At 35.3% G+C, this 119,315-nt stretch overlaps 2 protein-coding genes across 2 annotated transcripts; one reads left to right on the forward strand and one right to left on the reverse strand.

The window, feature by feature from the left end:
- Positions 1 to 35,679: 35,679 nt before the first annotated feature.
- On the reverse strand, positions 35,680 to 35,988 carry LOC110465290 (spore coat protein SP85-like). The gene has a single exon (XM_021521001.1). It carries the CDS (start codon positions 35,986 to 35,988, stop codon positions 35,680 to 35,682), a length of 309 nt encoding a protein of 102 aa, XP_021376676.1.
- Positions 35,989 to 39,107: 3,119 nt separating this feature from the next.
- LOC110465292 (extracellular tyrosine-protein kinase PKDCC-like) lies at positions 39,108 to 63,910 on the forward strand. The gene is made up of 3 exons (XM_021521002.1): positions 39,108 to 39,168; positions 39,277 to 39,367; positions 62,598 to 63,910. Exon 3 carries the CDS (start codon positions 62,603 to 62,605, stop codon positions 63,908 to 63,910), a length of 1,308 nt encoding a protein of 435 aa, XP_021376677.1. The 5' UTR covers positions 39,108 to 39,168; positions 39,277 to 39,367; positions 62,598 to 62,602.
- Positions 63,911 to 119,315: the final 55,405 nt, after the last annotated feature.

Below are 119,315 nucleotides of genomic sequence, written 5' to 3' on the forward strand. Positions count from 1 at the left end.
TTTTAAAATGTGATGGCAGATTGATATGAGGTCAAATACCAGGGGATGTTCTCGTCCCACTTCACCAGTTTGGCTTGTACACTTCCGATTGTCAAAAACAGACGCATGTATCTTCTACTTCTACTTCTAAATGGTACTGACCAACTTTAACAATTTGAAGATAAAAGGTCAGACGAGGAGTGAAACATGGAAAGAGATTGTTTTTAAAATAAACGAGATGGTCTAATTTGCGTTTGAAAAATGACGGTAGAGGGCTGATTTGAATAATTCCGTTGTGGGGCTCGAAATAATGTCAGGTGGGAGTTTATTCCACTCGGGTATAGTTCGAGGGTTTTTGAGTGGGGAATTTGATACGAAAACTGGTGGTTTGTTCGGGAGTTTCTAACTGTAGGGATTAATCTTTCTGATTTTACGATAGCTACTTTCTGGTTTACAATGTTATGAAGCATGGTCAGACGAGCATCTCTACTTATATCTGCTAGAGGGCGCAGCTTTAGGTGGTCCAACATTTCTGACACACTGGAGGAACGATGGTTGTACCTGTGCTTATTGAGCACGTAGCGCGCTGCCCTTCGCTGGACCATTTCCAACTTGTCAATATTTGGCTGGGTGTGAGGGTCCCATACTGTACAGGCATACTCACGTGATGGTCGAACTAATGATTTGTATGCCTGTACTTGGCTGATGTTGAGCCAATTTTAAGATTTCGTCTTAAAAAGCCTAGCGTAGAATTTGCTTTTGGGCAGATAGTATTTATATGTGAATCCCATTTAAGGTCAGATGATAGTGTTACACCCAGATACTTGGCCTGCCGAAGATGTACCGCTCTTATATGCCACTAAATTCACCAAAAATGCCGTTTGAAGGCTTTGTCAGGCATGTATATGTGAATCTAGACAGTTGTCACTAGTGTTAATGTTAACGATATTAGCTTAAATGCTTAGAAATAATAACATATAGTAAATAATTTAGTTGTGCGAGTCCTTTAACGGAATTAGTCACGTGCTCAATGAAACTGAACTTTCACACATTTTCTGTCTTTCCAGGCATATTTTTTTAAGACAGACGCTGTTATTGGGTCTTAGCACATTTTGTTCAGTATGTAAATATATATATGACTTGATAAAACTTCAAAATTAGGTTAAATCTTGACTAAATATGGCCCTGTGCTAAACCTTAAATAGTTGGACTGACCCTAATACGCAGGTTTTTAATTACGATTGTGCTCAATTTACTGAGATAATTGATCTGCATGTGTTTAAATAGTACTATACTAATCTGTGAAACATTGTTTAGCGCCTGCATCTTCATAGAACAGAAATAGAGTGTGCTGTCCTGCACAATTATCCCCCTTCCCTTCCAACCACCTCTGCTCAGTCATTAGTAGGACACTTCCCTCATTCAAATTATATGTATTTCTGTGTTAAAAAGACTGCAATGACTAATAAATTCAAGTTTATAAACCCAATATCTCTAAAAGGTTTTAAATTGAAACTTAAATAACATGCTTCAGCATACCCCAATGCGTAAAAGTACACCGCTGATTTTAGCACAAGTTACTTACAAAAACAATTAGCACATTATACACACATTTCAAAGCACCATTTTGCATTTAGCACCGTTTTATTGTTCGGTATAAGAAATATGCTCATTTCAAGTGTATGAGAGTTGTTGGCTGAATTCTGCATGCAGTTGTGCTGTCATAGTTTCATATTCAACCTCCCCCACCCCAGCTTTGAAAATGTTTTTTTTGTTGAGACTTATGTTTTTTGATTTTTTTCATAGATTGGTTGTCTCTTTCTAAATGGTATACCATGCACAACAAGACTATGAACAGCAAGTAGCCCCTCAGCACCACATAACAAGCTATTACAAAAGTTGCACATGTGAGTTTCTTTATGTGTACATTGCATGTGTCACATATAGGTTTTTTGGCTACATCCAACTTAAATTCTATTTTTTAGTGAATTTGAATTTTGTTTATTCCTGTCACAATATATACCTTCACAAACATATTGTTTATTGATTTTATGTATTTTTGTTGTGTGTTTACTTAGACAATTAGCTGTGTATGACATTACATCTGCCCTACCCCCTATATTCTCCCTGTAAAGTGCCGGCACCCAAGGGAGCAAGAAGTGATATATGTAAGTCTGTATAATCGAAAGCTGATCAGTTAAGATGGATATCTGATAATCTTTTATGACTCATGTTTTGTGTAGAAATTTGGATTTTTGTGTACATTCTAATTGTGTTAAATTGTCAAAGTTCTATCAAATTTACTAAAATAAGTTATTTAATTACTTAAGATACTGTAAAAATTACAGGAACAGAGGTATCACGATTTCGTCTCAAACATATGAGTGGTATGGGTAATAAATGTGTGTGCAAAATATGAAATTGCTGAGTGTGTGCTAGTGGTTAATGTTAAGTAAGTGAAATGATAATTGTTTGGTGCTGACTCCGAGTAACACATTTACATTAGGGGCTACAACTTGGGTTTCCTTTATAACTTGTTATTTTATTTCCACCAAACTACACACTTTTAGTCTTTGATGTATATACTTTCAAATCGTTACTTTATTCTAACATGTAAAAATGTTAAGTTGTCCTTTAAGGACTCTCACAACTTAATCAGCCAACCAGCAAGTGTTTACTACGATTGTAATCCCTGGCGCCATTTTGTTCCGGTTTAATACAGTGCCTCTGAGTAATTGTTGACACATTTTACATTGAATGAAATCAACAGATATTGAACTTTTATTAGCAAATATTAACGCTTTTAGCTCTGAAGCTTAGTAACAACATATAGTAAATATTTTAGTTGTGGGAGTCCTTAAACGCAAAAGCATACCAGTCCGGATTCACAATGATCCGTCAGTTCCGTCGTTGATAATATTTCCTACATCCATCAGATAAGAATAATTAACCTCAAACCTGGCACATGTATACATGTAAGCAAAGCAAATTGATATTTATTGATGTACTTTCATTTGAAATAATTTGTTTTGAACGTTTTGCGTTTGCACACTTCACAAAAATCGCGGGGACTGGGACGGCGAAGGAGATTTCTCGGCGCAGGTTGAGTTGTTGTTTCATTATCTGTTTTATTTCCCGAAGGAATGCCTTATACATAATGTATACGTAAACTAATGCCGCTGAACGGGTTTAGTTACTATGTTCCAATATGCTTTAAAAACAATATGGATTTATTGCAAATAGTAATTTTCCTTTCTGCCGCCTCTCGGAGTATGAAATGTTCGCGTAAATAATAATAAAATGAAATAGAAGTCGACACGAATTATCCGATTCTCAAGTATTCGACATATATCTAAGTTGTGTGCAATCTTTAGACATTGTTGAGATGTATGGAAGCCATAGGGAAGGTTTTGGCTAGGCTGTGCTCTGTTCCTTTCAGTTCATGGCTGTTTATTGTCATATGTAACGGCCGTGCAGTGGAGAGGACCGCAAGAGAGATTTGAGCCCGTATTCATGAAACCGTTTTCATGCTCAAGCATGGATTTTGTGTTTAAGCCTTATTTCTTGTTCCGTTTATTATTAATTAATAAAAACAATCTTATTTTGTCAATGATTTGGAACACAAATGAAGATACTTAAGGCGGAATACTGTTTCCAATGTTTACATATTTATTTTTACTGGTTGACATGATTTAAATGAATCGCAAGAATTTTGGTTTGAGCACAAAATCCATTCTTGAACGGTTTCATGAATACGAGTCCTGGTGAATATATTTATCTGATTTCTGGACAGATTACCACGTTTCCGCGAAAAAAAAAGACTACCTGCGTTAAATTGACAAAATGCATGGGGGGAGGGGGATATATTGCCACGCCTCTTGTACTTGTAAAATGTTTCCTACTACCTATTAAAGGCATTAAAAGAAACCAAGCTACAGATGTATTTAACGCTCATCTGATCTGCATAAAACACCAGGTTAGTAAAACTATGGCATGCCATTACATGATGGTGGCTTTTCTCCGGGAACTCCGGCTTTCCTCCACCACCAAAACCTGGCACGTCCTTAAATGACCATAGCTGTTAATAGGACGTAAAACACAAACAAACCAAACCAAGTCATGATTTTCTTTTTGCATTTTAATTTCCTAAACCGAACGGGATATATCAGGGCCTTGTTCGTGTGAAAATAGCGGCGTGTAGTCCCTCTAACTTCCTCTGAGATGTTACAAAGCTTCGCGTTATGAATTTTTAAACTGATCGCAATGTAGAATTTTTCGCGTTTTTAATGGTTCCTGAATCTTTAATTTTTGTTGATATTTATTCTTTATAACCAGCAAATAAATAATAGCATTGAACAAAACAGTCATTTCCACAAAAATGTCCACGTTCATTGTATCAAACACTCTTCTTTCTGTCTTGAAAATCTCTTTGCATTAGTGTTTTCGAGATCCTTAATATATTATCTTTAACAATTTGGCTGATAACATGAATCATAACCTGAACGGTCCCCTTAGTGTTAATTTAACATTAAATATTGCACTGCTCTTACCCTTATGGTAAGAATTCTTCTTAATGTAAACAAAACATTAACGGATCGGTATTACGTCATGCAAAATACATTAATGTGCAATATTGTGTCTATACGAGATACCTACTTTTGATTAGCTTAAAATGTTAAAGTGTTGCAAGAAACCACTCCGTATCTTATAATTGTTGCACTAATGTATACCCCGGTGACACCAATGATCGTTATACTACAAATTAAAAATGAACAATTTTCGATAATGTCATGCCAACCTCTATTTAACCAAAAAGTAGGTTTACACAGAGCATGCATATACTCTTACGATTCACTAAATAAAGCTTTGGAAATTCTTTCCCATGTTTTTGTTTAAAAAATTAAACTTGCATAAAAATTGCACTGATATTGAACTCCTGCTTACTTTACAACTCTTCTACCCATACACAATATCTTGTCCCTGAGTTCATGAGACTCCCACGACAATTGAATGACTCAATGTTAATTGAACAAAATGTATTACTAAATACATAATATCATCACCATCAGGCCTCCTCTAATCAGTATGTATGGTGTCACGTGGTATAATGGCACGTGTTGTGTTGTTGACGTGACATTTCGGATCTCGATTAAACAAGGAACTTCATGTTAAAACATACTTTACAACGAAATTGAACACAAAATTAAAAGATAATTATATTGCTTACCTGGAATGACGGGGAATACTACATATGCCTATTTCTCGCCTTAATTCGCACAAATGCACTGATAAATAAACGAATAAATAATTCAAATTGTATTTGAAATGAAGGCAATCATTGAATTATCAACAAGCATAGAGCAAGTTGCTACAAATTACGTACCGCACAATTGTGTAAAAGCTGAGCAATACAGGTCTGATGTGCTTTTTGTTCAATCAAGTTTGGCTACACGGAAGGATTTATACCGCTACCATGGTTAAATGTTAACAATTTTTAGTATACAGGTTCATATGACACAACCAGTGAAATGTTTGTGTGACGTTTCCATGACAAGACCAGTATGCACTCTGTCAATTTTATTTGTCTGATGAAAGTGATAAAGTAAAATTGTACTAGTCATTAAAACGTCACACATTAGCATGTCATTGGTAGTGCCATATGAACTTGTTTTCAAATCAAGACTTCTCAACCCGAAGAAAAATTGTTATGATAAATGGGCGAAATGAAACATATTTACATACATAATGCGTTTCAAAAGAAAATCTAATTTTATCTCCTTTCACAAGAACTTGTAAGAAGCATTTGTTTTCGAATATCATCTGACTACAATATTTTTATTCAGAAAGATATGTGTCTGGTGTGGTACATGCACGTGTAGCTGACCAAGTATTCGAGGGTTTACTCCTGTAAAATAATTTAAAGTCTGCACAAACGTCTAATCAGAATCATTCTGCCCATAGCAATACGTATAGGTTGCTCGGACCGTCTGCTCTTTATATAAAAAAAGAAGTCAATTTTTCGTGAAATATCTCAATATACTATGAGTGAAGACCTCTATGCGTTTTAAAGTTTATCTTGTAATATTCAAACTCCACAACCGGATTGACTTCACATATAACCTTTTCCCTTAAATGTTATTTGTTTGATTAAAAAATAATCATCGCCCAAGGTGTATGTAATAATAGTCCATGACATTAAAACAAATACAAAGATACCACTGTAAACGGAAGAAGTGCATGCTGATGATTGGAACCGAAGATCGTCCGTAATCCCACACACCGGAAGCTATCGTTATCAAGCAGAGTTCTCTACCCTTGATATCATACCGTTGGAAAAGTACTTATATATTTATATCCAGTATCAATATATCCTTTTGTTTTCCTTTCATTTTAACTAGGTACAAACATAGATAAATACGTACGGTACAGTTTGTAATAGATGTTTTTATACTAAATCTTAAAACTCTAGACACAACCCAATTTTTGGGGCACAACTAGCCTTTTAAGTGTGTGTTTTTTTTTTTAAAAACACCGTCGGGAAACAAATCAAATTTCAACTGAAGCATACAATTTCGGTGTTAGAGGCATTTGTAATTTTACCGACGGGACCAGTAACATCAATAATCAGAATATTTAGGATTCTGACAGAGTAGGTCGTAATCATTTCGAAAACGTCAAGAGGATAATTAACCCGACCAGTCGCTCTTGAATCGCTTATCGCTATGAAAAGCTCGACCAAATAGTTTTGGGAGGCTTAAATATTAGTAGAACCGAAAGTTAAATTTACTACACTAATTTTAAACTCAACAATTAAGGTCCCGACTAGCTAATTTAGAGACTGTTTAATTAATTGGTTTTGTCTAATTCCGAGCGACAGCCTACATTCCAGTTAGGATTCAATTTAATTAATGTTTCCAATTGTGTAACTCATTACAGAGATCAATCCTCAAAGGACCTTGGATGGTTTCCCCCCACAAATTGAGAATAAATATTGATAATGCATTCCCGTTAGCGAATCTACAGAATATCACCAATTGACGTAAAAACTCAAGGCTACACATACACCGTATTCTAGGTCAGCGACCTACATAAAAAATGCATTTTCAATAGTCAAGAGTTTCCAATAACAAACTTACATTACTTGTACACGTAAAGATGTTTGTTACAAATAGTCCCAGTCTCTGACCACCTTTGATACTGCTGCAGTAAGAGGTTGGATTAACAGTATGTGCAATGTATAATTGGAACTTTGGGCACTTTGCAGCTTTAATACTAATAGTCTATTCAACACCTTTTCCCTTACCTGTTCTCCAGGAGGGAATACAATCAAAATCGTTACGGCGTCAACAAGTCGTGTTAAAAAAGAACACGCCTACAAATCGAACGGTTGTTTCAGCGTGTCACTCACTGTATCTGGCTCGTCGATTGGTTGGTAGAACGTTTGAGGTCGGTGTCGTCTTTGTAATCAAAAGCAGTGTACGACATTGTATCTTTTTCGGTGACTTGTTGTTTGCGCGCATTGTCAACTTCCGATTACGCATACACGTATATTGAAATGTAAAATTTGCATTGCATGTACATGTGTCAAACCATGTGTCATGACTTGCATGTTTCGTTGCATGTGTACTTATCCACATTTTCGTGAACTATAATGGTATTTATGATTACAAGAGAGCAAAATGAAGATTATTACACATGCTTGAAAGCTGTCCATACCGGCCGCTGCACTGAGAAGTAATACCATAGAACGGTGCAAGATTCGACAACTCATTCAGTTAAATAACTTGCATACCTGCTTAAGTATATTTGTTCATTATATTATAACAATGATGTGCACGAAAACGATAACATTTTATTTTATAATAAAAATGAGTGTGCAATCGGCCCAAGAAACTGTCATTCAATGCAAAGAAGTACTTTTATGTATACAGTTTTATTTGAGAATATTGTCATGACAATTAAACTGTAACAAGCTTGAACAATTTAAAGGTAAGAATAATTACGAAAACAAGACTTTCCTGATTTACGTACCGTGCCACGCTATTTATTTGGGTATCATTTTCAAAAGTCTATTTTATCAAAACTGATGAGAGCTTGGAGAAGAAATTTAATCAGAACCCTCGTTGACTCTAACATATTTCAACTATGCATATTTTCTGCCGATATTGATCTTTTATACCCAAATATTCGCCAAAATACCGGAAGTGTCCCTTCCAGGGTACAGTAACGCCGGTTCAACGGCCTACGTAACTCTGATGGTATTTCGCGTTCTTTTTATAGAACCACGCGCCCGAAATATCAAATAGTGATAAAAATGTAAAGTGGATAGTATCTTTTTAAGTAAAATGAACAAACATTTTTGGAACTGATAGTATAGTATTGTATAAAGAACATTGATATTTAACTAAAAAGTGTCCCGATTTGGGTACAGTGACGTTAGATAATCTGTGTGCCGATAGTACATTGAGTACCCACGAATGTCAGCTGCAGTGTCACTCTCGATGGAGCGTATCCATGAAGATAATTCCCCGGAAAATTATACCTAATCGTTTTCGTTTTTATTAAGTTTTTATTCAATATTGGATAAATATTGCAATTACAATTGAAACTGTTTAGTTTTTATCAAGACAGGAAATACTTATACCGGCAAATATTTGCTGCCGGTATAAACAAAATCATGCATTTTTCGCATATTCTTACAATTTCGTAACATTCTAAGGTACACTGTAGAAACTCCTCGAAGACGTCCTGGTTTGAGAGAAATTTGAAATATAAAACCCGTCAACCGGGAACAGCCCTAAGCCGGTGTCTGGTTGCCCGTATTAGCACCTTCAAATGAATGTTTTTTTATAGAATACACTACGTAAATGTTGAAAAAACTGCATACAGTTTCATGATTTTATGACAAATTGTGATTCGTAGTTTTTCACGCATTACAGTATCTCTCAAGTTCTACTGTTGTTTTAGACATTTTATATCTGTGGTTAATTCTCTCTCAAAATCAGGGAGATGTGACAAAATTTCAGGATGGTATTTCTCTCTTATAGGAATTTTTCTTTGTTTGATAACGAAAAATAACGACAATAACGTAAATGTAAGGAACCTTTTCAACAAAATATTCTGATTCACCTGAGCAAACGACATCTATAACCTTCATTTATATATATTAAGTTGGACACTTATTCATACAGGTTATGAAATCGAGAGGGATTTGATTGAAAAATCTCAATATGAGTGATTTAGATTTTATGAATCAACAAATAATTGCTATGTAAGCTACTTATCCATCCTCGATACTCCAGGGGTTCCGCTCACTTATGCTCTCAGCATACCTAGAATATGTCATAGCAAAATTAAAGGCACGCAGCAAGCTACTTGATAGGTCTCAGGTAAACAAAACTTGACAAATCGCTAGGCTGATACCTGGTTTTTTAAGATAACAACGGAACACTACAACACTCCAAAGCGAGTCATTTTACGGCTACGTGACTGCGAGATTATTTTGATGTACATCAAAAGATCAAACTAGTCGTCTTGGCTCATCCACAAGGTGGCGCACATAAAGCCTTCAATTTTGTTGTTGATAGATTCCAGAGGTGCAGCAAAACTTTTAAAGTATCGAGAAAGCTACTTATCTAAATTATCAAAGTATCAGAGTTTTCTTTTTAGTCTGAAACAATACAATGCTTTGCAACATTTTGCCAGTTTATGAATCCCAGTACCGCTGCCAGAAATTGAGGCTATGGATTGGAAGCTATTTTTATCGGCATGAATATAGCTTTAATAAATTGACTGAGCTACCTGATCATGGATACTTTCCTTGCCGACCCCAACTAAGGATACAGATAAAGTTCTGCGTGTAACATTTCGGCGGGTTTGACCGGAATAGGGACCCTAGACTTTAAATTGTTATCTCATCGCTCTAACAGACTGAGCTACAAACTGTACCTAGTCCTCGGTTTCAGCTGCAGTTATATGGCCTCAGATCACAGTTAAAGCTTCCGGCTCGTTGTACATGAATGTAGTGTATTTCCCAATTTTTCTAAATGAGGTTTTCTTTCTTTCATGTAAATGAAATGACACTATATGTCATACCAAATTGATGCATGATCTTTCCCCTCTTTAATTAACGTGCTTGATATATTTTAGCGGAAGGATATGTTATATTGTTGGCCCCTGAGTATGAATTGCAAGGTTATACCATGTTCCAACGGGGTTATGTTGACATAATTACAATTATCGTTAAAAAATGCCGGTCATGAAAAGTGTTCCAGCTCATCACAAATGTGTCTTGAATAGCTGAACGAAACCTGTCGAGCAAAATTATTCAACATTTAGTTTTAAAAGGTTTTCGTTTGTGAGAACATATAGGGAAATCAATTGTGGTCTGAGGCCATACCCCACCTGAACTTAAGAGGAGAGGAGATTACTGTACATATACGAAAAAACACATTGGAAGTGGAAGAAAGATCCTTCAAGAAACCATATAGCCGATATATCTGCACGTGAAATACAGGGAATCCTCAAGTTAAGTTGAATAGCTATACAAATATATCGTTGGCTAGTTCAATAAATGCATTGTTGTAGGCGTTCAAAACTCAACAGTGGATTTTTAGGTTGTGAATAATAAAACCGTCCCGACTTGTACTGTTACGTTAGCGCGTTACTCTAGTGGTGGTATTGTAGAGAAATCAATCGTAATCTGATTTTTTGGCGTTTGATGAAAACCATTTCACCGGAAAAAAACTCTACTACTTTAATGAAATATAGCACTTTTTCCTGACCAAATTACCAGTAGGTTTATTTCTACTGAAATGAACAATTATGTGTTTTTGTTTCTATTGAAACTAGCAATGATATAAATTTATTGAATACAACCATTACTTATTTTCTTATAATCCAACAATATTGTGATATATACATAACATGATTATATTTTTATGGAACTACTACATGTGTACGATATAAGTATAATGCAGCTTGGACAACTTGTAACACATCTAGATCATTTTTGTGACTCGTTTGATACTTATCCAGCTATGCTATCTAAATAAACATTTTCATATTTTACTTTCAAATTGTTTCTTCTTAATGTGAGCTAGGCAAATAAAAAATATCAGCTAAACAAATAAAATATTTAACTACATTGAATTTCAGCTACTGTAAAAGTGAAAAGGTTTGCGATTTGGAAATGTTGGCATTTTCTGTGTTGTGCAAATGAGCGCGAAAATACCGACACACGGATATTTAATTTTAGAATATATAGATTTCAGAACTATTGCTAATTCCCTACTGTGATCGCTTTAAAGGATCACAACGCGAATATTTCCACACGCGAAAATTTCCATTTTACAGTATATTACCCTACAAGGCTATGAAATTTCGAAATGAGCTATGAATTTCATGGCAAAACCCAATTTATTTGATTATTATTTAACTGGAACTTTCGATAACACTAACCTTCCTGCGAAAATTGATGTTCTATAAATCTAACAGTAACACAGGATATATGCACGTGATCGAAAAAGATGAAGATTTTTGATAAATTGATTAAGTATTGTATTAACATGGATTATTTTTTTTTATCAAAAATGGAAAATCTAACCTTTGAACTGTATTCAATTGGAAGCCAAATCAATGTGACTGAAAAAAAAGCCTTTCCATTTTCAAGTTGTTGCATATATATACATATGAAGGTATCACTTACATTTTGTATGAACATCAACTGCAGTTCAATACTTAAATTAAGTACATTGAGTTGGCACATATCAATATTATGACGTCATAAACCTACGACAAATAACAAAAACAGATACTTAATGAATGTGTTCCTTTTCAGTTCATTGAAACAGCAAGCTTGTTTAATATAAATGTTTCAAACTATACGGAAACTATGAATTGTTTGCACGAAAACTTTATGCTTACGATGCGCATTTTGTGAAAGAACACGAAACGTTGAATTGGATATAAATCTGTGTGATGGTGTGTCAGAGAAATTCTGAGGTTATGTTACTCAAAGCCAAACGCCATGGACACGACATCTTTCTGCAGCTGACAGTATAAACTCGGGGCAGAGTCTATCCATTTAAGGTACACAGTTGATCACACTATTATTACTACTAATCTGATCGTTTCTTCCTGTTATTGACAGCTCTTTGTTAACAGATCCACTGTGTTTGCAATCCGGATGTCCACTTTATCTGGACAAGCGCTGGACAATCGTGGCCATCATCTTGACGCTCACAAGGTAAGGAAATAATTTTGTTTTATTGATTTTTCACCCATACCACATGTATATCGGCCAATCTCCTGTGCGTTACACGAGCCGAGACTTTAAATCAAATTAAATGTCATTTTAAAAGACAGTTCTTTCTTCAGCTTTTCCTTCCTTTTCGGAATAACACTCCAGTGTTTTCCGATTTGCGGCGGTATTTTGTGATTATGCTGTCGGAAATTGGCTTTTACTGGGGACGTGTAGCGGAGAGGGTAAAACGGATATTTGCGTCAGTATAAACACGACGTACCGCCGCAAAGCTGAAGAAACCCACAGTAGAATTAATGTCATTCTAATCCACATAAAAAAAAAAAAATTGTGCGTTTTTATTTATATATTTTATTCTGTAATCTTTATCCTCTTTCATGGATATATGCTGTTAATGTCCATTTCAACTGATACGGATTTACGCTATTGTACGTGATGTCATTAGTAGTCAATTTCATGACGTCTCAGGGTCAGTCAGGGTCATTGACGTCATCATTAATCGCTAATCGGGCTTTGTATGCAAATGAGCATTTTGTCGACGGTAGATTGTACCACAGTTAAATGGTCGTTAATACTTAAATAACCTCGTTTATTTACGGCATATCCAGAAAATACTAAACCAGGTCTTTTCATGCATAGTCATTCGGGATACAGGCAAACACTGCTCTGTGTAGATTTGTGAGAATTCGTCAGGTCAAGGACGCATTCATAGAAACGATATGTCTTTGATTACTTTTCGATGAGACGTAATCCTAGTCATGGAGACCGCAATAAACAGCCTAACCAAACACAGCAAATGTATACATTTGGAGACCTCGTTGATACTTAGCACCGGGTATCCGCAAGCAGACCAGTTGTTGCAGCAATATAGAAGAACATTGCTGATGTGAAAGAAATATTAACGTACGATGGTCGTTATGCTGTTTCTAAGATAGGTAATATGTTGGCATTTCAACGGACATTACTCATCACATTCTGACCCAAGTGCTTGAAATTGAAGTGAATTGTTGCCCGATTGATCCCCAATTTGAAATAAAAAATGCGAAGGGTTTCAAATGTGCTAAAATATATAAAAAAATAGTACGGTAATTGCGACTCGGGAAAGTTATTCGAGTTACTCAAATGGGATGAGAATGGATCTACTACGTTGAACCCCAAAGGCGCATTGATAACAAGAAACGATTGTCGAGAAATCAAGGAAGGTCAGTGATTGCACGACGTATAAAAGGCTCCAAGAAAGGTTTGTTTGTCATCTTTTAGTTTCACGTGGGCCTGTGGTACAGATACTGTGCTAGTAAGGAAAAGCACAACCGTCGGGTTTTACAGTGACAAACTACTAAAGCCTGTCAAACGATTCTACATGAAAAAGCGTCATAGTAAAGGGCTGAATGGTGTTCAGCTAATCCACGACAATGCTTCATCCCACAAAAACAATATCGTGCAGGTGTGTTTGAAGCAAAAGAATGTAATACAGATTGATCACCCATCCTATTTACCAGGTCTAAGTCCGTGTGCGTTCTTCCAGTTTCCTGAACTAAAATAGGTAAGACTCGAGGTGGGTTCTTGGTAGTGCAATCTTCCTGTATCTTGCCAGTTTACCAAGGGGAGAACACCACACAGCGTTTATGTCATGGATATCGCGATTGCGAAATTGCGTTTCTACTGAGTGGGATAGGGAGGGCGAGGGTGTTTTGAAGGATTGTTATACAAAATGTAGAAAGGTCAAACTTTATACATACAACTGATTCCCGAAACTAGTGACAGAATGTATTGCGTACTTATTCCAGAGAGATATATTCAATATCATCAATTACGTTCTACTGTATCAAGTGAAATCTCTAGACGTCCATTCTTCAAGTGCAGTCATGGTCTAGATATAATAACACATCAAATGCCCCATATGGAGCCCCAGACAGTGGCACTAAAGTGGCCATTATAATAAGAAATAGCGTACATGGCTGTATTCAAGACCATGTTTCCATATCGCTCACTCCATTTCCGAGGGGATGTTCCGAATGACACTCGAAAGCTGTGACCTTTCTGGACCAATAATGTAATCAATTCATCACTAATGCCTCACGTCTGGTGAGGTTATGATCTGCCGCCAAATGCCTAATTCTACGCGACATTCTGAATCCCTTTCGTCACATTAGTGATATTCCGCCACAACATGAATTCCGAATTAATTCCTATCGTTCTACGTATACAAAGTGTAACATTAATCATTGTATCCCGGATATACATTGATTGTGATATATATGTTTATCGTGAGATTGTCTGGTTTAGCATTTTTGTATATACTCACTATATAAAAGTGTCTTCATCTACTCAAATTTACACAAATGTATCGATATATACAAGAAAATTGAATTACCATAGGCTAAAGCATACCCGACTTGCGGCTTTGATCTTATATACATTGTTAAAATATTTGTTTCATGTGGTATTTTCGGTTGATGAATTAAAATTAAATATAGTTATGGACACATGGGCAAAGATGTAATAAGGATAGTGCAGACCTTGTTCAATCCAGAAACATGAACACTTAAATATTACAACATATAACAGACATAAGTAGTCACTATGAAAGAACAACGAATAAAACAAAGCATACATAAAAAAAACAGTAGTCACTTATAGTATGAACTGTGCTGTTGTAATCGCGATTCCATCCGTTATCTTGTAAAATAGGACTAACATTTGAGTACGTAATTCACCTTGAAAACGTGAGACAAGTTATTTTATTACCCAATAGTCAATATAAATTATAATTAGTTATTTTTTACTGTTTCTGGGTTTTTGTCCAATTTCGGCTGTAGGGGTGAAACAGTCAAAACTGTTTTCCCGGTCAGAGCGAACTGTTACCCGGCGCGAATTCGATGCGCAGAAATCCCCCCTCGAGAGCCCCCTTCAAGCGTTTCTGTGACCGCGACTCAGTGTTGAAGCAATGGCAACATTGCATGCAGCATTGATACTAATATTTATTTGGTAATAAAACAATTGTTTCATGTTTATGTTTATTTCATGTTTATTTGGGGAACAGTCAAAACTATCATCCCTCGGAAGGGGGAGCCTTTGAAACAATTGTATATGGTTTGGTTTGCTGTTCCATTAACAGCTACGGTTATTTAAGGATGTTCGTCCATGCATGTAATGAATGCGTGCTGGTATGTAAGTGTCCAGCTGGCAGGGAATGTTGTATTTGCCTCCTTACTCTGGCGCTGATCTAATGTTGACATTTAGAGTGCTACCTCACTAAAATACCATGACGAAGTCACCCATCACAGCATTCTGGCCTGTCACATTACACTGACAACGGGTAAACCAGTTGTTACTATTTCCCTTAATGCTGAACGTTAAGCAGTGATTAACAACTACCATTGTTAAGGACTTTGTCCCAACCTGGGGTCAGAACACATTGCCTACTCCATTCGGGCAAATGCTCGACATTAAAGCTAAAGGTGAGGTACTGCCAAGCAAGACGCAAGGAAATAAGTAGAGAAGAAAAGAGAAATCAAGGATTCCAAATATTGTCATGGGTGCAGATGACTTATTTTGGTCGCCGTTTTTGTCCCAAATGAGAGGGCTCAAAAAGCAAATTCCAATTCTGCAGGGGGTTACCTCATTAGTCGCCTCTTACGATACATTCAGTGGGTAACAGCAGATTTATTCCCCTGATCCCCGACCTGCCTGGTTTGAATTTGTTTGTTTGATTTTGTTTAACGTCCTTTTAACAGCTAAGGTCATTTAAGGACGGCCTCCCCTGTGTGCAAGATGCATGCGTGTAGTGTATGTGTGTGTATTTTGGGAGGCTGCGATATGTTCGTGTTTGTCTTCTTGTAATAGCGCGGAACTGATGCCGACTTTATAGTGCTACCTCACTGAAACATACTGCCGAAGACACCCAGCAGGACGCCCCACCCGGTCACATTATACTGACAACGGGCGAACCAGTCGTCCCACTCCTAATTTGCTGAGCGTTAAGCAGGAGTAGAAACTACCATTTTTAAAGACTTTGGTATGTCTCGGCCAGGGGACAGAACCCAAAGCCTTCCTCACAGGGGCGAACGCTCAACAAATGGCCAAAAGTGAGGCATTGTCAAGGGAGACATTAGGAAAAAGAAAGTTATTTAGAAAGGAGAGAAGAGATAAGGTCCCAAATTTAGTCGCCTCTTACGATCAGGCAATTGGGGGCAGCAGGTACAATTCTTACGCCCTACCTGCAGGGTCTTGCCTGGTTTGAAGTCAAGTGAATAATACAATAATATTTATTCATTTTTTTGTATCATTCATTTGACCTCACGTTAAAGAGACACAATCATGTTTGTAAGAAGGAAGTAGAATGTTTTGTCGCAAACATGTCTAAAATAAAGCATTTAATGATGGAAAAATGTTGTGTAGTTGACCCATTTATCTTCTTTACCCGAGTAATATCGTGATAATGCAAACAAGGAAAAGTGTCCATACAGTACGTGTAATGTACATGTAACATAATACTACTAAAGATTATCAAATGAATTAATTTGTTTTGTTAATTTTTACTATACGGTCCTATTGGCCAAACACTGATATTTATTTTCGAAAAATGAAAATGTTTTTTGAAGAAATAGATTTAAATGACATTTTAACTGTTAGGCATTTAAATGTAATTAAACCTCTAGTGAAAATCCTGTAATCAGATTGGTCGAGACAAATTGTTCATTTCACACTGTCACATTCGCTTCAAGATTGAGTCAATGAAAGGGTGCTTACCAACGCCCTACCAACGCCCTACCAACGCCCTACCAACGGGTGACAATGTGTGTGGCAGTGCAAAATAGTGACCGCGCAAAGAAGTCATCTTTAATTTTTTTTCTTAACTGTTTCGCTTCTGGTGACAGTGATACCCTCGGGGTGACCCTGGGCACTGTCACACTCTAACGGATGTAGTATTTATAAAGTGTATTCCCAAAACGCAATAATTTCTATTTCCAAAACCTTTAACGATTCATCTTTTCTAAACCCAGTAGAGTTCTAAACAATTCCTTCGGATTTGTGAGACGGTTATGTATCACAACCAGAAAGTGTTATGTATGGCGTTTCGTGACTAGTACGATACGTACCCTGTCACCTTCGTCAGACAAATGACCAGTGAAGCATGTGTACAAAAGGGTGTATAATATTTAACAGTTTATGATAAACTCGGTCATATTTTCTTCGTCAGATTTTTACTAATTATAGCGTGTCTATATGACATTTCTTTTAATAGGCACGGGTAATCGAGTTTGACCTTATATTCAAGATCGCATATCTACATTTTGACATCAATAGTTTGAGATCGACGCTTTAATCCAAGTTTAAGATGGTAGTAGCCGTATTCATTGTACTATTCCAAGTGATCGAGCTTAAATCTAAGATGGCAACGTCTATTTACGCATGCGCTGGAATCATAACTGGGCGCAACAACGTTTGATCCGTGCGTCAAGTTTGGTCACTCCTGCATATTGATAACCGATCTATTCTGATGCCACATCGTCAGTTCCCAATTATCAAGATATGTATGTTTCCTCACATCATCATTGTGATGTACCAATGAAGATTGTAGACGCAATTAGATTAAGATAAGATTATTAAGCAACATTTGGGAAAAAAAATGTAACTCTTCACCCCCGCAAACTACCGCTCAAATGTCGACACGTTTATACCTGTCCTCGTGGTTCTAATTAAATCAAGTTCGGAGGATAGACTCTGCAACGCATGACTGATTAATAATCCTGGTGGGTAGATACATATATACGGTTAGTAATTTACTGTGTGATACAGGATTACATAAATGAATGGCATTGCGTGCTTCTAAGTGGTATGGATCAAATGTACTAGAACCTTATTTCCAAAAATCCTGATTCAGCGAGCGGTGTAGTTGGTGTCAATAAAGGACTCTAACGCTGCGAATGACATTTACTACACTACTTTTACTCGTCAAACAGATGAACGATACAGGCTTCTTAGACCTCGGGTCCACTTGCTCTCACGGCAATATTTTAACGATTGGAATAATGATTAATAACTGTAGTGTTATGTTCCCATGAATAGAAAAGGTAAGATGTCACATGGTCAAACTGACCATACTTGACACCTTTTGACCAAGAGATGGTAAAACATCGACTCGTTCTCAGGACGTCAGCGCTTGTAATTCTTCTATATCTCATAACTGCTCTCCTGGGACAGGTCTTGTCTGTAACCCCGCCCATGGGAACGATAAAGTCTACATCCCCGACCGCACGGCGAGTCTGAGAGATCAACATTTCACGATTAAAGACAGTTCAGAACAAAACAGGAGCTTAAACATATGCAAATGTTATACATAGCTGGCATTTATATCGAATTTAGGGAGAAACAGGGGACATTGATGGAATTTTCATGAAGAAGAAAACTCAATATGAATACCTCGATGTGCTTAAGAATATTACTGAAAGCATTTACATCAAAGTTTCCGGATATTTAGAATGCAAGCGTCCATAAGAACGACGGAAATTTATTTGTGATGGTGTAGTGTTGCGTACAAATTCCTTAACGTGAACAATGGCAAAACCAAGGAAGAAAAAACACGAATTTCATCTTAAATCAGACATTGTGCAAATCAAGCACTGCCATTTGATCGTTTTCCATGGCAAGCCACCCTGACGTTTCATTAAAGAGTAATCTCAATCCCGTATTTCATGGAAAGCATTTTAAGGTCACCTGAGCTTTAGCCATTTTGAAAAACTATTTCAAACTTAAAGTCAAGTTCTGCTAGACTGATTGAACTGAAACTTTGTAGGAATGATCGACTCATGATCCTGACAAAGTGTTGTTATTTTTCTGGTCGATCAGAAATCCAATATGGCCGACACGGCCGCCATTTTGAAAAACTGATTCAAACTTAACTGATTCAAACTTAAAAGTCAAGTTCTAGTGAGCCGATTGAACTGAAACTTTGTAGGAATGATATCAGCTCATGGTCCTGACAAACTTAAGTTAACGTTAAACTTACTATTTTTTACTCAAATTGGTACAAATTTTCACCAACGAAATTAAATACTGTAGGACTCGGGTGACCGTTAAGGCCCATGGGCCTCCTGTTACTTTAAACAACTTATTCTCAGTAACCAAAAGGCCTAGGGTGAAGATATTTGGCCACAACCATGCTGAGATAAAGGGCTACCAAGTTTGTTCAAATAAATGACCTTGATTTATATTCAAGGTCACATGGGTCAAATATGTTTAAAACCTTTAAACGACTTCTTCTGAATAACCGAGAGAGCTAGGATGATGCTATTTGGCCAGTAACCTGCTGGGATGAAGGGCTACCAAGTTTGTTCAAATGAATGACCTTCGCCTATATTCAAGGTCACAGTGGTCAAGATATGTTTAAATCTTTAAATGATTTGTTCTGTATAACCAAAAGGTCCAGGATAATGGTATTTTGCTAGAAGCATGATGGGTTGGAAGACTATAAACTCTGTTCAACCTAATGTCCTTGTTCGATATTCAAGGTCACGGGCGTCATATGTTTAAATCTTTTAATAGGTTCTTATGAATCAAACACTGATATTCTGCCTGTAGTTGCATTTTAGTCCATTTGTAAGATTAATACCAGGTGAGCGATTCAGGCCCATTGGGCCTCTTGTTTTATTTCCAATGTTTCTTTAGTGCGGGGGAACGGAAAACAGGAAATAGGTAATACTATCACAAATAGATATACGTATATGCAAAAATCTAACATTTTAGGAATCGCTACACATCTGTCACATTCAATTATGACGGCTCAAAGTTCATCTGTGATGACCGATACACCGTGTTTACATACAGTTTATGACATACGGAAATTATTGCTGATAATTATATTGTTAATTATTTAGCAGTGGTCCAATAAAAAACGATGCCCGCCAAGTATCCCAAAAGAAAAAATGAAATTGACGGTAAGTTGATTATATCGTCATATTTTGATTATCATCCACAACGCAAAGAGTACTCTGAGAAAATCAATAACTAGGTTACGAAGACAGGGAAGCCTCTCAGACAAAGGTGCTAAACAACTAAACGAGTTTTTGATGATAGTCAATAGTTCCGAGTGTTTGGCGAGGACTACACACACAGAATTAACTCGAGCGCTACTTTATATACACTTTTGTCTGGCTTTGATGAAGGAACAATTGCGGACTCTCTGTTTGAACTTAAAAACAATTTTCTCATACATATAAATGCACGTAATGAACCCACTTTCATGAAATGACGACATCAACTAGCTTTTAAGGAGGCAGTTCAGCGGAGCCTTGAATAGACACTTTATGTGAATAGGTCTATTACAGTTTCTACAAGTTTATTGGTTGATGTCTCGATAATGTTTGCAAACAATTGTATGAAAATGAAAATGAAACGTTTAACGTTTGTTGCATGCACACCAAGGAATAGAAGTGAGTCTCTATAGGTTGTGCGGTTATGCATGTCTGAATGAAAAACAGAAATATAGATTAAAAGTGATGTACCTTCAAACATATCATAATCGCCTTTTTTGTATTGCTACCGGTCAACTTATCACCCAGGTTTGATTTTTTCCAAAGGTTACACGTTGTATGACATTTATTGTTCAAAAGTCTGCAAAGTACACTGCACCATCTGTGTGACTCTTCGTAGTTCCCCTTCTAGGCGTTGTTGTCCTGCGACATTAAGTGTCCTCGCCCACAAGCTATTAAAGTATGGACATTAAAGATATGATATAACGTGTTGTATCGTAAACTTCGTAGTTCCCTTTCTGGCCGTTGTTGTCCTGCGACATTTAGTGTCCTCGCCCACAAGCTATAAAAGTATGGACATTAAAGACATGATATAACGTGTTGTATCGTAAACTTCGTAGTTCCCGTTCTAGACGTTGTTGTCTGGCGACATTTAGTGTCCTCGCCCACAAGCTATTAAAGTATGGACATTAAAGACATGATATAACGTGTTGTATCGTTAACTTTCAGAAAAAGTACTGACAACCATATTTAATATACAACTATACAATCCAACCTAAAGTCTGTGTAAATATCAAAATGGGATTACACAGAATGTTTTACCATATAGAAATACGATTAACGTCTACCATAATTATGTGATATGATCTTCTGTCCATTAAGATTTTATTTATGTTTGCTATAGATATAGGATTTATCCTGTGTTTTTTATCGTTTGGATTTCCCCGGAATAATGGTGTACGTCTCAGGGGATCCTATCTACTTTATCCGATAGTGAGATCCGGTTTTAACGACGTGAATGCTTTGATATAGTCAATATATAATGTAGGTAATGGTTTATCGTGATTAGTCTATTTCCGTTCAGGGATTGTTGACCTAGATATTGTATCAATCTCGTGACTGAAAGTGTTGGCTGGAACTTACGTCATTAAACTAACTTTCAGTATTTGTAAGATTGTAGAAGATTTTTTCATATGAAAGTATTTCTTTTTCCGACTGCTAATAAGCTCCAGTAAAAACGTCGCACAGCCCGTACGTTTTAACCGATAAACTTATACGATTATTGTTCCAAGTCACTTTATCCTAAAATTCAGATTCGTCTGTATCACTGTCATAACCTCTAGATTAATTAGTAACGATGTCCTAAATTCGGATGGCTGTCTTGCTCTATTCTGATATTTAGACAGCAGGTTACACGTGGTCTCAATTCCAGATAGTGCTGAAGCTGTGTAGTAAAATTGCACAATACCGAACAAGCATAGATATCTTTGTTTTAACATATAATACCCAACACGATATTTCTAATAACCTGTCGTGGAGTGATTCGCATTTCTTCATTGGATTATAACAGTTAGGACGGGGACATTTCTTGATTTTATTTGAAACATCGAGAAGTCATTTAAAAAACATGTTTTGATGGCTTAATTAAGAGAAATCTTGACCGTGTTTCATTTTGTAGTTGTTGATGCCTTTTGTTATTCTTTTCGCGTTCCCTTCTTTTTTCTGTTGTCTCACATATCGACGTTGATCACGGATTTGTCCATGTGATTTAACGATTCGGTGTATTAATGATGTGTTTCTGATAGTATGGTTATCAGCTTAACAGCGCTTTGAAGTAATCAATTGAATTACTGATATATCTAATAAAAGAAACACACCCTTATACAAAAACATTTGATAAAATAAACTAAACAAAATGATAAAACTATTGATGGACAGAACATTTAATAATAAGCCTTCAATTTGACACATTACGTGCCGTTTAACCAGGCCAAGCTTGGTGCAGTTCGTTACTGCTGGGCATCCATTAATAGCTTGCATCAAACCGAACATTTCTTTAAAGTGGTTTTCAAAATAAATGTGCTCATTAGCGAACCATACCTGCTGCCTTGTACGTCTACACCACTCCTTCTAACATCATTATCCCAATTCAGAAGTCAACGGCTGTTAATAGCTGTAGGTGTGTAACCTAAGTATGCCTATTTCCCAAAATACTTTGTTTAAAAAAATATGAATTGTTGATGGCCACGCATATCAGAAAACCGTTTAGATATTTTTATATCAAGAAGAAGGATTTGCCTGAAGTCAGTGTTGACATTAGTGGTGACGACTAGGTTAGTTTGATGTGGCAAATGGAGGAATGGCAGTTAGTTGATCTCATTTTCTAAATGAGGAAAATCGGGAAATGGATATTTTTATTCGGGATGACGAGCCTGAGGGTATTGTTTTTTTTACTGATTACAGACCCGTAAATCGTCATAATTTTGAAACACAATGTCACAAATAGGATGTTTGATACGCAAAGATTACAAAAAAGGAGATAAAAAAGGAATGAAATAATTCATACTCAAAGAACACAATTGAGAGAACTATGACACGCTACATGAGCTTATTGTTTATACCACAATGCTATTTCTTTTAATATGGACCGCGTATTTTTTAAATGTGTTACTCCGGTAAAAATGATATGATTTTTATCAAAAACGAAACTTTCACGATCTCATAGGCACATTTATATTATACTATGCTCTGTTTGATCATTAGGATGCTTCATCTTATACCACTAGTGTAGAACATCTGAATGACAAGGAATAGCAACAATATTTTTTTTATTCAAAGGGTATGACAAGATGTAGTACATATGCAAGACCATACACTTGTGTTTTTCTAACGAATCAGAAAGCACTCATTTTTGCGCGGAAGAATATATTCACTCCTGCGTGGAACGCACGAGTGAATATATACGTGCAATGAATGAGTGTTTTTTGATTCGTTAGAAAAACACAAGTGTGTTGTCTTGCTTTTATCACATACCTTACGTATTTGGTAGAGATCGATACAAAGATTTTTATAAGTAGGCAAAACACCCATATGTGTTGATCTGACTAGTCGGATCGCCCGAGTTTCTTGTCGACGTCCCCGAATCAGCAGGCCAATGGTCACTTGACAGCTCCAGTTATAAACAGCATTCTTTGTGCTGATTGAAACATTTCCTTCTGTTTTAAATTTAACAAATAAGAGGAGAAAACAATACTGGTTTAGGGAATATCATTTATATACAATATCATTTGCAGCGTAAAACTTTGTTCAAATGTTTAAAGTCTGCCGAGTTCAAATTCTCCTTACTAAAGTTTTCCGGCCAATCATTCGGCATTTTGATATAAATTCCAATCAAATATTGTTGACTTTTAAGCAGCAAATTTTAAATAGACTCAAAAAAATCAAACAAATTCTCCCAATTAAGTCGCGACGTCACAGCACGTGCAGATTTCGTTCACACAAAAAACTGTCAGCAGAGATATGTCACATAGTATCGTCATCGTCGGAGTCAGTATTTCCTTGGCGGTGAAGGAACGTGAGAGGAAGTAGATTCGGATGATATTTTTTGAGATGTTAAATGTGCCGCCAGTAATATTCGCCCCAGGAAACATCCCCGTGGCAAGATGACCTCGGCATTGTTGAAGTTTGAACAGGTGCGACCACATTTTCATTTCTGGAATGTCCTCCTTAACAACGAGACAGATGTTGATGATGCAGGTTTTGATGACAGAGATGATTTTGGGACATTTTTTAAGAGTTCGCACATTTCACGCTGTTAATCCATAGACGCCACTGCATACTTGTATACACTGTTTACATTTTTGTGGCTACTCAACTGCATGATCGTCGTCGGTGCAACGCCAGAATGAAAAAGTTTTGTGCATAGAGTTTTTCGTAGGGATTGGTTGGTCTTTTTTCTAACAAGGCCAGCATTGTTTGCCATTGTTTTGAACATCACAAAGTTTATTTTTCCCAATATCTTGTATCACACATGTGTGATACAAACCGACAGAAAACATCAACAGAGAATTGTTGTATTACTATTGTAAGATTACATAGGTATGTGATAGAAAAACTTTCTTTTCAGTATCTTATCTAGGTATGTTCTCAATTTTTCTAAAGGACTTAATATATTTTGTTTAACAAATCTGAATTAGACATTGAGAAATGTCATCATTTCAGGCGAAAAGGCGAAATATTGAGAAAAAATGTCAGTTCAATCTCATCTTTTTATAGCGTTACCTTTCTGTGACTGACTATGCAATACGTCGATACACAATGACAAATGAAACCAGACCAAAACCACTGACATATATCCCTACTGTGCGATGACACAAAAATCACTGCCCAAGAGTACCATATTTCAAGATTAACACTTGACATTACCGAGTGATGACCTTTTAAAATGTTGTCCCGTGGGTTCTTATTTTCCGTTTTCACACAGAAGGGATTGTTTTGTTCTCCAACACGCTCGTTAAAAAATAATCCACGTTCTAATATTGAACCGAAGGCACCTCACAGTTAGCAATGGAGAACGGATTGGTAAAATTAATGATGCGTCAAATCACGACATGTTTACTTCAAATAAAGTGATGACACCATCCTATTATGTGTGTAAATTGTCATTCTCTATTGTGAATATAATTAGTTATCAAATGCAAAAGATGGGCAATACATGTGGGCGAGCAAATTGAGCACAGTTTAAATAACATGAACAACATGTCACATAATCATACAAGGTCACAATCTCATAGCGGCAATACACAAGGCCAAATTCAGCTACAGCGTCTATGCATAGGAACGTTTTCAAGGTATTGCTCATTTGTGATGTAAACACTGAAATCTGAACCTGGATGTATAGTTTTTAACTTTAGTACGTGGTTTTGTTGAGTGTTTTATTTCTTGAAAATCTTGTCTCGGGGTTGACATTTCTCTGGCTTATTAACACACGAGAAACTGTTTAGTGCTTCTCACATTTTCCAATAAAGATATCATCGTGGTGACCCGTATACACCGTACCGAATGTGAATAGGAAGTATACCAAAAGTGTGATGTGGTGAAATCTCATTCCCTATGTAGGAAGAGACAGGTTTAACTTTTCCTTAGCAACACAGAAACGCACATCAGAAGTGTCAGATAGAAAACATACCATAACGTTAACAAAAAGGACAACACATCATAGAGTCAATATACAAGGTCAACATATCAAAGCGTCAATACACAAGGTCAACATATAGCGTCAATATACAAGGTCAACATATCATAGCGTCAATACACAAGGTCAACATATCATAGCGTCAATATACAAGGTCAACATATCATAGCGTCAATATACAAGGTCAACATATCATAGTGTCAATATACAAGGTAAACGTATCATAGCGTCAATATACAAGGTCAACATATCATAGCGTCAATACTTTTGTTTGTTTGTTTGTTTGTTTGTTTGATTTTGTTTAACGTCCTATTAACAGCTAAGGTCATTTAAGGACGGCCTCCCCTGTGTGCAAGATGCATGCGTGTAGTGTATGTGTGTGTATTTTGGGAGGCTGCGATATGTTCGTGTTTGTCTCCTTGTGATAGCGCGGAACTGATGCCGANTTGCTGAGCGTTAAGCAGGAGTAGAAACTGCCATTTTTAAAGACTTTGGTATGTCTCGGCCAGGGGACAGAACCCAAAGCCTTCCTCACAGGGGCGAACGCTCAACAAATGGCCAAAAGTGAGGCATTGTCAAGGGAGACATTAGGAAAAAGAAAGTTATTTAGAAAGGAGAGAAGAGATAAGGTCCCAAATTTAGTCGCCTCTTACGATCATGCAATTGGGGGCAGCAGGTACAATTCTTACGCTTAAATACACAAGGTCAGCATATCATAGTCTCAATATACAAGGTCAACATATCATAGCGTCAATATACAAGGTCAACATATAGTGTCAATATACAAGGTAAACATATCATAGCGACAATATACAAGGTCAGCTTATCATAGCGTCAATACACAAGGTCAGCATATCATAGTGTCAATATACAAGGTCAACATATCATAGCGTCAACATATCATAACGTCAATACACAAGGTCAACATATCATAGTGTCAATATACAAGGTAAACATATCATAGCGTTAATATACAAGGTCAGCATATCATAGCGTCAATACACAAGGTCAGCATATCATAGTGTCAATATACAAGGTCAACATATCATAGCGTCAACATATAGCGTCAATACACAAGGTCAACATATCATAGCGTCAATATACAAGATCAACATAGCATAGCGTCAATACACAAGATCAACATATCATAGCGTCAATACACAAGGTCAACATATTATAGAGTCAATACAAATACACAAATTCACTCACACCTAAAATGCACAAGAACTAATTTAATTTGTCACGATTGAGGGATTCAATACGAAAATCTATTCTCGAGATTTCGTAATTTCTGTTGTCTAAATCATTCAATCAGAGATAATGATTATTGTTTCTCACTCTGTTGTATAGAAATGTATAGAAGTTTTAATTGTAAACTTCAAGCACCAAACATTCGTGGTTGCGAATGGAATGTACATATATAACACATTTGATGACACGTCAAATTGTTTCGCTGAATAAAGCGATGACGCAATTATATCGTGCAGTGGTGACGTTTTGAAATTATAACCACAAGTAGACTCCCTTGCCATGTGTAGGTAGGACTGACTTACTTTTAGCATAAGAAATATATAAAAACGGCAATGCACCTGCGAAGTGTGGGCGAGCAAATAAATACACATCTTCAGCACACTACAAAAACAGGTACAGCGACAACGCACGCAGACGCCCTTACTCTAGCGTCACTACACAAGGACAAACTCAACTACACCATCACTGCACATGGACTAATTGAATTTATTATTCCCGAGTGATGTAGAAACACTGAAATCTCAACTTGGAGGTACTTGTTTTAGCTTAAGCACGTGGCTTTACCGAGTGCGTTGTTTCTAATATCTTGTTCCATGGATTGAAATTTTCTCTATCGAAATCACAGAAGAGTACTTGATCATTTTCTGAGGACCCCGGGGGAGAGTAGCCTTTGGGTAAATCGAGTTCTAATCTTCAATAAATAAAGTTAAGTATTGTTATTTTCTCCAGCATCAATGAGGTTTAACAAAAGTTGTCATGGTGAAATAAATGTACCAAATCATCTCGACGGAGATGGGAATGCATGACCTAATTGGTGAGGCGTCAAATTGCGGTATGATTATTCTAGATAAATTGATGACGTGAACATATTGTGAAGTGGTGACAATAGGAAGAGATAGGTTCAACTTTTCCCTAGCAAAAACAAACTTTTATTTAAAACTGGTATTATTGAGAAGACGTGGACATATTGGTATGAATTAATACTATTGGTTAGCAATGATGAATAGTGTAGGCATTGCCTACTGTTGGTAATTTTTAGTACTATTTACAAGAATTGGTGCTACACCTGTTGCTTATTTAGTAATATTGACAGGAGATAGGACTATACTATTCAATGGTACCATTGAAAAACAAATAGAAAATAGTTCTATGAAGTACCTATACCGTTGGAATACTACTACGAATGCAATTTGAACAACGTTATTTTGGAGCTTTTCTTCCTGGCTCAATAACGTGAGAAAACCATTAGCTGATCCAGCTCTCGTTTGCACTGACGACACAGACATTTCAATATCGAAAATTAAATATATTTAATATTTCTTAACATTTTCTTCAGGTTGGTAAGTATGGATTATAAAAAGGTTTTTTTACGCAACCAATAAGAGAATATGAGTTTCTATGTGACGTTTCCATGACAAGTATAGTATGTACTCTTGTCACCTTCATTAGACAAATGACCAGTGAAGCGTACGCACACAAAGGTGTAAGATGTGTACGAGTTGTCCACATATCGATGTCGATTCGGCTACGCTGATTGTGCGGTGTAAAAAGAACTTTTTCTAATATCTGTATTAAAGTCGATGATAACTGGATACAAATATAGGCATTGAACAGCAGTTTTCAATGTCCATGCAGTTATGAACACAATTCGATTATATATATATTTATAATGATTCCCTAGGAGGATTCATGGAATATGTATGTAACCAAGTTGCGTTTATTCCAGATTGAACATTGAAAACAATGTCCTATAACCAGATAAGACTTCTAGTACTTCTGAACAAGTTTATAATATTGGTACAGTGTAGTTAATGGTAGTATTGGCAAGAGGTCATACTGTGGAAGAGAATCGGCACTATTGGTACGAGGCGGACAGGTTATAAAGAGTGGGTACCGTTGGTACTATTGCGTCCTAAATCAGCGTACCGTAGTAAGACCGTTATTCTGTTGCAATAAACCTAGCGCTATTATCGGAGGTGTTGGATTATTGCCATGGAGTTTCTCAATATCGCCTTTCTGAAATGTGAAGAAAAACATTTTAGCAACTGTAAATCATGAGTTTTGTTCTCCCCATGGTCTAATTACACCAAATGGCTTAGTAAAACGTAATTTCAAATCACATTATACGTCTATCTTGGTTGTGTTGGCATGATTCTCTTTGAAGACTAACAAATATTGTTCTGTGTGCATGACCATGTTCTAAATAATTAAATGAATATCTGACTGAATATCTGGCTGAACGTCTGGCCGAGTATCATTGAAAGTCTATTACCATCTTGAAATAAATACGATCTGCTGTTCACATAGGAAGATTTATTTTTATATAAATATACCGTGACAATTCCCCGGACAAATCAAACGATATTCGAAACGAACATTAGAAAAATGTGTTACGTAATTCAATTACCTGGATCTGGAGTTCGGACCGGGTTTTCTGGAATCATTGGATATGTCAGTGTACGTTAGTTGTAAATGGTGCGTCCTTTAGGCTTTTTCAGCGTAATTGTTCTATTGTGTGAAAAGGTATAGTGAGAAACGAAACCAAATCTACTGGACAGGCATATGAGTTGTCTGCAGTCCGATGTATAATGATAAGCAATAATCAATAAACGTACGAGGATTAGCTGAGGATAATGTGTCATGCCATGTAATGAACGGTTTTCATTAACTGCTGTGTGCGTTTTGCAGTTTTTAATATATATTGTTTTTGTGTATCTTATCTTATTTTTTCATGCCTGGGTTTCATGTCAATATTGTTTTGGGCAGCTACTTGTTTAGAAAGTTGCTCCCGTACACATACATACCGTACACACTGATTTTGAGGGTTAGGTTAACGTCTGAAGTTTACTCTCAATGGCATCTTCTGTAAGTTGGGAAACGGGGAGATCTGACTGCAAAATTCCGTGCAAATCTGTCTTTTCACCGAGAACAAAAACAATAAACAAAAACATCAAAACGACAAAAGTTGTCAACTAATAGATGTAATTAATGTGTTATGTAGTCATGGTAATCTCTACTTCAATATTTAAAGCTTTATGTTCAGCTCTCGGCAAAGTCTCATGCTAATCCTCGATCTTACCCTCGGATTAATAAAGCTGATGGAAATGTGGTTCGTTTACCGATGAGTGATGTTTGTGACAGTTTATATCATCGCTACAGATCTAATATGTCAGGCCTACGATGTATCAGTAACATAGAAAGTGGCCGTCGTAACACAACCTAGTATCTTACCTTACCGCCATATAGAATGTTCTATCGATATACGACACATGTAACATTTAAACCGGAATTTCATTATGAACTATTCCAACCTTTGAATTGGGAGGGTTCAAATGTGTCTTCAGGGGTGTATGAGTTAATTCATAACTGATTCAGAGTGTACAAACCTACAACTAAGGACGGAGAATACACCAGATAAAGGATTTGAAAAAGCATGTTAGACGTTCCTGATTTGGTGACTTGGTTGTCAGAGATACATGTATTGTGAATCAACATTTTCAACAGCTTCTATGGCAAATATCGCACAAATATAAAAGCTGCAGACTAATTGTTTACATCTTAAAACCTTTCGCTATGTTGATCACCAAATACGACCAATAAAAAGCACTCGCTTCATCTCCCTCTCCACTTTGTATAGATACCTATATGAGCGAATGGAGGCTGAATTTTTGTATTAAACGTCTAACATTGACAATATTCACTCCTCTGTTAGTGTTGAACCTCTTAAATGTAAAAAAATACCTGCAGATCAGGAAGATGTCACTGCATTTTGGAAAGTGTAGGTATGACAAGCCAACTTAACTTAAGGTGGGTCTTAAAAACATGAGAAAACACTTTGAAATAAAGATAAATTCAAAAGATAAGTACATCCCATATACTTTGGAAAACATGATCGATCTTAGTAAAGTTCAAAATACCTATTTTCATCTTAAATGGTATAGGGCTATCTATATAATAGGATATATGTTTACGTAATAAAGATATTTCATTGTATCAAATGTATCTCTCAAAGAATGATACTTTTTTCCTAAAAAGAAAGTTGAAAATATATTATTAAGTTTATAAATTGTTGAAGTGTACGCGAAAATATTTTTTTTTGGTATATACTGTTTAGTTGCTTGTCATTAGTAGGTACAGTTACTCAGTAGCGTGGCATTTGCTCTGTAAAGAAGCGAAAGTCACTGTTATTGATCTTTTGTTTGGCTGGTTGTAAAAAGGGTGTGTGTTGTTTTGTCAAAACTTTCACAGATTCTAGCTTTCCTCTTTTGCTTGTTTTGGTAACGAAGTGTTATAAAGAGTAAACCTTTAAGCGGTCATATGAATTGTTTCTATTTACATGTACCTGGTGATTGGTCTGCTCTGTTTTAAATGATCGTTCAGAACATTCAATTGATTTGTTTGTCATTATTCTACTGTTAGCTTTAGAGTTTAGTCTATATATTCTATCAAGCCTTGGATAAGATCTGAATTCAAATGAATACTGTTTCGGCGTCGTTATCTTGCCATTACTTTTATTTGCATCCCATAATGTCTTCATATACTGTCAGTAAAGAAAAAGAAAATATATCAGAGTTTTATTATTCTGTGTCAAATGTTTAAAAAAGCAAATGTACGTACTTTCATATTAAAACAGGTGCTTTTTGGTAAAGATATGTGTTTTCCACAATGATAGCTGATTATGATTACTCGCATACAAATTCAGAAACACAATACTAAGCTAACAAGGCTTTCGTGACTTCATCACACCGGGGACTTCCGTGTTCTAGACAGCGTTAGAAACGTTCATGGCATTTTAAATAAATAATCCTTTAACACAGAGCAGCAAATTATGTTTAGAACTTTAAAACCGAATTGAGAAACCGCTTGGGAATGATATGTAAGAATGTTACATTTTACGTGTGTGTATCAGTGTATGTGTCTACCTGTATACGTTTTGGGGTATGTACAGTACAACCTGTGTTTATCAGTGTATGTGTCTACCTGTATACGTTTTGGGGTATGTACAGTACAACCTGTGTTTATCAGTGTATGTGTCTACCTGTATACGTTTTGGGGTATGTACAGTACAACCTGTGTTTATCAGTGTATGTGTCTACCTGTATACGTTTTGGGGTATGTACAGTACAACCTGTGTTTATCAGTGTATGTGTCTACCTGTATACGTTTTGGGGTATGTACAGTACAACCTGTGTTTATCAGTGTATGTGTCTACCTGTATACGTTTTGGGGTATGTACAGTACAACCTGTGTTTATCAGTGTATGTGTCTACCTGTATACGTTTCGGGGTATGTACAGTACAACCTGTGTTTATCAGTGTATGTGTCTACCTGTATACGTTTTGGGGTATGTACAGTACAACCTGTGTTGATCAGTGTATGTGTCTACCTGTATACGTTTTTGGGTATGTACAGTACAACCTGTGTTTATCAGTGTATATGTCTACCTGTATACGTTTCGGGGTATGTACATGACAACCTGTGTTTATCAGTGTATGCGTCTACATGTATACGTTTTGGGGTATGTACAGTACAACCTGTGTTGATCAGTGTATGTGTCTACCTGTATATGTTTTGGGCTATGTACAGTACAACCTGTGTTTATCAGTGTATGTGTCTACATGTATACGTTTTGGGGTATGTACAGTACAACCTGTGTTGATCAGTGTATGTGTCTACCTGTATATGTTTTGGGCTATGTACAGTACAACCTGTGTTTATCAGTGTATGTGTCTACATGTATACGTTTTGGGGTATGTACAGTACAACCTGTGTTTATCAGTGTGTGTGTCTACTTGTATATGTTTTGGGGTATGTACAGTACAACCTGTGTTTATCAGTGTATGCTTCTACCTATATACGTATTGGGGTATGTACAATACAACCTGTGTTTATCAGTGTATGCTTCTACCTATATACGTTTTGGGGTATGTACAGTACAACCTGTGTTTATCAGTATATGCGTCTATCTGTATACGTTTTGGGGTATGTACAGTACAACCTCTGTTTTACGGTTTACAAGTTGCTGGAGACTGCAGAATGTTGATACACTGTAATATTACTGACATATAAGGTGAGTAACCTTGAACCATTTGCTAACTGGTTAATGTTTCTTTTAGCTGAGCAAGATTCCAATGTTTTTAGGAGAGTCTTTGCAACCCGTAGAACGAAAAAACAACACATTCTTCTCCGTGTTAATACTGCAGCTACAGAAAAGGTATTTTATCGGCTGTGCGTTTCGAAATTCCTGTTGTGAGAAAAACTCTCAGGTTTAACTCCACATCAAATGCTTCTAGTATTGCAATTAACAGTCTCGCTGCGCGACATTGTTTAAATGCAGTGCAGTCATTGTAACACTGCCAACACGTCAATAACACTGCTTAGTTGTTCTTAAACGAGACAATAACATGGCGGGAAATCAAAGATATATGAAGTATTGTTCCTTACAACGCAGTGTTGACGTTTGCGTGTCTGGTTTATTATTGTATAAATACCTTGTTTAGAATTTCACATTTTGTTTCTTTCAATATCCGGGTCAAGATGTCTATGGTAAGAATTTAAACTTGTAATAACCTGCTTTGTAGAATCATTATTCGATTACCTGTTTTATGTATCTTACACCCTTGATAGTATTATGTTTCGTACTGGCATCATAAATTAGTAATAAACCATGTTTCATGTATACTTTAGCCATGCCTATTTCCCCGGATTCTCTTTAATGGGAATTAGAACTTGCTATTTCCCTCAAAGCAGTACTCTTACATTGTAACAGCATTCTCGCTAAGTTATCACAGTCCCTTTGGTATTTGGTTGCCTTTACTTACCTTCCATAACCCTGATTACATGACAGAACTGTCAATGGTAGGAACGAGGTGTACGAATATTCTAGTTGTTTACCTTCCAACATTGTGACCGTTATCCGATATAGTTTTCAGTGTTTATAACCATAACACCAGATAGATGTATGCTGGTTTCCAAGCATTACGGCGATGGAACTAGCAAGGCTAATTTTAACTTTCAGGCATTTTAACCATGGAACTAGAAAGGCTTATTTTAACTTTCAATCATTATTACCATGGCACAGGAAGGGCTAATTATTACGTGCAAGCATTACAACTATGGACCTAGAGAGGCCTTGCACTATAATGAGGAAGGAAAGATTAAGGATGTGTAAAATTCACGATGCATTTAAAAAAAATGATGCAATATTGTGTGTTTTAACACCGGTGTATATACCACTGTAATTAAACTGATCCAAACTATACATATATGACTGCGTTCACATTTTAAATGCATTTTAACAGCATACGTTAGCTGAAACTCGTTTCTTCAAAGCTCATTAAAGCTTTTTACTAGTTCCAGCGAAATTGTTTCTGACAAAGAAAGAACAGTTAGTTAAATTGACGAGGGTGTTTGAATTGTATCATGTTCTGCATTGGTAAGTACCGGTGCGTTTATCTTAATTTGACGAGAGTAAGAGACAAAAACGTCAAGAAGACTTACACAAATTTAAATTAAATTCTGGAATATGTTTTGTTGACGTGTTCATCGTTTTTCATGTTATTACAAAGATAGTTTGCCGCAGAGTATTGTCAGTAGATGAGAAAGCTACCAAAACTACGTGTAGGAAAACAATTCCTTATATCCGGAACTAATTCTGCCAGTTCTGATTCCTGATGTCTTTTCTTCTATATCAAAGTCCTTTTGGCCGGACACGTGAATTAGTATGGATTCAATATTATCAATAATTGTAGATTGCTTTTATGTCTTAATCACACTATCCAAAATATTGACCACGTGGATATTAATAACGATTCATCCATTTTTTTCAGGATTGCTTTCCCCGCTGAATACAGTTTGCAATATGGTTTTGACATCCAAATGAACATTGTCTTTATACATTATAATTGGTCTAAGCATGAGTAGAATTGGTTTTATGGTGACTACTACTGTAAGTTAGAAAATTGACCTGATACAGATGCTACTGTTGTTATACCTCGACTTCTTTGATATTGGTATATTGTTCTATTACTCAACAAATGGATGCGTACGAATAATTTTGTGTATATTGCTCCCTCATATTCGTACTAATACAGGCTTTAAGGTGTATTTCTTTCAAATAAAAGAAGCCGCCTGTACTAATCTAAACTGGTGCTACGAAAATGAAATTCAAAACAGAATTAGAATACACTGCAATAAGTATGTGTATACATATAACATGTGTGAGAATGGGGTTGGGCATTATTTCAAAAACGTGTCCTGTTGATATTGAATAGGAAATCAGTTCGACTCTTACGTGTTATTTGCACACTGACACATGATTAGTACGATAATCTTCTTTTTATCACAAATGAAGGCACATCCGTAAAATCTGTGCATGACACGTTTGCAACAACCGAAGTCTTTTTTTACGACATTGTACGAGATTATGCGAGTCGAGTCGAGTTCTGGCAACATTTGTATGAGTTTTGGACGAGTTGTGACGAGTGTCAATAAATGTACGACTAATGGCGATCGTTGGTGACTTTGGTAAAAATACTTGAAGTATTGTACATTGGACCAGTCTTCAGTTGGCGCAATTAGATGCAACAGGACCCATCCGTCTGCTCGGATGCTCAGGGACCTTGTATGTCTTGCAGAAATGGAAGAGATGCTGCTGGAAATGTCTTGTGATCGCCAGAGTGCGATACAATTTAAGAAACCAAACCAAAAGATCATTCCCTCCACTAGACTATGACAGATCATTTAGAGGAGGTGTTGGTGGGAGGAGGTGTTAGTGGAAGGAGGTATTGGTTGGTGGGAGGAGGTGTTGGTTGGAGGAGGTGTTGGTGGGTGGAGGTGTTGGTGGGAGGAGGTGTTGGTGGGAGGAGGTGTTGGTGGGAGGAGGTGTTGGTGGGTGGAGGTGTTGGTGGGAGGAGGTGTTGGTGGGTGGAGGTGTTGGTGGGAGGAGGTGTTGGTGGGAGCAGGTGTTGGTGGGAGGAGGTGTTGGTGGGTGGAGGTGTTGGTGGGAGGAGGTGACTGGCGCCACCAGCCTCTTGTTCAACATCCATCTTATGTTTTGATTGAACCTTCCACTTTGGGCGCATTATTGGCCGAGTAATGTGGAATCATCAGAGTCTACAGGAGAGAACTGATGCTGATACAAAATATGAACAGCCGCCATAGAACTACCACAACCCTCCATAACTCGTAGCGATGCTGTGGAAATGTTGAACAGAGCACGTACAAAATCGTACAGATGTTAAAATAAGTCGTCCAAATCCGTTTCATGTCGGGAGCTTGTTGAGTAGAGATCGTATCCATGTCTTCTAAAACTCCCAGCTAAATTCGCACAGCGACACAGCAAGTGTCGGTATTGTAGACATGTCCACCGCACGCGTACCAGATTGGACAACAACCCAGCATCATATCTTCGACATGTGTACAGGACAAAACCTCCAGGACAATTATAAACCGTTTAAACATGCACAGATATGTTCAAGTCCCACACCACACCTGAATATATATGGGGCCCTACACCCATATGTACTACATGAGGACACGTCACAGTGTAGAATAAATCGGTTTCCAGCGGTACAACCGTTGTCCACTATATACCGTTGGTTTAACCATAACAGGAAGACTTTGTGAATTCATCTTCTATATATTCAACCATCGCTCCGAGGTCAAGTCAATATGCGGTCGTACAGACATCTCAGTTGTTGGCCTCCCTCTTTTTTATCGGATGTTGTACTCTGATAGTGCCCTTTTATCAGGCTTGACTTCACATGTTATTCTCTTTCTTTCGAAAATCATACAATTGTCACCATATAACCAAAACCCCAATGTGTTAACTCAATCGTAGCAGTCGAACAGTAGTAGCCAGTGTGAGTTTGACATACAATAACTAAAACCTATTATCTTAATATTACTGAACTCTGAATATTTGCTTGTTTTATGCTTTATAAGATAATCTTATTTAGAGTCGCGTATCTATCACCATAGAACATTAGCTCTTGAGAGCTATTTTTGCGACAAACACAAGGATTTAGTGGGGTAGGTGAAATAAATTCGCAACCAATGCTGTCTTTGTTTAAATTTTGACTTTTGTCTGTGTGCTTTTTTTCTAAGGTTTGAAAACCGGTTTACGTTAAACGATATGCACGTTTCTCAACGCAATACAATTCTGCTTTTTCGTATTAATGAAACATTGTTTTACAAAAGAAGAACCACCTGTTTACTTGAATTTTGCAAATTCCAGCATACAAGCACACCATTAAATGAGCTATTAACTTAAGCGGGGAACTAAGGAACAGTTATATGGCAAACCTTAATTACTAAGAACGTCTTTTCTTGACGAGTATATGTCTCCCATTTTAATCGTTAAATTGGAACTTTTTATACATAGTCTTGTTAAGTCAGCTGTATTTTTATTTTCACAATAAGGACAAGTTATCCAACAACGATTTTAGCTATATTGAAAATATTGCAAGGATAAAAATAGAACACACATATCAGAAGAACAATGCTGGAAAACAATGCTTGTGTATTTGAAAGATCCAATGTATGTTGAGCACAGTTACAAAATATGAATTTCATCCCCAATGTCCAGCGTCTGTTGTTCAATCGATGACATTTCGCCAATATAGCAATGTTTTATCAATTCATAATTTAAAACCAAAACATTTCCAGATTACAACAATCTCTGGAAATGTGGGTTGTGGTGATGTTACTACCTGTTTATAGTGCGGCGACTAGCAATGGTGTCAAGTAACTGAGTCGTTCTGAGACAACTGCACAATAAAATCCATGAAATATTGATAAGTCCCGTAGACTTTAAGACGTATCCCCATGTAAGTATAAGTGTGTGTATATACATGTATACATGTTTTCTCCTGAGAATTCAGGGTGTCACTGATAATGCAGAACTAGGTGGTATATTCTGTCACGAGGCAAACATGTTTTCCAGACAAACTAACACTGCGAACACCTCGTTGAAAGACAAACACATGTGGTGATAGAGCGCTGAGATAGCCGGGGATACAACGTCCACTTAATTTTTGCTCTGTCGACCGAGAGCAGATAAAATTGCCGACCAAGCCTCACGTCAATACTGTTAGCTTAATGCAAATAGTTTTAGGGCTTTTTTTCCCTTTGTAGAAACTAAATAATAACAAATAAAAGGAAAACGAATTAAAAATGACAAAATCAGTGTGTCTATAAAAATAATCTTAAGAAATGCATTACATTTCCGAACGAATTTCATTAAACGACCTTGGTGACAGAGCTTTTTGGAGAAAATATGCTACAGACATCTAAATAACCTTGTATCTAAAGTGTGGCAGGCTCATCAGCCAAGGGGATGGTACCAGGTGGACGGATGTTTAGAATTATGGTAATAGTAGTATGTGACGCGAGTAGAGTGTTGAGAGCGGCGCGCATCATTTATCTCTAAATTACCGGCCAGGCCAGAGAAGACATGGTTAACAATCTCTGAAAGTTTTATCCTTGTGTCTTGAGGTAATTTAGCTAGTATTGTCTCCCTCTGATGCGTACATTAGAATTTCTTCTGACTTACAGCGAATTGATTTGTAAAACACAATATTATAATAGAGGGTTGTGTTCATCGATTAGCGAAACGTTGAATAGACAGCGACGCTGGGTCGAGTTTCGTTATATATATACAGCGCTCAAACATTGCCGGCTTATAAACACCACATCGCGTCTGTCTGCTTCAGGCTAGCACGTGCGGGCACGCGGGACAGTAGTAGCGACAGCTAGCTCCGGACATACTAAGCCGTATATCACCTCTGAGCGAGTAACGGAATTTCAGTCATACATCCAGTAAAGTGCCGATTGTTAAGACAGTTACGTACCTGGAATATGCCTTGATACAACCAAACCCGCCAAGACCACTTGAAAATAACTTTCAAAGGCATGTTATCTTTTTTTTTTGTATAAGAGGCTTATAATTGCCTTTGTTTTTCCATAAACAGTTTTTGCTACGTTTTGGTATTGCCATGTTTTTCATTTAAGCGGATTTGCGTCTTGGTAGATTCTGGTTCAATACGATTTTCTCCTGTTGGTCTATGCTGAAGATATTTATGATATCCAGCCGGGGAATACACGGCAATCCGTAACGTAAAGATTTACCAATGCTTCACAAGGCTAAGCGATGATAGATGTTACCTGGAGATTTCCGCTTGTGGTTTAAGCCATTAGGGAGTTCGCTAGAAATGGATGGATAGCAGGTGAGAAATAATTCATCAAGAGACAAATATGTCTTCCTGCCACAAGAGCCCTTGATATTTGAAAACTGCTTCTTCATTTTTAAGGAACTATTTCTTTCTTCATTGCAGTAACTATACTGGAACTTAACAGAATAAGTATATTCGGATGTTAGAATCCTACTTGAACACATCGGGCTGTTAATTCCACTTCAAGTACATGGTAAGTAGAACTGTTTAAAATATTGACGCACGCTAACACTGTTATAACTTTAAAACAACCTCATTGGATGATGATTGAAACTTAAAAGCTGGATATGTCGTTACAACTCTAAGTCCTTATGTTAGTAGAAATGTATATCCAGTAGCTCATGGGAAACATAGCGGGTTGACATTGTCAGTATTCTATGTGTATTAAAATTCTAAAGCAATCGTTTTACGCTGTTACGTTTAGAATTGGACTCGTTTTCTATTATGATTCGAAATCAACGTAGATGCATGAATTATCATGCACATTGCAAACGATATTCGAAACATTTGACAGCAATAACAATAATCTAGCGTTATGATGATCAGGTTGAACTTAAATTGAATGCATATAGAAGCAATATGTCATTATCTATTATGTCGATGGTTTTTTTTTTTATTGAGGTGTGCACTCTTAATTATATCAGAGAGTCCCCATCGACAGGTAGGGGCCTTGCCATTACGTATCGTGCTTTCTTTGTAACATGCCATGGTTCCTTTGAAAAGTTGTAACAGGATGAAAGAGATGTTCTTTTCTAACAACCTTGCCCCATTGGTTCAAAAACCTTGAAACGAGATCGCCACTAATCCATTCCCCGACACTCCTTTGATTCATTTGTCCGCGATCTAATAACCGCGTTACCTTCATTATTCCGCCAGTATTTTTGTTGACAAATTGTCCTTTTTTTCTATTTAAAAGCGTCCCAGCAGGCGAGCAATTACACAGTTCAGACACCTGCCTGGTTAGCTTAACGAGACTTATCTGTAGATATATCCAATGAATGCGAACAGTAACAAGGAAAAACGAACATTACATTGTACTACCCTTTGAATGATTGTAGCAGCAAAATTAGAATGTTAAATGTATTCGTGTTGTTTCTCATACATTTGTAAATTGTTTCAATGTTGAAACAGTGTATCACTTGATAATGTTTAACATATGTACTCGGATGTATTACGTAATACCATTTAATAGTAAAAAATAAATATTGATTTATTATCACAGTATTGTATTGTAAAGATGTTAAAATATTGATAAATGACATACATTGTACTAATGGATTTATTTACAAATGACACTATGTTTCGTGTGGTATACCAAACACCGCATATTGATAAAAGGTACATAATTAAGTTATTGACAAATGCTATGTATGCCTTAGAGAGTCTATCATAATTAAGTATGTTGGATATGGATAGTCTATCCTCGGGTGCAGATGTTGGTGTCAAAACATTGGCAAAGCCTCGTTTCTGACCCTTTTTCCCCACCTTAACCTTCTTAACCGAACTTCTTGTAAAACACGACATCGATAATACAAATGCAACGCCGAATATAGCAATTCAGATAACATATACATGTACACAAACTAAGACTATATTTGGAAAAAGTAGAAAAATGTGTAGTATACCTTAGGTATACTTTAGTTTAAATATTATTGCAAGCCCTTCATGGCAAGTTTGTACAGCAATTCTTATGTTTGTGAGCTGCGGTCATTTGTTGACGGCCAGATTGCAACAGTCAGTAAACAACACTTTGGTGCGTTTTTATTTGCAAAGTGATATTAAAACGCCGTCATCAAATTGTGACGTCATAATAGTACATATGTACAAGTCATTGAGTTCCACATAGGTCACGTGTATCGTGCATAGGTAGAGATGGGAGAAAACATAACAATTGATACATAATGACAAAATACATGTTATCAAATCGCGAATGTATTCATACCATTTGTAACAAATGTATTTAAACACGTTTGTGACTTACATCCATCATTTATAGCAAATCTTGGTTATTGATGTTTCAAAATAACTAAATGTGTAATACTATACAAATACTGACAAATTAAATATGAAATAAATAAATAAAAAACATATTTATATTGATAAATGACACGGGATTGAAAGTGTAAGATATTAACAAGAGACACATCGATAACATCTTTATGAATGAAAAGATCCTCAATTTCTCAATACACAAATTATTGCATATGAAAATATTTTTATAAGAAATTGTGTTTTTGTTCCTTTTTGGATTTCTACGGGCTTTACCGACATCGTGATAACGGACACAGCCGTGAAAAAGTGAGAAAAGAAAATATATAAATCACAAGTGTTGCAAAAGGGCAGCAACTCAAACTTGATTTTCTTTAATCCCTTCTCGGTACAAGGCACAGCAGAAACCTCCGACTCTCCAGGAGGCCCCCATTAGTCAGATCGTGCGACAGGCAGTGGGATAGAGCTGTCATATTCACTCCCTGAACTAGTAGGAGTTGCATATTTCTTACAGCAATAACATTTAGATAAATCGTACATATGTACAAGTCATTGTGATTGTACATATCGTGGGACTTTGCATCATTCATGTGTGCATGTGTATGTTATCTAAAAAGTTTGCTATATTAGATAAATAACAAATGAAGGAATTTCACAATGTAACATCTTCTCCTACTAACGAAGCCCAGACACCACACGTCATCAGCTTGTATTAAGAATAGTTTGACTATCCATTGAATTTGGTATGCAGATACATGTCCACTGTAAATTCATCAAGAAGTTGGCAAAAATGATTTCGTTCCATATTTTTGTAATACCACTTCTATATTATAAATGGAATGTCTCTACTGAAAGGCACGGTATATTGCATGTAAAAGTTATTGAGACATAATAATATAATGACGATGTGCATTAGTCTGGTGTTACACGTGGTATAAGGTTAGAAACATACCATCAGGTAGTGCCTAACACAGGAAACCATCAAGTAGGGTACGCATTCGAACGTAGTTTGAGATCATCGCAACAAGGCCCAATTGTTAAGTGGTGAAACCTAAACACGTTCTCAGGGATAACACCGACTGTTGTATCGTGGGACTTTGCATCATTCATGTTATCAAATTGATTACTTTGATTGATTGTGCCAGCGATCAGAACGCCATTGAAGACCACACATTAACTAGGGGAGCTTGTGTTGTGTTAGCCCATAGTTTTCACCAGATATGTTGACTGAATAATATAAAAGGAACACTTTAAAGGTTGTATAGTTCATGCTTGAAGTTTCATGAACTGAATGTTCGAGATGCATTCGCCGTTGATGATGAAGATTGGGGATTAAGCTGTCAATTACATCATTTTGTTGACCTCTTACACTTTTCACACATGTAGTTAAAATATTGTGGTAGATGTTATTTGAATTAAGCTGTAGTTGTGCGTTTGTTTGGAGCAGATAGTGTATAGGACATGGTGGGCACCTTTATCATCTTTCGACCTTACATAACTTGGGGTAGCAACAGCAGCATCGTAAAAAAAACTACCTTCAATGTGTGAAATGTTTCACGGTGTTAGCGGAGAACGGAGTGCCAAACAGCAGTCAATGTTTTTAACATTTTACTCGTTCATTTGTGTACATTTGGAAAAGTAATTCTTCACTAACAAAACCTTTATATCAATGAATTTATTTGATACATTTTCTCAATTTATTGCATTGTGTTGTAAAGGAAACGACAAATGAGGGATTCTTTGCAGTCTTTGTGATTTTTTTTATTTAAACCAATCGGCCTTGTTTCTGACACCATAGTCACTGTAGCATCTGGACGAATTATACTATAAGCAAAACAAAATAAATCTCAAATTTGCTATTAAAGACATTGATGTGTAGCCTACTATACTTTCAGTAAAATGTCCCTACGGGTAAATATTACGCAAGAAACAAGGGTCAATACACATTATAATCCTTATTCTGGTAATAACATCTGAACGACTGAATGTTTTTCAATGATACATTTTCGTGATGCCTCACTGAAATACGAGCTAGTGGGATCTATCGGCTCTTTTGATGACATGTCTAATGGGAATTTCTTCTGTCTTTCGTCAGCGAAAATTGCAACATCATCATTGTTTAAATACACAATTTGTAACGAAGGCAGTTATTTGAGAACAGAAAGAGTAGTGTCTAGAAAATGGCACAGCAGAAAGTAAACCTTCCTGAGTGGAGGGGTACAGTGATGTTAAGCCAATTCTGGTTAATAGAAAGGTACTGTAGTTCCAAGATGATACTGGCGTGTGGAGGGATACAGTGTTAATTACTGGTATGTGGTGAAATTTGTATTGTGATGTAAAGAAAAAAAAAACAGTGTGTAGAGAGGTACAGTGGTGCCGAACAACACCGGTATGGCGAGGGTTACATAGTTGTAAACACTTCATTGTTGTGTAACGAGTTTAGAGTGATATTTACACAACACGGGTATGGTGAGGGGAACACAGTTGTAAAGACCGAGTGATATCTACACAACACGGGTATGGTAAGGGATATACAGTTGTAAAGACTTCATTGTTGTGTAACGAGGATATAGTGATATCTACACAACACGGGTATGGGAAGGGGTACACAGTTGTAAAGACATCATTGTTGTGTAACGAGGATATAGTGATATCTACACAACACGGGTATGGTGAGGGGTACACAGTTGTAAATACTTCATTGTTGTGTAACGAGGATAGAGTGATATCTAAAATCAACACGGGTATGGTGAGGGGTACACAGTTGTAAAGACTTCATTGTTGTGTAACGAGGTTAGAGTGATATCTACACAACACGGGTATGGTGAGGGGGACACAGTTGTAAATACTTCATTGTTGTGTAACGAGGATAGAGTGATATCTAAACAACACGGGTATGGTGAAGGGGACACAGTTGTAAAGACATCATTGATGTGTAACGAGTAAAGAGTGATATCTTCACAACACGGGTATGGTAAGTGGTATACAGTTGTAAAGACTTCATTGTTGTGTAACGAGGATATAGTGATATCTACACAACACGGGTATGGTTAGGGGTATACAGTTGTAAAGACTTCATTGTTGTGTAACGAGAATATAGTGATATCTACACAACACGGGTATGGTAAGGGGAACACAGTTGTAAAGACTTCATTGTTGTGTAACGAGGATATAGTTATATATATACACAACACGGGTATGGGAAGGGGTACACAGTTGTAAAGAATTCATTGTTGTGTTACAATGATATAGTGATATCTACACAACACGGGTATGGTGAAGGGTACACAGTTGTAAAGACTTCATTGTTGGGTAACGAGAATATAGTGATATCTACACAATACGGGTATGGTGAAGGGTTCACAGTTGTAAAGACATCATTGATGGGTAACGAGTAAAGAGTGAGATCTTCACAACACGGGTATGGTAAGGGGAATACAGTTGTAAAGACTTCATTGTTGGGTAACGAGAATATAGTGATATCTACACAATACGGGTATGGTGAAGTGTACACAGTTGTAAAGAAAACATTGATGTGTAACGAGTAAAGAGTGATATCTTCATAACACGGGTATGGTAAGGGATATACAGTTGTAAAGTCTTCATTGTTGTGTAAAGAGGATAGAGTGATATCTAAAATCAACACGGGTATGGTAAGGGGGACACAGTTGTAAAGAAAACATTGATGTGTAACGAGTAAAGAGTGAGATCTTCACAACACGGATATGGTAAGGGGTATTCAGTTGTAAAGACTTTATTGTTGTGTAACGAGGTTAGAGTGATATCTACACAATACGGGTATGGTGAAGGGTACTCAGTTGTAAAGACATCATTGATGTGTAACGAGTAAAGAGTGATATCTTCACAACACGGGTATGGTAAGGGGTATACAGTTGTAAAGACTTCATTGTTGTGTAACGACGATATAGTGATATCTACACAACACGGGTATGGTTAGGGGTACACAGTTGTAAAGACTTCATTGTTGTGTAACGAGGATATAGTGATATCTAAAAACAACACGGGAATGGTGAGGGGTACACAGTTGTAAAGACTTCATTGTTGTGTAACGAGGTTAGAGTGATATCTAAACAACACGGGTATGGTAAGGGGTATACAGTTGTAAAGACTTCATTGTTGTGTAACGAGGATAAAGTGATATATACACAACACGGGTATGGTGAGGGATACACGGTTGTAAAGACTTCATTGTTGTGTAAAGAGGATAGAGTGATATCTAAACAACACGGGTATGGTGAAGGGTACACAGTTGTAAAGACTTCATTGTTGTGTAACGAGGATATAGTGATATCTACACAACACGGGTATGGTGAGGGGTACACAGTTGTAAAGACTTCATTGCTGTGTAACGAGGATAGAGTGATATCTACACAACACGGGTATGGTGAAGGGTACACAGTTGTAAAGTTTGGGACTTTAACATTACAAAGCCCGTGCTGTGTCAATCTTGATATCCCTTAACTTCCATGAGTTACGCCCAATCAAACTTAAGTCAGTGTAATCCCTGGGATGTCGATGATGTAATTTTGCCATCTAAGAATTACAGAGGCGTGGCAGCTTACCAAGTGTCGCATACATGCTGTTCGGCCTATAAGAAAACCTTGACAGGGAAACACTTTCTCAGCCAGAAAAAAACTGATTATTCCTTTTCTTTATAGAAGGGAGAATACTCCAATTCCAAGAAACGTTGAGTAAAAGTCTTCTTGGCGATCACTTCTAATACAGTGGCACCCTCTACCTTAGGTGCTTTGACTGCGCCTTTGTCAACATCTGCAGACTTGTCATGTCAACGTAAGATAAAAAATCAAACATGTATATAACACTGTTGTACTTTAATTAATCACGCTATCAGGAACCAGCAGGTCGCAGGCAATGTATTAATACGCATGTTTAGACATGAAAAATACTTCTATTGGTTGATATATCACTTGACATTTAAGTATGCTATCAAATGACTGATACACCTTGATTTGGTAATCACCAAATGCTTGATCGCTATCTTTTCGAATAAAGTTTGGGGGACTATTTCTTCTGTCTGAAGACTTTTATAGAAAATGGTGACCCTTCTACCGGAACTTGAAACTTACATAGCAACATGAAAGTGACAAGACACGCTAGTTCGACACGCTAGTATGCCTGTTGTCATATCCAGTATCTCTTCCCAGGTTGAATATTGGTTATTCACAATTCGTCACAAGGGCGTTCCCAAAGCACATGGTTTTTGCGAAATTCTGAATCCCTCACTAATCATCATATTAACACATAATAATGATGGGGAGTCCCAAAAGGATTATACTAATATTTGCGGCTGACGGACAGAAAAAAACAGACAGTCCAATACACTACATCTGCAACATTTGTGGTATCCGTCATAGTGTTTTTCGTTAAGGCTAGGAAAGACTATGAATTTCTAGTGATCTGCGATACAATGAAAATAGATATTTTAGGCATTGTGTCATCAAATGAAATCAGGTAATGTTGATGATTGAATATTTTATGCGCAGACTAAGGTTATTGGTGATTATTTAATATATAATACTAGATTTAACACACATACAAGCAAGATGCAAAATATATGTAATTTTGTTTCCATTGCTGCACTAGCGGGGTCTCGTTAATGGACGAGAATCTGTTATAACATATGGGAAATCTCGGGTTATTTTATTTGTCATCGCGTATTATAAAACAAATATAATACGACGCTGTTTGTTGATCTTTATACCGTACGATAAATCTACGTAAAGGCCAAACGTGGCTTTGACAGCGTAATGTGACGTAACTGAAATGTATGTGGCTGATATATGCTATTTTATATACTCTAATGCTATAATCGTTAGTTTTGCTTTCTAAAAAGCGTGGATTTACAGATTAATTGTGGTATTCATGCTAACCAATAGTGACATTTATTTAATTTGTTTAAACTTTGAATTCCGCTGTTAACACATAAAACAGTGGTAATAAAACGGGGCTTTAAATTAACGTCGCCTAACGAGATTATAGTACATTGTAATCACGAAGAGCGCGTTCGCTTGGGGTGTAACAAGCACCTTTCGTCAACTTGATTACTTGAAGATACTTTAATTATTTACATGTATAATCTTGTTTCAGTGAAATATTAAGATTTTTACCCAGCCAGCACTGAAATATTTAGCAATTCATTCTCACGATGAACAGATTCTTATGGAAACCCTTATAAAAACTGAAATCCAATTTGACATTCTTAATTTGGTCGGTGTACTCATAGGTGATTTGCTGGTATCGTTCCTCATTTAATTAATTTCCACATCAGACCTGTCAGATTAGCAATTTGATGGTAGTGACATTTTTACGACGCACGGAAATATTTGGAAAAGTGACATGTTTTTAATTGCAAAATATGTACGGGTTGTTTTGTTTTTTTCTTTGGACGATCATCCTGGATCTCTTCACAGATAACCTAATTACGAATTATTTTTTGTGAATATACTGGAATATTTACTGCACATGTATATCCGTTAAACCGTTAGTATAATCGGGGATAAAGCATGGCGCCATATCGAATTGTTAGGTTACCATCGGTATTTATTAACTTGAAAATTCATCCTTAATATTTTCTAACGGCCGATTCAGTGGCTTTTAATACTTTTGAAATCTTTGTCTGTTATAACGTGTTAGGGCTGAATCATCCATTGCACTTCAAAACATTGTAGTTTGCTTATGTGGACAATCAGACATATTTGTTTGTGAAAAGTTCTTTTTACACAACCAAAAAGTCTTTTTATGTGATGTTTCGATGACTAGTATGGTATGTACACCGCCACCATTTAAGGACCAGTGAAGCGTATGCACACAAAGGTATACAACGTGTTCGAGTTGTGACTAAATCGATGTCGATTCGTCTGCGCTGTAAGCGAATGTATAATAGTTGTTACAAATGTATATATGTACCGAAATGACTCGATTCAGCTACGCTTTGTTTAATAATTAGTCATAGATGTGCGAGAGTCTATGAGCCTCCTTATCTCGATTTAGAACTGGCCAACTGTGGCATATCCAGATGGCTTCCTTTCTCTGTCGCTTGAACATATTGTTCTCTCTGTCCAATACTTTGGAGTTATCCCAATCAATCACACGCTTTTTCTGTGTGGCATGGTCTGTGATTGCCGATTTATTTACCTGGGGCTCCGACTGCTTCCTTTCTGATTTGGTGAATTTCCTACCTTCTTGGGTTTTCGTATCTTTCCGGTGTTTACCAAGGAGGACCCCAAAACGCCTTCCAGTCTCTCCAATATACGATGCGTCGCAGTTTTTGCATCCGATTTTGTATAGGCATTCTGCAACGTTTTCTTTATGTGTGGTATCCTTGGGTTGAACTGGGATATTACGAAGCGTCTTGTGGGGCTTCATGGCTGTTACCATGCCATATTCCAGATTTATCCTCCGAATGGTTTCGGATATACCTTTTGTATACGGGTTGACCACTTAACCTTTGATTTTGTTCTTATCCTTGATTGGGCTTTTCTTGTTCTTCTTTTTACTTTGACTCTGTTTTTGTATCCGTTTGAAGACCCATTCCGGATATGCACATGTTCTCATTGCTCTAACGCTGTGATTCTGCTCTTCTGTTTTGTCCTGTTGTTCTGTGACTATTGTATCACATCTGTTAAGCAATGAGCGTACGACGCCTAACTTCTGGTGCAAAGGATGGTGAGATTTGAAGTTCAGGTATTGGTCCGTATGAGTCTAAGACCAATACCTTCACGGTTCCGTCTTCTTTCTTTACCAGTAGAGTGTCTAGGAAGGTCATTGGCCATTGCTTTCTTCCTCACATGTAAAGTTGATGTTGTTAGTGGCATATATGGTGGTGATATGTGTTATCAAATCCTTCTGTGACCCCTTTTTGCTTATTTCAATTATTTCGTCAACATATCGTTTCAATAAGCTAGGCTTGCATGATATGGGGGCAGTGGCTTTTGATTCTTGCTCCAGGTGTTCAATGAACAAATTGGCCACAATGGGAGACACTGGACTACCCATAGCAGTGCCGAAGCGTTGTTGATAGATATAGCTTATAGACTCCCGCACATCTGTGACCAAGTATAAAAAACGCTTAGCTGAATCGAGTCATTTCGGTACATATATAACAACTATTGTACATACGCTTGCAGCATATCCGAATCGACATCGATTTTGTTGACAACTCGTACACATTTGACACCTTTGTGTGCATACGCTCCACCGGTCATTATTGGTTGTGTAAAAAAAGAACTTTTCATAATCCATACTTCCCCACATGAAACAAATGTTTAGAAATAACACACATCTTTGTGGAGTTTCTTGTTACCGCCCGACGATAGACACTTCTGTTTTCTGATTGGTCAAAATATCATTCGCCACTTAAATTCCCTGTCGCTATTCGTTGACACATTGCACGGTAGTACGGAGTTGCTGGCGGACTTTGCATTTTGTAAAATCCTCTAAACGAGGTTTCGGTCAATTCTAGCGAAATGGAAACGAGCGTCATATAACAAACTGTAATAAAAAAAAATACCAAACATATATTGATGCTATTTTTATTTTTAAATTTGGCTTACTTCTGAAGTTTACACACAATAAAAGAGATTAATAAATCAATCGCCTTATTCACCAACTCTACTATATACGCTAAGACTAACACATTAAGTCCGACGTGGTCCTTGTTAAAGCCTATTATCCTTGTATTTTGCACTCCCTTTTGTCAAAATCATCAAACTTCAGTTCTAGTTAAAATTCTTAAAGTAGAACAAGAAGACAAACACATGTAATATACATATAACGTGATAGATATTATAAATAGAAGATTGGTTACACGCAAAGTACAAATGTGACTAGTTAAACTGAAGTTTTTGATGTAAAAGATTTTTGAAAAATATTCAGTTATTTTGTCTCCTGTCGATCACTTTGAATCTTAGATGGAACTTTATTACAAATTAAAATGCTTTGTAAATATACATTTCGACTATTGACTATTATGACCTTTTTGTCAAATTGTAAGAGTAACCGGGGGAAAATAAAAGAGGGACGTCTAATTAAAATTATAAAGGAAACGTCTTCAAGTTGTGTTTCTCGCCAGGTGGAAATGGTTACCATAGAAACCACAATATCGTTCCAGCAAATATTGTGTTTCCACCATTTAGGAAAGCAGATTATTGAAACCGAAACAAAAACCGATCGTGAACCCGTGCAGGTTCGGGGAACGAATAGGTCTGCTGTACCCCGCGGCATGATCGTCGAATAACATCAGTTTGAGCATCAAGAGTCTACTTATGTGAGCTCCCCACCACAGTTTCTACCTTGTCCTCTGTGTAGGGGACGTTGGAAAGACGAACTAATGGACCTGCTATATCCCGCGACATGTTTATCGTCAAAGGCGATTAATGTGGGACCCGTTGCATACGAAGGAGTCATAAAAGAGACCAAAACGGCTTTGCCGCTCCCATTACAGCATTTGGGAGCTTTTTCGTTTCTTAAATTTCCTGTCTTCTGTCTTTTCCATCTACTTCCTATTTTCAATGGTGTATCCCTGGGCACCCGTCCTAGTATGACCCTGGCTGTTGTATCCCTGGGCACCCGTCCTCGTATCACCCTGGCTGTTGTATCCCTGGGCACCCGTCCTCGTATGACTCTAGCTGTCGCAAGGACGTTTATCCCAAAAAATACCAAACCAAAATAGAAGATCATTAACTGAAAAAGAAAAAATACAATTGTCTTTGTTATACACGTTTATGTCATGGTTCTTAAGTCATGTAACCCGAACTGTTCCTTTCAAAAATATTTTTCGTTTTGTTGAAATCGTTTGAACACAACTGCGTAACATACCATCATAATTGTTTTTGATAACCTGGTCTGGCTCTGAGCTGAGCACCGGGCCCTGGCGTGTGTTACCTGTAACTAAGTAGTTTTATTGTGCTGTTCTGTTGAGTTTTTATATTGAGCCGGGTTTTGTTTACGTTTGTAACACTTCCGGGAGTAGTCCTAAGTCGTACGTATAACGATCAATACTTCACAAGCACTTCCGTCAGTGCACGTGTTGCTGCATGTACAGGCATTTTACAAGGGTGGTTACGAAATCTCTTTAAGGCCCTTCTTTAACAGAACGGAGGGAATATGGAAAATTTGGTGTTGAGAGTAGACGCGGGTGAAACATGGTACTAAACGAAGTAAAACTTAAAATGTCTACTTACATTATCGTGGATAGTTGTATTGTTGTTGGATTTGTAGATTTTTTTATTTCATTTAATTGATACGAACGTTGTTTTGAATTTTGCATGGGGGAAACAGATTTTATTTGGAGAAATATGAACAGGTCTAGGAAGGAAAAGTATCCTAGTCTGTCTTTCAGTTTTAAGCTTTGCTTTTTTGTAGAAAACATATATGGGATTACATGGCAAATCATACTGTACATCCATACGAATTCAATAAATAACATGGACTGAATATAATATGAAAAAGCAAAGCCTTAAAAGAGCGTAGCTTTAATTGGTCCCTGATATTTACTGATTCAGAAGATTGCTTTCAGAATGAGATTTTTAGATTAGATAACAATTATTTAAAGCCAACAAGTCGAGGAATAACAATAAAACACAAGCTCTAATGAGATTAAGACCGACATAACAATAGGGGAGACCGGGGCAAGTTCGGCCAATGTTCATTCAAGTCCGTTCTGGGAGGTATGGCAGCGCGTCCGTTTTTGAAAATTATTTAACTTTTCCTGGCGGATGGGGTAAGTTCGGACAGGCATTTGGGTAAGTTCGGCCTCCATTGTAATCAGCTTAATAATGACGTCATAAAGCATGCAACGTCAGATTTTACCGCCAATTTTATGACTTTTTATGTGTTCACTACATGGGCCGAACTTGCCACGGTATTATTGGCCGAACCTGTCCGGACCCAAATTGATATTTCAATAAATTCTTATCGTACAGCAATATGGTAATGAGTGCTTGGCTTGGATTTTATGTATATCATTTGAATCTGTCAGTGTGTAACACGTTTGACCGTAAAAAGTTGCAATTCCGTTTACAGAAAATTTGCATAACTAGAAGCGTGATCATGATGTTCTTTCTACCCTCTCAAAAGTAATTTCTTCTGTTTAGTTATTTTATAATAGAGTTTTCTTCGTAATTTTTTTCGTGTGAATGTTCAGCCAACTAAACTACTAAGATCCTAAAAGTTGTAAATATTAGCTCAAAAACAAAATAATCAGGGGTGGCCGAACTTGCCCCGGTCTCCCGTATGTAGATATTTTGTATCATTGGTGATTGATAAAAATGTATTCACAATATAATTTAATGTAAAGAGACGTTAGTTAAAAAAAAACAAAAAAAACAGCAACATCGTAATACTTTGATGTAACTGAGATTGTCGTTATATCGATATGTAGTCTCAATTCCTGTTCCACCATGAAACACCAGATTGAATTTCAAATTTTGTAACTGTCACCGAGGTTTAACAGGTAATGATGCGAAATAAAATTAAACAGTTTCTGTCTGTAATAAGTTATAAATCGGCACGCGTTGTGAAAAAGTAATACGTTGCTAAAAGGGGCTTTGAACTCGGGTTGGTTGTCTGGAAAATTATTGTTGATTTGACATAAACGCATTTTCCATTGTTTCTTTTATGAGTAGTAATGCATAAATAAATTACGTAAAGACTTTAAACAGACTTTCACAAATTTTAATAATTTCGTTCATATTCTCAACAAATTGAAATTAAAAGCTGATCAAATTTTAGATGATATTTTTTTAAATGTAAACGTTGGCCTAGTGGTTTAATGCAGCTCTTTTTGAAGATATCTCACTGTAGACATATTAACAGAACCTGGTTGATGATAAAAAGGATCTTCAGAAAATATACGGATTTTTACTTTTTGTGCTCGTGGAAAAAAACTGAAAAACATGAAGCACCAACAAACAAATAAATACACCGGACATCAGTTCAATGATTTTCCGATTATTTTTCATTTTTCCGGAAATAACCGATGAAGGCCGATGGAGTGTGACGTGCTTGTGACGTCATAGTATGATAATCTCTCAACGAAGTTGCATGCCTGTAGGCTGTTAGTATCACATTTTACGTGATAGACTTTTTCACTCGGAATGTATGTTAATTTTTTTTATCAAAACCATTAAGTTATAAAACATGAAGATTGTTTTCACTATATGAAGATGTTCATGCATGGTTCAAACACAATTGTCTTTGCTTCAAGGATACACTTCCGGTTTCCCCACTGGACGTCTACTTCCGGCCGATTTTTTTTTAAAGGCAACGTGTAGCAAATCTGTTTACGCACGCATGTGTTACAATTAAAGAGCTTCGCTCGGACGCCTTCGGTGCTGTTTACGCACGCTCTGATTAAGATTACAATATCTCATAGATATTATGGTGACTAAAGCCATCACGTATTAACACTAAATTCTGCTGTCGCGTGGGTCAAACGGAACTCGAATAAACATACAGCGTTTCTGTGTTGCTGTATATCTGACAACATGATTTGATGTCCATGTGTATTTAAGATAAAAAAAAAAGAAGACATTTTGAACATCAAATTGTTTATTGCTGCCATGCCCCCCCCCCCCCCCCCCCCCCCCCCCCCCCCCCCCCCACACCTCGCCCTCCTTTAAAGAAGTGCTTAACATATTGTAAAAAAATTACAGAAGACCAGCACTTTTGTAGAGATGGTATCACAGAATTGATAACCCTCAGCGGGTGCCTGTGGTTTATATAACGCCGCAGCCTCTCGATTGACTAACAACATATGTAGCATATATGGGGCGATTGCCTGTGTATAAAACGGTGATATGAATAACCATTGAATTTTCATTAGGTTAAGCAATATAAAAGTCCCATGGAAACCAAGGGAAGAATTGATCGCTATGATCATAAACGAACTCGTGTGCCGGATCTCTTTTTCACTAGGGAACAATTATATCAACTCCGAGGCGCGGGGGAGGCACATGATAATGCACTGAGTTGGTGTTATCATTGAGGTTATAAGGGAGGTCGTTATATATTGAGAGGAAGAGATGAAAGATATATAACTGTTATTTAAGAGGCTGTACAGGGAATCTTTGAAATACAATGAAAAGAGAAAATATCTCAAATATAATGGATGATTTATTGAGAGGTTTTTATAAACATTGTTGATAAGGGGATCTGTTTTTACGTACATGTAAGAGATGAGGATTGGGCCAAATTATCGCAAGTATTTATGTGATGAGGACTCCACCAACCCGTCACAAGTACTAGTGTGTCTCCCGTTTTAGCCGGGAAAGATCAGCTTGTCACCCCCTAGGGAGAGATAGCCTCGTGTCAATTAGCACGTGTTCAATTGAGACGTCATTAAAATGTGTCGCCGGTAATTGTGACGTCATCAAAAGTGAATGACGATATTTAAACCCCATTTGTGTTTTTGTTTACAAACAGACTACTGTCTGCGGAGTTTTGACTGAAATAATATGATGGGAGACAAATAATCATCCCCTACCTTGAGGGTGTAACAGAAATATCCGACCCTCGGGTGTTTTTTTTTGGTTGTCTAACCCACGGCAGAGCCTCGGGTTAGACAACCAAAAACATCATCCCTCGGGTTGTCGATTTCTCTGTCACACCCTCATGGTAGGGGAATATTATATTAGTCACACTGATAGGATACAGTATACAGCTGAAGGAGATATACATCTAATACATTACTTATCTGATTTTATTGAGGACGTTATAATGGGTTTATGGAGGATGTACGGGTACATGTTGACTAAATTATGCAACGTAATGAGGGATGCATATGATATGAGGAATTGTACTCATATATGGTGTTAAGGGTGTTCTACCGGCGGGATATAGAGGATAATAGGAATGGCACGTGCAATGTAATACAGTGTACTATGGGGACATGACAGAAATGAAGATTGTAAGATTGATAACATTGTATTGAGTGAACAGCGGATATGAGGAGTGAAAACATACACAGTTAATACATCTGCTGTTCATTATATTATCTGGACGGAATATAGAGAGCAGATCCCTGAATTTGAGGATGTTACAAGGAGGAAACATGGTACAAATATACCTGAAGAATGGGTGTACATTCTAATTACATTATACACTGATGCTGCTGATGTTACACTGACAGGGTAGAGTAAGCCGAGCATAGGAAATAGGTAAATAAAGAGAGCATGGGGATAAGGTAAATACATTGAAAATATCTCTGTTGTTGTAAGGAACATGGGGATAAGGTAAATGCATTGTAAATATTTCTGTTGTTGTGAGGACAGCATGGGAATAAAGTAAATACATTGTAAATATCTGTTGTTCTGAGGAGAACATGGGAATAAGGTAAATACATTGTAAATATCCTTGTTGTTGTAAAGAACATCAGATTTAGGTAAATACACTGTAAATATCTCTGTTGTTGTAAGGAACATTAGATTTAGGTAAATACATTGTAAATATCCTTGTTGTTGTAAAGAACATTAGATTTAGGTAAATACATTGTAAATATCTCTGTTGTTGTAAGGAACATTAGATTTAGGTAAATACACTGTAAATATCTCTGGTGTTGTAAGGAACATTAGATTTAGGTAAATACACTGTAAATATCTCTGTTGTTGTAAGGAACATTAGATTTAGGTAAATACATTGTAAATATCTCTGTTGTTGTAAGGAACATTAGATTTAGGTAAATACATTGTAAATATCTCTGTTGTTGTAAGGAACATTAGATTTAGGTAAATACATTGTAAATATCTCTGTTGTTGTAAGGAACATTAGATTTAGGTAAATACACTGTAAATATCTCTGTTGTTGTAAGGAACATTAGATTTAGGTAAATACATTGTAAATATCTCTGTTGTTGTAAGGAACATTAGATTTAGGTAAATACATTGTAAATATCTCTGTTGTTGTAAGGAACATTAGATTTAGGTAAATACATTGTAAATATCTCTGTTGTTGTAAGGAACATTAGATTTAGGTAAATACATTGTAAATATCTCTGTTGTTGTAAGGAACATTAGATTTAGGTAAATACATTGTAAATATCTCTGTTGTTGTAAGGAACATTAGATTTAGGTAAATACATTGTAAATATCTCTGTTGTTGTAAGGAACATTAGATTTAGGTAAATACACTGTAAATATCTCTGTTGTTGTAAGGAACATTAGATTTAGGTAAATACACTGTAAATATCTCTGTTGTTGTAAGGAACATTAGATTTAGGTAAATACACTGTAAATATCTCTGTTGTTGTAAGGAACATTAGATTTAGGTAAATACACTGTAAATATCTCTGTTGTTGTAAGGAACATTAGATTTAGGTAAATACACTGTAAATATCTCTGTTGTTGTAAGGAACATTAGATTTAGGTAAATACACTGTAAATATCTCTGTTGTTGTAAGGAACATTAGATTTAGGTAAATACACTGTAAATATCTCTGTTGTTGTAAGGAACATTAGATTTAGGTAAATACACTGTAAATATCTCTGTTGTTGTAAGGAACATTAGATTTAGGTAAATACATTGTAAATATCTCTGTTGTTGTAAGGAACATTAGATTTAGGTAAATACATTGTAAATATCTCTGTTGTTGTAAGGAACATTAGATTTAGGTAAATACATTGTAAATATCTCTGTTGTTGTAAGGAACATTAGATTTAGGTAAATACATTGTAAATATCTCTGTTGTTGTAAGGAACATTAGATTTAGGTAAATACATTGTAAATATCTCTGTTGTTGTAAGGAACATTAGATTTAGGTAAATACATTGTAAATATCTCTGTTGTTGTAAGGAACATTAGATTTAGGTAAATACATTGTAAATATCTCTGTTGTTGTAAGGAACATTAGATTTAGGTAAATACATTGTAAATATCTCTGTTGTTGTAAGGAACATTAGATTTAGGTAAATACATTGTAAATATCTCTGTTGTTGTAAGGAACATTAGATTTAGGTAAATACATTGTAAATATCTCTGTTGTTGTAAGGAACATTAGATTTAGGTAAATACATTGTAAATATCTCTGTTGTTGTAAGGAACATTAGATTTAGGTAAATACATTGTAAATATCTCTGTTGTTGTAAGGAACATTAGATTTAGGTAAATACATTGTAAATATCTCTGTTGTTGTAAGGAACATTAGATTTAGGTAAATACATTGTAAATATCTCTGTTGTTGTAAGGAACATTAGATTTAGGTAAATACATTGTAAATATCTCTGTTGTTGTAAGGAACATTAGATTTAGGTAAATACATTGTAAATATCTCTGTTGTTGTAAGGAACATTAGATTTAGGTAAATACACTGTAAATATCTCTGTTGTTGTAAGGAACATTAGATTTAGGTAAATACACTGTAAATATCTCTGTTGTTGTAAGGAACATTAGATTTAGGTAAATACACTGTAAATATCTCTGTTGTTGTAAGGAACATTAGATTTAGGTAAATACATTGTAAATATCTCTGTTGTTGTAAGGAACATTAGATTTAGGTAAATACATTGTAAATATCTCTGTTGTTGTAAGGAACATTAGATTTAGGTAAATACATTGTAAATATCTCTGTTGTTGTAAGGAACATTAGATTTAGGTAAATACATTGTAAATATCTCTGTTGTTGTAAGGAACATTAGATTTAGGTAAATACATTGTAAATATCTCTGTTGTTGTAAGGAACATTAGATTTAGGTAAATACATTGTAAATATCTCTGTTGTTGTAAGGAACATTAGATTTAGGTAAATACATTGTAAATATCTCTGTTGTTGTAAGGAACATTAGATTTAGGTAAATACATTGTAAATATCTCTGTTGTTGTAAGGAACATTAGATTTAGGTAAATACATTGTAAATATCTCTGTTGTTGTAAGGAACATTAGATTTAGGTAAATACATTGTAAATATCTCTGTTGTTGTAAGGAACATTAGATTTAGGTAAATACATTGTAAATATCTCTGTTGTTGTAAGGAACATTAGATTTAGGTAAATACATTGTAAATATCTCTGTTGTTGTAAGGAACATTAGATTTAGGTAAATACATTGTAAATATCTCTGTTGTTGTAAGGAACATTAGATTTAGGTAAATACATTGTAAATATCTCTGTTGTTGTAAGGAACATTAGATTTAGGTAAATACATTGTAAATATCTCTGTTGTTGTAAGGAACATTAGATTTAGGTAAATACATTGTAAATATCTCTGTTGTTGTAAGGAACATTAGATTTAGGTAAATACATTGTAAATATCTCTGTTGTTGTAAGGAACATTAGATTTAGGTAAATACATTGTAAATATCTCTGTTGTTGTAAGGAACATTAGATTTAGGTAAATACATTGTAAATATCTCTGTTGTTGTAAGGAACATTAGATTTAGGTAAATACATTGTAAATATCTCTGTTGTTGTAAGGAACATTAGATTTAGGTAAATACATTGTAAATATCTCTGTTGTTGTAAGGAACATTAGATTTAGGTAAATACATTGTAAATATCTCTGTTGTTGTAAGGAACATTAGATTTAGGTAAATACATTGTAAATATCTCTGTTGTTGTAAGGAACATTAGATTTAGGTAAATACATTGTAAATATCTCTGTTGTTGTAAGGAACATTAGATTTAGGTAAATACATTGTAAATATCTCTGTTGTTGTAAGGAACATTAGATTTAGGTAAATACATTGTAAATATCTCTGTTGTTGTAAGGAACATTAGATTTAGGTAAATACATTGTAAATATCTCTGTTGTTGTAAGGAACATTAGATTTAGGTAAATACATTGTAAATATCTCTGTTGTTGTAAGGAACATTAGATTTAGGTAAATACATTGTAAATATCTCTGTTGTTGTAAGGAACATTAGATTTAGGTAAATACATTGTAAATATCTCTGTTGTTGTAAGGAACATTAGATTTAGGTAAATACATTGTAAATATCTCTGTTGTTGTAAGGAACATTAGATTTAGGTAAATACACTGTAAATATCTCTGTTGTTGTAAGGAACATTAGATTTAGGTAAATACACTGTAAATATCTCTGTTGTTGTAAGGAACATTAGATTTAGGTAAATACACTGTAAATATCTCTGTTGTTGTAAGGAACATTAGATTTAGGTAAATACACTGTAAATATCTCTGTTGTTGTAAGGAACATTAGATTTAGGTAAATACACTGTAAATATCTCTGTTGTTGTAAGGAACATTAGATTTAGGTAAATACACTGTAAATATCTCTGTTGTTGTAAGGAACATTAGATTTAGGTAAATACACTGTAAATATCTCTGTTGTTGTAAGGAACATTAGATTTAGGTAAATACATTGTAAATATCTCTGTTGTTGTAAGGAACATTAGATTTAGGTAAATACATTGTAAATATCTCTGTTGTTGTAAGGAACATTAGATTTAGGTAAATACATTGTAAATATCTCTGTTGTTGTAAGGAACATTAGATTTAGGTAAATACATTGTAAATATCTCTGTTGTTGTAAGGAACATTAGATTTAGGTAAATACATTGTAAATATCTCTGTTGTTGTAAGGAACATTAGATTTAGGTAAATACATTGTAAATATCTCTGTTGTTGTAAGGAACATTAGATTTAGGTAAATACATTGTAAATATCTCTGTTGTTGTAAGGAACATTAGATTTAGGTAAATACATTGTAAATATCTCTGTTGTTGTAAGGAACATTAGATTTAGGTAAATACATTGTAAATATCTCTGTTGTTGTAAGGAACATTAGATTTAGGTAAATACATTGTAAATATCTCTGTTGTTGTAAGGAACATTAGATTTAGGTAAATACATTGTAAATATCTCTGTTGTTGAAGATGCTATACTGACAGTATACGAAGGAAATGAGGATTGAACGCAAATATTGAAACACATCTCTAAGAATAAGGGTGTTTTAACGTGTGTATGGGGTGATTAGAATTGGACAATATTTCTGCTGATAAGGAAGTTATACTCAGTAACTTGGAGGGGGATGATAATTGTGAATATATCGGCGGTTGAGAATGCTAAACTGACGGAATGTGGAAGAGATTAGGATTGGGTTTATGTTATCTCTGATGATCAAAACGTTATACTGACGAGATATGGAAGAGATTAGGATTGGGTTTATGTTATATCTGATGATAATGACGCTATACTGACGGAATATAAAGTGTAGAATAGGATTGGATAACGGTAATTGTAAACAAACCTGTTGTTGAGAATACTATGCTGACGGGATATGGAAGAGATTGGGTATATGCTATATCTAATGATAATGACGCTAATCTGACAGGATATGGAAGATATTGGGATTGGGTATATGTCATATCCTATGATAATGATGCTATACTGACAGGATATGGAAGAGATTGGGATTGAGTATATGCTATATCTAATGATAATGACGCTAATCTGACAGGATATGTAAGATATCGGGATTGGGTATATGTCATATCCTATGATAGGACGCTATACTGACAGGATATGTAAGAGATTGGGATTGGGTATATGTTATATGTAATGACGCTATACTGACGGGATATAAAAAGTAGAACAGAATTTGATAAAAGTAGTTGTCAAATTAATTCGGTTGTCTTAATCATTTTATTGTAACATGCGGAGCAGCTGAATATTGCAGTCTTACACAGACATAAGGTCATTTCTATAGGAATATTGCGGTCTACCATAGGAATTACTATAGGAATTTCGACACCTAATCGATAAGTTGCCTTCTAAATGTGTCGCTGTTTTATCTTGCAAAATCGTATAAATAAGAAAATGAGATTTGAAAAAAAGGAAAACAAATTATTTTGCTTAAAATTCACTTCGGGAATGTATCCTTATTTTATATGTACATTGTACATACAGGGCTAGGTTTTGTCACGTGTTAGCCATTATTGAAAACAAAAACGCTTCTGTAGGTTACTTGAAATTCCCTGGGGCATCAAATTAAAGTTGGATCGGCTACGTTCTTCTTTCCGACAATAGGGAATCCATTTACTATACCAGTAAAGCCTTCCTTCAATTTTTTGTGTCCTGAATTATTAGATTATCTCGGTCTGGTCTTTAAACTTAAATGTAACGGAGCAGAAGTAATTTGTCCAAACGAAATTGGTTTAGAGAATCGTTTTTATTTGTTTTTGAGTTTTTTGAAGAAAACATGTATGGCTGTATATATGCATAAAGCCTTCTTTCAAACATACTTTACATGGTTTCAAATACGTGCTGTTGTATTCTGCATGTCATTGCATGGCTATCCTATGTCTATTGGTTATTTCATTGTTTTCTACATGTCTATGTAAAACTACGTGTTACAGGCAATAACAAAATTACTTTATATTTATACAATACATCCCCAGCCCAGTTATAAACCACACCTTCCCCACATTACTGTAGCAACAGTTGCTTTTGCGAGCATTATTTTCGCAGTATACAAGTATATTACAATATCAGATTTCCGTCTAATTGACCAGAATTATGATACCAGCGTTATCTTAGCCTCTCTGGACGCCTGCTTTATTTGTGCATATGAGTTTATCGTCCAACTCTCCTATAGCAATTCATAGTGTATTACCAGTAAAACAACACGTCGGTCTATATCTATGATTTAATTTAAAAGACAAATAACACTTAGTTATGAAAAGTTGAATTGCCTTAATACAATTTTTAATATATCTCTATTCCCTAGAATTTCTCTAATTCAGAAATTATTTTTTCAGCAACTCTACAGTCGTTACTGTTTTAATTATTTTTATTTGCGGTTATCACATTGGAGCTGAACATTGATCAATGATTATTTGTTTGTTTGTTTGATTTTGTTTAACGTCCTATTAACAGCTAAGGTCATTTAAGGACGGCCTCCCCTGTGTGCAAGATGCATGCGTGTAGTGTATGTGTGTGTATTTTGGGAGGCTGCGATATGTTCGTGTTTGTCTCCTTGTGATAGCGCGGAACTGATGCCGACTTTATAGTGCTAACTCACTGAAACATACTGCCGAAGACACCCAGCAGGACGCCCCACCCGGTCACATTATACTGACAACGGGCAAACCAGTCGTCCCACTCCTAATTTGATTATAACAAGGGAATGTCAATCATAGTTTTAGATACAATTATTCAGTGTGCCTTTCTTTAATAATAAAGAACTGATTACGTCATTTTGTGACTGATTTCATGTCTGCTTGTTTTCAAGGTTGTTGACATTATTTTACATTATTTACAGGAGATAAGCGTACACATTTAAATGCTCATGACTAGACTGGTGATGTCACCATTATAAGGGCAATATAATGGTTATAGATATACACATTGAAATGTTTAAGTCATACATGTAGTTACTCTGACGACATTATATGAATTTATTATTTTAATATTGATGACGTTTGTTTTTCTTTATCTTTCTAGATCTGATGACGTCACGTCGTCCCGTTGTACCCAGTCGATTTGTTGGTGACCTGCCAGTGTTGACGACCATGGAGAAACGGTATATTAAGGTCTCTATATTCTTACTACCGTTCGTCCTGTACACTGCGGTGATGCTGAAGATGCTAGACAAAGCCTGCCAAACGGAGATATTCACAAAACACGCCACTCCTCCTGATGCATTCCCTCGGGTGTTGGAACAAAGTCATAACTCTACAACGCTACTACACTCGGTATTAAGGAAGTATGAAGCCATAGACAGACAGAGAACGAAGCTATCTGAAATGCTAAACAAACTCTTATCTGGTGAATCTCCAGAAGCTCTCGCCTCCAACGATCTCGCAGTGCGATACTTCAACGCCAGAAATTTGCGAGATTTGAAAGGGTTTGATAAAATCGGTAGTAAAATTAAAAAACAGACTATAGCAAAAGCGAAATATGTTTTCAACTGCACAAACGTTCATGAAATTAAATTAATAAAGAAAGTTGGACATGGCGTTTCAAAACAAGCCTTTCTAGGAAAGTTCAAAGGTCAACCGGTGGCAGTAAAAATGGTGACACGTCATCAGAAAGAGGTGAGACAGTGCTTAGAGGGTATTCGGGAAAAAGGAATGGAATCGGATAATTTTCAGAGGTCAAGGTGTTTCGTTTTTCCAACGATGAAACTTATGAAAGAAATATTACTTCTAGAACAACTTGACCATCCGGGTTTTGTGCAGTTGCTAGGTTACTGTGTCCGTAGTGAGGAAAGTGACAGTACGGACATGTCCGAACATGGGGTTGTGGCTATATACGAGTACGGTGAGAGATTCGTACTAGACAACCTTCAATTTTTACCAATGAAAGCTAAACTTCTTCGAGCTGTTAATTTAGCTAAATTTTTACAATATTTAGAATTTTCTCCGTTGGGATCGCTTCGCATCAAGGATTTTAAAGAAGGCCATTTTCTGTTAGTAAATTCTTCTTTAAAGATGATTGACCTGGATGATGTAGATAATATTGAGCCATCCTGTGATATTTATTCTGATATTGATCATATCACTGAAAACAATAATATTCATTATCGCACGTGCGAATACGATATCCAATGTCAAATGGGGTTATGTATTGGTTATAATGCTAAGCAAAATTTAAAATCTATGAATAGACTATTCTTTAAAAGACTCCTGTATCCATTATCTTACCCTTCAGACATTGTGGAATCGTTAACACAAGTCAACACACGACTGGAAACTCTAAGCATCACAGCGCCAGAACTCGTGGAGGTTCTAGAGAGTTCTCTCTCACACCTATAGACACAAAACAAATGGCGGACGACTGTATAAAATCCAATTACTATAGATCTACAATCAGCCGAGTCGAGAAGAGATGGGAATTTTATATAATTACCTTTGTCGCAGAACATTAAGTTAGCCTGGTTGAAGACGTCGGGACTTGTGGCTGTTACCAATCCCGGTATCGACTATCTATTGTCATACACATAAACGAGGGGAAATAAAAGGTTGTTTTCTTGTGAGTCAATCCTTAATTTATTGTACTCGCGTCAAAAGAAGCCCTTCCTATTCGGATAGACGTACATGTAACGAGGCGACTAATGTGAAACATATACGAATATTTACATTAATATAAAATCCAAAGGATAAACATTTCCTCTATCCTACAAGCCGAGGCATTAAAGATAAGTTTTCTCTCATTCGAATTGCCAGTATAACAATGACAACTATTTATATAAATCGTATATCATAATATGTAACGATTTCCCCTCAAAGTATAACAATTTTTACACAAAAAATCGATTGTTTTTCATAAACAAACAATTGATATCTATGTTGTTCGTCTATGAGCTAGCAGTAGTATACTTAACCAATTGTTATGAATAGACAGTGTGAGGGAAATGAGAAGTTGAAAAACTTGGTAACTAACATTTCTGACTCAAAAAATGACTTTTTTTTCCAAATATTTAAATCGCAGGACTGTCATCGTTCGGCGATCGGCGATTATAAAAAAAACGCTCCAATAATTCAAATCTATTGAGAGCCGTACAATGCCTAAATCCACCTCAAAGTTGAAACAGGACGGCTGATGACAAAAATATTGTTATTAGTTTTCTCCCTACTAGCTGTATAGTTTGACGGTGTGTACTCCCCAATTTGTGTGATACGTATTTGACAATGACACAGGATTTTAAAGGCTATCACAAATTGGTTAGGGTTGAATTGGATTGTATCGATGTTAAGTGATTGTTGATCTATAGTTTATCATACAGTGTTTTCAAGGTTTGTTGTTCCTACAATCTCTATTTGATAGTCTCTCGATTTTAGCCACGTGCTCGCGATGACAAATTGTGTTTGGGACATCTAAAAGTCACTACGGTAAATCTAAAAAGTGTTTTCTCCTATTGATATTTTTTTACCATTCATAATTCTTCAACATATTTCGTACATTGATAATATTGTAACACTGCCTACGGAGTAATGGTGTCATGGTTTTAGTATGACTATAAACAAAATCAGTATGATAAAATGTTTGCGTTTTACAATCAAATCTCTTAACATAAAACCATAAACATATTAAGTACAATCGGGTTACTTTGTCTAATAGTTCTGTAAACTTAAGAAAATGTCATTGACGCTCTATCTAGGCGAAGACGGAAAAAATAACCCTTAATAAATGCATCAGATACAGAACACAGAAAGAAAAGGTACAAATTGATGTCAAGCACCAACTCGTGTTGATAAAAGATTAATAAGCCAATTTCGTGAGGTGAATACGGGAGTGGTGATAATTTATAGCAATGACAATAAATTGTAGGATTGAAGATCAATTGAAGGTCAGAGATCAAGATTCTCGATTGCCATAAATATTCTACAAAAATGGCCACATGACAACATGCTTTAAAAACATTTTTGTTTTGAAATTATTCGATAAATCTACATAACATTGTTGGAGCTATTAATAACATCTGATATAAATTTGACCATAATCAAAGTAATGTTTATTACTTAACATTGCGTTTTCCCTGTTACGATACATGATTTTGTTTATGTAACCATGGTTATTACAGGTGTGTCTTTGTTTTTGTGAAGACACTTAGTGTTTCATACAGCAAGGTAGTTTTATAAGTCTGTGTGCAGGTACCATTTTGTGTTTTTGGTGTTTAATACCATAATTGTTGGAAATCCTGTGGAATCATGTATGACACAGCAGTTAATAATAATATGATAATATATAACATTTATATAGCGCCCTATATACATTGTAAAATTACTCTAAAGCGCTTTACAATATATGGATAATAGTAATAGTCATATTTGTGAAACAAAGGCTTACATACACACACACAACATGTTATTGAACAAATAAAGGGTGGTATTTACATGACGTCTTTGCAAAGACCCTAAAGTGCAGATGTGAAAAGGTGAAATTTGATGTCCCTCTTGAATTTGGCCAGGGAATTTGACTTTCTAATAGCAGATGGTAAGCTATTCAACAACGTGGCCGAAACAATCCCAAAGCATCGGTTTCCATCCCAAAGCACCGGTTTCCATAGGTCACAGTACGAGAGTTCGAGACACAATTGTTAACATTTGCAATTGTGTTTAAGATAAACCATTCCTTGTCAAAACTAAAGAGAGAATATTTAAGAAATAGTACTAGTAATGGGTAAAACGATTTTCAATATAAGTTTGATTTTAACTTATAAGTTACTTTAGCAATCAATACATCATTGTGAAAATATTGCTAGTTCTTTAAATTGAAGTATAGTGCTAAAATATTTGGACATACATAACAGTCTCGATAAATTCATTATTGTATCCCTTATTGAAAATTGTCATTTCCCAACAGTTATGAATGGAACGGTATTTCCCCCCATTTTTCATTTTTACTCAAAATCAAAAGTGAAGTTCTTCTGAATATTTATTTTTGTTTCTAGTATGCTATGATAAATGATATTGTACTGTTTGGAAACATGGCCTTTAGATTTTATGTACAGAATGAATAATGTATATGAAATTCATATATATAAGATTAAATGGGTTAGAGGTATGAAAAGTTTTGCAATATCCTTTTAGAACAATATTTCAAACAAACATTAATAAGCTTATTAATTACCTTTCAATATTATCTCATAGCTACATTTGACTTCTATTAGCATTGCTATGACGTCAGAGTTACTTCTCCTGTTGAAATACCTTTAAAGTACTATTTAAAGCCATGCCATTTTTACAATAAAACCACATAGACAACGTAAAAACCTATGATAAAGTCACGGTTTTCCCTATGCTGCGTAATAATTTACTTGTAAAGCAGCATATACATAAAAACATGTATTCAAAGTTATTTTTCCAGAAGACAGAAGTAGAAGAAGCAATTATAACAATTGTATCGGTTAATATTTCGCATTGTTCAGGGTCACCATTGGGAAACTGATTACTTGTTGTAATAAATGTATACAATGTTATACCGGAGTTACTTTAACACCATAGTAACACTACATCTGCTTCCTTGATAATCCTGCTATCAATATTCACTATGAAAAGGATATTTCTGTACTTATTACATCTATAGAAAACTATAAAAACATGATTTTTCGGAAAGTCCAATTTGAATGCAAATACTATAATTTGTTGGAGCTCTGGATTGTGGAGTATTTTGAGAGAAAAAATAATGTCTTATTTTTGCATCAAAACGGACTGCAAGTGAACAAACAACTTTTTCAAATTATTCAGTTTTTCCTTTATGTTGTATTCGTGCGCCGATCTTCACAATTGTTTGTATTCGGAGCCATTTGCTTTGGTAAACAAGAAGTATACCGAGAGGTCGTTGTCCTCGTGCAGGTTTTATGCCACAGAACTTATTACAACTACACCATTACAATGAGCATTTGTATGTTTTATGTTGATAGACTATAGAAGGAATGACTGGTATTGGTAGGATGGAGCGTGTTTGAATATAATAACATTTCTGTAAAAGGCGCAAAATTGTGAAATGTGTAAAAATGTGTAAAGTTGTATAGTGTGTATATGCAATGATAATAAAATATTCAAGTTTTACAAAATTATTGTAATGTTTCTTAACCATGTTGACATTGTTTATCGTTTGTTTACAGGTTTGAGATAGGGTTTTTATAACTATTTTCGCCCTAATCAGATCGACGTTATACAGGTAAAACTTCTTTATCTGAACAGTTTTAACGAGGAATTTCACAAATTTGACGCAAACAAACAGTTAAATCGTTTTATATTTTAGAGATCCTTTACTTCCGCCGATATTTCAGCTCACCTTAGAAAGTTAAATAGCAAACGACGTGAAACTTACAATGTAAGTTTGAACTTTATTTTTATTTGGAAGTTTATAGCATTTCAATGTTTTTTTCATTACAAAATGACGTATACTATAGAAAACGTTCCCTGCGTACCTTTTAGATGTATACAATTTCGTTACTTGAAACTTTAAAAAGCAATAGCCTTACACTTTCAGGACGTTCAATTCACAACATTAACTTGTGTAACAATCAGCTTAGTCGGTGCCAAGTCTCTCTGTATAAAAATGATACTCATTCATCTTGATAAAATGTCAAGCAAAGGGAATGTAATTCACTTAGGAATATCTTTCTCCGTGAATTTGTTTTCTTTGATATTCTATCAATATAATTTTAGTATCACGGGGTGTAACTTCATCAAATATTATTTGTTTTCCACATTCTGAGATTCTAAATCGAATATTTGTGAAATTAATCACTGTTTCGATAATAAATTAAATTGTAAGAATGCATTACACCAAATGTCCGTTCAATAAGACAAATTTGCAATTCGTGTCTGGAAGTGATTGAAACAAAGACATTTATTATATAGAATATAAGATGCGTTAACGAAATACAACCAAAAAGAAACAAACTTTATCATCATATGAAGTACCATGGAAGAAAGAGACCATTTTTATAAATGAATGTCCCTAGTGCGCCTCTTATTGCCAGTGTAGTAACTACTTACGGCGTGAAACAGACATCGGATGGGCGTTACATGGGTTGTAATTGTCAATTACACCAGCCGTCATTTACTTTAACCGACAGCAATGGTTTAATAATTAACTTTATTTTCAGCTATATCATGATACAACAAATGAAACCGTACATGTTAAAAATATTTTCGCAGAGAAGTGAGAAATAAATAATATTTTATGCTTTACAGAACGTCACCAAAGTCATTTGAATTCAGAATCAAACATTGTTCATATCGACCGGAAATTCACGTTCAAATTCATTTTTTTTCATTTTTTTTCCATTTTTTTTTCATTCCTGTGTTATATTCGATTACGTGACCGTACAGATTAAAACGATGCCGTTGGAAGCACGGTCCCACTACAAACAGAACACAATACATCTCCAGCACACACGCAGACATACACACATAGGAAGATATTAGCCAGGTAGCATAGGACTAGTAGTTAGTAGTTAGCGCCTGATAAGGCAGCTCCTGCAAATTCCTGAAAAAAATGTATCGATAATTATTTTTGTTGATTGTATTAATTATGTATCTGTGTACTGTACATCGTTTTAACGTGGCTTGTGTTAGCTAGATAGGGCGCTATATCAAATGTTGTATATTCTATTATTAATTGTTACAGTGTTATATTCTTGATTTCTCTTCTTTTTCTACGTCAACGTTTGCAAAAGAAATGACACGCTCGTGCATCCTACGGTTTATATAGCCTATGAAGTAAATGAGGTACTTCAGCATAACTCTTTGGTTGACTATATTGTTGTGTATACCCATTGTGTCATACTTCCCGCACCTTCATCTATTATAGGATATTGATCAGACTTCATCTATCGGTCAATTATGAAAATACCTCCGATGACATTTTGTTTCAGGGTTCCAATATCAAGGTAATGATCATCACCAGTACTATTTATTTTATTTTACCCAACTAGCAACTTCATATCTACGATGACAACGATCAGCATACTGTATTGATTAAATAAGAGAATGCATATTTTCAATTGGCTAAGGTTACGGTCACAATTACTATCTTTATAATTGTACATTATGACATGTCAGTCTAAAACGAGGAGTCGTGACGTGACGTGTCAGTGTAAAGTGAGGAGTCGTGACGTGACGTGTCAGCTAAGGTATGGTATTCCATGTCTCTAGCGACAGCATTCCAAATCTCAAGTGTTGGCCACGTAGGACAACACATTGAGCCTGTTTTTGGTTTAAAGTTCGCAGGTCAAGGTCACCGTTCCTATTTTTGTTATCGCTAGAGCGCATTCTTTCTTTGCGTATATCAAGTTATCTTAAAAGGATAAGAAAATCTCGAAAGAATTGATATCCAAGGATGGAAAAGTCAAAACCACCGTTCTATTTATATACATTTGTCGTTGCTATAGCGACATCTTGGCTGCATAGATTTTGGTCTCACTTTATATATTCGTTAAACATGAAAACATAATAAATGAAGTGGTTTAAGGGGTCAAATTCTCCGCTACTACATGGTTTTTTATAGAACGAATTCTCATCGTTCTAGCTACCTCATTTCTGAAGGGATTTTAATTAAGATTCATATATATCAAGTATAAACAAATTTTGAAAAAGGTTTATATCAAAGTGCTAAGGTCAAAGTCAGCGTCACTTGTCATATACTGATTTGTCTTTGGTTTGTCAATGTCATCGTTATACTGATCGTTCAGTATCGTAATAAAACCATAATACTGATATACTAAAAAAGAGTGAGAAAACCCCACAACGATTCAAATAATGTTTAGACATTCTAATTGATCTTTGCATTTAAATACAAGTATCACTCTTTGCGTATCTAATAATCTATTCGACTGGGATTTCCCCCTGACTAATATGATAGGTGTTATTTGTAGCTGTTATGTGAGATATGTTGTCAGTACTTTTAACGTAAACAACACATAGACACAATCCTGTTAATTAGCACAGGGTGAGGTTGCTTGTATGGAGAGTAACATTATAGTTAGACATATAATATTTAACCACACTCAATGGCATTCGGGACAACTTGTTTCTGCGGTAATTGGATTGTATTATTTTCATCTGTTTTGAGTGCATCTCTCGTAAATCGATAGTTAGCGATAATAAACGAACGTTTACAGTTTACTTGCTTGTCTCTATTGCACGTATGAGCTTATCGCTTTGCTTTCCTTTGTTTGAACGACCTCCCGTATTCCAAATCATGTCTGTTGACTCAAACTGACTATTATAAAAGCACATATCAGTACCAATTATAAAATACAATTAATAAATGTATTACAATATTAACATATCTATTGCGAGTTTCTCTATAGACATAACCTGGAGAACACCGTTCAATCCTTATGGTCTGATATATTCACTGTTAGAGAGCATGCATTGAATAAACATTTACATTTACCCAGTGTGCCGGCATTAAGGCTGTCGGCAGTGTTGCTCGTTTCGCGAGACTACGACACACAAACTGACTCTGAAAACCAAACGTAATCTTAAAGCTAAACCAAGCCCAGGTTGCTCCGGGAATGTCAAAATAAACATGTCCCTGATGAGACAATAATCTTGCTATATTTAAAACTTGAACCTGATAAATGTTGTGTAATAATTCAGTACCAGGATGTTCAGTTAGGTACAAGCAAAGCTGCGGGGAGATATATGACCGGGAAATCGCTATATGCTTGTGCATTATTGAGTATGCACTTAAATTATGGATTGACAAATTTCCCAAACGGGGCATAAACCAAACTATATATAGGGATGATCTACAGCACGTGGCAGATAGTTAAAATGAACTTAAAATTTCTGGAAAATACATTTTTTATTGTTGCATGTAAGTTATAAAAAAGGAAGAAACCTTATAAACACAGTTTTATGGACGCCATTTGATGCAGTGGAATTCAGCAATGAAGAGGGTTTTTTTGTACGTAGGAGAGAGAAAGCACGTGTCACATCTCTTCATAGCTTAACTAATACATAGGATGTAATCATATTTTGATATCTCCAGTAAGAATTTCATATTCACATTCTGTTTCTTTGAGTGATGGTATGATGACATTTGGGTTGTGTTACACAACCTATAATCTGTCGACATTTACAGGTGAATTGTTTATAGCTTATTTACGACAGACTTGACAATGATCTTACACCCCTTCCACATATATCTGCAATTCTTTTTGTAGTAGACTGTAACAGAAAGGCCTGCGTAGGTTAGGGAGGGATATTTCAAGAGCTGCGTAGTAGTACGATACTTCTTCGCCCTCCTCTGCACCCCTCCGATCTCCCTCTCCCTCCCTTGCATCCCCCTACGATTGCCGAACGATGATTCCTGGGACGCTCAGTCGTTGTACCATTATAACATAGCTATAGCTAAGTATATGTATTTTATTACGATACATATTTAGCGCCTAATATATTTTCCCCCAATATGACGTCATACGATTCATGATGGATTACCACGTGATACTAAATTCTGGTTAATATGCTTTTTTATTTATCTGAACAATCGGCTTCTGGAGACTTATATAAATAATTATATCTGGACTCTGTGTGTTCCTGGGGATTATTGAAGTCACTCCTTTGCGTCCTACACCTTTCGGGGGCTTATATTAAGTATTTTCTCACATCCAAATGACTTTCGGAAGCTCCCAGTAATTATATCACTCTCCAATGACTTTCGGAAGCTCCCAGTAATTGTATCACTCTCCGGTGACTTTCGGAAGCTCCCAGTAATTATATCACTCTCCAATGACTTCGTGACGCTTACTTTTAGTATATCTATTACGCATAGTGTTTTTCAGACGCTAGTATTTAATTAATTTATCACTTTCTTGTTCAGTTTCCCTGCTTGGCGGCTTCAAACGATACAAGCCATTGTCCTCAACCAAGACTGGGCAATGTATAATTACTTCACTGGAATTTGATAGAAGGATTTTTTTCTGAGAGAGTGGCTTGTTCAATCCATAATTCCATATCACAAAGTAAATAATACCAGTCATTTTTCACGTAAATTGATGAATGCTACATCAATATATATTACTCGAATGAAAAACGCACGGGGAATGTGAAAAGTTTTTATATGACATAACGCTATTTAATGTGACCTGTCAGTTATAATACCGACGGGAAACGGTTTTGTATTAAACAGTCGTATCCTGTACCCTGTCTACCTCGTGGAACCAGAAAACATAGTTAAAAGCCAATAAGCCATACAACAAATATCAAATTCCTTGGAGGCCTTGAACTCAATCCGCGCCTTACAAAATTCTGTTTTTTATTTGTACATTGTTCTGTTAATGTCAAGATTGTTTGTAAATTAGAGGTTGGAATGTATCCCCAAATCAGATTATTACGGGATAGATCTCTACAAGAATGGTCATCAAAGGAAAGGGTTCGAGTCCTGTCGTGGGCGCCTTTATCCAGGCAAGCAGGTTTCTTATTGTGTTCGTTTTATGTTTAGAGGTGTATTTAAGGTTAGGAAAAGACATGTCTGCCATGCATGGAGAGAAAGACAGAGAGGTGGAGATAGAGGTAATCATACACTCAGAAAAACGTTAGACACATAGATAGACTCAACAAATTACTGGACACACACATATGTATGTCGCATTCGTAAGTGGTTAAATGCTCTATTCCAAAAATGTGAAAATAAAATTCCAAACAACTCGTTACAACAGTATCGACACACAATGACAGCATCAGAATCCAGTATCGATACCATCAGTCTAAAACAGGAACTAAGGAGACAGCCGGATAAACAAGAATGTAAAATGTGTCCGCATTCCCCCTGACACTTGTTACAGTGATTCCTGTAAATGAAGAATATCGAGGTCAGAAAGATTCTAACTGGATGAACAAGGTTTAAATCATGTTTTGTCAATGAAGTCTTAAACATTCTGAAGAAAATGGTATATCTCGTCAGACTGGATTGAATCGTCTGTCTGTGACAGAAAACCCGGGCTAAGGAGTTAAGTCATCGGGAGGCATGTATTCAGAGTATCTAGATTTTGAAAATAGACCTTCGAAAAGAGAATTAACTTCGACAATTATTGTACAAGCAATAAAAGAGGTAACTGTTACGTTACTATCGAGGAAAGGAAAGTTAAAAACCCCAAAATCACACCTTTCATCTCTTTCAATACTCGGCATATGCATCCCCATAGAATCTGACGTGTTGCTGAAGTCGATGAATATATTCACAAACACCTTAAATCGTATGTGTTTAAGACCTTTGCTATACATAATTTAAATCAGGGACACGTGTTTTATGCGCAACTTCTAGATGCTAAAGCAGATAATAAACTGAACTATTGCTTTAAATCTTGTCACCTCATCAGATAATCTTTGGAACCAATTTACAAAATGAACCCTTGATAAACATTAGGAATGAAGTAATAAGAGTACATAAGTATTTTTTATTATCAGTAGCCATGCCAAAAAAAACGGCTCTGTGTCAATAAAATTGATTTGCTGCTTGCAAAATTCCACACAATAGGGTTCTTCCTGAAGGGAAAGGTTATTAACAAAATACATGACAAGAGTGTCTGAAAGCATTAAAGAATTCGTCTTTTAACACATACTGCATTGAAACAACCTTCTCGAAGCATTTTCTTTGTTTTCAAGTGCTTCTCTTTCTGAAAAATGGACCAGACATCCCAACAAAACGTATATTTCGATCAGGATACATGTATGGTCAATCAGACAATCCGAATATATTTTGGTAAAAATAATGCGTGCTTTGAGATTAGTTTGCATGTTTTATTGTGTCTTTCTAGTATCTTAATTTTGCACAATAGTCATACCGATGTATAATGTGTTAACATAAATAGCTGGTGACCACTTAAAATAATCTGGCTTTGTTGTTTAATCTAAAATAATTTAATCTTGCTTGCAACGAGCATTTTCATTGGCTTAAAAATGTATATTATCAGCCCATAACGTAAAAAATGACGTCGCCGTTTGTAACGTCGCTTTTGATTGGCCGATACTGCAGCGCAATAATTTCTAAGACAAAAGAGTCCATCAATAAAAGTGGATTTCCACAGTGATTGTGTATAGTAGATTAAATTATAAGGATTAACTTGAATATATTTTTCATGTTATGGAGCTATAACACAAAAAAAACGGAGTGTACTCTAAATAAACCGCTTGCACTCCGTTTTTTTTGTGTTATAGCTCCATAACATGAAAAATATATTCAAGTTAATCCTTAATTGATACCGAATACGGACGATTTACCAGACAACAAAACACCCTCCCTGTCGTGATATTTCACTCCTGTTTATGGGCAACTATAACGCCATGTATACACTATTTCTAGATCAATGTCTTAAATGTAATACTTGATTTACAGAAAAAGAATGACTTTCTTTTCTTTTTGATATTTAACGTATTTGAATTCTTAAATGAATATATCAAAATAATTGTACCTTTTTAAATCTTGAATATTTTTCTTTTCTTCATCATTTCAGAGCTCCTTAAAATGTAACCCACCACCATCAGTTCATCAACCAGCATACTTTTCAAAAGGGCACAGGCTGTCTAAAAGATTTATAAAATTCCCCTTTAGAGAGGAGAGTTACAGTCAGGTCAAGCAAAATATGAGTATGTGAACTAACATGGTCCCAATACAGATACATCTTTGATTTTTAAAATCCAATTTGTATCGCCAAAATTTCATTAATATCATCTTATTTGTGACACCGATATATATATATATATATACAATCTTTGCTTCAGTGTTAAAATCAGTTCCGCAGATACACGATCCTCCGTTAAATCGTGAAATTTGGAAATAACACTGTTATGTTCCCGTTTTGAATGACGTATTACACACATTTGGGATCCCGTATGGAAGAGTCTAGCTCATGGGATGTCGTAAACACACATCAATGACCGAGAACCCCATGTTTAAGTAAGGTAGTCCCGTGGGGCATGATTTACAGGCACGTTAGTCCTGTTCGCACGAGATAGCATGTCGTCCTTCAGTGCTATGGGGGTCCCCCACGCACTCTCACGTGTTTCGATGTTACATTTATAGTCTGCTACACGTTCCCTGAGCAGAATTGGTCTCAAAATAAAGTGTTCAAGATGTTGTCTTTTTATTGTAAGAAAATAGTGTTATAGTGTATGTAATGTTCAGTACTTCAAACATGGGAAATAGGATGTATTGGAACATGCATCCTTCTTAGGGGCAGGCAAATCGCAATCTTCATGTTTGGCAAAATATGAATCTTACCACTTCGGGTCGCGATGTGTCCATCATTTTGCTCCTGATATTGTTTACCATTCTATTAATATGGTACTTCTATGTTGGTTGCATCATACTGGTTTTCTGTTTTTATTCTTATTTTATTTTTATTTTTGCCTGTTCTAAATCTTAGGTTTTACATGTAGCACCAGCTAAAAGTTTTGTAACGACAACTTAATGTTACCATATAATTTAAAAATTATGATAAATCATATCGGAGTTACAATATTTGTTAGACATCGATGTCATACTCTAAACCAATCAAGTTGTGCACTGTAGCCGATGATAAAGCAGTCTGCGGTTTGATTGGTTTCAATTAATTACTTCTAAAACAAGCTGTAGTCAATTCCGGCAGGACATACAACAAATGAGATTGCGAGCGCGCATATGAGGAGATAGGAACATTAACTGATAATTATGGACGTATGATGATGTTGATTAAATGTTTTATGAACCTGAAAATAATCATTACAGATTTAATCCGGGTTTTTTCAACGAAGAGAAAAGAAAAAAAAACGCTCTGAAAACGTTTAATGTTCACATAGATATATATTGTAGCAGTATATTGATTGATATATAAATACATCGATATTTTTCATTTCAAAATTAAGATAAAGCAATAGAGACGAAAGACACTTAATTACGATAGCTCAATATAATTAAACATCTTATTTATCCAACAAGCCAGTTTATCAAATGACATTTATGTTGAACACTTTATCATTCATATGCGAATACATCATTTTACATAGCAATGTCTACCGCAGTACAGTATAACAAAACCAACCATACGGACACTGTATGACCAAACTAACATACATACCCTATTCCGTCTTTGCGTATTGCAGAGTTATCTTCTCTTGTGAGCAGGTATTGAGTGTTACGTCATTAGTTTGTGTGAGAAAATTACGTCGTTTTCTAAAAAATTGATGACGTTACTCCCAAAAACAAATGACGTAACAATCAATACCTGCTCACAAGGGAAGATAACTCTGCAATACGCAAAGACGGAATATGACCAAGCTAATCATGCATACACTGTATGACCAAACTAACCATACATACACTGTTAGACCAAACTAACCATACATACACAGTATGACCAAGCTAACCATACATACACAGTATGACCAAACTAACTATACATACACTGTATGACCTAACTTACTATACATACACTGTACGACCAAGCTAACCATGCATACACTGTATGACCAATCTAACCATACATACACTGTATGATAAAACTAACTATACATACACTGTAAGACCAAACTAACCATACATACACAGTATGACCTAACTAACCATACATACAAAAAAAACTTGTCTGTACCAGATTGGTTAAGATATTGATGTTGAAGGTCAGGATATGCCTGCTTCAAAATTGTTTAAGACTCTCTTTTTGTGTTCGTTTCGATCTATAGGGTATATATATATGCATAGCAAATTTCCTCAGATCGCAACTTGGGTGGATCGGGACCTTATTGTATCTATTCGTAATTGACACGTCTATATGCACCAGGTCGTGTGGCTGTTGTTATGCTCCACCTTTTGGTGAATTGTGAGTTATAAATCACTATTCACGTTTCTTGTTGTATATATGTTTTATCATTTCAACTCCGTCATTTTAATAAAAAAAAATGACAAACAATTGGAAACAATGTTTTTGTTGGTTTATGATTGGCAATTACAAGGAGCAAAAACTAGCTGCGTTGCGATCTGTCAAAAGTATTAGTTTGAGACCACATAAATACACAGAATGACCAAGCTACCCATACATATACTGTATGACCAAACTAACTATACATACACTGTATGGCATAACTAACTATGCATACACAGTATGACCAAGCTAACCATACATACACTGTATGACCTAACTAACCATACATACACAGTATGACCAAACTAACCATACATACACAGTAAGATTAAACCAACCATACATATACTATATGGCCAAACTAACCATACATATACTGTATGACCAAACTAACTATACATACACTGTATGGCATAACTAACTATGCATACACAGTATGACCAAGCTAACCATAAATACACTGTATGACCAAACTAATTATACATACACTGTATGACCAAGCTAACTATACATACACTTTTAGACCAAACTAACCATACATACACTGTATAACCTAACTAACCATACATACACAGTATGACCAAACTAACCATACATACACAAAAAGATTAAACTAACCATACATATACTATATGGCCAAACTAACCATACATATACTGTATGACCAAACTAATCATACATACACTGTATGACCAAGCTAACCATACATACACTGTATGACCAAACTAACCATACATGAACTGTATGACAAAAGTAAACTTAACAATATGTAATCTGATGACCAGTATGAAACAAACCATCCATACATGTAAACACCCACTCGTTGAGTTGTTAATTGTTTTTACTGTGAATGGCATGTTTATATATAAACCATGTTTTTGTGATTCAATGAAGAGTACCTCACTCCGCCACGATGATAAGCGATGTCTTGTTATATCGAAACTGTATCCAATTTGTGAGCACACATTCAATCAAATATGTCTCCATACATCATTCAACTTTGCTAATAAAATGATACTCTGCTGAACTCCTATAACATTACCTAGAATAGCATTTCAATATAAGTCTGCTTCCTGTACCCTGTAAGAATAGGTATAAACCGATTATACAAAGAACATACATTTCAGGTTTAGATCAATGTGGCTGTACATTAATTTTCTTTAATGTTACGAATTTCGTACAGTGATTTACGGTCAAAGAGAGTTTCATACGGCGAATAAAAATCAAATTGAATTGAATCGTCAACGTGTGACTGATCGTCAATATTTTAGATATAAATCTTGCCTAGTGAAAGGTAGTTCTTGCTCTCCTGTAGTAGAGTCAAATTTCGTGTAGCTATGCCAAGAATCCTAATGTTTAACTACTGGAAATGCATAGATGCAGGCTCTAATATAATATTACTTCAAGGAGAAAATATGTTGCTTTTGGATTGTGCAGCGCAGTGAGTTGTTCAGGTATTTCAGTTTCAAAAGTTACAACAGGAAAACCATTCAATACTTTCGTTTGAAACAGAAATCTCCATGAGCTTTCATCTTTGGAAACCCTGTGCCAAACGTGGACAACCGAATGAACTGCAAAATGTTATGTAAACACTGTAGGCTGGAAAAGCAACCTACGGAGAAGGTATGTTACTAACAAGAAAGGGAAAGCTCAGATTTGTAATGTCAAAATCGCATTGATTATCGTGCAACTTAGTCGTTCCTGTAGGTCATGCTGTAAGACAATACATACAGTCATGTCCATTGGTATAAAATTCTTTAACTTAGCTGATCGCTAATAAGAGGTCGTTGAAGAGTGAATTGCGTCACTCCAAACCTTTACATATTTATTTGTTTTCATAATTTACACGTGCTAACTTTGAAATGTCATACACGGCTATAAAATTATTGATATTAAAGCCACGAGGTTAGACATTCACCGTATTGATTAGCAAATCCGAAAGGAATAAATGACACTGAGTAAGTGCAATAAGGTCCGGAATGTATTAAACAATAGGCAAACAAAACAATTACGTCACGTCAAAAGTTCTGTCTATTTGATAATTGAACTTTCATATTGCTTGCTCGATATGATTATTTTTCATTTAAAAAAAAAAGTAATTAAGTACCTCTTACATTGCGTGCTATGCATTGTGATCATGTGTTTAATCTCGAAAGAGGACTACACAATGTTTTGTACAATTTGTTAGCAAAGGTTTCGAGATAGTACATTTTATATAATCTAGTTACCTATCATGGATGTAATAAATTACCCACACAATATATCAAAGTAATGAATATCCCGCCAGACAACACATCTCCCGCGCGATGCCCTGTAGGACGAATAGCTAATATGGTTTACGATGTTTAATCCGTAAACAGCACACTTGGGCATTAATAAGTCAAACACGTGTTAGTGATATCTGATACTCAGACACGCGAAAATACGATGGATTATTTTCTTTAACTCATTTTAAATGAGATATGAAGATATCAAACCAGACCCACGATAGTTTTAAATGTTAGTCCTTTTTGTTCTTTATTGAATAATAATTTCAACTGTGAAATTAAAATGTCTAAGAAATTGCTTTTTGTAAGCTGAGTTACAGGAATATAAATCTGAGAAGAACGTGAATAGTTAGAATGAAACTTTAAACGATTTTTCTTTGTATTCAATATATCATTCTAGTTCAGATGAACATGAAGCAGACACAGTATCATACTATCAACATCGATGCGGCTGTTGTAAGGTCTTATATACGTTGATATATTGTAAAGAATATTGGGTGATTTGGTGGTCGGGTGGCGCAGTGGATAGCGCACCCACCTGATGCCNCACCCCCACCCTCCCTCCGCGCGTTTACATTCGGGCCATCAAGATTGATTAATATAAGTTGCAATCACTTGTTTCATAATTATTGTAAAAAAAATAAAGTTTACACTATATATTAAAGATTCTTTTGAAACCTCAAGTTCAAAGTTCATTGTTTTCAGTTTTAATTATAATTTCACGATCTAATAATAATTGATAAATAATAATTCGAAGTTCGTATATACCGTTTTATCACAACCTAGTTCGGAGGTCGTCTCAAAACGGTTCACAAATTATTATCCGTGGTTATAGGGCTTTTGCACCAGCTAATATCTTTCTCAACTACCCGGGGAGCATATATCCGATGCTGCCATCTCGGCGCTCACAGCTAGCATTCTACAATTCTAGCACTGCTCAACAACGTATTCAATCACAGCTGAGTTTAGCACATAAACGGGACACTCGGCTTATTAAGTGTCAAATAGTCAATGTTAGGGTATTCAAATTTTACATTATTCGCATACTCTTATTTCGCAAAGTGAAATGGAGATGAAATTGACTAATAAGGGGAGACATACAATATAAGTTTTCGTTCACAAAATGTTAAGTTGGCTTGCAATACCAGTTACATACAGTCAGGCTTTTATTATGTCTTCCGAAAACATCAAAAACTGCCGTTATAACGCAAGCTTTAGGAATGTGTTCCTGATATCTGTGGAGATGTAGAATACCGGGAACTGCTATTTGGATATAACTCTGTCGTGGAGTGTTAATGTTATATGGAATATAGAGGTTCCCGAACGGATAATGGTTGGTAACCATTTTGGTAACCTATGCAACAAATTAAAAGTGAAATACAATGTGCTAATAGTTTGTATTTTATCATACAATGATTTGACTTGGGTTTTCTTTCCGCAGGGATGATGTTTTTACGATTCAACGGGTCAATATTGTGATCGCGAAAATATGTTCTGTAGCACAATAAAATTGAGCTGTGATAATAAACTTCATTACCGTAAGGTGTCATGAAAAAGCGTGCATGTGGTTCTGACAATTCATACACATAAAGAGGATAATGATTATTGTAAAAAGGTTATATCACAAATCTTTTATTTCTGTGGATTATTTATTTTAACAAAATAAACTTGCTTGATGTTTCTCATTATGCTGCCATACAGCCTATTTATTTGAGTATTTGACACTGTATAAGCCGAGTATCCCTGTGCAAAACACCGCGAAAATTTTCCTTCACATGTCTAGATCGTGAAGTTATAATCCGTGTAAATAACTTTTTCTTAACTTTGGGTCAAAATCGAGAAAAAATATTGCCGCGTAAATAACCCACAAAACTGCATTTTTAAGTCAAGATTACACCGCTGGATAGTGCTGTATACACCTAACGAGCATGCATACATTGTATTTAACATTCACTTGCAAAGGTAAAGCAAGATCAGTATATTTTCTATTGGGCTATAAAACTGAAGGCGAGTTTGAGCATATAGTCTTATTTGACTGTAGGCTTGTTGCAATTTTTTATTCCACAATGATTTACGTAAAAAGCCATCCTCGTTACTGAAGGGGTTACGCTATTTTACGTTCTCTGCACGAGCTTAAGTAGGTGGAACCCCTGGATTACCTTCTGGTGTTTTTTACTTTTCAATATGCCGGACGATTTATAGTTATCTTAAGCTTCGAACTATGTTTTGACTAGTTTCCAGAAAAAATCAGTAGAAATGATAATACTAAATGAAACATGATATAAGGGAAGTAACTCTTTCCGAATTATGTATCTAAACTTGTCTTAACAGGTCTTTACTTTTTAGTCAGTGACATCAAATATGAATTGTACAGGCAATGCGACTTTTTCGAACGAACCTTATGAATACAGTCACAAAAGGCAGTTGTTTGCCTCATGCTAATTTTACAACAGCTTCATACAATTTGGACAACGCTACATTGTGAATTAGCAACAACGCTTTTTACTTTTTTTCTTATAGAACACAATTGCAGAAAAGCCGTATTTTCAATAAAAAGGGACATAATTTAGCTAAAAGAAAAATACTAAAGAATAAGTTGAGGTCAAAATAGTCCACATGTCCGATGCACTATTCGTAAATATAATTTGGAATAGCCCAGACACAAAGCAATATTATACACATTTGAGTTGATAAAAGGTCGTCGTTGTCAAGGCTCGTTCCCGTGATTGTCGTGATTGGTGTCTTTCAGTCTAGCTGAGCAAAAGATGCTGGTTCCAGAATAAGCCGAGAGTTTATCGACGAACGAGGCGAGATCGTCTGGAATAGCAGCTTTATTCCATGGGGACCAATAGAATGGCCGAACTCTAGCTATAACAGTACTTCCCGACCCGTTTAATGCCGATTTCGGTATGTGTGACATGTTCTCTACATACAAGTATAATTAGAGTGTTTTTTTTCTAATACACGTCCAGGAATATCCTCAAGCATGTTATAAACGAGAGTTTGTAAATCTCATATAGGTGTACATTTGAAATGTAACTTTGATTTACATATAGAATTGTACAATGTACTTACAATAGATACAGAACATCTTGATTTGGTTGCTGTATCAGGGGAATAATATAAATAAAAGTGAATTGCGCAGACAACTTTAGTAGTTTGAAAATTACGTTAACTGCCCATTGTCTTTGTAGCAGAAAAGGACGTTACACATGTCCTAAAGATCTTTTCCCGCTGAATTTCGGCAAAACATCGCTACTAAAAAAATAATTCTTAATGGTTATATTCCAACAGAACAAAAAATAAATAAACTTTCTAGAAATATCATAATTTGAACATTTTTTTTAATGTTAGAATGATCATTCATAAAAAATATGTCAGAGTTACGTTTGGATCCGAATACATAGAGTACATCTGGAGCTATGAGCAGCTCGTTTGGTTGACAAATGGTGACCGATAACAAACTGGTTTGTTATACCTTTACTTTTTATTCTTTATACTCTTCTATAATGAGAAAAGTTCGAAATTCCAGATGTTTGCCTCAGAACATTTTTGACCGGTCAACATAGAAATGTTGACTGGCTTTGAGTGAAATGTTGACTACTTACGTCACAGCTCATTACTATTCGGCACTTCTCGGCCATTACTCGGCAACTTCCGCCGTTAAGCAATTACCAATATAGGAAGTATTGCTCACGTCTGCATCTGGCCGTCTGCAATATTTATGTATGTCGGCTGCATTATGTACAATCATGGAGAGTTTTTCGGAATACACTGCTGCAGAAATTGATGACATTCTTAATAACAGAGACAGTACATACACCAAGAATGTGATCAGAGTTGCAGAGAAATTAATAACAGAGTATATTAAAGCAAAGCACAACGCATTACCACGGGATTTTTTTCAAGGTAAAGTCAGAAATTTTGAAAAAGTCAATCTTCGGCCTCGGACAACAGTTTGGTCCTCTGGTCCTCTGGTCCTCTGCTTAGCCTTGGATTTGGAACTCGTCTTCAATTTGGCAAAACTTCGCTTTTGGCCGTGGTACATGTACTTAGCATTCACCAACGATAGAAACGTCAGAGGTTCTGTCCCCTATCTAGAGAAATAGAAAAGTCCATACATTTCATATTCGCTATCTGCTTGACATTCCGCTTTAAACGGGTAACGGTACATAACTTGTTTATCTTTTGTCAGTATAATGTGTCCGGCAGGAACACTGTGCTGGTGCCTTGGACATGGTATTGCAGGGAAGAAGCACTCTAAAGATTTCACCAGGTATACACTATCATAGTGAAGCAAATACTCAGGGAACACTTTGACAATTCTGCAAGTTAAATAAGTCAGGTAAGACTTGCGAACAACCGTTGCATATTCAAAAATTGACAAGAAAGAATGACACCAGAAATGAAATAAGAATAGCTATGACGTTGAACTATGTGTATGAAGAAATAGGTCAAGCTAGAATTTTCATATGATAATGATATAATTTCATCAAGGTTTATAATATGACAAAGTAAATATATTTGTCCATGATTTGACAAAGAACATGTATTTGTCCCTGATGTGACAAAGAACATGTATGTGTTCATGATGTGACAAAGTACATGTATGTGTTCATGATGTGACAAAGTACATGTATGTGTCCTTGATAAACCATTGTATATGTGTGTCCACATGATGTGACAAACAAAATACATACATTTGTCTGATCTGACAAAGTACAAATGTACGTGTCCATGATGTGACCAAGTACACCCTATATCCTTGATGTGACAAAGTACACCCTATATCCATGATGTGACCAAGTACACCCTATATCCATGATGTGACCAAGTACACTATATGTCCATGATGTGACAAAGTACATGTATGAGTCCATGATGTGACAAAGTACATGTATGAGTCCATGATGTGAGAAAGTACATGTATGTGTCCATGATGTGACAAAGTACACCCTATGTCCATGATGTGACAAAGTTCACCCGAGGTCCATGATATGGCAAAGTACATGTTTGTGTTCAATCGTTTACAAGTGTGCATCTGATGTTAAATGTTATGCAAAACAAGGAGTCTGTATTACAAGAGTTTTCATATAAGACGATTTTCCGTCAATTTAATGTGACACGCAGAATATATTTTAACCTTCGCCATGTATTTACAGTACGTATAAGACCCATGTATTTAGCACATTCAATGACTGTAGATAATTGGATTTTTAAAATGTATTACTGATAAATCATTTAAATTTAGGTCATTTACCAAGCACTCTGCTCATCTGTGACGAGTGACATTTTGCTGATGATGCATTATTTATAAATCAGAAATATTAAAAAATTGAGAATAGTTAGTGATAAGATCTGGATACTTTAATATCCATTTAAAACCTTTAAATAACACCTCACAGTATTAAATCTGCGTTATCAATACCCATATATCAGATCGGCTGATACAAGAGAGTATGTGTCACACACGGTCTTCATGGTTACATGAACTTAACATATACTATAATTGTATCATCGCACTGTATAGGTTTACAGACTCGTCACATGAGGGCTCTCCTCCAATCAGAGCTGTGAATTAGTACCTGTCATGTAATACATTGTGTTATCGCACTGTGTTTAATGACGGTTTTTCGTGAGAACTATTTTTTTCATCGGAGCCCATGAGGGAGTTTGTTTCAGTGCGGTAGCACTATAAAGTCGGCATAAGTTCCGCACTATCACAAGGAGACAAACACGAACATATCGCAGCCTCCCAAAATACACACATACACTACACGCATGCATCTTGCACACAGGGGAGGCCGTCCTTAAATGACCTTAGCTGTTAATAGGACGTTAAACAAAATCAAACAAACAAACAAACAAACCATGAGTGAACTGCAGATTGACTGGAGATTTACAAGTATTTCATCGACGGACCGGCAATGCGAAGCTTGTTTGAAGGGCAAACAAAGAAACCAATCAATAATAAACTGTTTTTCATTTATATATTAGTATACAGTTAATTCATGCTCTTTCAGTTAATAGTCAAAACTGTTTTCCCGATGTGTTGGGACCAACCTGGTGTACCATTTCCCAAGGCCGTAGGCTAACCCTATCTATCCCCCGCCCCCTCCGCCCCAACACTTTTATATGGATATTGAAGAGTATCGTAAAAGGCGACTGCTATGGAGTACCCTACATAATTGTTTGTTCATCTTATCAAAAAAAAAAGCGCTGAATTCATTTTGTTATCATTATCATTTTTCAGTGTTTTCGCCTTGTTGTTAAACGACAGATAAGCTGAGCAAGGATGTTGTCCCATTCACTGGTCAAAACTGGCCAGCCCCTGCAAGTTTGACGGCTGATCGTGACGTTTCCGAACGCGTCGCCCTAGAGAATTCCAAACGTGCTTTATGAGCGGGTGATTTAGATAGCTAACCCAACACCTGGACATTATCTTGTCACAAAATGTTACACCAACTGTTGTGCACTATGACGAGTTATTTTGTTGAAAAATAGCGCCAGCGTCATGACGTTGCAAAAGCGGGAGTACTCACCGGCCTCAAAATGCCGTCTCGATAATTATAACACAGCATTGTTGTAGGGCCTGAGAATTTGAATATTTTTGATTTTGAATGCAAATAATTGTGTACAAAAATCATGTTATCATATGATGCACTACTTGATCTCAATGCCTTAAAGACCATTTGTAAACTGAACTATGTTTAACATGTTAAACATGATTCATGAAGAAATGGTTTTAACCATATCTGGGATGTTCAATAATACAAAATGATAAAAACATATATTCAGGAATTGCGTGGTGCGCTTGAAACGTCCCCTAAATGTTATATAGCTCGATACCTTGTCGATACTGTTCATTTTCAATTTTATCTAGTAAATCCTTAAACTTCTATTACCGAAACATTGTTGAGTCAATATCGCATGTCGTCGACATCGAATCTGGGCGTTATAATACGATGCGGAACGGTCAGCTTGCGAAAGAAAGAATATTGAATACATTTTATTCTTATTTATCCTGCTTTTTCTGAACTAAGAAACACATACATTAAACAAAATTACTTCCGACGTCCCAGTCCCAAAATGTATAAGTTAATCAAGCTGTTATCATGTCAAAGTTTTTAAACATTAAGTAGATTAGTTAATTATTTACGGTATGCTACCGCTTAAAGGAAAACCCTCGAGTAGTGATGACCAATGCTAATATGGAATTGCCCTCCGCCATTTGATCATCGGGAAATAAGAAAAAAATTGAAACTTGAAACTTGGTGTGTTTATCACCACCAGAAAAGCATTAGAGTCAAAATGATGGCAGTTGTAACGGTGACGTTGTTTTAGAGATGTGCCCTGTGTAAGGGCGCCACTCTTTAAAGTGATCTACGTAAACGCTGACTCACTCGCAGGAACAATATGTATCCGGATATCTTCACAAACGTCGTTACCCGGGGTATGCTGCCTTGAGGACGGTCTGACATCAATGAGAAGATTCATCAAAAGGTCTATTGTCTCTGCACTGTAACTAAATAGTCGTTCAAATTCACTTTGCGACACTCACGCATGAAGCAACCCAACAACCCTTTCCCTCTGAAATTGTGACAGCCGCGGAATAATGAATATGTTTATTGGTGTTATTTGCTTGTATGTTTTTATTCGTCAAAGGAGTAAAACAAAACAAAAATGGCCCACTTATTCACCAGCCACTGGTGTTATTCTCCAGTTATTTACGAATATGCATGAGAAGCTCTTTCATGCAATAATTTTCTATATAAGAATGGTGTCACTGTGTAGGTATTCCCCTCCCAAATGATTATGCTACAAAACGTTAATGTTCTACGATCACCGTTATAGATATAATTCGCAGGTTACCCTTTTTATGAGTATATTTCAATACTTTCAAATGCAATAAAAAACAAGACATAAAATGAAAAGCATGACACTGTGAAAATTAAATTATATTCAGAATGGGTTAACAACTCCCTGGCTATTTCAACATATTTACGTGCGTATTCAGGAAGTTAAATCGATTGGAACATATTTGAAGTTGATTGTAATGCAAACCCTGTTTTATTACTATTCGAACGTAGCTATAAAAGACATGTGGCGACCCAGTAGGTATAACCGCGTGTATATTAGTAAGATAAATATGCGTGTACAGCAATAATAAGATAATAACTTTAATATAAGTTTTTCGATGATATACAAAATTTTAGATATCTGATGTTCAATAAACGTTAGAGCACGTGTCATCATTAGCCAAGAGTCATTGAACCCTAGTGTCCATTACCTTACTGGTACAACCTGGATGGTTATCTTCCTATTCCGCAATTGCCCTGGTAATTGACCCTTTCTAGATTTTAAGTGACATTTTGGTTACTCTCAGTCTGAACGTTTTTGAACATTCGACATCTTTGATGACTTGCTTTGAATGTTATTAAATTCACCTGGTCTTCTTACTCTCGCACGTTTTGCATTAAAATAAAATGACTTAAGGACTTAGAAGTTCATATATTTATCGAAATGTTCTGTTTTATGTTATTGTATATTATGTCACTCATTTTTGTTCGTTCGTTCTGTCTCGATATATTTCCTTCAACACCCGAGAACGTTGAGCGCTATCATGTTTGATCTAGTCATAGTTTTACAACATTCAAAAGTGTTGATTTTTGTTTCAGAGCTTATCTAAGTTTTTAGATCAACTATGCCACAAAGTGAATGAAAGTACATCCTATTTTGGAAACCGTCAGCCATCATGTTTAGAATCTAAATACAATGCTACGCTGAAATAACTATATCTTATTGTAGTTTGCTACGCAGTAACAACTATATCGTAGTGTAGTTTGCTAAGCAGTAACAACTATGTTTTAGTGTAGTTTGCTAAGCAGTAACAACTATGTTTTAGTAGTTTGCTACATAGTAACAACTATATCGTAGTGTAGTTTGCTAAGCAGTAACAACTATGTTTAGTGTAGTTTGCTAGGCAGTAACAACTACACTAAACATAGTTTTTACTGCCTAGCAAACTACACTAAGATATTGTTGTTACTACCTAGCAAACTACTCTAAACATAGTTGTTACTGCGTTGCAAACTACACTAAAACATAGTGGTTACTGCTTAGCAAACTACTCTACGATATAGTTGTTACTATGTTTTAGTAGTTTGCTACATAGGAACAACTATATCGTAGTGTAGTTTTCTAAGCAGTAACAACTATGTTGTAGTAGTTTGCTACATAGTAACAACTTTATCGTAGTGTAGTTTGCTAAGCTGTAACAACTATGTTTAGTGTAGTTTGCTAGGCAGTAACAACTATATCTTAGTGTAGTTTGCTAGGCAGTAACAACTATGTTTAGTGTAGTTTGCTAGGCAGTAACAACAATATCTTAGTGTAGTTTGCTAAGCAGTAACAACTATGTTTTAGTGTAGTTTGCTACGCAGTAACAACTATGTTTTAGTGTAGTTTTCTAAGCAGTAACAACTATGTTGTAGTAGTTTGCTACATAGTAACAACTATGTTTAGTGTAGCTTGCTAAGCAGTAACAACTATGTTTTGTGTAGTTTGCTAGGCAATAACAACTATGTTTTAGTGTAGTTTGCTACGCAGTAACAACTATGTACCATCTTGTAAGCTGTATAACACAGCCAGACTTTTTTAAGACAACTTACTCACCATTGATTTCAAGTTTTATCAATGCCAACTTCAAGTGTCTTGGTTTTAAAAAGATACTATATTGAAGATGGCGTTTAATACTAGTAGACTATGTGTTATTACCTGCCCAACACAGCCTGGGGCATGTTACATTTGTATCAGTTAAACTGACATTTAAATTAAATTGTTCATCATGGCTTTTATTAACTTGGAAAATCAAGCAAAATCCGTGCCACGAAACCATTAACAGTTAATATCGTCACTTATAGTCCCCTTTGATGAACCGATGTAACTTTATGTTTGTATAGTAACGAAGATGGAATGATACGACGTAAACACACGAACATCGTAAATTGATAAGTGAATCTACATCAACACTTAACACCCACTTTGTTAAGTTGAAGAACTGAAATGTTATGTTACATTCCACTCGAAAATGTTCATTAAAAATAGAGTTAGCTATAAAGGTCGTTGTACTGCCAACAGTTGATAAACAAGATCATTTCTGAGAAAGAGTCATGATCTGTGATGACTATTATATTGAATGCTACTACCACGTCTGCGATGTAACGACTATATTGATCAATAACCATGTATTATCGGACGATATAGCAAGCGTGTGTATATATATGTGAGGAAAACGCAAATAAATCTACCTCACCTGTCATTCCTCTAAAGGAAACAGACACTTAAACGCCATTTTTATTTTTTTAAATTTTTTTTGTGTTACAATTTTCAAATGATTTTCTTACATTAGAAAAATACGTTCTTTCAAGATGAAAGAAAACATTTCTTTCTGCATTAGAAAGTTAAATTAAGTGTGAATCGATAACAACACGCAATAAAGGTGATCTTCTAACTTTTATAGTAATGTTTTGACAAAAAATATACATTTCTGCACGTATTTTTTTAATTTCTTTGAAGCACGTTATATATACAACATATTAAATTTTAAAATGGTATTGATACTGCATGAATCATTACATACATTGAACGAGTAATCATCTAATTAAGTGGCTTCTACCAAGTAAATAGACGTATCGCTCTAATAAATCTGTAACTATATTTTTCTCTCCCCTGCAGATGTGTCGGTATAAGACAGATGCATGTAAGATACACCCATGTTACTGCACCTAGACAATTTGGTAAATGATACAGTATGCAAAATATAAAAAAAACACTGCATCATACAGCCCCGACAGTATTCCAGGTTTTACTTACCCTTACAATACTTAAACTGAGCTGCCGTTTGATACGTTATCATAGTATTCCGTACTAAAAAATATATTGTCGTGTTTATTCCGAACACGATAGTATCGATAATTCTGAATGTATTGCATTGAAACATTTACCCTCAATACACTATTGTTTTCTCTCTCGTTTTTTTCGGTTTTTAATACGATATTGTCGAAAATATCATGAATTCTATTTGTCCCTTGTATTACATATGATGTTCAAGAATCATGCATATAAGATATTTTCAAGAATATAAAGAACATCGACGATCATAAATAATCATAAAAGCACGATGAAATTCGAACACGTATGGTTTCCGGTTGTGGACGGTAATCAGTGGAGGTAAGACGCGATTCAATAATTGATTCATTATACACGATTGATTGTTAGATATTGGTTTCCGTCCTAACAAATATTTCAAAATTATAGCAGAAAACACTCGTGTTCTGCTTTGCTGATAGAATACCATAATAATGCAGATATATTTTGGATCATGTACTAGCCAGGGTTTTGTGGTGGAGGGAAACCAGAGTAAACAGAACAAAACCACCGCCCTGTGGGCCACTAGGGGTTCAACCAACTCTAAAATATGTAACGTTTTAAATATAACAGTAAATTATTATCCAGTTTTATACTATCCTATTGCGGAATAATATGTATTACATTTTTATAAGTGAAATATTGAAAGTTATTCCTTCTATTGTTCAATAAGTGATTAAAATCAATATCACTTTTACTGATTTGATCAATAAAAATACTGATTACAAACTACCATTAGCCTCGAGAGAATCCTTCTAAGACACATCACCCATATAACCTGCCCACAATAATCATCTGTTTACCAATCATTTGGAGATTATTATGTGGGGAAAATCCTATGTTTAATTCCACAGTTATCTTTCATTTTCATAGGATCCTGTAGACTATACAGGCCAGCATCTCCAACCATTTGATCTTATTTATAAAACCCAAGACGAAATGTATGTACTTTAAAATGAACCAGGAACTTAAATTTTCTGCGAATTGTTTTCAGAGGTAGTAACACTTGGTATTATAACATCTAAAGTGATTATTTGTACAAAAAGAATCATTTAACTAAGATCTGTTTAAACTTGTTTACAATACAGCTTACTAAGCGCAGGATTTTATTGATATATACGGCATGAAACATTAAAAAACGAGTTATATACTGGATTAATTGGTAGCTGTCTAATGGTAAGCATGTTTAACGCTGTATTAGATTTGTATACTCCGCCTTCTATACTCCTACAGGTGCGGACAATGTAAATCAAACATGTATTATGTCACTTGCTTCGGCAAAATAAGGGTTCATAATTTCTTCTTATTTGTTTTGTTGTAAGAATGTTATTTGTATTACCATTCGTATCCGTCAAAATACGATACCAAATCTGCACACAAGTGTTCAGGTGAGTGTCAGGTGAGTGTTCAGGTGAGTACTCACAGGTGAGTGTTCAGGTGAGTACTCACAGGTGAGTGTTCAGGTGATTGTTCAGGTGAGGTGAGTGTTCAGGTGAGGTGAGTGTTCAGGTGAGTGCTCATTTATACATTTTTCAATAGATACAATATGCCAGAAATAAATGTCATTGCGCCATGCTTCTGTAATGTCCTTCTATGTCTCATCGTTGATACTAGGGGACAAATTAAAACGTTGGAAATCCAAATTTATCTAAAGGGGAGGTGCAAACAAATTCTTTTTTTATAACATGCAAGGTGAATGTATCGTAAATGGTTTTAATTTCATCACGTCGCCTTTTCCGCATTGCGGCATCGGAAAGTTCCAAAATTCGTGACGTTACGTCATTGTTGAGCCATTGTGACGTGACGTCACGTGAAATGGGGTGTACACCCCCTTTTTTACCCTGGACTAATAGAATTTATTCCTGATATGAGGTGTGGATAAGGTAATTCAGACCCAATGGATACAATATTGAGCAGGAGACCCGAGGCTTTGCCGAGGGTCTTTTGCCCAATATTTAATCCCGAGGGTTTAAGCGATTTAGACCCGTGGGTCTGATAGAATTTTCCAGCACCGCCGGAAATGCGGATTCTCCGTCTAGTATGCAAGAAAGCTCTTTCTCAAAAAAGAACGTCTGCTTTCGCCAGGTGACGTCTTAAACCAGGAAAGATGTGAACACAAAAGTGATCCGCGTAAGATCTTCTCTCCTTTCTAAATAACTTTCTTCTTCCTAATGTCTCCCTTGACAATGCCTCACTTTTGGCCATTTGTTGAGCGTTCGCCCCTGTGAGGAAGGCTTTGGGTTCTGTCCCCTGGCCGAGACATACCAAAGTCTTTAAAAATGGTAGTTTCTACTCCTGCTTAACGCTCAGCAAATTAGGAGTGGGACGACTGGTTCGCCCGTTGTCAGTATAATGTGACCGGGTGGGGCGTCCTGCTGGGTGTCTTCGGCAGAATGTTTCAGTGAGGTAGCACTATAAAGTCGGCATCAGTTTCGCGATATCACAGGGAGACAAACACGAACATATCGCAGCCTCCCAAAATACACACACATACACTACACGCATGCATCTTGCACCCAGGGGAGCCGTCCTTAAATGACCTTAGCTGTTAATAGGACGTTAAACAAAATCAAACAAACAAACAAACAAACCGACATAAAGAAATCAATGCTAATTTACGAAAAAATACTGTGAGTATAACGACACCATTTCAAGCGTAAATTTGCATATGAAAAGCAAATGACGATAGGATTGTTCTACATAGTTAAGGTTCATTGTATCATCCGCGCAAATCTTCTATTTGTTAACGTTTCTCACAGACCGACGAATTACGATCGTTGACCATTGAGAAGTTATTTAGAAAACATGGTGTTAAGTTGACTTTTTGAATGGAGAAATATATAAGGTAGTAGTATATAATATATAGATGATAAATAATTTATCATACAGTGTTTTCAGTATTTGTCGTTCGAACATTTTTCTCGCCGCGAGCAGGTAGATACAATCTTCAGTCCATCCTGCAGTGGCCTCTCGATTTCATCCATGTGCTCGCGATAGCAAATTTATTCTCACGAAAAAAACTGAAAATACAGTGTGGTAATCTATAAATATCAGTACACGAACCAAAAACTGTAAACGTTCCTATTTCGTGATCTCAAATTTTAGCGCAATGGCATGTAGTGAATAACTAGTTAACCACTAGTGACCGCGTTTGGCATTTGTTAATCCAAATGTTTTTAATATTTCTTACTCATATTATACATCCAAGAATAATACACACACATTTGTTGATAATTTTTTAATTAAATAAGCCGGCACAATCGAATTTTTCCAAACTTCGAAGCGTAAACGGCAGGTCGTTTGTTCGATCACCTACACAAATTAGGCAGAATATTATATTACAACCAAATGTTTTCTGTCGCATCATTTAAATTCTATTCTCTCTTTTTTCCTTTAATATATTATAAATTTTTAAACAACATACTTTAAGAAAACTTGATATTTGAGCTGTTTATCCAAATAGTTGTACTGGATTCCCGACCCCCGCAAAGAGGAAGACAAACACAGACATTGCTTCACATTCAACTAATAACGACAGCTTATTTAAACATGTAATGTTATAGAGCATGAATTATTACATATATCTATTTACCTTTATCTGTTATATATGTCTATTTACCTTTATCTGTTATATATGTCTATTAACCTTTATCTGTTATATATGTCTATAACCTTTACCTGTTATATATGTCTATAACCTTTATCTGTTATATTTGTCTATTAACCTTTATCTGTTATATATGTCTATAAACTTTATCTGTTATATATGTCTCTCAACCTTTACCTGTTATATATGTCTATAACCTTTATCTGTTATATATGTCTATGAACCTTTATCTGTTATATATGTCTTTAACCTTTATCAGTTATATATGTCTATCAACCTTTATATGTTATATATGTCTATTGACCTTTATCTGTTATATATGTCTATCAAATTTTATCTGTTATATATGTCTATGAACCTTTATCTGTTATATATGTCTATTAACCTTTATCTGTTATATATGTCTATAACCTTTATCTGTTATATATGTCTATAACCTTTATCTGTTATATATGTCTATAAACCTTTATCTGTTATATATGTCTATAACCTTTATCAGTTATATATGTCTATCAACCTTTATATGTTATATATGTCTATTGACCTTTATCTGTTATATATGTCTATCAAATTTTATCTGTTATATATGTCTATGAACCTTTATCTGTTATATATGTCTATTAACCTTTATCTGTTATATATGTCTATAACCTTTATCTGTTATATATGTCTATAACCTTTATCTGTTATATATGTCTATAACCTTTATCTGTTATATATGTCTATCAACCTTTATCTGTTATATATGTCTATAACCTTTATCTGTTATATATGTCTATAACCTTTATCTGTTATGTAATAGGGTCGATTTTAATACCGCGTTAGTTCTGCTATTTCGGTATAAATAGAGTTGCGCGAAACCGCACCTTGGCGTCGTAGACAAGAAGCCACTAATGTTATATATACCTGTGTATGTATGTCCAATTTACCTGTGTGACGTCATTGATTTATGTGTTCATGTATTGTGTCGTTTTGGTTCACGTGGTTGTGGTCAGTTTTGTTCGTGTTTGGCGGGAGTTAAATAGAGGCAGCCATTGCCGACAGGCGGACAGATGACAGTGTCGTTTTGATACAGATTTTAGGTAGGTTCTTACATAAATATGTACGTGCAATTAAAGCACTTCTATTGTAAGCAATCTCGTTTGAATCATTTATAATCAAATTGTATGTTAACAACGTTTATATATCTAAATATATAAAGTCCATTATTTGATCACGAATACGTAATGTTTTATGAATGAATTCAGTTGTCTTTATAATTCATGTATCGTAAGGTGATCTATAATATATAGCATTGCTTTATTAGTTGTTTATTATATTTTCAGCTGATACATTGTCCTGGTAATCCAGACGAAATTCTTACTAAGACCCTTGACCCATTGTCAGGGTAGGTGTCAGAATACTCATGTATTGATCGCTAATTAGATGTAAATGTTGTATGTATAAGTAATAAGTATTTATCATTAACTATTTATATACATCAAGTAACATCATAACAGCATATCGCTTTAATGAATTGTATGTCCAGATATTGCATATCATGGTTCATAGTAAATATATTTATGTAATGTATGTGAACTCTCATTTAAGTTAATATGCAATCGTGATAAATATATCAAATAGTAATGTACAACTGCCTGTGAGATTAGATAATTATATATTTTATTCCTTTACATTGTAGGGTCTTTTCTGTATCATTAAATAAAAGACCGGAACCCGAATGTGGTATTTTCCCTCGTTTTTACAATTATATATGTCTATGAACCTTTATCTGTTATATATGTCTATGAACCTTTATCTGTTATATATGTCTATAACCTTTATCTGTTATATTTGTCTATTAGCCTTTATCTGTTATATATGTTTATAACCTTTATCTGTTATATATGTCTATAACCTTCATCTGTTATATATGTATATTAACCTTTATCTGTTATATATGTCTATGAACCTTTATCTGTTATATAAGTCTATGAACCTTTATCTGTTATATATGTCTATTAACCTTTATCTGTTATATATGTCTATAACCTTTATCTGTTATATATGTATATTAACCTTTATCTGTTAAATATGTCTATCAACCTTTATCTGTTATATATGTCTATGAACCTTTATCTGTTATATATGTCTATAACCTTTATCAGTTATATATGTCTATAACCTTTATCAGTTATATATGTCTATAACCTTTATCTGTTATATACGTCTATAACCTTTATCTGTTATATACGTCTATAACCTTTATCTGTTATATACGTCTATAACCTTTATCTGTTATATACGTCTATAACCTTTATCTGTTATATACGTCTATAACCTTTATCTGTTATATATGTCTATAACCTTTATCTGTTATATATATCTATTTACCTTTATCTGTTATATATGTATATAACCTTTATCAGTTATATATGTCTATAACCTTTATCTGTTATATATGTATATTAACCTTTATCTGTTATATATGTTTATCAACCTTTATCTGTTATATATGTCTATGAACCTTTATCTGTTATATATGTCTGTAACCTTTATCTGTTATATTTGTCTATTAACCTTTATCTGTTATATATGTCTATAACCTTTATCTGTTATATATGTCTATCAACCTTTATCTGTTATATATGTCTATTACCTTTATCTGTTATATTTGTCTATTAACCTTTATGTGTTATATATGTCTATTAACCTTTACCTGTTATATATGTCTATTTACCTTTATCTGTTATATATGTCTATCAACCTTTACCTGTTATATGTGTCTATTAACCTTTTATCTATTATATGTCTATCAACCTTTATCTGTTATATATTTCTATTTACCTTTATCTGTTATATATATATGTCTATTAACCTTTATCTGTTATATATGTCAGGATGTTCAAAAGTAATGTAAACTCTCTATTATTTAGCTGACTTATACACCAATAAACCAGTATATACAGCATCTCAATATTGTTTCCTGCAACTGCAAGGGATAGAAGGCAGTGATTTCACAGTGCAACAGAGCGGTTGCTTTATTCGATTTTTTGTCAGTAACCAATTAAGCGCATTTATGACCTTTCCAACAAAAGGGAGTTAGCAATGATATACTTTGAACAACATTTAAATGATCCATTTACTGTCAAAACGGCATTTTAAAACTTTCTGGTTCATTGCGATATGTTACCTTTTTTTTCTTCTCGGGTTTTATTATCTGAGAAAAACGTACAAAATGCGTATCACCATAACTTCTTAAAAGGTCAATAACTTCACATCTGTTCATTTTTGATAAGATTGTGTGTATATATATATTGGAATAATAATGGCCATGACGAGATACTACTACGCATTTACAACGTAATTAAAATAGTTTAGAAATGGACTTTATTTTAATGAGTACACATTTCAACAAATTTTTAATTTAAAAAAAATGCATTTATCATTGACGTAAAAGCTCTTGTATCCGTCTTTTATAACACTTTTTCTGTGCCAAAACAAATGGCATTATACAAGTCCGTTCATATACCGGATTTATATTGTCCGCGCCTGCGGGAGTATAGAAGGCTGAATGTGTGTCAATAACCAATTAAACCAGCTTATAACTCGATGTTTAATGATTCATGCCGTTTGAATTAATATAATTCTGAATTTAATAAGCTGTATCGTACACCAGTTTAAAAAATCGGCATAAAATGAAGTTTTTGTAGTCAAATAATAACTTCAGCTGTTAGAAGACCAAGTGTTACTTTGTCGGAAAACCGAGAAGAGTATACGCGTTTTCGGTTTTAACTCGCAGTTGATATAAGCTCCTGGTTCATTTACAAGTGTGAATATTTCGTCTTGGAATTTATATAAAAAAACACATTTAAATCGTATATCACGAAACATAAACAAGAACAGTGCTGTTACATGTACGTTGCAGTGAAAACTTCAATTATCTTTTTATTTGATTATATTTTTATTACACACATTGGTTTATAGATAAATATATCCATTCATTATCATCTAAGTGAACAGTGTATTGATGAATATGAAAAATAATGTCAAACAAATGCTTAATTTTGACAAACAATTTTATTACACTTTTTAAATAAACGTTTTATTCATAATAGAGAGTATCTTCTGAAAAAAGTTTGAAATATATATAATCTTAAATTGAATAATCATTCACTGCTATATTTAAACCATTGCCTACCTTATAGTACGTTGTACCTGCAATTGGACGCGGTAACCAACTTCACCAACCATGCACAACTTGGTCGCGAGTTCGATACTCTCTCGGGGCAGTCGCCGGGGTGTGTTCTCGTTTCCCCCACTTTTTATACAAAAAAGGAAAGTGTTGATTTAGGAAGACAATGGCAAACCAATTATAGTCTGTTTCATACTTACCCCACATGTAACTTACCCGTGTGAAAGTTACCTGTGTGAAAGTTACCTGTGTGACATGTAGCTTTGTTGTTTATGTTGGGTATAAATAAGGTTTGAATACTTTTTTTAGGTCCAAATATCTTTATATATAATCTATATATTTTTATACTTAAACATATGTAGAGTTTACAGTCAAATATTTACATTACACTTTTAAACAGATAGTATAGAATATAACAGCACTACATAAGAGTTCACAATCGAGTATTTCACTACTTATACATAATGATTACATTTCAATTATATTACAATTTTTAAATGTTAGGCCACCAAATACAAGACAAGTTAACTTTAACATAACATTTCAAAACATGTTAAGAAGTTAAATCCATCAATATAAACTTTACATCACATTTACTAATCACACAATACAAATACATTAACAATATTCACATATTAAGAATAATAAAGTTTAGTAATAGCAATCTCAAATTGCCTCCCCTCAAATTTATATCATATCTCCAATTTAAAGTTCAAGTCCAACAGCCAAGAGGCACTAATTTTTGTTGTTATCTATCCACAATGTAAGAGATGTGATGCTACATTGGCGTACGTACTCTATATGATCCATCGTCTGGTTCTCAAGGCGCTCCTGCAGCTGGATCAGTCGGCTGCTGATGTTTCGGTATCGTTTCTCGCGTGGTCTGTTGACTACTCCTGCATCTCGTTGTATCCTGTTGATCTCGTTGGCTGCCTGAATCTCCTGGAACACTCTGATGATGGCAAAGATGTTTGGGTGTGCATGGTGAACCTTCTTCTTCAATTTCCCGTGCCAGGCCTCTAGGTGATTTGTGGTACGGGGTCCTTCAGTGTTGTAATGGTTCTTGACATGACGATCTCCCTCGATCCAATGTGTTACGATGTAGTCCTTGAAAGGTGTTGTATTCACGGATAGGTCAGCATCCTCAAGTTCACCTAAAGCGTTAGACCACACATCGTCCACACTCTCCAGGGGCACCAGGGGTAACACTTCGGCCAAGCGCACAAGTTGATTGATGTTAGTCCGGTCTGCTGGGCCTTCCTCCATATGCATTGCGTGAAGTGGAAAAAACAGCCCTTGATGGTCACTCCGGGGAACACTTGTCGTAGAGCGTTGTGTGCTGCAGTCTCGAAGTCAACGAACACTGTTGTTGGGTTGAGAGGTAGGTTGAGGTCGGTCATGGTTGTTTTCAGTAGTATCAGGAAACGGGTGTACAACTACTGGGTCTTGCCTGATAGTAGTGAATAGATGAGTGGGTACATCTTTCCGTCAATCAGTCCGTGGATGGTGTATATCTGATAGAAGAGCTTAGGGCATGTGAAAAAAGTTCCATCACAGTAGAGGTTGTCAGCATTGGCAAGGTCGAAGAGTTTGTCCGTAGTAGCGAAGCTGATGATGCGCGAGTCATCTCTATCATCAAAAAGCAGGAACTGTTCCCCGGCAGTCGTCTTGGTCCAGAATCCGTCCAGGTCAACGTTGGATATGACTGCCCCAGATTGTATTTATAACCAATTTGGCTTGGATATTCATCATCAGCTTGGATACAAATTAAGGAGTGCTTAAATAATGGTAACACTCATCATCATCTCAATAATAAGCATAGGCCGTGATAACTTTTAGCTCACCTGGATGGAATTGAGAGCTTGGATAATTATAGATGTTTAATGATTTTTATGACAGTTATAAGATACTTATAACATCTGTCCATGTGTTGGTTATAATGATACTTTTTAACAATACATCTGAAACATATGATATGTACATCAAACAATGTGAAATATTGCTGAATCTATCTATGAAATATTGCTGAATCTATGAAATAATGCTTAATCTATCTATGAAATATTGCTGAATCTATCTAAGAAATATTGCTGAATCTGTCCATAAGTAATCTACTCTCTCTGTCATGTTTTATTTGATTGATGTTATTTTGTTTGACCTCTTGTTACACACTTTGTGTGTCAGAGCGTAATACAAAAACCTTGAAATTTGTCCAAAAAAACCAACAGTAATGCCCTCAGGAATTTTGATTAATTAACTGTTAAACACCACACTCTTAGTCACACATAACATTCTTACATTTTGTACAAGGTAATGTAGGCATCTTATTAAATGTTACAATAATAAAGATTATTTAATAACTATTTATATTAATATTTTTAAAGTACTAGAAAATGAAATAACACATTTCATCTTAGTATATCAGCAGCACAACTACTACAAAATGGATATATTTAATACTGAATACACTGTATATATATTTATATATATGATTAATATTGAAATAATTTAAATTTTAACATTTGTCATTACAAATCTGAAAAAACCCTTACATAATGTATTATTAAATTAAATATGATAAAACACCACCTTAGATAGAAGGGTTAACCACAGGTAAAAACACAAGTAAACACAGGTAAAAACACAGGTAAATACTGCCCATACTACTTAGAAACAGACTATAAGTCTTCTAACAACATTATTCCCCCCATGTTATTTCAAAAAGTGGGGGAAACGAGAACAAGCCGTCGCCGGGTACTAGCCGCTGGTCGGTGGTTTTGCTCCGTGTACGCGTGTTTTCTTTCATCACCAAAATTTGGATTGTCCTTAATTTACCATCAACCATTGTAAATAGGACGCTACTCACAAACAAATCAAACCAAATATGCTCGCAATGTCAGAATATCTTTGACGCTGTATTCGAATGACGTACTCTTTCAATAAAAACAACCAGGGTTTCTTTTTTTTGCTATACTTTTGTAAGATTTCTAACATTCAACAGTTCATAATTAATTGATGTTTAAATCACGGCTAGCGTCACTATTATAATACGTATTCGAATTGTATCGTGATATACGACTATTTACGATCATCGATGTCCGTATTTTTTACATTTACAACACGCTCTCTCTTCTTCAATACCATTATGTAATTCAATCGACAAAACGTATTCTTGATACTTTTGGTAATATCGTATTAAAAAGCACATCACAACAAACACATAAAAACACAATAGTACATGGAGGATAAATTTATCAATACTACATTCAGAGTAATCGAATCTACAGTACTCGGATAAACATTACATTATTTTATTTATAATATGTACAAAGACAACAGCACGCTAACGATATGTACGGCAGCTCAGTATTCAGGATAACTTCGACGATATCGTAAAGATAAGATGCAGCTTTATTAGAGCGGTACGTGTTGGTAGAAACGACTTAAATAAGTTAATTACTCGTTTAAAGTATGCAATGATTCGTGCAGTATCAAAAGCATTTAATAAGCTGTATCTAAAACGTGCTTCAAAGAAGTGGAAAAAATATATGTCCAAAAATGTCTATTTTTGTAAAATCATCACTATAGGAGATAGACTATGACTTTTATTACGTGTTCTTACTGATTCACACTTAATTTAACTATCTGATGCCTTCATAAAAAATGTTATCATAAATTAAACATTTTCTCATGTGAAAAGCATTCGATATTTGTAACTCGAAACACAAAAAAGATGTATTTACATGAATTCATTTCTCATATGAATGGTGATAAATGTTGTGTTCCTGTCATACGTGTGTGTTAAACATACCTATTGTGGGCATATTTTATGATGTCAAAATTGTATTTTAGCGGTTGTGTCCTTCGGAAGTACATGTACATGTATGGCAGGTGAAGAACATATATTTGTTGACCCTTTTGTATTACATTTGTAAAGCGACAACTTTAATATTTAAGGACTGATTTCAATACAGCTTATACCACATGACCAGAAAAACATACGTACAGTTTGTAAAGTGTTTTTCAGAGTACCAGTTGGGACTCATCTAGTGTTAGGAACCATGTTCCACTGCACTGTGGATTTTTCATATACATATATACAATAGACAAAGTGACCTTCCCTTAATTTTGCTTCGGATATTGTAGAACAACTGAGGCAGATCAACTATGTTGGTCAGCTGGTTAGATCTCCAATATATCAATTAGAGATCCATATTTTTAATCCTAGCCCAACATTTTTTTTTCACTTATTTCACTGCCGACTATATTGTTATGATTTCATTAGTTTTATAAAAGTCCCGCAAAGAATAGTTTTTTCCTTTTCAAAAATAGTCTATCAAAGTTATAGAGTCATGACAGAAAGGTACAGTTTTTAATGCGTAGCTACAACGTCGGTAGCTATATAGTCGTGCGAGGATCCCTAAATTAAATCAGCCATATTGCTGGTGCTTGAAACGAAACGCTAATGATCATAAATAATTTTTAAAACAGCTTTAGTTTTGCATAAAGTCCATTAATCAGTAATAAGTCAATTACTTTTCCGTTTTCTTTTCACGTAAGAGCAATTTTATTTATATATTTATTTATTTTGGTAATGATGTATTTGCAACAGCCAGGGGTATATGCAAATGGTTACCTATGGAGACAGCATTGACAAAACAGAGTAAACAAGAAATAAAGAAATTGTAGGTAGGACAGAAAGAAAAAGAAAAGAATATGAGATCAACTTTGATCTATTTAAAGCCCGAATATTAAAAGATACAGACGAAAACTCCCAATTCTGCAGTGGGCTACACATTAGCAGCCTTTCCAGTGGGCTACACATTAGCAGCCTTTCCAGTGGGCTACACATTAGCAGCCCCACGATACACATGCTGTAGTATAAACCCGGTTTCTTTTTGGATGATTTAATATCACCTGAACAGAAGAACAATGTAGGAAGCAATCCCTGATTACATTAGTCGTCTTTTGGGATCATCCACTGGGATAAGCAGGTCTATTATTTTCATTAATTTCCTGAACCTGCACCGGTCAGAACAAAATAGGGAAACGCCGTAAAAGTCATTTACTTCTTAACCAATCAATCAATTAATTAAGGATTACATATGTTCCATATAGTAAAGTAGATACCTTCTCTTCACAGTCCCTAAATCCCAAAAAATAATACTATCTCACAAAGCTACCAGCAAGTGCAGATTTCATATCGAATTTCGCCGGATACTTACTGTGATACATTGGAGGCACGGTAGTCTAGTGGTGGGACGCCGGGCTCGTGACCGAAGGGTTGCAGGTTCGAGTGACGGCACGGCACGGCACGGCACGGCACTGTGTTGTATCTTTGAGCAAGATACTTTACTTCGCTTGTTCCAGTCTACTCAGCTGTAAATGAGTACGTGATTGGGCAGTAATAAAATTGTTGAATGCTAGCTGTGAGCGCCGAAATGACAGATCCGGCTGTATGCTCCTCAGGGAGTTGAGAAATATATTGGCTGGTTACAAAGGCCCTATAACCACGGATAATAATTTGTGAACCGCTTTGAGACGACCTTCGAACTAGGTTGTGATAAACCGGTATATAAGAACTCGAATTATTATTATTATACAGTATTCAATATTACTGCAATGATACCACAAAGAAGAAATTTAATATTCTTATTCTGTCTCAGCCCGAACGACAAAGTGTTGTTGCTAAAGCTTATTAAGAATGTGTATAACTCGCTCTACATATTTAATGATTTATGTTGTACATTGTAAATATCAATTTCGTTCCTAAATTTAATAATTGTTTAAAATCTAAAAGGTGCTTTGAAATAAGATTATCAAAATATATATGCTTGACACATAATTACTGTTCCACAAAGACAACATGTTACTAATTGCTTAAAACAGCCTAGGGTATATGTTGTGTCTATTTAAATTCACAGTGCATTAAACTTACTGGTTCGTTTATAATGTATATTTTTTCATCTTGAATTTTATCATGTATGTAAATCATTCAAATCCGCAACATCTGAGAAAACAATCAAAGTGTCGTCATGTTTATTACCATCACATCAACAGGTATACATATAGCATTGATTTTACATAGCTTATTAGGAACACACATGCATTGACATAAAACAATATTAGGTTTTAGATCACAATATAACAAACAGCGCTGGATAATAAAATAGTTGTAATTAGCCATCAGAGTCGTTTTACTGTAAACAGTTGAAAATGAACTTTTTTTTCGTTTTCTGGAGCATATAGTTTTATGATTTCATTCGTATCGTTTCCTGGCGCGCTCTGACTGAAGTAAAACATATATTAATTTGTAAAGATAAATGTTCCAAGTTTACAGATTTATTTGAATTTACCTTTACAAACTAATCAGAAAAACATACGCGATTTCAATTTTATTTTTGAAAATTATTCAGAAATGCACAACTGATTTTATTTTTACTTCTACCGTTTAATCAGAAAAGAAATCGTGATAATAAGTTAAGATCGGGTACGATGTCCCTTGTCCGTTCCGGTGCACACCCTTGTGCTCTCAACCCTTTAACAGTTGTGAAGCTTATCAAAACTAAAGTTTATCCATCCGCCTTATACGGGTGCGAGCTTTGACAATTGACATAAACCGAAATAGTAATGTTAGAAAGGGCACAGCATGTTATTGTTAAATCTATTCAAGGGTTTGAAAAAAGAAGCAGAACAGACATGTGTACATCCTTACTTGGTTGGACCTCTATTGAGGCATATACAGACACTAGAAAATTATTATTTTGGGAAGATTGTGTAGGATTTTGAAAACCAATGTCTCTTGTTTATAAAGTTTTTATTATCGGACTCTTTTGTTTCGACTAGGTAGACCGTACCAGAACGGATTCATCCCCGACATAGTCAAAATATTAAAAAAATATTCGTTGCATCAAAATCTAGATAATTTTGTTAAACTGGAATCTTTCGAAAGAAAAGTGATTGGAAAACCACAGTATATAATTCTGTAATGAAATATGAGGGACACAATCTAAAGGAACGTATGAAAGTTGATAATGATTTTACAAGGTTTCGAGAAATACATAACCAACTCAAACCTAATACTTTATGGAAGCTAGCGCCTCGATTTCCTCAATACAGAGAATATATACAATACATAATGACGATAGTTGTAACCATCTGTGGCTTGACTACCATGGAATTATGTCATAAATCTGGGGTTTTATATCAAGACCCAATGACACATCTAGTGCTACAGTGTACGTATACTTCCGAGTTGAGGGACCAACTATGGTGCTGTAAAATTAATATCAAGGATATACTATTTAGTGTCTATTAACACTCACTCCAAGATCTTGAGATATTACACATAATGATTGGAGAAAATATAACCTACACAATTAGTGAAGAAGAGTTGAATGATTTCAGGATAAAATCCATCATTCAAGTGTACAAGATGTGTAAACTATATTATACTTAATGTATATAATAGTTATTATGAAAAGTTAAATACATACATATCTAATGTAGAATTTTGTATAAGGGGTAATCATGTGTGGGCCCGTAACACCTCGCAGGTAGGGATATCCCCATCCTTGTGTGATCCAGACCCACAAATGTATCCTCCGCGTTTATCGTTTGTTTGTTACAATAAATGTTTTTGTTGCATGTTTTTAAAAAATACAACAATACATTGATGTCTATACATAGTCATGTATCAGTATTACGTACCACGTATAAATACAATTTATTATAATGTACTTGGCTTGTGCAAATCAATATACAATCTGTAGATTGAAACTTTTTAGGTATACTCTAAAATATTCTATTATTTTACACTTTATATGCACATCCCTATATATGAAGTGTATATTTATGTAATGCATATTATGTAATCGTGTATATATGTATCAAATGCTTTGTATATATGTTCCACATTACTTTGTAATCTTCTTCTTGGAGGCAATAAAGAAAATAATAATTAACATTCAAGCAATTTCAAGCAGAAAAACCTACAAGCAGAAAAACCTACGTTACGTTTTGATAGTTTTCACCAAACAGGTGCAATCACATATGTGTGCCGGTCGTCCATCGTTCTAGTACAAGACTTACTTTAAATAGCATTTAAGGTGTCACTGCGAAATGTTTAAATTTCGTCTGGTTTACTTTAGAGAGAGAGAGAGAGAGAGAGAGAGAGAGAGAGAGAGAGAGAGAGAGAGAGAGAGAGAGAGAGAGAGAGAGAGAGAGAGAGAGAGAGAGAGAGAGAGAGAGAGAGAGAGAGAGAGAGAGAGAGAGAGAGAGAGAGAGAGAGAGAGAGAGAGAGAGAGAGAGAGAGAGAGAGAGAGAGAGAGAGAGAGAGAGAGAGAGAGAGAGAGAGAGAGAGAGAGAGAGAGAGAGAGAGAGAGAGAGAGAGAGAGAGAGAGAGAGAGAGAGAGAGAGAGAGAGAGAGAGAGAGAGAGAGAGAGAGAGAGAGAGAGAGAGAGAGAGAGAGAGAGAGAGAGAGAGAGAGAGAGAGAGAGAGAGAGAGAGAGAGAGAGAGAGAGAGAGAGAGAGAGAGAGAGAGAGAGAGAGAGAGAGAGAGAGAGAGAGAGAGAGAGAGAGAGAGAGAGAGAGAGAGAGAGAGAGAGAGAGAGAGAGAGAGAGAGAGAGAGAGAGAGAGAGAGAGAGAGAGAGAGAGAGAGAGAGAGAGAGAGAGAGAGAGAGAGAGAGAGAGAGAGAGCCTGAATTAACTGAAAACAAAATAAAAATTCTCTATCGCCAAAAATGCTAAGTTTTAATAAAAATAAGTTGTACATAAATAAAATATATATATGTTTTGAATCATGAACACTTACGAGTGGATTTCAATACTTCTTTCAGAACCATATGCTCCTCGGCTGAAAATGCGTGATGTTTAAAACTGAATGCTATCAGGTCAGGACAGGTCTGAATGGAAATGTTTGAAGAGTTGCATGACCATTGACCAAACATTCAGTTAATGGTTTGATGTATGCAAACCAACATAAAAGAATAATATGAAAGTTGCTGTTTAAGAGTTCATGCGCCCGTTCTTATATTTTAATAACTTTAACCTCCACACCGTTTAATTCACTAAAAATTGCATTTTCCTAATAGTATAGTAGGTACCTTCCATTCATAGCTCCCAAACTCAAACGTCTTAACGTTTAATTAATAAACGTACAAAGGCGTTTGTGCAGATTAAATGCCGTATTTTGCCAGTTTAAAGTATTCATAGCTATACAAATGATAACGTTAAAGAAGAGACAATAAGTTCACACACTAGATGTCTGTCCTCTGTACCCGCTCAAATATAGAAGGTAGCTGCAACTATTGTTAAGATATAGCAATAGGTCTACTTATCATTTGTCATTAACCATTTAGATAAAAAGGTTGTAGCTCGTTCAATGTATGGGATGATTACATGGGCATATATCAACATAATCCATTTATTAAAAGTAAGCTGACCTCAAACGTGTTTGGAACAAATTTTAAATAAAATATATGTAGCAAAATGTACATTTGTGTCAAATCACCATTTTATAATCCAGATAACCACATGTTACGAACTGTTTTATCGTCGTGTTTGGTATATGCGGTTATTTTTTATCATATTTATAAATTCATAGTTAAATCGAGATTTAAATTAATTCATCGGTTCCTCGAGAAATGTTCATTTGTTGTCCCCAGTTAAATGATGTTAGAAAACAAAGCAAAATGCGAGAACTTCACATTAAAAACTTTTCGATAACGTCACATATACTCACTTTACTCAAGTATGTATATACATACATATATATACGTCGGTATAGTAACAAGATATATCTCAATTATATCAAGACATGACCACATACACTTAAACAATGTACATTGTAGTCTAGTTACTGTGAATCATTATTAATAAAAGCAGGATCAAATACATGATCAGCACCTATAGGGTTAAGCTACGTAAAGTGCTGACATGGTGTATACGGAAGATAGCGTACAATCTAAGGATAGTTTTACTGAAATCATTTGATAAATTTTTGTTTGTTTTTTGTTTTGTTTTGGAGAGTACATAATTGAAACATTGTGTTTTGGATGGTTTCCTTCCGAGATGGATGACAGGTGGAATAGGAAATACGTTGATTAGAACCTTTCTTTTTAGGAAGAGTGTATGATTGCGAAATACAGATGTAGTATTTTTTGGATAGTTACCTCCTAAATATGACAAGTGAAGTAGAAAATCAGTTAAGAAGAACAGTTATGATTGCGACAAAATATTGTTTGGATGGTTTGCCTCCGAGATATGACAGAGGAAGTAGTTTTTAAATCGGTATTTTAACATTAAAGAGTGAATTCCAATGCCACATTTCCAGCACTGTAATAACGCTACCGAATCGTGCTCTTTTATTGGAATAGAAAGACTGTTGTAAAGGATTCATTAAATGTATGAAATGACATTTCTGCGTACAGGAACTGCCCAACAGAACAGCTCTCCATAAAATCGTTATAGATGTCACAAATAATAGGTTTGCATGGACAGCCATTGAACAATAATCCAAGCGTAACATTGTGTCTTTTCTCAACTTAAACTTCAATTCCGCTCAACTTACTCATAAAGGTTTTTTCGACGCACCTGTTCCCTATTGCAATATTGATACCTCTGGTACACACCATTTGAATGGAAATTTTACTTAACCATGCAACTCATTTGACTTATATTTTTAACAAATGCATCAGCTTTCGAGTAAGTTGTTCTTTGTCACGAGCGTTTTATTTTTTATTTGAAATCTACATGTAACAGAGATATCGTACATCAAACCACTGACACCACATTAAAAGCTACGGTGTATCATTCTACGTCATATCCTAATATTTAGCAGTCAAACTACCTCCAAATGATATCCAAACATTGTAAGCATAGACTATCCTTTGGTCTATGACTTATACAAAACACAAGTAAACGTGTAAAATGCTATGAATACAGGGGAATACAATGTTGCAACTACATATTAGATAGAGCGACAAGACCACGTGATACTAAATAACTTTTAAACTCAATGTAACAATGATTCTTGTTGTAGTATATCAATATCACTACTAAATTTAATAAGTCTTATCTGAAACGTGCCTCAAACAACATTATATTAATAGAATTGATATATACAAAATGTAAATTTTGTCAAATCATCCCTTTGCACGTTAGGAGATATTAGAGGACAGCTATGTTTTATGCGTTGTTTTGATCTGTTCACGGTAAATTGAACTTTCTGGTTCATTTAAATGTGCGTATTTTGTTAATTTTGGGTATTATCATATGAGAAAATCATGCAATATGCGTAACTCGAGAAATCGTAAAATGCCAATGCCGTCACATATATGAATACTCGCTTTCGAGAAGAAAAAAATGTATGAACAACGGTCATGACGGGATACTACAAAAACGGGTAAACACATTTAAAAGGTCCTTTGATAAGTTCATATAACCTGAAATCAATTCACTCACCATGAAGTTCCAGATAAACACATAACACCAAGTATGTTAAGTTAAATCAGTGGATTGTGGTATTGATCTCAATTTGAACATGTTTTTTAAATAAACAAAGTATGGGTCGCAATTAGTGTCGTTTCAGTGTAATTAACATATACGAACTTTGTATCTTTGTTCATGTTTTTTTTTTATTAATAATTCATGATGCCAGGAATTTTGTTGTTGTTGTTGTTGTTCCTTTGCTAAATATGATAAAAGAAGTTTTTTTGTTTTTTTGTTTTTTTTTTGCATTTCTTTGGTAATTAAAAAAAAACAGTTACTTTAGGTAAATGATATCACTGCATCAGTTGTAATCGCTAAGTCTACTTGGAATACTTTCCCTTCTATATAGAGAATGAAGCAACCAAAAGGAGCATCTCTGGCTCAGAGTAACTTACTAGTCAAGTTTTAGGACAAAATTTCAAACTTAAGATATTCCGGAATTAAACGACATGACACTTCTGACAGCACATCAGTACATTTACACTCATACGGTTTTCATTAGAGGTATTCAACATGCATAGGTAATTAACGTTTTAGCAATGATTACGTCAATACCGTATTCATGATGAGTCATACCATTTGTCGACAACATGCAGGTCTTCCACAGACATGTTCTCGTTGGGGTATTATTTTTGGGTTTTCCTCCAACAGTAAGGGGATATCANCCCCAGACGCTTACCAGGCGCTTACCTCCAAGCCAACAAGAATGATTAATCAGCTTACTGCTTCATAATAGAGTCGTCCAGAAGTGAATATCCCCTTTGGCGTAAGTACTGAAAGGGTAGCTACCTGTATCAGATTTATTTTCCAGAAATATCCCTTTCCTATAGTAATTGAACAGATTTCTCCAAGTCAGACATTACCACACAGGTTTGAACTTGTCTTTTGGAGATAAAACACAGAGCGCTGGGACTACCTTATTTACTTAGATAACTTCTGTAGCTAACGCCCAACCATATTAAGAATAACTACAACATTACTGTACTCAGCATACTGACGACAATGTATCAAGTGTTTGTTTGAGTATAGCCACAACAACATCGTTTAAAAGAAAAACAACAAAAAATTATAAGTAAAACAGATTTGTATGTTTTATTCATATTAGTGTCCTTTAAACAGTTTTGATTCTTCTATACAAACATAAAGACTCATAATAGACAAAATATTACATTCGTTACACTTCACTTCGTATGGACTTCCAGCTCATTTATTACTGTATGACTGATAGGTTCTATATCATCGGGCAGTTAGCTTGGTTGAATTATTATTTTGTTCTAAAAGATTGTAACACAAATATAGAAAACATAATTTTAGGACGTTGCACTACGGTAAATGCATTCTAAGCGTTCCGTAATTGACGTATCGGTTCCCTCACTAATGACGAAATCAGTTATCATGTTTAGCTACATGTAACTAGATATAAGCGAAACGCCTGACTGTACTTTTTTGCTTACTTTGTTAATTTTGAATGGCATTTTTGAGGACAATATGACTTGATCAACATCACACAGTTTCACTTTGCTGTTGTCATCAATAGCAATGAACTATGTTATGATTTCTAAGTTAAACTCCATAAAGCTTGTCGTATCTGTCAACAAGAAACTTTGATATTAAAGCCTTCTAAATCAGGCAAAAACTCATATCAGCAAACGCCACCTGGACAGATTTATGTACATACCCATTTTAAATGCGTCGAAATGATTTTTATTCCGACTGTAAAATGTCTACTTCATTGATTTCACAGCAATCTTGTGACAGACTGTCCCGTTTATGTTAGTCAACTTTGTTGGTGCGGATGGAAGCACAGAGAGTAGAGTGGTTTTTTATTTAACGTTAGAAGAAACCGGAATATCCGTTGAAAACACACGTGGTCGGGCAGCCGACCCGATATCTGATCGGGGAATCGAACCCCGGCCGTCTTGTTAATAGACGAGTGGGTTATCCACTTTGCCACTTGGCCAAACATATTACCCCGAGTATTGAGTATTGAGTATATTATACATACAGTGTCCCTCGTACGTATAAAATCAGTCTATTATTCTTTTACACAAGTTTCAGGAATAAATCTAGCTTTTATCAGATATTTCAACACCTTACTTGACGCAAACATGCTTTTTCTTCTATTAAAACAGCGTATCCCCGCAGATATTCCGAATAGATTGGGATATGTATTACATTTATGTGTATATGAAGGCTATAAATGAAAAATATAAAACATATTTATTTGGCACGTAGATATTTTTGTACGTTAGCAAAGAAAATAACAAAACATCTAAACGGCAAACAACATTGTGAAATTGTGACCTTACTACGGGTCGTCTGTTGGTTGCGTGGGTTCCAATGGATGATCCTATTTATCGAGCTTAATAAAAGGCACACGGGTGTTAAAACATCAGGTTGTGTCGGGGTACCCGCAGAAGTAGGACACGACAGCCGCAAAGATTTACAGAAGATATATCGCCGCGCAAGGTAAGCACTTAATCAAATTATCAATAACTGCTCCGTTTAATTATCAATAGCTGTTGTTATTCATTATGATAATAGCCCAATGTCTTTATCTTAACAATGTATTGTACATATTTGTAACATGTCGATTCAGTCTATAGTAAGAAATACTGCTAAATGTCACCCGAAGGCCCGATGGTTGATATTGGTCGAGGGTTGATACTGGGTGTGATATGGGAAAAGGGCATGTTTTATCCTATTTACCACATACTTAATAATAAAAGTTACTTTCTTGTGATCTATTTTTCTTTTGAAATATTGAAAAACGAAAAATTTCCGAAAGGGGTGTGATACGGGTTTTGCGGGCTGATACGGGTGTGATACGGCGGGGGCTGATACGGCTTTTGGTGTGTGATACGGCGAGGGCTGATATGGGTAAGGGCAATTGTGTCGTATCGCATATACAAAAAAGTATATAATGAAGTTCAATATCATATGCTTGTAATCTCTCCTTCCCATGCACTTGCGTAAATTGTGTAAATTATAACTTCGACTGTCCGGCCAACCCCGAGGACTGATAGTCTACCATTACAGTAAGCCGCTCAATTATTTTGAGCAGTCAAGGAATGATAAGAGATAACCTTTTATGCTTTTGATTGGTGTTCATTTACAAAATTTTAGGAAAACAATTGTGTATATGTGCGATCATTTATCATTTCTGTTACACGATACAATAGCACGTGGTGCACGCATGCTTGACAAGGGATACATTACCAGGTATTTGTAATTTAAGAATGAGGGTAAAACATATGTAAATAGACAGCAAAAAGCGTTCGGTTTGATAAAGTGTGCATCTTGTAGATAATTAAAATTAACATTATGGTAAGAATATTAATGATATTACAAACAAAAGACAATACTTATTTGTAGGAGATTGGGCATACCTTATAATGGCCTTTCTAAATCTTGTAAAAGTGGACGACACCTAAAGTAAATTTGAGCATAGGTTCACCCGGTTCATGTGTATGTATGCTGTTTATATATGATTGTTTTCTTTAAGTGTCAGACGTTTGGCGATGAAAGGCGTATTTTGTTTTAAAAGAATGCCTTAACTATAGATTGAAATTTAGAGCTTCTTTTGTCTGGCAGTACAGCTCTTTATGTGAACCTTAACACTTACCATTTTAGACATGTGGATCATTTCTTATTTTTCCAGAAATATATCTTGAACGGTGTAGCATGCTTATTATCATTACTATAATGTACTTGTAAATGTTTGACGGGAGAAGGCTGTGATGAATTGTAATTATTCCCTGTCCAAATATATTTGCAATAAATTATGTTTAATGGTAATATGAGCAAAATGTAAATCCAACAGAAAAAACACTTTTTCTGAAGCATTTACAGATAAAAGGACGATAACCCGTATTTAAACAGAAATAAAACGGAATATGCTGAGTAACATTTGTGTGAGCCATACAGAACAGCAACTGTGTATAAAATAGACGGAATTTATTGAGTATCGAGATTCAACATTTAAGCTGGACCTAACAATATGCGATCGTGTTTGGCGACTAAAGTTGAACCCCATCAGTATTTATCATTTTATTCTGCTCAGTTGACTTTGATATATATCTAAATAAATAAATGAAATAAATAAATTCACAATTGGGAACAGTTTGACTATCAATCGTTTCCGTTCTATCATTTACTCCGTAGCCTTTACCCTTCTGTATCTCTGTTGGTCACCTAATATCGATTTACTCATTTTCTATCGTTTTCTCACGGCAGCTTGTGTGAGGTGAGAAACCTTGTCTCCAATGTCTCACGGTATGTTAAAACTGTAGCGTGTTGAAATAAAATAGATGGAAAGATGCTTTTGTCGAGTCGCCCTAGTTCTGCTCACTTCTGCAAAAATAGTTTTAAGATATTTTGTTAAAACTTTATTTGTCTGTCGACGTGTCATCACTAAGAGGTGTATTGCATTGTTGTTCAGGGGTTGGCGATGACGTCAAAGGTGGTATTGTTGACGTTGCTTTCGTGCATAGCTGTTCATGGCGTTGCTGCGAAATCTACAGCCACTGGACTAGAACAAAAGCTGGATGAAATATTGCAAGAACTCAGAGAAGAGGACAAAAGGGCAGAGACTGGAAATGAAATCAAGATTGATAAAAAGGCTTTGAAAACAGAAGAAAACGTCCGGTCCAACAGTGGTAGCGAGACTAAAGTGGATGAAGTCAGAGAGCTGGACACAGACCTAGAAAATCTGGAAAAAGATATCCGCAACCTCATTGCCACAGCAGACAACGGTATTAACAGGGAGGAAAAGACTGCCCAGAGTAAACGAGTATTTGACGGAATAACTGATGTTTCCAAAATTGGGCCCGAATTACTTGAGACAGCAATGAATGACGCGTTTGAATTTGCTGGTCAGGTCCTCGAAAAAGATGAAGCGCTGAAGAAGTATTATTATCAAAGAGGTAAGCTTGCTTTTTTTTTTTATCTACATCTCGTTTTTAAGAATCTTATCAGCATAGCTTAAAGTCAGACGTATTTCATATCCTATTGACCTCAATAATGTAAAGTCAGTAGATGTAAGGTTTAATACTTATATTGTTTCAGTAGAATTAAGGTTCAAATCTCATATTTCATATAATTAACGCCGATTTCATGTCTCAATATAGGCATATATATTAATCTGCACTTATTAAACGAACGTTCGTTTTGTAGTGTATTCACTTCATCTTGTTTTTAAAATTATCATAGTCATCAAACGCTACGTGTTTAATCCTTTAATCGGAAATTATTTCATTAACATTCAGATGGAATAGATGACCTCTGCTTTTCAGGATAATTATAACCTGTCTCTTCTGTACAAAATTCCTTGTATTTGATCTAGATTAACATGACAGGTGAAGTCGATGAAATAGAAGACGCTTCACTTGTTCCTATTTTGCCCTCGATTAGGGTTCGAATGGGCTTTTTATTGACACATTATTATTATTTTGTGGTGATTATGTAGCTTATAGTAATGCGAAAGTATAGCTGAACTATTATGATCTTTAAATTTATGATACATGTTGGGGGCTAACATTATCATTTGTTACATTTTGCCAATGAAATATCGCATGTAACTTCACAAAAATGATATCAATCAAACTGTGCAGACATCAATAGAGATATTTTTACAAAATATCACTTTAAGAATTAACCAACCAAAACGGTATTTTCTATTCACTTCACTCAAAGCCGTAGATTTTCTATTTAGATAGAGGCGGAGCGACGGTGGAATAAGTGATTGTTTTGGTACAATAACAAGTATCAGCTTACCTACACAATTCATAGAAATACATAATTTATATCATTTTATGATCAAGTCTTACCGCCAAATAATTGCAGAAAATGGCAGAAGTTTATCAAGTAGCCTACGAAGCGATATGGTGTCAAGCATGATTTTATTGAGAAATGGCGCCAAATAGTATGTTATTAAACTATATCCCAACAGTTTGGATGTGGTTACAATTCATTTGGTTGTAGATAAATACCAGAACCTTTAATGGTTTTCCATTAAATATACTGAATATGTCCCTCGTATGTCAGATATACCGATACTTTCACTTGTTTGGCACTTGTGAAATATATCAGTATTCGGCCACACTCGTGAACGATTTGTTGTATTCAACAGGGAAACCATTAAATGTCTGCACTTATTAAACGAACGTTCGTTTGGTAGTGTATTCACTTCATCTTGTTTTCAAATTATCATAGTCCTCTATAAGCTTGTTTAAAGTCAATGAAGTTATTCTCATGCTTTGTTTTAACTGTTCAACATCACATCTATAAATGGATTTATTGATCGCACTAGTGTAATTCTTGGGGAATCTTAAAAATCAAAATACATTTTAAACTTTAAAGAATATATATATATATCTCACGAAAACACATTTTGCCTTAGGACTGTATGTTTTCTTACTATGCTTCATGCTCTCTGCAGACAAACTCACGAAGCAGGCAATGGGAGAAAATGTTACATAAAACATTGTAAAGGGTATGTTGTGCGATATCTCAAAAGATCTATACACTTCAGTTGTAAACAAAATCATCAAATTCACGAGATATAGTCATCAAATTCACGAGATATAGTCATCAAATTTTATACATGAAAAATCGGTTAGCTTCTTCGGTCCTACATCAGGCTTTCAATTTGAGGTTACCGTCAATGTGGAAGTACTTATTTTGAAAAAGATAAACAGGGATAAACTATTGCCTATCTAGATAAGTACTTCTTAGAGGTACACGTATACGAGATATTTTGTAGAAGATAACCCGCGTGAAGTTACCACAGCGGCCGATCTGCAGATGTATTTTTTGTAACGAAAATGATATATAAGATGTGCAGGCGATATGTCGGACCGGGCAACATTACAGATCGCGCAATAGATATACAAAAAACAATATGTAATGAACTAGCGTTTTGTTAAGTTGATATGAAAACATAGCGAAATTAGAATAGCGTTTTTAAGGGCATCGATGAATTTGCGATGATACCGTCTGATTTAAGTCTATTTTTCTTAATCATGACTTTAAAATATGTGCATCCCGCCAATAACAATCAACCTATATAACACTCTAGTGCAGCATCAATCTCTATTTCATGTGATCAGGTTTTCCTTGATCATAATTGGGTAATACTTGGCCTCAGATCCGCCGATTTATAGCATACCAACCCCATTTTTCTATTTTCGTCTTGCACGTGACCATATCAAACCTCAAGTCTCTGTTTCGCTGTTAACAGGATGTAAATCACAAACAAAAAAACCCCACAACTTTCTTAATTTAGATCGGGATATTTCGTTCTGAAACCCACTACTTTGATTTTCATTATTTGAATATATGATAATTATTTGTATCTATTTTTGTTTTTACATGTATTGTGAAATGTATGGACTTATGTCTCGGTTAATATGTTAATATATAACACATCGACCTCGAACTTGGTCCGCGACTGATATCACTCTATCAGGTCTATATAACAATGCATAGATCTCGACAAAAGTATAACCATGTTGATATTATAGGTACATAAACATCATTTGTACATTTGTAAGAGTTATCTCTCTTGAACTAAGTTTAAGTACACGACTATTCTGTAAATTCCTTATATGATACATTTCTGAAAGAAAGATCACACTAAATTTGAGATTTTCCTTTTAAGATTTGTTTACAGTTACTTAAGTTGTTTTGTTTACACGGTATTGGGTTATACGGTAATGATACACGACCTGCTGCCGAGAACTTTTAAGAAGCAATATCAAGTGGACAAGTATTCAAAATATATAGAATAAATCAACATCCAATCTCTGAATTTTTGTATTTGTCGATGTCTGTTTATACATGCACAGTTACGTAGGTAAAAGGACAATTCTGCATTCCCGTTGATACATATTAATGTTGAATATGTCTCGGTTTAATGAGGAATTATAAGTAAATTATTCTAAATTTCAATGTAAGGGGTACCTCTTCCTCAATTATTATCGCTTAATAGAGTTACACTCGGAGTTTTTTTTTCGTTTTCCTTTATACATATATATCATATTTAATAATAAACACAGCAGTAAATTGATCCTTACGGACGAAGAAATAATATAAAAAGAAAAAATCTTAACAACACGTCTTAAGCGCTTTCACCACTTCAAGGAGAATCCTCAAACTGTTTATTTGAAGCAGATATTATGACGTCATAACAGAAACGATTAAAAAATACTGATAGTAACACACGTATGTGCATCCTTTAATCTACAGAAGAACTCTCTACCTTAAGCTTAACAAATCAAATTAAATCAAATCAAGAAGTCTGACGAATTCAGCTTGCTTAGCCTCACATTTGATTACGCCTGAATTGTTCATTTGATAAATAGGAAATATTTTAAATTTTAAATTCGCTATCATTCTTGTTCGTAGCTCACCGTTCGTTTGACCGATATAGAATTCAGAATTGTTGTAACAAACCAATGCGTTAATTATATTACTAGACTAACAATTCATATGTTTTTTTTTACCTTAAAGTTTAAACCATTTTCGAACTTGACATCACTTCCTTCTATAATAAGGTTACAAGTACCATAACGAGATGTAAGATTTTTAAAGAATTTTGAATGTGCATCCAAGGAATAAGATGTTTGCCAGCATCTCTTTGTTGTTTATGTTTCTATCCGTTAAAGGAACCTAACAATGGCTGTCCTCGTTATCTCGCTGAAGCGAGAAAGGCGCCATATTTGAAACAGGTATCAATCCGCCGAGCCTTTATTCATTGCGTATACACTATTTTACACGCCGTCAGAGTTTACTAAGCTATAGAAGGGAGGGATGTAAATATATTACATATATATATATGTAATACCAAATATTGTCGTAAAAGGTATTACCTGCCTAATCCGACAAACTAGGACACAATGTATTTTATATGTAATATGTTTTGTAATACCAGATATTTTCGTAAAAAGGATCACCTGTCTCATCCGACACACTAGGACACAATACATTTTATATGCAATACATTTTGTTATACCAGATATTTTCGTGAAAAGGATTACATGTCTAATCCGACACAATAAATGACACAATATATTTTATATGTATGATATTATGTAATACCAGAAATTGTCGTACAAAATGGCATGGGGTCAGATTAGACAGGTTTTATTGCATCTCACTAAACGATGTAGAGTATTGAGCCACGTGGTTTATATATTCATTGGACAGATTTGATAGAAAAGTTTGGCTTAAGGTTAGTGCTACCAGTGAAACAGTAGCGAGAAGACCTGTGCTCAGTGTTTCTTTATCTTCTGTTTTTGATATTTTCCCACACTTCGCAACAAATCAGACCCGTATTTTGATGCTATTCAATTACACTTGTCTGGTAGTGTAAACGGCCGGAGATCG

Source organism: Mizuhopecten yessoensis, unplaced genomic scaffold (genome assembly GCF_002113885.1).
Source record: "Mizuhopecten yessoensis strain PY_sf001 unplaced genomic scaffold, ASM211388v2 scaffold11069, whole genome shotgun sequence".
NCBI classification, from domain to species: Eukaryota; Metazoa; Mollusca; class Bivalvia; order Pectinida; family Pectinidae; genus Mizuhopecten; species Mizuhopecten yessoensis.

What these genes read in the sequence shown, in the direction of transcription:
- LOC110465290 (XM_021521001.1), bottom strand. Translation starts at nt 35,988, where the DNA reads ATGGATGTTGAACAAGAGGCTGGTGGCGCCAGTCACCTCCTCCCACCA.
- LOC110465292 (XM_021521002.1), top strand. Translation starts at nt 62,603, where the DNA reads ATGACGTCACGTCGTCCCGTTGTACCCAGTCGATTTGTTGGTGACCTG.